The sequence below is a fragment of the Lutra lutra genome, chromosome 7, assembly GCF_902655055.1.
Source record: "Lutra lutra chromosome 7, mLutLut1.2, whole genome shotgun sequence".
Lineage (NCBI taxonomy): Eukaryota > Metazoa > Chordata > Mammalia > Carnivora > Mustelidae > Lutra > Lutra lutra.
In genome coordinates this window covers 144,567,174-144,711,352 of record NC_062284.1, presented here as the reverse complement: position 1 = coordinate 144,711,352, position 144,179 = coordinate 144,567,174, and the positions used below count along the sequence as shown (strand labels likewise).

The following is a 144,179-nucleotide window of genomic DNA, read 5'->3' as shown; positions in this document are numbered from 1 at the left end:
AGCTGGGGACACAAGGTGGATTTCTGCGGCAGGAGGACCGTCTGCAGGAAATGTCACAGAATCTCCTCCAGGTCTCGCAGGGACATGTGACAGCCGCAGTCCTGGCCATGCAACAGGGAGGGGATGTTTCTAGACTGAGAGAGGCTGGGACATGGTGTTTACAGCAGCTTTGGAGCCGAAGGCACTAAAAATAGCTGGGGCCTTGCCTCCTGTACCCCCTCCGCCTTGCCACCCGGCAGGTGGTGGGACAGGAATAGGCAGCCAGACCCCAGCCTGCAGGCATGGGGAGCCTCGACCCCGCTGGGGGATGAGCCAGGCTGTGGGACCCTGGATCCTTGGGCTGAGCTGCAGGGGAATGAGGACAGGTCGGATCCGACCACCCTGGGGGACCCCTGCCCTGCTCGGGGCTGGGAAGCAGGCCCAGGACGATGAAGAGACAGGCCCCACCATTTTGAGGGCCAACCACAGTCCCTGAAGCCCGAAAGCAGTACCCTGGACTTGAGAGCCAGAGCAGGGGCTCCTGGGCTGCACATCAGCTCTGTAACCCTGTTAACTCTCGGGGTACATCCTCCTCGCCTGCACTCCAGGCACTGTGAGTCTGACCTCCCAGGGTGACAGGCCTGGGGGCCCCCAGAGCATGGACAGCTGGGACCGGCGCCCAGCTTGGGGTCAACAGAGGACCCATACGTGGTGGTCGATATTTCCAGAAGATCGGAGGCGGAGGATGTGAGCTGCACCGCACGAAGGGGTGAGTCTGGGCATACGCATTTCAGTCCGGAGGCCCAGAGGGAACAGATATCAGGGCCCTGCTCCCAGCCCCCCAGCAGGCCGAGGGCCCCTGCACAGCTGAGAATAGGCTGCTGCTCGATGGCTTTTCGGTCCAAACCTTCTGGGAAGTGCCGTGCTTTGCAGGCTGAAAAGGTTCAGTCACCAAAATACGGCTGCCAGGGCGCCAGAAGTCTGGGTGGAGGGCCGAGCCACGCTCTTTGCCATCGACCTCATGTTTTCAAAATATCCCACCTCGTGACTGTCCCCAGCGTGGCCTGAAGGCCACGGGGGTTTAGTGCTGGGCTTCCGTTGTCATTTAAGTGCCGGCAGCCGGTCCAGGGGGCAGAGCACCGTGGCCACCGGCACCCAGGGATCAGGCACAGGGGGGCCTGAACCGGAGTCGCACGCAGCCCCAAAGGTGCAGACTTGGAGGCAGGAGAGCCCCCCGGAGACCTGAGAGGAGGACTTGCAAGGCTCACTTGGGGTTTGGAGAGAGTGACCACAGCCCAGCTCCATCCTCGAGACCGCCTTCCTCCTCCAGGGCAGAGCCCCGGTGCACGTCACATACACCAAGCCCAGCGGAGGAGTAGCTCCCCGCACCGCACCCGCAAAGCTGCCTGTGGTGGGAGCACGGCCCCTGCATTCCCTCTGCTCCAGGGCCTGGCTGGACAGGAGACCCGGGTGTGTGGGGGTGGAGAGCCAGCACCTGCCTGCCCACAGTCTCAGGTGGGCTGATGGGGGGCAGGGCTGGGCCCCCGAGACCGGGGGCCCCGCAGCCCCACCGGCCTCTCTCCGCCCAGGCCGGGCAGTGTGGGCCAAGCCAGCAGCCCTTCCCCAGCTCGCCTGCCCTGCCACGGAGCAGACCCCGGGGAAGCACGTGTCTTTGTTGCCATCATAGTGTCTGTTTGGAGCAGAGGGCTACAAAACAGGCAGGCAACCCTTCTGTTCGGGGACCCCAGGCTCCGGATCACTGTTACCGTCCCACGATCGCTCCTTGCACAGTGCACACGAAGCCCAAACGGGCCGTGGCTGGTTGCAGCCGAGAGCCTAACCCTGCAGGGGTCTGGCCAGCCTCATGGGACCCTGCTCTCTCCCTCTCTCCCTCCCCAGAGTTGGCCCTGGGCTGTCCCAGTGGCCCAAGGACACAGGTAGGAAGGTATGGACAGGCCCTGGGCGGCCTCCAGGGTTTCTGCCCCCTCAGAATGTTCTGAGGAGCCACGCACAGCCCCTCTCCAGCTTCAGGACATCCTCCCTCCATAGGGGTGGGGGCGTCTCATGCCCACTGGCTCCCCGAGTTCACCTGCTTCCCAGATGTCTGGGAGGGAGGTGAGCCTCTGAAGTGGTCCCCTGTGTCCCGCCCCCCGCTTCCACAGAAGCCTCACCTGGGGGACCCGGAGCCCACGCGTGAGTCATTCTCCGCACGCCCAGGACGCAGACTGCGAATGCAGACAGAAGGACTCCGGGGGCATGCAGAGCAGTGATCACTGGAAGGGGGACCCCAGAGCACGGGGTTGGGGGGCAGCTTGAGTCTCACCAGTGGGGCTTTTCCTCAGCGTCCGGGGACTGTCACCCCCAGCTGATGTTCCCTGGGAGTGGACTGAAGACCAGGACTGGGATGTGCCTCTGGGCTTCTCCTGGATAAAGCTGGAGGGCTCGGGGATCCCCCAAACTCTATCCCAAACCTGTCAGGAAGTCCTGGGAACAGTAATGACCCGAAGTCACTGGGCTTCCCTTGCCACACCCCCACATGCACACAGGCCCTTGATAACCCCACAAGTTGCTTCCAGTAGTTCTTGGAGCCCAGGTCTCCTTGGGCTCACCCTCCCCCCCGCCAGGCGGCTCCCGAGGGGCCCGTGTTACCTGTGTGCCCTCCACTTCCCCTAGGAGCCCCCCAAAAGACAGCTCGAAGAATGGGGTGGGGATGGGCATCTCGTGCTACAAACTGCAGGATTCCTGTGTGGGTCACTGTCGCCTAAGCACCAGGGCGGGGATCTTCCAGATCCCCAGATCCCCAGATCCCAGCCCAGCAGCAGCTTCCCCGACCTGGACGTGGGCGTGTGAGGCGAAGGCCAGCAGCACCTCATCCTGCCAACCTTGCATCCCGGCTGGGCTCTTCCCGTGATGGCTGGAAGGTGGCCCAGGTGCCCCGGCTACTGCCCTTCCTTCCCCCAGAGGCTTCCTCCTCCAACCCTGACCAGCCTCGGAGAGCCAGAAGGGCTCTGCCCCATCCAGGCTGCAGCCCCCCGGCCGGCGGGTTGGGGGCTCCTTCTGACAGTTCCAGAGATGGGCTCAGAGGTCCAGAGATAAGCCCGTCCTGACATGCTCGGTAGCAGGGAGGGAGGCCTCTGGATCACAAGGCTGAAATCTGGCCTGCATCCCTTCCAAGCTGCAGAACTGGGGGTGAGCCCTTAAATTCCCCAAACCCGTCTCATCAGCAAATGGAAAAACAGCCACTGTGGGAGGATGACACTCCATGGGGTGCCTGGTGTGAGGCCCGCGCAGACTCAGGAGGAGAGCTCGGGAACTGGAGCAGGTGAGGGGCAGAGCCAGACGCTGGGCGAGCATGGTGGGGAAGGTTCAGTGTCTGGCCTCCGTGCCAGGGGTGTGTGGCCTGCGGGGTCCTCGTGGAAGTGCTTCGATGTTGCGATCTGGGGGCAGTTCCTGGCAGCAGGGCCTCAGCCTGGTTCCTGTGGCTCCAAAATTCTGCGGGCTTCCCACTCCCCGGGGCCAGAGGCTCACCTTGCTGTCTGATCAGTACTGTGAGAGGTGGAATCCCCAGGCACAGTTTCAGACTTGTCTCCTCCCTTACTGTGTCAGATTTTGCCTCTTGAGTTTTGAGGTTCTGTTATGAGGTACATACCTGTTTACAATTGCTGGGTCTTCCTGCTCTCCTGGCCCTTTCAGCAGTATGAACGCCGCTCTTTGTCTCTAATAATATGTTTCCCCTTAAAGTCAGTGCAGGGAGGGGCTCTGTGGACCCTGGTATTAGTGTAACCCCCACCCTTCCCTAGGCTTACTCTTTGCCGGGGACAGCTTTTTCCAAACTTTTACTTACCACCTACCTGGCCTTCGCATGCAAGGACACAGCTTGGAGGCAGACCTCGCTTTTCGTCCAGTCTGACGACGTTCGCCTTTGCTCCGGGCTGTTTTCCCACCTGCGTGACTTGTGACTGTAGCTCAGTTACCTTTAGAGCTGCCGTTTTGCTCTCTGTCTCCTCTGTTGGAGTCCCTGTTCCTCTTTTCCTGCCTCCTTTGACGTTACTACAGTGTCGTTGAGCGTTTTATAATTTTCCTATTGGATTTCCGGCACTATGTCTTTACATACATTGTGTTTTCAGAGGGGGCTCCAGAGATCCAAATACGCATCTTAACACATGGCCGAATTCGTTCCGGATGACTTCAGCTAAAACAGGGCTAGCAGGACATTCCCCTGTATCTTTGCCTGTAGCACCTCTGTGTTGTAAACACAGCAAATACAGTGTTACTACTTTGGCTTTCAACAATGCCTTGAAAGAAATTTAAAACTATTACTTCTGCTTTAAGCAGTAATGTCTTTTAAAGAGGGTTTTTAAAAGTAGAAGTAGATGCATAGCTCGCCCGTGACATCAGCACGTGGCCTCTCCTCTCCAAATGGGCCCTTCCTTGCCCTGGGCTCTGACCTGGGAGCTGGACCCTGTAGACAGTCCTTCCGCCGCAGAGCAATGCTGGGCTTTGCCAACAGAGGGCACGAGAGGGCTGCTGCAAGGCCTCGGCCAAGCCGCAGCCTCTCTTCTGTTCCCGGGCTTTTTGTCCGCCTGCGGCCAGCAGCTCGCGGGAGGCCCAGCGCTGCTCTCGCCAGTGAGCTTCCTGGCCAACCAGTGGGTCACGTCCTGTGAGCCAGCTTCAGCCAGCTCCTTCTGTCCGGTTTCTGCCGCTGCTGGGGTGCACGTCCCCTGGAGCTCTGAGTCTCAGCCTCGTGGGACGGACGTCCCTCTTCTAGGTTCTTACTCTCCTGAGCACCGGACGGAGCAGCTCCTCCCTGCTTTTGCTATTGCTGTAATCCCTAAAGTTCTCTTTTTTGTCCCTTTGGGGAGTTAACTATCTCTTACCAAATTATAATTCTTTGCTAAAACTTCTCTGTTTGAATTCGAGTGGCTTCTGTCTTCTGGCTGGAACTGGAACCGTCCATCCCGTCTCGTGCCCACAGGTGGCCGCTCCTACCGTCCTCTGTCTTCGAGGCGAGCGCCTTTCACCCTCAACATCTTCCTTCAGCATTTCTTACAGGGAAGACCCGCTTGGAACAAATTCAATTTTTGTTTCTAGAAAATTTCCTTCTTTTGTCTTCCTTTTGAAGGTTTTGCTGGATGTAGCCAGTCTGCCAGTTTCTCACTTTAGCTCTCTGAGTATGATATTCCAGTCTTCTGCTGAGAAATCAGCTGCTGATTACAGAACTGTTCCCTGTCTATATAACCGGTTCTTTTTCTCCAGCGGCTTTCAAGATTGTCTCACTCTTTGGCTTTTAGCTGATGGACTGTGATATTCCAAGGAGTAGATTCCATTGTTCTCATCCACCTTTAGGCTCATGGAGACTCTTGAATCTATAATTTTAATGCTTTCCACAGAATCTGGGGCCGTTTTTCTATTATTTCTTCAAATACGTTCCCTGTCCCTTCTCCATGTCCTCACTTTCTGACTCAGATACATGTTAGCTGCTTCATATTGTCCCACATATATCTGATGATCTGTTCATTTTCTTTCAATCTTTTATTCTCCATTTTTTGGATTGTTTAATTTTTTTCTTTTCTGATTTTAAATATATATATATTTGAGAGAGAGAGAGAGAGCGTACATAAGAGACAGCATGAACAGGGGGTAGAGGGAGAAGCAGGCTCCCGCTGAGCAGGGAACCCGATGCGGGTCTCGATCCCAGGACCCTGGGACCATGACCGGAGCCGAAGGCAGACATTTAACCAACTGAGCCACCCAGGTGCCCTGGATTGTTTAATTTCTATTTGTCTAGAAGTTCACCAATTCTTCTGCCTTTTTTTTTTAATTTTGTGAATTTTATTTTTAAAGATTTTATTTATTTGACAGAAAGAGAGCAAGCGAGCAAGAGCAGGGTGTGAGGAGCAAGCGGAGAGGGAGAACCAGGCTCCCTGCTGAGCGGGGAGTCCAGTGCGGGGCTCGATCCCAGGACCTGGGATCATGACCTGAGCCAAAGGTAGACGCTTAACTGACTGAACCACCCAGGCGCCCTCTTCTGCCATTTCTAATCTGCTAATCAGATCGTTTAAAAAACCCACAAAATTTTCCTTTCAGTTCTCATACTGTACAGCTCTAAAAATTCCACTTTTTTTGTTTTACATATTTTTTTAAGCTTTTATTTATTTGACACAGGGAGAGAGAGCACAAGCAAGGGGAGCTGCAGGGAGAGGGAGACGAAGACTCCCTCTTCGCTGAGCAGGGGGCCTGATGCAGGGCTCGATCCCAGGACCCGGGGATCACGACCTGAGCCGAAGGCAGATGTTTGACTGAGCCCCCAGGCGCCCTTGGAAATTCCATTTTTAATATTTTTTAAAAACTCTTCTGAGTTTCCCTATCTGTTCATTCATTAAAAATCACTCCTAATTATTGATAGATACCTACAATAGATGTTTTGAAATTTTTGTCTGCTAAATCCAACATCTAAGTCCACTTAGGAGTCAATTTCTATCGACTGTGTTTTTCCTGATTGTGAATCATATCTTCCTGATTCTTTGTATGTCTATTAATCTTTGGTTGAAAATTGGACATTTGGGGTCATACATTGTAGTGACTCTGGATTCTGTTATGCTCTTATGATGATCATGTTGTCATTGTTACTGCTTAAGAGGGCGGGTAATATGCCTATGTCCCTATACAAGCAGCCAATAGCTTTGCTCATTCTCTTCGGCTTCTAGCTCCAGGTTTGTTACCCTGCTCCCTGGGGTAAGTCCCCTGTGCCTGTACAGTCCGGCAGTCAGTCAAGGATCTCAGTATAGTGTGTACCTAGAAGCTCGTTATCCCGGTGGCTCCCTTGTTTCTGAGGATCCCTTCCTATATTCACAGCTTCTCCGCCAGCACCAGGTTATGTCCACTGGTCCCTCAAGGCAGTAAAGCTTCAGCTTTCTACCTGCCCCCCCCGCACCCGCAGTGATACTTATTTGGGGAATGCAGGCAGTTCAAAAGCAGTAAACTTACGGATCTCAGCTAGCTGCCTTTCTAGATCCCTCTCCGTTCTGCTAGTCACCCTGGTGTCTGCAGCATGTGCACAGACTCGTGGTCTGCCAGGGAGGTGAGCGCAATTTATACTCAGATTTGGGGGATCATCCTCTCTGTGGTTCTCACATCCAGAGGTCCCCTCACGGTCTTCTTCCAGCTCTAATCTCTGTTCTCAGTTTCTTCAAGGTGAAAGGGTTGTGGTGGCCCCTGCTCTTCTCCTCCACTCTGGCAATGGGCATGAGGCAGCGTTCTCAGGGAAAGAGAAACATAAACTCTTAATTCCTACCCCACTGGGTAGCAGGTTTTTAGGAAGAATACTCCACTAGTTTCTCTCTGCTTCTAGGTGTTTGCAGAGCCTTTAAATAGTTGGAATGTGTTTGTTTTTATTTTATTTTTTTCCTAAAAAGTTTTTATTTATTGGGTGCTTGGGCAGCTCAGTTGGTTAAGCGTCTGCCTTCGGCTCAGGTCATGATCTCACGGTCCTGGGATGGAGTCTGGCATCGGGCTCCCTGCTCAGTGGGGAGTCTGCTTTTCCCTCTGCCTCTTCCCCTCCCCCTACTCATGCTCTCTTGAATAAATAAAAAAACTTCAAATCTTTATTTATTTATTTGAGAGCGAGAGATCACAAGCAGGGGAGAGGGGTAGAGGGAGAAGCAGCTACAGCTCTCCCGAGAGTCCTGGGTGAAGGAAGAGAATAAACAGGATGACTTTCCTCGCCTCTCAGCTGGACTTCCTGGAGGGCAGGAACACCTGTCCCAGGTGCAGGTTGCACAGTTGTGAGTGCTGAGAAGCCCCTCCTCTGTGTTGGGCTTCAGCAGCTACAGGATAGCCCCCCGGGCTGGAGAGAAGGTACAGAGTGTAGGTGTGGTGCAAAGCACCATGGGAGTGTGTCCTCAAGCAGAAGCATAGGAACAGGACAAGGCAATGCAAGGCTGCAAGGACCAGAGAGCAGGACGAGTGGGTGGACCTGGGTGGGGGGGTGTGAGTCTCATGTGGGTGGAGAATGGGGGGATGTTAGCCAAAGTCTACAAACTTACAGTTAGAAGGTTAACATGTTCTGGAATCTAACGTACAACATGGCGACTATGTCACCCTTACTATGTTGCACACTTGAAACCAGGACACAGAGATCCTATCCATTCCAGCGCATAGCATCTTGGTTAGTACTGAAATCTTAATAATACTAACCCTTCCAATCCATGAACATGGGATGTTCCATTTATCTGTCTTCTTTAACTTCTTGCAGTAATTTTTGTTGTTTTTAGTGTACAAGTCTATTTATTCCCTCCTTGGTTAATTTTTTTCCTAAGTATTTTACTCTTTTTTTTTTTTAAAGATTTTGCTTATTTATTTGACAGAGAGAAATCACAAGTAGGCAGGAGGCAGGCAGAGAGAGGGGAAAGCAGGGTCCCCGCTGAGCAGAAAGCCCGATGTGGGGGCTCGATCCCCGGACCCTGGGATCATGACCTGAGCTGAGAGCAGAGGCTTTAACCCACTGAGCCACCCAGGCGCCCCTGTAAATTGTTTTCTTAATTTCCTTTTCAGATTGTTTGTTGTTTGTGTAGGAAGTGCAACTGATTTTTGTGTGTTGACTTTGTTTCCTGCTACTTTGCAGACTTATCTGTTCTAAGTTTCTTTGTGGACTCTTTAGGACTTTCCACATATAAGATCGTATAATATCATCCGCGACCAAAGATGATTTTACTTCTTTTCGAATTTGGAAAAGGAAATTTCCTTTTCTCGCCTAAATTGCTCTGGCTAGGACGTCCAGTACTGTGTTGAAGAGCAGTGGTGAAAGCTTGCATCCTTACCTTCTCCCTGATCTTATAGAAAGGCTTTCAGTCTGCCGTTAGTGAGCGTGTCGCTGTGGGATTTGCATGTATGGCTTCCATAATGTTGATTCAGATTCCTTCTATGCCTAGTTTGTTGAGTGTTTTTTGTCATGGAAAGATGTTGAATTTTGTCAGATGGTTTCTCTGCGTTAATTAAGATGATCATGTGTTTTTGTTCTTTCATTCTTTTTTTAGATGGGGGAGGGGCACAGGGAGAGGGGGAGAGAGAATCTTAAGCAAGTTCCATACCCAGTGTGGAGCCTGATGTGGGGCTTGATCTCACAACCATGAGATCATGATCTGAGCTGAAATCAAAAGTCAGATGTGAGGGTGCCTGGGTGGCTCAGTCAGTTAAGCATCTGCCTTTGGCTCCAGTCATGATTCCAGGGTCCTGGGATTGAGCCCCACATTGGGCTTCCTGCTTAGCAGGGAGCTTGCTTCTCCCTCTCTCTGCTGCTCCCCCTACTTGTGCTCTCTTGTTCTCTCTCTCAAATAAATAAAATCTTAAAAAAATAAAAAGAGTCAGATGCTTAACTGACTGAGACATCCAGGACCCCATCCACTCCAACATCTTCTTCTGTCATGTTTCTTCTTCTTCTTTTTTTTTTTTTTTTTTAAGTAGGATCCATGCACAGTGTGGAGCCCAGTGCAGGGCTTGATCTAACAACCCTAAGATCTAGAGTCAGATGGTCAACCAACTGAGCCAACCAGGTGTTCCTTTCTTTCATTCTGTTAATGTGATGAATTACAGTGACCGATTTTCATATGTTGAACCATCCTTACATTCCAGGAATAAATCCCACTTGGTCATGGTTTAGGATCCTTTTAATATGCTGTTGAATTCAGTTTGCTGATCTTTTGTTGAGGATTTTTGCATCAATGTTTATAAAATATATTGCTCAGTTGGTATCTTTTCTTGTAGTATCTTTCTCTAGCTTTGGTATCAGGGTAATGCTGGTCCCATAAAAGGAGATAGTGTTCTCTCAATTTTTTTGGAACAGTTTGAGAAGTATTGGTGGCAGGTCTTTAAATGTTTGGTAGAAGTTGCTAGTGAAGCCATTAGAGCCAAGGCTTTTTCTTTGTGGGGACATTTTTCTTTTTACTGATTTAATTTCCTTACTTTTTATAGCTCTATTCAGATTTTCTATTTCTTCATTATTTAGTGTTGGCAGGTTTTGTGTTGATAAGAATTTTTCCATTTTATTTAGGTTATCCAATTCATTGGGATACAGCTGTTTATACTACTCTCTTATAATCCTTTTTTTTTTTTTTAAGATTTTATTTATTTGACAGAGAGAGACACAGTGAGAGAGGGAACACAAGCAGGGGGAGTGGGAGAGGGAAAAGCAGGCTTCCCACCGAGTAGGGAGCTCAATGAGGGGCTCGATCCCAGGACCCTGGGATCATGACCCAAGTCGAAGGCAGTCGCTTAACCAACTGAACCACCCAGGAGCCCCTCTTATAATCGTTTTTTATTTCTGAAGAATCAGTAGTAATGCCCATACTTTCATTTCTGATTTTAGGAAGTTGAAGTTTTTTTTCTTAGTCCAGCTAAAGGTTTGTCAATTTTGTTGAACTTTTCAAAGAACCAAGTCTGGGGTTCATTGATTTTCTCACTGGTTTTCTTTTTTTTTAAATTTGATTTACCTCTGCTCTATTATTTCCTTCCTTCTGCTGGCTTTGAGTTTCTCTTTCTAGTTTCTCAAGTTGTAAAGTTAGCTTGTTGATTTGAGATCTTTGGTTTTGTCTGTTTGAAATCTGCATGTTTTTTTTTTTTTTTTTTTTTTTTAAGTAAGCATTTATAGTTAAAAACTTTCTCCTTAGTACAGCTTTCACTGCGTCCCATAGTTTTGGTATGTTATGTTTTCATTTTCATCTATTTCTGAGTATGTTCTAATTTCCCTTGTGATTTCTTCTTTGATCATTGATTATTTAAAAGTGGGCTGTTTACAAACTATGGAAAGAACCTACATGTCCATCAACAGATGAATGGATAAAGAAGACGTGGTGTATATATATATACAATGGAATACTACACAGCTATCAAAAACCTCCCAAATCCTGCCATTTGCTATGATGTGGATGGAACTAGAGAGTATTATGCTAAGTGAAATAAGTCAATCAGAGAAAGACAATTATCATAGGATATCTGATATGAGGAATTTGAGAGGCGGGGCGGGGGTGTTTGGGGGGCAGGGAGGGAAAAAATGAAACAAGATGTGACCAGGGAGGGAGATAAACCATAAGAGACTTTTAATCTCAGAAAACAAACTGAGGATTGCTGGGGGGTGGGGGGGGAGGGATAGGGTGGCTGGGTGATGGGAGAGTGGGGAGGGTATGTGCTATGGTGAGTGCTGTGAATTGTGTGAGACTGATGATTCACAGACCTGTACCCCTGAAGCAAATAATATATGTTAATATAAATAAATAAAATAAAATAAAAATAAAAGTGGGCTGTTTAGTTGTGCCTGCTGGGTCAGTTGATGGAGTGTTTGACTCTTGATCTTGGGGTTGTGAATCTGCACCCTGCATTGGTTGTAGAGATTACTTAAAAATAAGATCTTTAACAAAATTTTTTTAAAGTGTATTTTTTCTGAGTATAGCCACTCTGCTCTGTTTCGGTTACTATTTGTATGGGCTAACCTTTTTTATCCCTTCACTTTCAACCTGTTTGTGTCTTTGGATCTCAGCTGAGTCTCTTATAGACAGCATTTAGTGCATCTTTTTATAAAAATCCATTCTGCCACGGGCACGTGTGTAGCTCAGCTGGTTAAGTGTCTGACTCTTGGTTTCCCCTTAGGTCATGATCTCATTGATGGTGGGATCGAACCCCAAGTGGGGCTCTGTGCTCAGCAGGGAGTCGGCTTGAAGATTGTCTCCCTCTGTCCCAGCATGCACAAGTAGGCAGGCTCACACACTCTCTCTCTCTCAAAATAAATCAATCTTAAAAAAAAGAAATAAAATCTATCCTGCCAATCTCTGCCTTTTGACTGGAGAGTTTAATCCATTTCCATTTAAATACTGCTAAGGAAGGACTTATTTCTGTCATCTTGCTAATTTTTTTTTCTCTATTTCTTACAGGTTTTTGTCCTTCATTTCCTGTTTTACTGTCTTCTTTTGCATTTACTTGATTTTTTTTGTGGTGGAATATATTCCCCTCTCATTTCTTAATATATATTCTGTCACTTTTTTTCTTTGTAGCTACCATGAGGATTGTATTTAACATCCCGAGATTATAAAACCCTAATTTGAATTTATACCTGTAAGGGCCTGGTTGGCCAGAGGGAGCCATTTTGTTGCAGTAAACTTAGATTGACCCCGCCCCTCCCAGAGGAACTTACTTGCAAAGCCTAGATACAAGGGCGGGTCAGGCCAGGTGAAGACATCCAATCAGTGGGGCGCGCATATATCTACTAGGGTAAATTGAAACTCAATTGAGGGCACCTGGGTGGCTCAGTGGGTTAAGCCGCTGCCTTCGGCTCAGGTCATGATCTCAGGGTCCTGGGATCGAGTCCCGCATCGGGCTCTCTGCTCGGCAGGGAGCCTGCTTCCCTCCCTCTCTCTCTGCCTGCCTCTCTACTTGTGATCTCTCTCTGTCGAATAAATAAAATCTTTAAAAAAAAAAAAAAGAAAGAAACTCAATTGACCACCCCTGTGTTACCTAGCAGTTTTTTCTGTGTGTGGCAGACTTAGCATGACTGTGCAGTGTTCTCTGTGTATTGCAATCTCATTGGCCACCTGTGTATAGCCCGGCTAAACTACCTCTATAAAAGTTAGTCCGTGAGGGGCGCCTGGGTGGCTCAGTGGGTTAAGCCACTGTCTTCCGCTCAGGTCATGATCTCGGGGTCCTGGGATCGAGTCCCGCATCGGGCTCTCTGCTCAGCAGGAAGCCTGCTTCCCTCTCTCTCTCTCTCTGCCTGCCTCTCCGTCTACTTGTGATCTCTCTCTGTCAAATAAATAAAATCTTTAAAAAAAAAAAAAAAAGTTAGTCTGTGAGGCTGGGAGGGGTCGCCTCTTTGCAAGAGACACCCCTGACTGGTCAGTATGATTCTCGATGCTTGGCGTGAAATAAAGCTTTGCTTGACCTTCGCTTTATATCAGTCTCGCTCCTTTGATTACAGACCCTAACAATACCAACTTAGCTTCAGTAACATACAGGAACTTTGCTCCTTTACAGCTGTCCCTACCCCTTCAGTTCTCAGTGTCGTATTTACAATTTTATGTGTGTCCAACAGCTTAAGCTAGTAACTGTTTTTTGTTTAATGCATTTGTGTTCTAAATTATTTAGAAAAAACTGAAGTTATAATGTGACACTTCAATAATACTAGCTTTTTAAAATTTTTTTTTTTTAAAGATCTTATTCATTTATTTGACAGAGAGAGATCACAAGCAGGCAGAGAGGCAGGCAGAGAGACAGGAGGAAGCAGGCTCCCCGCCGAGCAGAGAGCCCGACGCGGGACTCGATCCCAGGACTCCGAGATCACGACCCGAGCCGAAGGCAGCGGCCCAACCCACTGAGCCACCCAGGCGCCCCACAATAATACTAGCTTTTAATTTTTTTTTTAAGATTTTGTTTATTTATTTGACAGAGATCACAAGTAGGCAGAGAGGCTGGCAGAGAGGGGAGGAAGCAGACTCCCCGCGGAGCAGAGAGCCCGATGCGGGGCTCGATCCCAGGACCCTGGGATCATGACCTGAGCTGAAGGCAGAGGCTTAACCCACTGAGCCACCCAGGCGCCCCAGCTTTTAATTTGTTAAAAGCTAGTTCTTAAAGTCACGCGGAGAACAGAAAGTGGCGTCACAAACCGTCATTACAACAGTGGCTTTATAACTGCCCGTGTACTTACCTTTACCGAGGTCGTAAGTTCTTCCTAGAGCCTCCACTTACCGTCCAGTGTCCCTCCGTTCAGACCTGCAGGGGTCCCTTGAGGATTTCTTGCAGGGAAGGTCTAGTGGTGACAGACTCTCTCAGCTTCCGGTTATATGGTCTTAATTTCTCCCTCACTTTTGAAGGACAGTTTTGCTAGATGTAGGATGCTTTTAGCCATTTGATGTATTGGCCCCGTGCCCGCTGGCCTCAGTGTTTGTGAGGAGAAACTCGTGATCCCACAGAGGGCCCCTCCTATGTGGTGACTGGCTTATCTCTTGTTGCTTTCAAGACTCTCTCTGGATTTGGCTTTGGACAGTTTGGTTGTAATGTGTCTCCGTGGGAGTCTGAGTTCATCCTACGTGGGGTTCGTTGGCCTCCTGGGTGTTTATATTTGCATCTCGTAAAACCTGGGAGGTCTCTGGCTGTTATTTCCTCAAATAATCTCTCACTGCCCTCTTCCTCCTGAGACTCCCACAGTCCGAACAGGAGTTTATCCGGTGGTCCCTTAGGTTCTGTTCACTTTTCATCCATCTTTATTCTCTCTGACCTCAGACTGGACCATTTCAATGATCTGATCTTTATAAATTGCTGGTTCTTCTGCCTGTTTAATCTGCTGTCAAACCCCTCCAGTAAAACACTCATTTCCAGTGCTGCACTTTCAGCTTCGGAATAATTTTGATTTCCCTGTAAGTTTTTTTTATCTCTGGATTGTGATTCCGTTTTATGAATACACTGTTCTCTTCACTTTCCCCCGCATGCTCCTTTAGCTCCCTGGGCATCTTTAAGAAAACTGTTTTAAACTCGGTCTCACCAGTCTGCTGTCCGTTCCTCCTCAGGGGCGGTTTCTGTCGGCTCATGCTCTGTATGGATCACTTCTTTGTGGGCCTTGTGTTTCGGCCGTTGCTGAAAAGCGGACAGCTGCATCTAGTGACGTGCTCACGCTGGTGATGACCGCCTCGCCTTCCGCAACCTCCGCCACTGCTGTCGTTCTGTTACTGTGGGAGGCTACCCCATGCCGGGGATGGGGCCGGGGCACAACCTTCAGGCTTCCTTGCAGGTTTCCTGAGCCTGCATCTTTCCCTGGGCAGGTGCAGTGACTTTCTAATCTCCTCCGTAGATGCAGTTGGTTTTGAACGTCGTAGTCTTCAGTGTCTGAATCCCAGAGGGGAAAGAGAGGAAAACGCGGGTGAAGGGTGAGTAAAAAAGGCGTTGGCCCCGTGAGTCCCCCGGAGGTTGCTTCTATGAGGGCCAGGGGCCCGCAGCAATAAGGCCCTCCGGCCCCTGCGTCTGCGCCTCTGCGGCCAGAACACAGATCGGGATACGTGGAGGACAGACAGGATTCCTGCTCCCACGGGCGGCTCCAGGAACGGGCACGTGGCTGCCTGCCACGGGGCTGGGTATCTGCTAAACTGCCAGGAGCCGGGACCGATGGACCGCGTCGTCATTTACTGTCCAAGACCTGCCCGGGAAGCCGCGAGGCTTCAGCAGGCTCCAGTTTTCCAGAATAACGACGTTGGGCAGTTTCTGCTGGTACAACGGCTATCTAGGTAGAGACGCAGATCCCTGCTGTTTCTACTCTGCCGCCGTCTCCGAGTCCTCTCTGAGGACTGCTGTGGGTGTTGGTAGGTTCCGGCTTAGCCTGATCTGGTACCGGGTTCTCTGGCAATCTGTCTACTTCAGCAGCCACTGACGCTCTGGGCCTACTGCGATTTCACAGCCGGCCGCCGACTGTCGCTCTCCTGTCCTGCTGCACGTATTAGCCGGAATTCTGTAAGGAACGTTTGCTCCTGGTGATTGCAGCGTCCTGAAAAGTTTGGATAGGAAAGTTGAATACATGTGAAATCCTCGGGGGTCCAGGCATGACCACTGGGTGTCGTGTCATCGTCATGAACGTTTGGATTCTCCCGTTGGCTGCGTTTCCATCAGTCATTACGCTTTTGTCGGCAAACTGGTCTGTGGCAGGCCAGTGGGAGGCCTGTTTTATGGCGGCTTCCCTGTTCTCTAGACACAACCCATTGTTTTCCGGGTGCTTCTTTGGGGCGCGACACAAGACCCCCAGGCTCTCCTGTGCGCTTCCTGCCGTGCCCGAAGCCAGCCGCATCTCCAAAGCTCCCTGGTTCCTTTTACTGGGAAATGGCATTCAGAGCCCACGAGCCAGGCTTGGAGGCGGGGACGGAAGGAGGGGCGGCTCCACGTCCTAGCCCAGGTCCGGCTGCACCGGCCGGGGACCTGCCCGCCTCTGCCTTCGTGCCTCACGTCCGGCGCTGCCTTCCTAGAGCTCAGAGCCTTGGACCCATTGAGCAGCTACCTCTGTGACGTACCAAACCCCGGCCAGTGGGTAGCTTATGCTCCTGGCGGGATGGGCTCTGTCTCCTGAAGTCAAACCAAAGCTGCTGACAAGGCCTTCCCAGATGCCCCACAGGGAAGGAGGCTCTGGGCAGAGATGGGATGAGACCAGTGGTGACCCTCTAGCCAACCAATCTACTCGCAGGAAGCCTGCGGTTATCTTGGTTATGTCACTGTTCCCACCTCCTGGTCTCGCCGACAGTATGTGCTTCTTGAGGACACAGACCTCACCTGTCTTGCTCAGTTGCTCTCCGAGGGCCGCCCAGCGGGGAAGTAACTACTTGCTGACAACCAAATGAACCCAAGGCGCTGTTTCCTTCTACCATGATCCCCAGCAACTGAACGACTCCCCCAGCCCCATGCGGCAGAGCAGGGCCTGGGCCTCAGGCTCTAGGCTGGCTGTGTCGAAGGCCCAGCTCCACTCCCCATCTTGCTGCTGGGTCCGAGGGTGCCTCAAGGCTGTGTAGAGCATGTGCTGACCTTGGCACTTCGCTTGAACAGGGCTGTACGGACTTCAGTCCTACTGGCCACTCCCAGAAAGACTGAGACTCCCCAGCCTCATTCCGTCCTGCAATCCAAGCCAGGTTCGCAGGGGAAATATCTGCCATTGAGTTGGGGTGGGAGCGGGGTGGCCACCTCCCCGCCAGGTCACCCAAAGAAAGAGGAAATGCGCCCCTCTTCCCAGGGGGGAGGAGAGTATGGAAGGACGAAAGCTTGCCTAAGGTCTCAGTGATCTCGGGGACAGGATCCAAGCCCCCAGTTTCTAGCCAGGCACGATTTGGCTTCAAAGCTGGAAGAGGCTCCAGGCAAACACAGGCTAGAACAGGAAGGCAAGGAGGATGGGGTAGAAGGAACGAGGGCAGAGGGCAGTACGGAAAGCATTTCAATCCTGAATCTCCTTCAAGAAGAAGGCGATCAGCCAGCAGGACCCACTTACCAGCCTGGAAGGCTACTGAGCGCAGCCACCAAGAAAGCCGCCTCCACAGGACATGCGCTCCCGCCCGCGCCGGGGCCTGGCTCCAGGGTCTCGGAGGAACAGCACCGAGGGGCCGCCACACCTCCCGACAACGGAGTGTCCCTCTGAGGCAGGACCCAGCAGCCTGCGGCTTCCTCCCGGAAGGGACCTGTGACCCTGCCTCTCAGAGCTGGGCATCTGAGCCGCACCCCAGGCCCCAAAAGCCTGGCCCCGTTCTGCAGCCTGAGCCTTCTGGACAGCCCTGGCCCCACCCGCACCCCCAGCTCGGGAGCGGCTCAGGAGTGGCTGCTGCTGGCCACAAGCCACTCCCAAATCAGTGGCCTGCTGTCCTGGGGAACACGGTCTGTGCCTGCTGTCCTGGGGGACAGAAGTTGGATGGGTTTCATCTGGAGAGTTCCTCTCCTGGCCTTGGCTCACTCATGGGGTCCCCTGGCGACTCCCCCAGGGTTCCAGGCCTCATTCCCGGGTCCACCGGGCCACCTGCCTCCACATGGTTGTCCTGTGATTGTCCCAAAGTTCCTCACAGGGTGGCAGAGCTATCAGCAGCTAGAGGAGGCCATCCCTACCGCTCCTGGCGCGCTTGCTAAGGGTCCACTGGAGAAGGTGAGGCGCAGAGAGAGGTGAGGTCCGGGGTGAGGCTGAGTGACCTCACGAGGCATGGACACTCCGAGGATGTCGCTCTGGCACGGCTCCCTAAGCAGGCGTCATCGGGGCCACACCTTGGCCGAAATGTGCACTGGCTCTGCTGGGGAGTCCATCCGGTGGTAGGCTGGGCACCCACTCGGGCCCGGGCTCAGTACCCCAGGGCTGTAGGCCAGCACGGATGACTGAAGGCACTGGGGGCAGCATTTCGGCAAGGGCCTGGACGAGAACAGGGTGGCAGGGTGGCAGCGAGTCCTCTTGTTCCACCCAGGGCTACAGGAGGAGGGCTGGATGCCAGGTTGTCAGCGTGGACACCATGCACGTCTGGGGACAGGTGCTGTGGCCCCAAGCGGGGCAGAGGAGCCGGTCCTTATGGTGCTGGCTGTCCTCTGCAGGAAGTGCCCGCAGCTAGGGCTCAGTGGGAAAGGACATTCCAGCAGTGGGGCTTGGGCCTGTAATCCAGGACCAACTTGGGGGCAGCAGGGAGGCTCAGGATGGCCTGGCTAAGGCTGTAGCCAAGCGAAGAGGCTGCCCCCAGACCCCTCTGCCCCAGCTCAGCCCATTCAGCAGCAGCCACGGCAGCAGGGACCCGTGAAGAGCTCGGTCTCGAGGGCCACCCACCACCTACTAGCTGAGTGACCGGAAGAAGTCACTTCACCCCTCTGGCCTCAGTCCCCTTCTCGCCAGAGTGGGGGCCCACCTGTGGGACAGCAGTTAGCCCACATCCCAGGACAGGCCAGCTGGGGACGGTCAGTCGAAGTTGGCTGTCTGGAATGGCAGGCGGGGCACTGGTGGCTCGTGTCACTAGCATGGGACGTGCTCACTGCACGAACGGCGTGTGTGGTAGTCACCACTGCACCCGCAGACGCATGGTCAGGGTACGCCACTTAAGCCACGTGGTCACCATGGGCCTGGGGAAGGACTGGCAGCAGGAATCTGTGGACAGAAGTGAGTTCTGGGTGCCGCCACTGGGCCCAAGCAGCCCCGACCTTGCCCCGCACCACAGGAACGGCCGCGGCCAAACCACTAAGACAGGGCTTGACAGAATCAGAGGACGAGCCGTGGACCTGGTGTCTCTTCCACCAAGCAACCGGGAGAGACGGAAGTGTTTCTGCACACGACCTTGGCTCCCCTCGCCACCCTTTAAAGGGTGTCCCCGGCTTCACAGGTGAGGCCCCAGCCTGCGGAGCTGAGGGAGTGACTAACATTGTGACAGATGCCACCACAGAGCGAGGATGGGAGCCAGGATGTTGGAGTCTAAACAGAGATACCCTGGCCTGACTCTGCCATTTTGGGGTTGTCCAAGGGTTGGGCAAGGCATTCTTGTCAGACTCAGTCTCTCCTTCCATAAAACGGGGATGACAGTCTCTACCTGAGGCTGTTAGGAGCATTAAATCAAATAAAGCATATTTTGTCCTTGGGTGGCAAGGCCATCTTCAATAAATAAAGCAATTATTACTAAAACCCACAAATAATTCGCTACACACAATTATCCACTATATAAGACTTAATTGTTGCCACATTTATCTTCAATCGATTAAGCACTGGGAGCCACCACACACCAGTAACTCGTTCCTGGGCCTTCCCCACAGGAGAATGAGCAGACCCCCTCAGCGAAGCGTCTCCTGGGGCCCAAAGTGAGCGAGACGTCAGGGGACACCAGCGCCTGCCCAGACCTGGGGCCGGGATCTCAGACCACCCTGTGCCCTGAAGAGGTCAGCAAACACCTCAGCCCATGCGCTTGGGTACCAGCCGCGGGAAGGACACGAGGGCGACAGAAGTCTCTGGAAGACAGGCGGTCTGGGTCAGGTGCAAGTACCACCAGGTCTCTGGACCCGAAGTTCCAGTCCTCGCTATCTATCCTACAGCGACGCTGGCGAGTGGGCGAAATCCCACCAGTCCCTCCCCGAGAGCACTCTGCCCAGCACAAAGCAAGCTAACCGGAGGACCGGAACCAGACGGTCACGGAGCCAGCAGGGCCCAGAGGAACAGGACACTTATGTGTCCAAAGAGGAAGACGCTGGTATGTCAGGTGAACACAGGTGTGCACGCAGCAGCACGCAGCGGCTGTTCCTCACACAGAAGACGGTTCTTTGCCCGCATGCTCGGGGGCTGCGCTGAGAACGGGCACCCGTGGCTGCGTGTGGACAGACCGGGCAGTCAGACGGGTGGAGGGCGGGGACCACGTTCCTCTCCAGGATTTCCATAGCCCCTGGGTCGCTTACCTGCTTCAAAGGATAAGCAACATTTAAGCCATTTCTTTATAGTCTGGGAAAGAGGTACGTGCGGACAGGTGGATGTGGTGGGGGCAGGGCCGGGCAGCACGGTTGGCACCGCCGAGACAGCACAGAACGTCCCCGAGGCAGGAAGGTCACATTGCCCACGGACGCAGGGCTGGATTTCTCTAGAAGACAGACAAACAGTTCTAAGCAGGAAAGAGCCCTGACGAGGGCTGGGGGAAGAGGGGCGAGGAGCAGGCAAGAGAAGGGAGAAGGAGGGTCGGGACGAGACAAGTGGCCCAGGAAGGGCTGGAGCTGTCGCTGGCAGTAGGAATGGGGCGGGGGAGCTGCAAGGGGGACTCAGAGGTAGATGACAGACACACAGCCGTGCATACACCAAGAACTTACAAGGAGAAGCAGGGGAAACAGGTCTGGACGGGTCGCTCCAAGGGACGGACGGATGGACCCAGGAGCAGAGCTTGGCGCCAGTGCGCTCAGGCCCCCAGGGGAATAAGGGGAGGCTGTGCAGGGGGCGCAGTCCAGGGGAGAGCTGGGAGGGGGGAGGCCAGCGGTGGCCCCGGGGCCGCATACCTGGGAGGCTGCGTGGTGGACAGGTCCCCTCAGGGTCACCCAGCTGCCACAGGGAGCAAGCGTGCTCCCAACTGCCGAGAGGGAAGGAGACTGCGGTGCTTGGGCTGCACAGGATGCCGAGGCCCCTGTGGGCAGCGGGCTGGCCTCTAGGACAGGCACGGGTGGAGCCGGGATCCCAGGCCGGGTGCTGCCGCGCCCGCTCCCGAAATACAGGCTGCCAAGTGCTCTCGAGGCCTCTCCCTTCTACAGAAGCGATCCAGCCCGGGACACATCTGTGGGCAGAGAGAGACTTGCCGCCTCCCAGTGGCCTTGGCCCTGAGCGCGCCAGAGAGCAGCGCCTGTCATGAGGGCTCTATTCTGAATGGGAGCCCAGGGAATGAGGAGTGACAGGGACTGTTTCCAGGCAGTCACCTCCGTGGCCCTCAGGGGTTGCCCCCTGGCACCCCAACTTCCTCCTGCTCTCTGGCCCAGCCCCCACCGCCTCCCACTCAGGACAGCGGGCAGCGGCACCTGCGGCAGCGCCGGCAGAGACCGGGGGCAATGGGGCCCGAGAGATGAGCGGGGCCTGGGCTCCCTCAAGCACCCTTGATGTCAGGACCCATGACAGGTCTCCCTGCTGCCTGAGGTCCCACCCAGGGGTGGCAGTCCAGGCCTCTGGAAGCCACCTCCCCCTCAGCACTGCCCTAACTCCCTCCACTTCCTCCCCTTAGTGCTGGTCACCCTTCTAAGGCAATGGCGGCCAAGCCCAAGCAGGCCGTTTGGCTCCCATCCTGGCAGACCGTCCAGCACAGCTGACAGTGGGCCACCTCCTTTCCTCAACCTCGACCCTCCTCTCCTCTCCCCCTGCGCCTGCACTCTCCCTCAGTTTCCCGTCTTTCACCTCCTGGCGGGACAGCGCAGGGCGCTTTCAGTACCACAAGGCACCTCCACAAGTCACACGTGACAGCCTGAGCCTCTGTCCGTCCCTCCTGGGTGCTGCCCCAGGTGTCACCCGGGAAGACCCTCTGGCGGCACCCGGTGTCCTCTCCTGTGATGCTGACAGTGTGGTGACTGGGCAAGGAACTCTCAGAGGTGTCCTGCGAACCCCGTTCTACCTTCTGCCAAGTCACACACACAGAGGGGCCCTGTCTGCGGACCGTCAATGCTGCCCAAAGCGGCGCTGGGTGTGAGGTCAGGTTCTTCCGGAGGCCCCTAGCCAGACCCCACTCGGGCCACAAGAGGAGACGGCAGAGGCGGCCGCGGCTGCTGCAGCGCTCTTCGTACCACTCCGCGGTGCTGAGGGCAGAGCCGCATCCACGCTTGGCAGACCAGGGGTGACGAGGCGGTGGTCGGCCTCTTCACTGCCACAGTCCAGGGCCGTGCAGAGGCCAGCGTCCAGGTGGCAAGCCTGGTCACGCTGAAAAGAGAAAAACTACTAACAGGGAACGAAACGTCCTCTCAGTGAGCCTGGACATGGAAGCCCTCAACGCTGCCAACCGCTATGATCCGCGTCTCGACCTGGTCCCAACCATAAGATCATCGTACATTAAAATTTTTTAAAAAATGCAGTTCAAGGAGCGCCACAGGCTAAACACAGAAGGCATCCGTAGCTGCTTCCAAGGGTATAATTCCGGGGGTGTCTCCACACTGAAACCGCAATGCCCATCGCAAAACCCCACCATGCACTGGCACGGGCCGCTGCTCTGATGCAAAGGGGAGGGCAGAAAACAGTTCTGTCTCATATTTTATTACATCAATGGCTTGAAAACTTTTTATTTAACTTCAGCAAGTATTAGAAATAGAAAAATGAATTCTGAAGAATTTCACAAATAAATTTTTCAATCTCCACTAACAAATGTTATCATTCAATGGCTAAGCAATTATAATGCTATGAACATTCACCACGAGTGTGCTGATATAGAAAACAGGCAGAAAGAGACATTAAAATAGTACTTACAACAGCATTATTACAACATATTTTCTTTAAAATTCCAACGTGGATTTTATCACTTCAAAAGATATACAGCATTTCCATTATATTTGCAAACTTAACCTTATACATCTTTTAAAATCTTGAAAAATTTTTAAGCAATCTAAAAAGCACTTAGCAAAGTTGATAGGTCTACGTAATGGAATACTATCCACTCCAGTATAAATTTTAGTTTTCGGAGAAGGTGACTGTAAACACTCATTATCACACGACATGCATAGACTCTACTGACCTTCCGTCTTCTGAATTGTAACATTGCTGCAATTGTGCTTCTGGGTAAGGAGGGAAAGCTGCAAGGGCCTGGGGAGGGGCGGGGAGAGGACTGGTTTGTGAGCATTGCACAAGATCACTAAGTTCAGATTAGCGAACTACCTGGAGTCAACGTGAAGCCAAGTTTCACTTGATACTGAAAGCTTGGATCCTGGGTCACTGGGCTTAGACACAGGCCGGACGAGAGAGGAAACGAGGCTCTCGTTTGAGCTGGCTCCGTCTTTCCTTTGCTCCGTTAAGCAGGGATCCAGTTAGTGTAATGCACTGTTTGGCTTATTTTTGGTATGCAGTTATACCAATAGTACATCTGATATTCAGAAAAACAAAAATAGGGCATAGCTGAAATTTAAAGTGACAATGAGCACACTTAGAGTGGTGTGTGGTATCTGCGGGAACTTTTACACACAGAAAACAACTGCTTAATTAGTCCACCACCGTAAGCTTGGAAAACTCTACAATTTTCTCATTTTCATTTTTTGATTAGAGAGGTTGGTGGCCATCAAAGGGTCTTTATAGGTTGAAACGATCAAAAACCACTCTGAGGAACTGGTGTCCTGGTGGGCACGAACACACCAAGAGCACGCAGCAGGTGTGTTACACTAACCGCGGGTGCCTGCGGACAGTGGCGCCGGACTGTGCGCCCCGGCAAGATCCGCACAACTGAGGCACGGCCACCCCGGTTAAAAGAGCCATGTTACAGGATCGATCGCTGTTTCAGACCAGTCAACACAATATTCAAGTAACAAGGTGTTTAAATGGATAAGTGAAAACAATTTTTACCTAACACTTTACACACCTACATAAAATTAAATAAAAAAAACTTTTAATGCATATGCAATACAATTTATATCTTTTAGGATTTCTAAACTAAAAATTAAACTATCATTTGCTTCAATGGTACTATATTTTGCACAATAACTTATACTTAGGAGAAATTTTCCACAAAAATATATATATAATTATGACATTCACATTGATCAATTTTTAAGAAGACAAAGCTTAAGTGAACATTGCATCCGAAGCAGTTGTCACTGTGGACCCTTCCACATCCAAACACGACCTGCTGATGCACCGAAATCTTGATATGTTAAGAAAGGGGCTTCACATAAATAAGATCCATCACTCGGCTTTTCAAGCGAAGTGACTTCTTGCATTTACAACATCGTTGCAAAGACAGCGTAATGGAACAGTTTAAAACACAGTGCTACGTTATGCTTGAAACTACAAGGAAGGAGTCAGGCAAAGAGAACCATCTCTCTTCCTTCTGGCAAACGGCAACAGCAACGGCCGCTTCCTGTGGACAGAAAGCCAGAACCGGCGCTGGGGGCGGCCAAGCGCACTGGCACGGGGACTCCTGGGCGCCGCGCTAGCCCGTGAGCGGGTGGTGCGGGAGGCGGTGCTGGCGCGCTGCCCCCCCCACTCCCTAAGAACATGGGCCTTTCACGCATTGCCAGAAGGAAACTAGCCCAGGCACGCGGAGAGAACAGATTTACCGGCAGAACGAGACCCACAGCAGCAAACTACCTGCTGCTTCCGTAAAGAGGAAGGAGGCCTTGAGAAGAAGCGAAGAGAACCTACAGCCTCCTTCTTGCCTAGTGTCCCCTTTAAGCAATGTGCAAACCTTGTGCTACCTCCTCTCCATGGCTCACCTGCCCTTTTCCAATGACGCAGCAGGCTTAGGGTACGAGCCCAGACAAACCCTACCGCACAACTAGTGTTATGATGCTCCCCCGTCCAGGTGGGGGCAGCGAGCTGTGGCCGCCCTCTGCCTCTTCGGATGCTGTTCTTCACACGCTCCTACCTGACCCACAAACACCCCGTGAGGGCACAAGATGACGAAAGTCGGGAAAGTCCCATCTTACTCCCCTTGTGAATGACCTTTCTCCAGATATCTAAAAACAGACAATTCCAAACAGTCTAGGTTTCTAGCTGACCCTCTTCCTAAAGAGACAAGCAGCGGACTTTAAAAAAAAGGGGGAGGGGGAGCAAGGTGCTTGGGAGTCAAAACACATCAAATTTTAATTGCATATTTTAAATTCTTAAGAATTCTGTTTGTGCCTTAAAGCATCTGCATTTTTTTTTCTTTTTGGTATTGAAAGCAGGAAAAATATTTAAATGATGCAAAACAACAGCAACAAAAACTCCTTCAACATATTTAGTGCAGGCTGGACTGACCGTGGGCGGGACACAGGTTACATGAGAACGCGGTCTGACAGTCTATCCCTCAGCCCCACAGTGGGTCCACAGTCTGGTACGAGAATAAGTGATTCTGGAAATCTCAAAACATTTATTAGAAACATTTACTTGTTCCCAGTCCAACCAAAAGGCATTACAGACCACTTTGTACATTGTTTCTTTTCGTCTTGGTCTTACTAGAGCCAATAAACTGGTCACTTCTCTGTCCTGTACTGTCATATTCAAAGAGAAAGGACGGTGTTTTTATCATCACATCGGTATATGAAGGACAAAGAAAGCTCTATGGATGATGTGTAGAAGGCCAGGCGTACCAACAGAGCGGGCAACAAACAATGTGTAGCTTTTCTAAAACCCTCCCCAGCCATTCTAGTACCCTTTAGTGAGCTAACCTGACATTTAAAATCTGCACTGTCAGAATGTGCAGCAATTTCTCCCCTGTCTCCTAATCTCGGTGATGTTATCTTTGGCAAGCAATAAACTTTAAAGAAGAAATAAGACACTAAAACAGAAAAAGGGTTGATAACATGGTTGCCAAAAGGAGAAGGCACCAATTCCAATGCACAAGCACCAGGTACAGTGGTGTGGACCGCAGCTCTTGGAGCTGGATGGTGGGGTGGGGGGACCCGGAAAAGACAGGGTGGCTCCCGTCCTGCGATCACAATGCGGAAAGCTGAAGGCAGAAAGTGTTGAGGTCCACGTTCCCTTTAAGCTAGTGTCCGAGGACAGTTGCTGTGAATGAGCTTTTCTATCACTTAGGAAGGGAGAAGGGTGAGATTCAAGCCAGCTAAATTTACAAACCATAATTACACCCAACGTCTGGGGGAAAGGTGAGCTGTCTGAGGATGTTTGGCACAACGGAGGTTATAACGCAGTCTGCCAGTATACTGTGATTTCCAAAGAAGCATGATATCACTTAGGTGGTTGCCTCAGAAAACAGGAGAAACTTTCTAAAAGGCCAACAGGGTCACAGTCACTCTGAAAATTACATTATGCACAAAGGAGAAGTGGCAGGCCATGCAGGAACAGAGTCGTGCCTTCCAAGTCGACTACCTGTTTGACGCTGCTGCTGATTGGGCAGAGCTGCCATCGGTGGGGCTCAGGAGCTTCGCCTGGGGAGGGGTCCCCAGAGGAGGCGTGCAGGCCACAAGACTCCCCAGCACTTAGGCAGAGTGTGGGAGATGCAAGGGGCTCTCCGGGAAGTGGCGCCAACAGGGAGGAGCGAGCACAGGATTAAGGCAGATGGAGCACAGGACTGAAGTGTACGCCTTTTTTGGTAATAGCTGCTTGTCCACAGAGATGTGATGCCGATGGCTAGGTGATGTCTTGGAATACCTGATATCCTGGGTAGCGCAGTCGTCCATACCAAGTGCTCAAAGCTACCAGAGTTTCTCATGAAGCAGATGCGTATCTGACGTCAAGAACAGAAGCAGCCTGAGGAGAGAAGGGGGAGAAAAAAGAATCAAAGAGCAGGTCCACACCACGAACCGCTACCTCCGGCGTGGTGAGCCAGGACGAGAGGCTGAGGGCCGCCCGCCTACCCCGCACACACGTGTGTCCCAAAGGGCAGGGCCTGGGCATGGCAGGCAGGGTACGAGGGCGGCCTGCACGGCCAGATATCTCAGGCTCCAATCCTGGCTCTGCCACTTTCTAGATGTGGATCCTTGGACGAGTTATTTCTTTCCCAATTTCTGTTGCTTCATCTGCCGAACAGACACGATCCTGACGTCTACTTCACAGGATCAGATAAAGTCGCTGGAGAGGGCACGTCAGCACCGCGCACGGCCATGGCAGCTCTCGGGTGTGTCAGCACTGGCTGGAGGGAGGCCTAACCCACTCAGCCAACAGCCCTGGCCTGTGCTGGGACATGCGGGCACACACGAGAGCTAAGATCACAGGATCTTCTTGAAAAGGCTCAAAAGCATTTCTTTTCTTTACTTTTTTTTTTTTTTTTTTGAGATTTTATTTATTTATTTGACAGAGAGAGATCACAAGTAGGCAGAGAGGCAGGCAGAGAGAGAGGGAAGGGGGAAGCAGGCTCCCCACTGAGCAGAGAGCCCAATTCGGGGCTCGAACCCAGGACCCTGAGATCATGACCTGAGCCGAAGGCAGAGGCTTTAACCCACTGAGCCACCCAGGCGCCCCTCAAAAGCATTTCTTAACTAAAACGGACTCCCAGACCCAAACCAGAAGGTTGTAAGTCGTCTTCGTGCTCATTGCTACCCTCATGATGTCTCTCTTATTCCTAGAGAAACCACTGGGCTATGAACCCCGAATCTGAAAATAGCATTTTCTTCGGGCAACATCACAATTTATGAGAACAGCTGTTACAACAGCAGATTTCTCCTCACGAGGAACATACTCACGTCATTCTGCAACCTGAAGGGAGACTAGCTCCAAGCCAGTCCTGCCCAGCATCCCCATCACCCACTCTGGCCACATCACACACCCTGCTCTGTACTGTGTCTCTGTCCACTTCAGAGAATTCTAAACCTCAAAAGCTCAGAACCCAGAGGCTGCCTTCCCTTCTCAGCCCTGAGGGAAAAAAAAGCCTACAGCTAACAGGCCATTATGTTACTGGAACTTCTGGCAATTCTGATGTCCTCCTCCCTGTCTGTGCTACATTTAACACACAAAATCTGAGGGCAGAAGGAGCGGGCAGGACAGCAGCAGACCTCTTAGTTGCTAGATTGCACAGGCTACACAAGAATGAGCAATTACAGGGGCACCCAGTTCTGGGCACTGACTAGACAGACCATTAACCAGCATTCTAATGAGTTCCCTCAGGCCCCTCATGGACACAGAGAAGTAGCTGGTCCTTACAGACGGATTTCCTTTTGCAAACTGCCATACGAAGAAGAGAAAGGCAGGGTGGTCAAGCGGGAAGGCTGATACAACAAGGAGCACAAGAAGAAAGGGACTGTAGCACCTGGCTGGCTCGGTGGGTTAAGCATCTGCCTTTGGCTCAGGTCATGATCGTGGGGTCCTGGGATCCAGTCCCGCACTGGGCTCCTTGCTCAGCGGGGAGTCCACTCCCTCTCCCACTGTGATCACTCTTGCTCTCGCTCTCTCTCAAATAAATGTTTTTTAGAAAGGAAGGGAGGGAGGGAGGGAGGGACCAAATAAAAGGAAACGATGTGTGTGACGGTGGGGATTTAAATGACTGAAGAGGTGAAGATGTTTATAGATAACATGAAGATCATACGTAAAGGAGAAGTGCTGGTTTTGAAGAGAAGGTTGGGCAAACCGATACATGGAAAATCAACCACTAGAGAGAAATGAAGACATGCTGCTTGGTGGGAAATGTGGTCACGGGTGATCCAACACTCCCAGAGTCTGGGAAGAGAATTATGCGGGTATTTTGATGTGCAATCAACATGGTGAGTGGACTATGAAGAATGGCCCTTCTGGACCACAAAGAAAGAAATGTTAACTGTCAGTGAGTGAACCAGGCTTAAGCAAAGGGAGGAAAGTATATGGGAAAGAACTCACATCCCATCCCATTGGTGACAGCCCTTGGTCCCAAATTCACAACCACATTTTCTAGGCTAACGCTGCCAACACCCACTCTGATTAAATTTTAAGAAGGAAGAGAGCCAAAGCTTCCTATTATTTCCTCTTCCTGGGACTAAAGCTGAAAAACACATTCTCGCAAATTCTAATGTTCCTTCCCTGGTAATTCTCATCTTTCAATGCTTCTTGAGTCCAGGATGTGAGGAAGTTAATTTGCTGCTAAAGTGGCAACTAGCACTGGGACAATAATTACTGCTAAAAGCTGCAAACCCCTTCTCCCTGCTCACATGCTGCTCCCTCCCAGGGTCTCAGGCTGAGCCATGCATGTGCATGGTTTGGGGGAACACTCACACTGTTATCAACAATAATTCTGTACACTTACTACAAAGGTTTTCTGGTAGAAAGCTTTAAAGAGTCTAACAGAGTGGGGATGTTTTGATGCCCTTTTGACAGACCTACAGACAGAATGTGCCTGTGGCCATTTGCGTCGGTGCAGAGGCACGGGGAGCGCCATCTACGGCGTGTTGGGTGGGGGTGTCCCTGGTGAGGCACTCTGTGTGCTCAGGTCAGGGTGGAGGGGACTCTGCTGCTTTATAACCAGGCTCTTAGAGCAAAGGGGGAGCACAGGCAATACAGACTATATCATTTCAAATAATTCCTGCATGGTCTGAGAGAGGCTTTGATGAGAAAGTGACTTTTCCTGTAAAGCTCAATTCACCCTTAATCCAGGTCAGTGAACAAACTCAAGTGTCAAGTGGCTGGAAGCGAACTCTCCTCTCTGCCCAGCCCCACTTTGCTCCTCTGGGGGAGTGGGGGTAAAGATATGTAGCAGGGCTCGCCAGATAAGCTGGAGAAATGACCAGCACCCGCTTCCCAGGAAGCGGGGTGACAGCAGATGGGGCTGCACAGCCTCAGTAATCCGGCGGCCCAAGCTGGGCGGAGTCGGCGGATGACATCAGTGCAGCTATCCAGGAAGACTGCCAGAATGTCAGCCACCAGCCCGGAAGGGCCAGCCAACCACACAACCTGGAATTGTCCCCATCAGCATTAAACCCACTGGACCCAAACATCCAACAAAGGCTGGATGGTCTGGGACAACGGACAGACCTCGGAGCTCCTGGCTGGCTAGCTGGGCCGAGTCACGGGCCGTGCCGAGTCACCAGCAAGTTCATTAACCTCCCACTGGGGGACAACCCATTTCACAGGACTGAGTTTGACTAACACTTCTCAAGGCACTTCCAATTTACTGCTTTATGGCTGAGTTCTTACGCCATCTAAGAGAAGTCGGTAATGTGGAATGTTCTGTGGCTGGAGGAACCAGGAAGGAACGAAGAATTTGTACAGGAATTAAAATATGAATAATATACCTAGTGACCCAAAACTGACTGGTGCCAACTACTATGGCATTTATAGGTAAAAGTCAAGTCACTGACAGAGCTGAGAGCTAAAAATATTTCCAGAGCTGAGAAAGGCCATCAAAAAAGAAACCGCATCTCCAGCATGAAGCTGGCAGCGATCCTACTGTTTCAGATTTACCTCGTCTTCCTCTTCAGGCATCTTGATAGAATTATCCGGGGACTTGATAGGTTTCTGGCTACTGGGCCCGTTGGTCTCTTCTTTACCATGCTCTGCCTCCCATTCTTGTAAAACTTCATCTATGTTGAAGCGGCGTCGATAATTTACAAAAAAGTTTTTCACTTGTACCACTGATTTGTTCCCAATCACATCTGAGATTGCCTGAAAATCCCGGCCGTACTTCCTGATGGCTAAGGATGTAAGAGAGCATTGCTTTTCAATACAGGGGAAAAACAACTGAAAAACCCACACAACGGAGACTTGCCCCTTCCTTTATCTAGATAAGAAAACACAGGGGGCTTCTAATAGTAGACACTATCTTTTTAAATTATTATTAACATTTAGTGTATTATTTGCCCCAGGGGTACAGGTCTGTGAATCATTAGTCCTACACATTTCACAGTGCTCACCATAGCACATACCCTCCCCAGTGTCCATCACCCCGCCGCCCCTCCCACCCCTTCCTCCCCAGCAACCCTCAGTTTGTTTCCCGAGATTAAGAGTCTCTTATGGTTTGTCTCCCTCGAGATCCCATCGGCAGGCACTATCTTAATGCATTACACCGGTGAGGAAAAAGCAGCGATGTAGATCCATTTCGTAGCTGACTGATCCAAGAAGTCCAGCAGGACCCTGTCATCCAGAAATCTGCACTTTCTATCACCTCTCCCAAGATACCTGAAGTCAGCCAGCCCCCGTCCTGTGGCTATGGGCACTTTGCATTCTTCTTTTCAGGCTCCCCAGGACAAGAACACCTCCAACGGTAGAATTCTGACAATCTGCTGCTTTGGGGTTTTGTACTTTCTGACCATTCAGAACCCAACATGCTACTCCACAAGTGGTGGGATGGGAGTGGGGTGAGGAATGACTTTTCTTAAAGACGGCCACAGCCCCAAGCCCACAAGAAGGACTCCCCCTACCTTGTACCGCGAGGAGCTGCTCTTCTGTGGTCCACCGAGCATTGCACTTCTGCACGGCCTGCACGTTCAAAGGAGTCATGTGAGCAAAATGCATTTATAGGTGCGTCCATCCTTACGAGAACTAATCAATCTTATTTTTTCTCCTATGAGAATTTCAACATCAACTAAGTTCTCAAAATTGTGTCTATACCTTTCTATGGAAGGCATACTGGAGATGTATTACATAGGCGTTCAATTCTTAAGCCCAGAAAACTTGGTTACGAATTCTATGAGGGCGTCAACAGAACCCTACCTCTGGAAGCCGATACGGTTCTATTCCACCGTCAAGTTTTTCTTTGAGAGCGCTGTTTGTCTGTTTAATATTCTGAATCTAAGAGAAAGAAGAAAATATTTTAATTTTAAAAATGAAAAACTTTTATCAAGATATGAAATGAAAACGGAACTAAAAAAAAGTAAAAGAAAAAAAAACAAGAGTAAAGAAGTACTTAATCTGTATGGTAGCCAAGGGTCCCTAGAGTACCCCTTCAGAGCATCTAACTAGATGCTTTGACTTGCTCAGAGCAGCAGACAAGGGACAAGAAGGAGGGCATGGCGGTGAAAGGGCTCCTGCGTGCACAGTGCTGACCCATCATTTCCTAACAGTTCATCCCCTGAGTAGCGTTTCTGGAGTCTGACACAAAAGACAGGCAATGCCTGGGCTTCCTGCCACACAGAATTGAGCTCAAGTAGCGGAGCCCGCAGAGTCAAGCCCAAAGAGAAGAGCAGGACTGAAAGGGCAGCCTCGCAGAGCCCCGAGCACTGTCTGTCCAGGCACCACACAAGGCAAAAGCCCACGCTGTAGCCTTCTTTAATGAGAAGAAAAAAGAAAGCAATCTGTCAGTTTCCCACAAGCAAACAGCAGTCCTCACTTTCTCACAAACTATCTTTTCCACATTATTGTCTGGATGCGATGCACCTAATCTTTCATAGCCCCTACCTCATCAAAGGAAAGACACAAACAACACCAACCACGGAATCAACCCATAGCGCCTCCTGACTTCCGCATGGACTCCTGAATGAGCAGGGTCCTGGGAATGGGCCCTTCCTGCTCAGCCCTACATGCAGAGGCATTTCTGGGCCGAGCACCAGGAGGACTCTGACCCTAGAGTTTTTCCTTTCTGAATAACCCAGTGGCAAAAAAAAAGAAGCAAGCAAGGAGAAAAACAAATTCATTTTCCCAAATAAAACCTCAAAGACACTCAAGAGCAGAGGGTATCCTCGAAAGCAGAAACCTTATTAAGACAAAGAAAAGCAGGACTTTGAGAGGTAGTGCAGAGGATGGGAGTCTAGAGGAGATGGTGGTGAAGGACATGGTCTCAGGGACACTTTAATAATTCTCTCCTCTACATAGCTTTTTATACTTAGACGAAAATTTCATTTTCAAGTACTTATGCTTTACAGAATTCTAGTTTAGCACTTCCTTTTCTATATTTTACTTCTTCTAAAAGGTTTAAAAGGGAGTAGAGATATACAGGGGGCCAGTGACCCAGTAAGTAAGATCAGCGCTGTCAGGGACCAGAAAGTGAGCCTGTCTGCCACTCGCAAGGGCCTCCAAGCCTAACAGAAACAGCCCACGCCAAACCTTTTTGTATTAATGTCAAATCAGAACATAGAAACAACTGAAAAGGCAAATATAGGAAATATAAACACTAAAACCAAAACTGAGGACCCTGATTACTGAAATTTGCTTTAGTTCACTTTTAAAAAGGTCCAAGTCAAATAAAATAAACTAGTACCAGAAACTGATCCCCAGCAGGCTGCTGGGGCAGTGACACCGAGCTCTCAGGGCAGCATCAGCTCACAGAGAGCTCTCTGATGCAGCATTATTCTGCCGTGGCGGCTACTTGACACGGGAGCCACCAGCCACAGGAGCCTCCAGCCCCATGCCACCACTAAGCACCTGAAATGTAGCTTATGCAACTAACGAATCGAATTTTTCATGTCTTCTGCTTTAATCCAAACCTGAATTTAAATGACCACGTGTGTCTACTGGCTACCTGCTCAGACAGCAGGATCTTGGACTCCGGGTCAGAGCTCTCAGGCACCAACCAGCCAAAAAATGTTACAAGACATTCAAGATTATGTTCACTGGACTCTCCTTGGGCTAAACGCTAGACCTAGAAACCTGTGACAGGGAATTAGTGAACTTTCAAAAGTCAGCAATCTAGAATACTCCATGCCACCGAGCAGTCCGGTTAAATACATTCTTCTATTCGCTCCGGCTTGTTGTTCACATACGTATGAACCTTGGGATATACTGCGTTGTGATTAAGTAACATACCTTTCCTAAGGAGACCAACCTATTTACCACTGCATTTTCTCTTCAAAATCAATAAAGCAGCACAGAGATTACGTAAGTGACTACATGGCAACACATCCACAAATTCTGAACTAAAAGTTAGCTCTAAATTCTCATTAACCTTCATCTCTCTTCCTAATGTGTTTTCCTTGTTATAAACACTCAGGGTTTACCACCAGAGTAAGAACAGGGTTTAGCGGCCGACGTCATAGCAACAGGAAAGAACATGAGAGCGGTCACAAGCTGCATGACAAATGGGACAGGAAAGTCCGCAGCATTTAAAGAAAAGACAAAAAAGCAGTGGACTTGGCCTGGCGTCTCACTAGACCTCCCTGCTAAACGCGACTGGTCTACTTTATTGTGTCACTGCCTCACTCTCCACTCAGGAAGACCTAAGGTGGCAGGCACCGGCCGCTGGCTCATCTAGCACACGCGTGTTTCCCAGCCCCCTTCTCACAGGCATCTTCCGCAGAGGCTGGTGGTCTTCCCCGGAGCTAGGAGGAGCCGTTCTGCAAAGCTCTGGCATGCAGAAAGGACAGGAGCTCCTGGGAAGGTAAAAGCTCTTCCTGCTCAAAGGACAGCCGGGTTGGCTCCGCCTCCGGCCCCTCCTCTCTGCCTGAACGCAGATGTGGGGCCTGCGAAATGGCTTCTGGAGCTCCCGTGTGACAGGACAGCAGGGCGAGAAGCCAGGACACTGAGAGCGGCAGAGGAGAAAATGTGGAAGAATCTGGGTCCTCAACACCACCAGTAAACAGGCAGGCTATGCCAGGAACCACCAGTGCTTGGACTTTTTGCTATTTGATAAACATAAATTGTGAACTGTTTGAGCTGCTGTTGGTTAGTTTTTCTGCTACGTCCACACGAGCCCTTCCCTGATGCCCACCACCCATGGAGGCATCCAGAGAACGTCCAGTGTGGGCCGGCCGCCCCTGCGGGTGAGCACGCGCGTCTGGCAACAGCCCCGACAGGCTGTGGGGGCTGGACAAGCTGTCTCCTCTCCGCACACGTGACCCCCTCTATTCCGAGTGAACCCGAAGCAGCTTCCTTCACTCAAAAACTCCCGCTCCTGACCCTGGCCATGAACCGACGGCCGTTACAGCTGACTGCAGTGTCAGTCGCGCCTCCATGGAAGAGGGGGTCTCATTTTCCTTCCTCCGTGTACGGCCGCCGAACGGCATTAGGGACGCACTTGGCAGAGGGGAGACGAGCCCCCGTGCAGAGGAAGATGAAAATGCATGTGGGAGCTCACAGCCCCGTCAGAGAGCTCTTCCACAGCCGACAGAGCTTAAAACGCTCTCTCCTGCAGCAGCCCTCAGATAGCCTGGAAGATCAGGCAGGAAGGATTAATCTCCTCATTTGAAAAGAGGCCCAGAAAGATTAAGTGATTCTCCTAAGATTAGGGTGCAGCTGTGCCAGCAGCCACGGCTGGAAGCCAATCCTCTGACTGCACAGGGAACACTGGGTCCTGCTCTGTGCTGCCATCAGACACAAGATGACAGACCCGGCCCACAGACCCCTCCTCGCACCTGTGACATGATGGCGGGCTTCCTATTTAACCTTCCACGAACTATCAAGATCAACGAGTCAAAAGCAGCAAAAAATACAAGTAAACCATCAGTCCACCACAATTTCAGAGAGAAGGATGGGGGAGGGGCAGAACACTAGTGAAAGGACATTAGGCTACTCAGTTCAATCTGCAGTTTAAACGTACCATGTAAAAATCAGATTCAAATGATGAGCCATTCCTCATATGAGACACAAGTAATTACGAAAGGATTAATCTTAAAAACAGTATCCTTTACAGGAGTATCATAATGCACCAAACGTCTAGGGTAACTCTGACAAAGCCCTGGACACAGAAACGGCCCAACACCGAGAACTTCCAGATCTGCGCTGTTGGGGGCAGGTTATGTTTGTGAGTCCGGACTAGTTCTCCAGATTAATGCTAAGTCTCTATTTTGATCTATACCTTCGATACAATCCCAATAAAAATTCTAGAAGAATTGTTCTTCTGGAAACTGAGAAGGTGAGTCTAAATTTTTTTTAAATTTATTTTTATTTGTGAGAGAGAGAGAGAGAGCACAGGCAGACAGAGTCGCAGGCAGAGGCAGAGAGAGAAGAAGGCTCCCCGCTGAGCATGGAGCCTGATGTGGGACTCGATCCCGGGACACCGGGATCATGACCTGAGCTGAAGGCAGCCGCTTAACCAACTGAGCCACCCAGGCGTCCCGTGAATCTAAATTTTATATGGAAACACAAAGGGCCAGGATAGACGATCTTGGAGAACTTACGATCTAGACCCGATGCTCGGCTTTGTAAGGGAGGTATAATTAAGGCAGGACAGGATCGGTGAAGAACAGACACACAGACCAGAGTTAGTAACAGAAAACCCTAAAGCAGATCATGCATATATGGACACGGGATCTAAAACGAAGGTCCTCATGCACTGAGGTAAGAAAAGGATAGCCTTCAATCAACAGTACTGTTACCTCACGTATGTCAGCCCTACATGTAACAGCTCACACAGAAAAGTATTTCCGGACAGACTAAAGACCACAATGTGAAGGGCAGAACAACACTCTGAAGACAGCATGGGAGAGTATCTTGATAACCTTAGGAAAGATTCTGAACAAAACGTAAGAGCACTAACCATAAAAGGTAAGAATGAGAAACTGGACTACATTAAAATTAAAAATTTCATCAAAAGATAAACCATTAAGAGAGTGAAAAGGCAAGCAAGCTTCAGAATGGGAAGGAGGAAGTAATTCTGCCCCCACACCTGGGGCCGGGGGAGAGGGGTAATTAGGCAAGGCCTAAGGACATTCCTGTTGGCACAACTGATGGGGGCAAGGTGCTACTGGCATCTAGTGGGCAAAGGCCAGAGATGCTGCTGAACATCCTACAAGGCACAGGACAGCTCCTCAGGACAAGTTATTATCCAGCCCCAAATGTCAATAGGGCTGCATTTAGTAAGCCCTAGTGTAGTGGAAGCAAACTCACATACATTGACATGAGCACCTTGGAAAACTGGGATTGTTTTTAAAAATGCTGGACAGGGGCCAACTCTTGGTTTCAGCTCAGGTCATGATCTCAGAGTGGTAAGATCGAGCCCTGTGTCAGGCTCTGCGCTGGGAGCCTGCTTGAGATTCTCTTTCCCGCTCCCTCTGCACAACCCTCTGCCCTCGAAAGAAGGGAAGGGGAGAGGAGGAGACGGGAGGGGAGGGGAAAATGAAATAAAATAAAATGTTGGTCATATTCATACTCTATAACTCAGCAATTCTACTTAGGTATGTATCCAACAAAGATGCATACAAAACACACCAAGAGTCATATAAAACCACATCAGTACAATCTGTTAATGGCCTAAAGTATCGGCCAGTAGTACAAAGGGTAAGTCACGGGGTATTTACACAGTAATGAGAGAGATCGTCTACGGCTCTAGGCCACCTGGATGGACCTCACGTGCTGAATAAACACAGGAAATGAAAGAAACCACATCATATGATTTTGCTTATATAAAATCCAAAAATGGATAAAGATAATGTGTGGTTTAAAAAGTCCGACCAGTAGTCAGCTACTGAAAGAAAGCAGGTAACAAGTGAGGGGCATTAGTGAGGCGCTGGAGGACACGCCGAGTCCCCGCAGGGCAGGGATTACAGGGGAAAGGAACGGGGCTCGGGAGGCAGTGCTCTTCTCTCGATCAAGAGGGTGGCTGGGCTCACACTGTGAAAATCTCACACATATACACACACACATATAAAAATCTTCAATTTCAAAGTTAATTTAAGAAACATCAACGGATCAGTACCTAAGATCTTCTGTCCAATTCCTTAGAAACAAAAATGCCCTTTAGAGACCTGTGAAGAGCACAGCTACGTGCGTGAAACACACAAAGGCCTCTGGAGCACCGTTAGCCCTTGTGCCCAGCACCAGACCCGCGGTACCTGCCGCTTGATTGAGACCAACTCCATGTCTAGCTGCCTGAGCACCGTGGTGGCGGCCGTGGCGTTGGCAGAAACAGCCTCCACGTCTTCTTGAGACAGAAACATTCCTTTGGGAGGTTTCCTTTTTGCTCTATTTTTAGCTTGTGTACTATGTTTCTCTTTCTTGATCTGAGGAACTGCCTCCGTAGGGGGCACCTGCATATACATAGATTTGATAAATGAGACTCTGAAACATTAAAATGCCAAAGGAACAATAATAAGCATATTTTCTTAACATGGCTCTAAACAATTGGAGACAAATGTCATGCCATAGCCCAAGTACCATCTAGAAACCCCAACAGGCAGTTAACAGAAACACTGGCTAACACATCAAGCAGAAGCCCCTGCCTCCTGTACACACAACCTTCTGTCACTCTACGCCTCCAGCAATAAGCATGCTCAGTTCCCTGTAGTAATACAGGAAGAGAACAGATCTGCATTCTCATCTGTGTGCTCTGTATATATGAAGGGGAAGCTATTTTATCCTAACAGTTCTTAGCAAAAGAGATGGATTTGGGAACACAGAAAGAAAAGAGAAAAAAAGATTTAGCACATATATAAAAACCCGTTTAAATTCTTTAAATCTATATAGAAGTTTATTAAAATATAAATTTCTATACAAAACTATATGACTTTTTTTTATGTACCTTTTTTTGGATGACACTTAACTTTCAGGGCAACTGTGTAATTTGCCTCAAAAATATATGCTGTCATTTCACAATGCACAACTGCTGCTAATTTTTTTTAAGTGCTTTCTCTAAAACTGAAACCTTTGGAAATGAAATGTAATAAAACCTTGGCAAGAAAAGGATACTGCCTTCCTGATAACAATTTTAAGAAGAAATTTCTGTAATTGTTCATAATTTTATCTTATTAGCATATTAACATTTGTTGGTGAAGCTGAGAATACACAAGGTTTTTTGCTTCATATTTGAAACACTGAGATAAGCAGACTCTGTAAATTATGATGGTGCCAATGAGGTCTTGAACAAATGGTCATAAGCAACTACATAAAAACATTAATAGGCAATAACGCATGTCTGTAACAGCTATGCTGTTCAATAAAGATCACCGATGGACCATGTACCTGTTTTAACAACATTTTAGTGCACACAGAATCTAAGAAATAAGTCATTTTCTCTTTTAATCAGAAATTGTGCTATATAAATAAGAATTACAGAAATTAATGTAAAATCAAGACCTTCCTCTTTCATTTAAAAATGTCCCATTGAAGAGCCTAATACAGAACAGTGCATCAAAACAAAGCTTCCTAAAAATTGCAGGTACAATCTGACTTCCTGAACAATCTAATTTAGCCAACTGTTAAAATGGTCTTATTGTTTGGGTATTCATACAAATCCCTGGCTTGAGTACTGTCCATAAAGAATTAACCCATTTTCAGTTTGGCAGTATGTAGCAGCACACCAAAAGAAGCCTTAAAAATGTAACTAGAAGACACCAACCCAACAATTCAACTTCCAGAAATTTGTTCCAACGGAAAAAAAATCAGTGTACTAATATTTAATCATGAGATCACTTCAGCATTGTTTATAATAGCAAAAAGCAGGAGGGCTGATTAAAACCCTTAAGACTACTTGGCTGAGGGGCGCCTGGGTGGCTCAGTGGGTTAAAGCTTCTGCCTTTGGCTCGGGTCATGATCCCAGGGTCCTGGGATCGAGCCTCACATCGGGCTCTCTGCTCGGTAGCAAGCCTGCTTCCCTTCCTCTCTCTCTGCCTGCCTCTCTGCCTACTTGTGATCTCTGTCTGTCAAATAAATAATAAATTAAAAAAATCTTTAAAAAAAAAAAAAGACTACTTGGCTGAATTACGTGTGTATGATAAACTAGCAAACAACTACGTATACAAATATATTTGATACAAAAACATGTTCAAGAAAGTGTAAACGTAGAAGGTTATTAAAAATTATGTATTAAGATCCCATTTTATGTTTTATAAAAAGTGAGTACAGATTCAGAATTATAGAAGTAGACATATTCAGTTCACAGGAAGTCATCTGGAAGAAGACACCCAGATGTAACGGTGGTCAAGGGTGATAATCATTAAGGGTGTGAATCATCTTCATTTTCCCTTTTCTGTTTAGCTGGATCTCCTCCTTTGCTTAGGGAAAGCACGTTATTACTGGTGTGATTTTTAATTTCAGGTATGTCCAGACCCTTTTCTTTTTCCTAGTATAGACTAAAACAGCTGTTCTCACACTGCAGAATCTTCTGACAGAGAAGTCTATGAGGTTTTACTGAAACTATAGATTTCAGAACACTTGTATGAATATATGAAAGTTACATCGCACACTGAGATGCAACACTCCAGCCTGAACCAAAGGGCTGATGGGCACCAATGGACAATGAGGCCCTTTCCTCCAGGGACTGTATCAAGAGCCCACCAGGGGCCTGCCACAGATAATGCTGTGTTGTTCGGGGTTCCCGATCTGTGCAAGGAGCCTTGGGTTTGACGGAGGGCCCCCAGGCATCCCACATACGCTTTAGTCAACTGTTATGAATGGGCAAAATAACCTTAGACCACAACACATTTCGAAAGGTTACCAAGGTCATCTAGATACTCCATCGTTCTCAGTGGACAGTTTATAATAAAGAAATGTTATGTTATGGGGCGCCTGGGTGGCTCAGTGGATTAAGCCGCTGCCTTCGGCTCAGGTCATGATCTCAGGGTCCTGGGATCGAGTCCCGCATCGGGCTCTCTGCTCAGCAGGGTGCCTGCTTCCCTCTCTCTCTCTCTGCCTGCCTCTCTGTCTACTTGTGATCTCTCTCTGTCAAATAAATAAATAAAATCTTAAAAAAAAAATGTTATGTTATAAATATACAAAACAAGAGTCATTTACAATTGTAGGAATTCATGGGTATCTTGAATCCTTTGACACAACGATTTTAAGATGTGAAAGATTAAAAATTCACCATGTGTGAGGCTCACCACCAACATCACCACTGCTGGTTCTGAGTAACAAGCAAACGTGCACCAAGTCCCCGCTAGCCCCCCGCTGTCCTCCCCAGAACCACAGTGCAGGCCCCTGGGGCTAGCCGTCAATGAGGAAGGAGGCCCCAAGGGTGGAGAGGAGGAACCAAGCCCTCACCAGCTCCTCACCAATACCACCCCACCGCTGCTGACGGAGGGAAGAAGGCAGTGCGGACAGGTGCCCAGTGGGGGCAAAATCCTTACTCGATAATGCTCTCACTTCCTTTAGGATTTCCTTTTTATTCCTGTTTCTTGGCAAACAAAACAAAATTCTAAGGTGTATAAAGCAAAGTTAATATTGTTTAAAAAGTCTTATCATGATGCCTTGTACATAGCATTTAATATATTAAATAGGTTAAGAGGAATGTTTTACTTATGGAATGAGTAATAAAATTTATTTGCCTAAACAATACTAAGGAAAAAAAATACCTCCTTTTTGCTTTCCTTGTTTTGATCAATCTCAATGTCAATCGGGTTATTTCCATTTGTTTCTTCCAGTTCATCCTCACTGGAAGACAAGAACAAGTTACTGAAAGATTATTTGGTACTAATTCTATTTAATATACAAATATAAGCAATAAGTTGATTTAATGACAGATTTAATATAAAATTAGTATGTTTTCAGACTGCTAAGATTAAAAAAATTTTTTTTTGATTCAAATAAAATAATATCCAACTTCATAATTCCCTTGGTCTACATGATTTAAAAAAAAAACTATTAAAATGGGTCTCTAACTTCCGAATCAGGTCTAGAACACTGTTGCTTTACATTTGCAAAATGCTTCTTCTCAACTCTCCACTGAAAATGTCAAATTTGAGACGTTTATGTAATTGCCACATAATTAGCTTGTGGAGGGCTAGGACATGATCATGAGCCGTAAATGGGGGATTACTCAAGAATTGAGTCCTGCTGCACTGGGAACAAACTCCCCGACAAGTAAAACTGCATTTCAAGTCCCAGGAGTAGACAGATGCTCATAACTCAACACAGTGTGAGGGTGGGAGAGGCTTCTTGGTGGCCTGCAGAGGTTGGTACTTCAGATTAGGTTAATTTAAAAAAGAACATTCATTTTGACACAGTACTTCAAATGCTCTTCTTTATAGCCTTCCATGTATTAATTTTTTAAAAGACCTCTGTAGTAGTTAGGACCTTTGTTTTAAAAAAATAAGAAAATAAGGCTGACACGAGTCAAGTAGCTGGCCTCAGTTTGCCCACAGTTTCGACCAGCTCAGCAGTAATGGCAGCCAAACAGGCAGCTGTTCCAATGTCAATGTCCCCACTGTCCCAAGAATCCATCCTGGGTGGCTCTGCTACCCTTCTCTCCACCCACCCTGCCTGAGGAGAGAGTGTCAAAGAAGAAGAGCCGGGGGCTGAGGAAAATTCTTTCCCAGACCCTGCCATTACTGCCAACAGTTTCTCTGGTGCCACCGCCACGTGGCGTGCCCTTGTTGGTCTGCGTCCTCACAGCAGGTGGGAGCACAGCCGGTCTCCCTACCCTTGGTGCTGATGACCAGGGAAGGGAGTACGCAGGTGTCAGCCGATGCTCTTACCATGTCACACAAGGACAACAAATCCCACTTACTTTTTATTTTAATTTCAGCTGATTTCAGCTGAGCATACCTATCTGTAGTAAGAGATTCAATTTATAAAAAGTAAATGAGACCAAACATATAATGGATATAAAAACGTTTAATCAAAAGTTATTGGACCACTAAAAACAAATCCAGTAGTGTTTGCCGCTTCTGATTACCAAGAGCAATGATCCAAAAACAGGCAAACTAGTGTATAAGCGGCAGACGGATCAAGGTCAACAATGTCACAGGCTCTTGAAGCCAGACATGAGAGCTTTGCAGATGTTCCCACCACTGCCCCCATTTTAAAGCTGAGCTCATGGATCCGAATTCTCCAAAAGTCAAACTTCTAATTTGTTCCCACATGTTATTCTATTTAAAATCATAAAACACTCTCCTGCAATGGAGCCATGGAGATCATACAGTCTCGCTTCCTTCACTTTATTTGTACGATGAGTTTTTAAAAATAACATTACAGAAAATGTGGAAGACATAATTTTTAAAAGCCACTTACAGTCCCACTGACCTAACACAAAAACCAGTATGTGTATGTGCTGCCTTCTGGACTTGAAGCTTCTTCATCTTAGGGTCGAGGAAGTGATGACTGGGGAAGGCCCGAGTGGGGCAGCGTGGCCCAGGAGCACACATGCAGAGAGCCTGCGGGGTTCACACTCGGGACCTGCCCCGTGTGTGAGCACAGGGCCATTCCCACTACTCTGTGCCACTCAGAAGTCCGCACAAGTGTTGAGTAAGATGTAGCATGCTCACTAAGCTATCCTTAAAACCAGATCCTTATTAAGGGGAAATCATGAAATCTCTCTCTCTCTGCCCCATACACAAAACAGGTGGTGAAAAAGGGACGGAGGAGATCTACTCTACACAGTCACCTCCTAACACTCAGACATTAAAGCACGTCACACAAATCCTGCATATAAGACAGGAAATTCAACCTAGGACATAATGGATTCCTTCTCATTAAAAGGAGACACCTTCAGGGGCAGGAAAGACTATATGGGCAAGTTTGCTCTTTCAGAATAGAAGCTTACTGAACGCAGAAAGAGAGCAGTAAGGAAAAAACACCTGCAGAAAAGAACATATGTTAACACAGCTCCTGAGCATCAGAGCAAGAGTATCTGTGTACATGTGCCTCTAGCAGGAAGGCCCTGGGGGAACCCACCACTGGACCTTTCCTTTGTGTGTCTACCAGCTCTTAGAAATTCTACTGACCCAAGAGATCCCCACGTGGGGAGACATCACCTCCGGACAGGCACTGACCTCTCTTCCCGCTCCCTCTTCTGTTTCCGAGCGTGGCGGTCCATCACACTGGTTTTAGTCCTCGTCTTCTTCCAAGAGTAGTAAAACTTCACCAGACTTGCTATAGATTTATCAGGAAGCTAAACATAAAAACTGAGTTGGTTTGGATTTAGAGCTAATCTTCCCAAATCAAGTGTGCTTATTAGGTACAGTTAATAAGGGTTGCCTCACATACCCAGAAATGTACTGTCAGGGCCCTTTTCTCTGAGAAGGAGATTCAAACAGAACTCCTATCAATATATTCCAAACTACTGGGGCGCCTGGGTGGATCAGCCGTTAAGTGTCTGCCTTTGGCTCAGGTCATGATCCCAGGGTCCTGGGATCAAGTCCTACATCGGGCTCCCTGCTCGGTGGGAAGCCTGATTCTCCCTCTCCCACTCCCCCTGCTTGTGTTCCCTCTCTCACTGTGTCTCCTTGTCAAATAAATAAATAAAATCTTAAAAAAAAAAAAAATTCCAAACTACTGCAGTGTGACTGGAAGTGACACTCAGCCCAGGAAAAAGATTGCTAGAGCAGTCTGAGATGAATCCAAATGTTTACCTAAAGTTTCTAGCCTAACACTCGGATTATTTTTTTAAAAAATTCATTTTAGCACTCATGTAACTACAAGTAAGCTTTCCTGGTAGGACTCCACCAAATGGCCTTCTACAATAGAAGAGATAAGCAAGGGGCACCTGGGTGGCTCAGTGGTTTAAAGCCTCTGCCTTCGGCTCAGGTCATGATCCCGGGGTCCTGGGATCGAGCCCCACATCCGGCTCTCTGCTAGGCAGGGAGCCTGCTTCCCTTCCTCTCTCTCTGTCTCCCTCTCTGCCTACTTGTGATCTCTCTCTCTCTGTCAAATAAATAAATAAAATCTTAAAAAAAAAAAAAAAAAAAAAAAAAGAAGAGATAAGCAAACCTTCCCCAGGCTGATAGGGTTCCATGATGCTCCCCCTCATGAAACAACCATCAAAGACGCTTTCTATCGGACTCATCTGGGGAGTCCCAACAAGAGAGACAGGGATGGGGGGTGGCAGAGGCCTTCTGTTACAGCTGCTATCAAGCTGGGAAGTGCTAGAAAACGCTTCGCTCTTATAATGTAAAGCCTCTTATCCACCCCACAGCAAGTACGAACGATCTGAAGAGTTTTATTAAAAATGAGAACATTCATGCTTGTGGACGCTATCTCTTCCCTTCAGATACGCTGCAGTGAAGAGAGGCTGAGGAGAAGAGAAAATACAGTGCTCTCATTTACTTACCATTTGTTGGATTCTATGAAAAGTTTTTCCGTGAAAACTAAAGGCTTGTTCAAACAAGACTTTATCTTCCACAGTCCATTCATCTGGGAAGGGGGTAAAGTTGGGCAAATCAGCCAATGACTTTTCAATATTATGCTTATGCCAAAAGAGCATCCCAAGAGCCTAGAAAAACAGTATCAGTGAAATTTTAGACCAAAGACAGGAGTGAAACACTAAAATGGAAATGAGATTAGCAGAAGAAGAGTCTATGCTGCTGGGCAACCAGGCAGTACCGCGAGGTGACTGACGGCGACCCACGCCTCCTGCGGGCGGACTCCTGCGAGACACGTTCCACCGTGCTCACTTCTCAGATTGGAATACGGTGACCCTGAGAAATTATGTCCTCGCAAACGGGCTGGTGTGGGAGGTGACTACGGCAGTGTGGCTCCAGAATCTGTACCCTTAAGAGGCCTCCACAGACAACAGGGCAAAGTAACTTCTAAAAGCACTTAACTGGGGGTGCCTGGGCTGGTTAAGCTGACTCTTGGGTTGGGCTCAGGTTGCCATCTCAAGGCCATGAAATCAAGCTCCCTGTCGGGCTCTGTGCTCAGCATGGAGTCTGCTTAATAGTCTCTCTCCCTCTGCAGCCCCCCACCCCGCTCTCTCTCTAAAACAAATAAATCTTCTAAAAAAGTTTTTGAAATGTAATCATTCTTTATTCTTTTGCCGAAAAAACTCAAAAATAGTTTTGGGTTGTTGTTTTTTTTTTGTTTGGTTTTGCTAGCTCAGAAGGGAGAAAATATTCAAATGGGTGAGGGACAAATTGGAAATAAGAGAGACAATTCAGCAACTTTTTCCTGAGAAAACTTCCTGTAACTCCAAAGTGAGAATTAAAATTTTGAAGACCAGAATCCTTAAAATTCATACAAGTGTGTATTTAGCAATCACCAATTTTATTTTTAAGATTTTATTTTTAAGTAATCTCTACACCCAATGTGGGGGGTCAAACTCACAACCCTGAGATTGAGAGTCCCAGGCCCTTTCGACTGGGCCACCCAGATGCCCCAATCGCCCAGTAATTTATACACTTTCTAAATAGAATTTAAAATTGGTGATGTTCAGGGTGCCTGGCTGGCTCAGTTAGTGGAGCATGCAACTCTTGATCTAGGGGGTTGTGAGTTTGAGTCCCCCACTGGGTATAGAGATTACATAAAAATAAAATACTAAAAAAAAAAAGAAAAAAAATGGTGATCTTCTGAGCAACTTCGTGAAGTTCATGAGTAGGGTGTGGAAAAAGAGAAAGCATACATCTTTTGCTTTGAAAGCTTCTGGAACTATCTCATTGTAATTGGCTTTTCCAACAAATTCTACCAGGGTAGAACAATTAAAAGTAAGGCCAGGGCTAAAAGAAAGAGTCTGATTTTTTCTTTTTTAAGATTTTATTTATTTGACAGAGAGAGAGAGAGAGAGAGAGAGAGAGAGACAGCAAGAGAGGGAACACAAGCAGGAGGAGTGGGAGAGGGAGAAGCAGACTCCCCACTGAGCAGGGAGCCTGATGTGGGGCTGCATCCCAGGACCCGGGAATCATGACCTGAACTGAAGACAGACGCTTAACGACTGAGCCACCCAGGCATCCCAAAAAAGTCCAATTCTATCTAAAGTAACTTGGTGATATCCCTCAGTCATGAGGATAAATGCTAGTAATGTACAGGCTGTAATACCTAGATCAATGCCAAAGTGCTAACCTAACTTAATATACTTATTTTTAAAACAATAATTAGAAATAAGACTGAAGATTATCATCACACTTCTGGAGCAAAATTAATTTCATATATTTCTCATTAATAGGTTCCAATCATTTTAAGAAAACCTTAGTCAAATTTTACAACCTGAAGGTGATTCAAAACAATTAATATGAAAACACTGTGGGTCTGAATGTGACGGGGTCAGGGAAAACCCTCACACAAACACGCGAATGGCGAACAAGGGAAGCATTATGCTAAGCATCTGACACCTTGGAGCGAGCCTGGAGCTACAGGCGCCACAAACACTACAGACCTGCAGGAACACACGGACGCTTTTCCAATCAAAGCGTCCTCTAGTGCTCATCACCAGCAGGAAGAGGGGACTGGAACCTCAATTTGCCAGTGACCACCAAAAATTCGCGCCGCTACTCAACACACAGAACACAAACAATTTAACAGGTTAGCTAGAAACCGCCCCCCTTTAAAAAAAAACAACCCATCTTGAACAACAGAAGAAAACCGCGTCATTACCTGTTCCATGTTGTACCCATGTTTCTCTTTAGCGATGGCAATGTATTCATCTACTGAAAAACAAGACAAGAGACCAGTAAACCAACGGAGGGGCACGAAACGACAGTCCAGAAGCACCGGAGCCGGATGGATGTTTCAGGCCTGCCGTGCACAGCAATAAAAAGGAAGAACAGACAGTAACAGAACAGAACCATACGGGATCCCATTATGGATCTTACATATATAAATCCCACAGAGGAATGACTCAAAATACACTTAAGGATTAACAGGACTTGGCTCTGGATGAGAAGACTGTGATTCTTTTTTTTAAAAAAACTTGGTTCTACATAAATTTCCTATGATAAAAGTTATTTTGATACTTCGAAAGATAATTAAAAGAAATAAAAACAAGTATTAAAATTGGGGGTTTGTTTTTAGTCTTAGCCAAAGCTAAAAAACAAGTCACTTATCTTTATATAAAAAAATCTTAAAGATGAATTCCATGAACCAGTGCCTGGTATTTGCTTTCAAACTCCACTGCAGGGTGACCAGGGCCAACTTTCAAGCACTAAGGGAGCACCAAGGAAGACGGACTTAATGTCCTGGAGAAGTCAGCACCCCTCAAAGTTATTTCCTCTCCACGTTTCCTAATCTTTCTTCCAGGAACGAAGAGACTACTAATCAATACCAACACTTCATTATATTCCTACATAACTTTTTATTTTGATAAATTACAAAAATAACACAGGCTCCAAAAGCAAACAAAACAAAAAAGCCCACCAAAAACAACAAAACCCAAAAAACCCGAAGAGCACAGAACTGTCTGAAACAGAGAACTGCATTTCCCACTGGCCTGTCCTCACTCTCCAGGTGCTATGACCAAATTCAAGACGTGACAACAGGCTCGCCGAGGTTCAGTCACCTGCTGCCCTTACACAGGCAACTGACAGAAGCGGCCCCATCGAAGCTCCTCAGGCTGTGTCCTTGATGTTCAAGTCACCACGAGCATCTCACCTGACTGGGGCACAGCTGACAACCAATTTAGGAAGAAATCAATTTTGAAAAGAATTCAGGGGTCCCTGGGTGGCTCAGTGGGTTAAGTCTCTGCCTTCAGCTCAGGTCATGATCTCGGGGTTCTGGGATGGAGCCCCACATCGGGCTCTCTGCTCAGCAGGGAGCCTGCTTCCCCCTCTCTCTCTGCCTGCCTCTCTGCCTACTTGTGATCTCTCTTTCTCTGTCAAATAAATAAATAAAATCTTTAAAAAAAAAATCACATTGAAAACCAAAGCATTCTTTGGATGCTACTGTATTTTCATCTCCTTTGCTTTCTAACAAAGATTAGCTGGTGGCAGGAACAGTAAAACGGACTAAACAGTGGATTCCCAGTGCTGCAGCTAAGTTTGGACAGAACATTTTCCATGTTGTAAATAGCAAGGCATTCTTACTCATAACCTTTACAAATCACACCTCTTTTTTAGATTTTTTTGGAGACTAGCCTGACGAATCAAATCTAAAGCAAAGGAAGAAAGAATTCCATCAGAAGTCACTTGGTATCTCCACCCCAGTAAGTTCATACATGGTAAGGCCTGTAACTTGCCAAAGAATTACCATCTGACACCCTCCGGCAAAAATACAATTTTTCATTCTTTTACCAACCCCAATGTCAAACAGAGATTAAACAATTTGCTAAATGAATGCGGTGGATGCTGTGGTGTGTACAGTGTCACAAAGAAGAAAGGCTCATTGCTAGCAAGGTAGAAGGCAGCACAGCGCAGGTATGTGGTCACGGAAGATGGAGGTCCAACCCTGGCTCCGTCTCTACACAAAATGGGTTCATAGGCAGTGGTGCTTCACGTAGAGAAAACACTACAGTTTGGACTGTGTTACCTTTAGCAACTTTCCTGTCCTTCCCCGGAAGGACTCTCCCCAGTAAGGCTTCGTCCTCACCTAACTGCAATCTACAGCACAGGGAGAAGGCCTCCCGCGATGCTTTCGACTGGAGCGGATTCAGAAACGGAGCCATGTGCGCGCACAAAGGATGCTGCTCACAGCGCGCTCTTGGACCGCCTCCCTACTGCGTGCAGATGGTCCTCGGCTCTCGCTCCCTCTCACAATCAGAGGGACAAAGCTGCCCACCAGTTTCTAGACCCCTGCCTTCCCTACCACCCCCCGCCCCTCCTCCACAGAGCACATGCCAGTAGCTGCCAGCAGGGCATGAGGAAAACCGAACGTCTGCATTTTCAAAACCTCCCACATGCCTTCCTTAAGCAAAAATAAGCTTTCAACCTAAGACAATAAAATCCACTCCCACGTGCCTTCATAAAAACAAAGGATGACCAGCTACTTCAGGCAGATGAAAGATGAAACAGGAAGGGAAGCCAGAGAAATACAAGCTGCTTGAGACCAACTGCTCTAGAACAAAGAACACAGGGTTCCTTGGGGAGTTTCCCAGAACGTTCTCATCTCTGACAGCAGGGATCTTGGTTTCCTCTCTAAGAAATTAAAGGTTAACCAGAGTCCGTCCCAGTTCGGGGGTGAGGAGTCGCCGCAGGCCGAGTCACTACGTAAGCTACCATTAGGACAATGCACAAAGTCCACATGGCTTAAGGAAATGCCAGGACATTTCCACGGGCCCAGTCATTTATATCCACCAGCCTTTCCCAACTTGGGCACAGGGGACAGAACCAGGCAGTCAGTGGGTGCAGGAAGCAGCTGAGCTGACATTCTCATCTGTTAGTCAGAAGCAGAAAGACCGGTCACTAAGTATAGTCTCCTTTAAAAACAAGTCTGGGGCACGTGGGTGGCCAGGCAGTTAAGTATCCAACTCTTGATTTCAGCTCAGGTCATGATCTTAGGGTCCTGAGACCGAGCCCTGCATGGGGCTCGGTGCTCAGCAGGGAGTCTGCTTAAGATTCTGTCTTAGGGCAGCCCACCCAGGGCACCTGGGTGGCTCAGTCAGATAAGTGGCTGCCTTAAGCTCAGGTCATTGTCCCAGATCCTGGGATGGAGTTCCGAGTCGGGCTCCCTGCTCCTTGGGGAGCCTGCTTCTCCCCCTCCCACTGCCTGCTGCTCTGTCTACTTATGCTCTCTACCTGTCAAATAAATAAAGTCTTTACTTATTTTTTATTTTTTAAAAAGATTTTATTTCTTTATTTGACAGAGAAAGAGCACTAGCAGGGGGAGCAGGAGAGGGAGAAAGAGGATCCCTACTGAGCAGGGAACTGGATGTGGAGCTTGATCCCAGGACACTGGGATCATGACCTGAGCCACCAAAGGCAGACACTTAAGGACAGAGCCACCAAGGCACCCCTAAAGAAAATCTTAAAAAAAAAAAAAAAAAAAGAAAAAGATTCTGTCTTTCCCTCTCCCTCACCCCTTCACCCATCACATGCTTTTTAATATGAATAAAATCTTTTTTCAAAAAATTGTAAAAATTCCATCATTATCTAATGCAATTATTTTTCAAAACTTGAATGTCCTATGGAAACAACCAAGGAGAACTATCTGATCTTAAATTATGATGGATAAAGTTACGGATCACTCCAATTCTTATGAAGTACACAGACTGTACAAACCACTGGCTTTTTTGGCAAGAACTTAGCGTTACGGAAAGCACAAGTAAATGAGTTATGTTTCGGGTAACAGCACTTAAAAAGGTAGAATGTGCAGGAGATTCATCAAGGAAATTTACAAAATTTCTTAAAAAAAAAAAAAGAAAATTTACAAAATTCCTAAAGCCTAGACATTTATGGAACTACCCTTACCAGGTACAGAACACTCTACTAATAGCAGGCCAAAATACAGGCCAAAACACACAAGTAACAGAGAACAGAAATACATAAAATAATACATAATATGACAGTACAGCATGGGAATCCAAAATAACCAGTAAATAATGACGGTAATGATGTTAAATCAAGATAAGCTTCCTGAAGATTCAACAGCTATATTGACTGAGTAATAACAATAGCTAATATTTGAGAATTTATTATGTGCCAGCCACCATTCCTAGCTCTTTGCAAAGATTATCTTTTTAATCCTCTCCAATAATTCTATTATCACTCCCATTCATAAACGAACTGAGGCCCAGAGAAGATATGTAGCCGAGTGACACAGCCGGTAAACAGCAGCAACAGGGCTTACAGACGCGCAGAGTAGCTCACCCCAGGACTGTGATATTAAACCGCTGTCTGCTATCCTAACTCTTGAGCAAAGGACACACAGAGGGAGAAGGGCTCAGATAAGAACCGTCCGCACAGCACAGAGAACTAAGCAAGGAAGGCAGGCCAACATCGTCTATGTCGCTTGAATAAAGAAAATAAAACTGGGGTTGATGAAGGAAGTGATGGAAACCAAGGGTAACAGGTGAATGGATGCCTTGCCATAAGCATCATTTGCTTCTATATTCTTGTTTCCATCCGATGGACTAAATGTCCTAAGTATCACTAGTCAGAGTCTCAAACTCAACTGCAAAAAAGGGAAAAATGCAGCTGAAAGTTGCCACGGTAACCTGAGTTCACCCACTCCTCCCTCCTCTAGACACTGCAGGGACTCAGGACACCTTGTGATCTTGCATATTCTATTCAGAGCAAGAGGCTGACACCATAAGGTAGGTTGAGGACAAAGCTATAACCTCAATACAGTTAAAAAAAAAAAAAAATTAACACTTGCAGCAGCATTAGTAATACAAAGGAAACGTGGTACCAATTTCTCTCTCATAACTCAAACTGAGCATACCAAAATTTTCTTCAGGAATTTGATAAATATCGTGGCATCTTCTTTTATTATTAAAATAAGAAACGAGTTATCACTGTAACTCACTGAGAATGGAATTGAGCTTAAATCATTTAAGTAAAGCAATTCTGCCACCTGGTGGGCACAGATATTACTACAGGTGACATTTCAATGATCCCTCTGAGCATCTTGGGGGTTGTGGGGGCATAAGAAACAAGATAAGCCACAGAGACTCTGCGAGAATACAATATAATGAACCAGTCCATTCTAGTCAGTAATAAAATGCACTTTATGAAAATCCTATGTCTTAATATAGTTTTGTTAAAATCCCACTTTACAGAAAAAGCGCCCTGGGCACTCCAATAAATACTACAAAATCCAACCGAGTCTCATAGACAATCTGATCACGTGGAAATAAGAATCAGGAACACCTTCCCATGCCACATGTACTTAAATTCAGCTTCTGGCATCCATTCCCACCTAATCTGCACTTTTGTATTCCCCCTCCTTCCAGTATCCACTGGTATGACTCTAAGTTCTAGCCCTAACTCCCCGTGCTTCCTTTCCTCATCAGCAGAAGACTGAACTGACTATTATGATCTTAAAAGTGGTTCCAGGGCTAACATTTCATGAGTAACTAAAAAACTTGGTAGGGCTCAGGTGGTTGAGGGTCCAGCTCTTGATCTGGGTTCAGGTCAAGATCTCAGGATCATGAGATTGAGACTTCCATCAGGCTCCACACTCAGCAGAGAATCTGCTAGAGATTCTCCCTACCCCTCTTCTCCTCCTCTTACCCCCACCACATATATGCATGTGCGTGCACTAATAAATCTATCTCAAAAAAATTTTCAGGGTGCCTGGGTGGCATTAAGCATCGGTCTTCAGCTCAGGTCATGATCCCAGAATCCTGGGATGCAGCCCCACATAGGGCTCCCTGCTCTGTGGGGAGCCTGCTTCTCCTTCTCCTCCACTCATGCTCTCTGTTGCTATCTCCGTCTCTCTCAAATAAATAAAATCTTAAAAAAAAAAAAAAATCTCCCTCCCCACACCCGTCCCCCGACTCAGGTGCGTGCTCTCTCTAAAATGGATAAACAATCCACCTTCACTCCAGTTCTCATATGCCTGTGAGCCACTCAGAAAGGCGCAGGTAGGATATCCCGTATTTTACAAACTGATCATCACTAGAATGACATTTAGTTGTAATTAAAACCACCTTTCTCTTAAAAATGAGCAAAGCCTATGGCAAAGAACAGATGAACATAGTGACACACTATCCCCTTGCATCTCTCACAGAGAGTCAACCTACCTGACAACTACGTCCCTGAGCAGGCAACTGTGTCCTCAAAATAATTTCATTTGCTCTCACGCGTGTTTTCCGTTTACAGCACGAGCTGAAGGAAACACACTCCAAATAGGTCTGTATCTCCCTGAACGGAAGGCAACACCCCTGACATAGACCCTAGCAGGCAGCAGTGGAAAGAGCCCTGCGTCCTTGGCTTCTATCAGGAACTTGGGAGCTAAACCCATTTCCTCACCTATTTGGCAAGAATGAGGTCAGATATCCTGCTCAAATTCTTTACACAAAGTAATAAAACGGTCAAGATATACAAATGTTAAGTCTTACTAAAATGAGTTCCTCCATAAACGTGTGAGACTCAATTAGAGATGGGATGGGGTGCACTTCCCAACCACAGAATTAGTTTATCCAGAGAAACCCAGCCCTGGAATCCCAGGAGGGCTGTGCCCCAGTCCAGAAGTTCCCAATCCTAAGCGGGGAAAACCAGCTGGTGAACTTCTTTGAAATCCTGTCTCTTGGGCGCCACCCTCTTTTGTCTACACCCACGCGTGTACACGCATGTAAGTTTACGTGTGTCTATGTGCAGAGATGTGTGTGTACAGTTACCATCACACAGGATGGGCACAGAGAAAAGCACACACGTAAAGGCCCGGTCTGGTGATTTTTCAGAAAATGAACACACCTAGATCAAGGAAAAGATCTGACTACACTCAAGACGTTTTGGTTTACTTTCAATGCCCACAGGTGATTCTGAGAATCATGAATTAGAGCATAATATTAATGTGTAAATAACATGAGTTTGATAACATTCCCCATTTCAATGTGATAAAAAGCACCTCAACAAGCACAAATTTTTTAAGTTTAGTATGATAAGATTAGACACTATGAGGACCACAGAAAAAAATGTGCCTTTTATGTTACTACTATATAAAAGGAGGTTTGTGAATTTTAATCATGCAAAAAAATTTCCTTTCAGTGACTGCACAGAAGTGCTCTTTTAAATTACGGACTTCAGGGGCACCTGGGTGGCTCAGTCGGTTAAGTGTCTGACTTCAGCTTGGGTCATGATCTCGGGGTCCTGGGATCCAGACCAGCATTAGGCTCCAACTCCGCAGGGAGTCTGCTTGTTCCTCTCCCTCTGCCCCGCCCCCGTTCTTGCTCTCTCTCAAATAAATAAAATCTTTAAGTATAAGTAATTAAATAAATCACCGACTTCAAGCTCCCATCCTGCAGAGGAGGAGGTGGTCAGAAGGAGTTACAAGGCTACGAGTCCTAGCGACTCCTCACAGACTGGTCTACAAACCTTGAAGTATAGGGACATTTGTCTCTTAACCCTGCCTCTGCCACCCTATACAGACAATGGTTCTTCCCTTAGTACAACCCATCATGTGCAAGGATGCGGGGGATCCCTAAGTGAGACTACAACAGCCAAGGGAAGCACAAAGGGAGGCTGGGTTTTAGCAAGGGCACAGGAACACAAGGCTCTGCCCACAGGAGACTTGATACAAGGTCACTTCCCCTCTGTGGGGCCTGCTTCCTGGAGCTCTGAAAATGGAAGGTCAATTGCACAGTGGCATTGTGAGAATGGGGGAGAGATACAATGACACGCCTGTTGGGAGGGGGCAGGTTTTCCCACTCTAAGTCCTACCCACTTTCAATGCTTAAATCTTGTGGGGATGAGGGTGGGGGTATCTTCATCCAGTAAAGAAACCCAACCTTTTGAAGCAAGTGGCAGAAAGGTGACATTTTATAATTACTATACTTTATATTTGACCATTCTCCACTGATTCCACAAATCTTTGAGGCCCACTGTGTGCCCAGTGCTGCTTATACAGCCATGATTAAAACAGCCCACCCGGGACGCCTGGGTTGCTCAGTTGGTTAAGCCGCTGCCTTCGGCTCAGGTCATGATACCAGCGTGCTGGGATCGAGTCCCACATCAGGCTCCTTGTTCTGTGGGGAGCCTGCTTCTCCCTCTGCCTCTGCCTGCCACTCTGTCTGCCTGTGCTCGCTCGCTCTCTCTCTCTCTCTCTCTCTGACAAATAAATAAATAAATAAATAAATAATCTTAAAAACAAACAAACAAACAAAACAAAACAAAACAAAAAAAAACAGCCCGCCTTGGGCGCCTGGGTGGCTCAGTTGGTTAAGCAACCACCTTTGGCTCAGGTCATGATCCTGGGGTCCTGGGTTCGACTCCCACATTGGGCTGTATGGAGAGGCTGCTGCTGCTTCTCCCTCTCCCTCTGTCTGCCATTCCCGCTTTCACAGAATTCCGTCTGGCTGGAGAGAAATAATTACACAAATAATTAACTCCAGTTGTCGTAAGTGTCACAAAAGAAGAACTATGAATGTACTTAGCTGGGAAACCTGATCTGCAGAATCAAGGGAGGCACTCTTTTCTACTGGAAAAGGAGATTATAAATTCCTGCTTACTCATTTGTTATTTTTAGTAGGGAAAAACTGGAAAAAAAAAAGGAAAAAAATATTCAAGAATGCGGACATGGTTAAATAAATTAAACTATATGATGCGATATTCAGGGATCAAAACTCAGTTTAATGTTTAATAATAGGAAAATTAAAGTTGAAAAACTTATTTACAGTATGACCCATTCGTGCTTAAATTCAGAGTCCACAGAAGCGTACAGAAAGACGTGAAAGCAAAACTTCAATAGTGGCTATATCCATGTGATGAGGTGAGGGGGTTTTAGGCTATTTTTAATAATATAAACAAGCTTGTATGTATATATGTAATTTCTTTCCTGAACTATTTGAGACTATCATAATTATGCCTTGTACTCTGAAATACTCAGCATGTTTCTAAGAGTAGGTATGTTCTCTTACATAACCACAGAACAGTAAATTCAACATTTAAGCAATAATCTGGGTCTGTATTCCAATCTGACCAGTAGACCCCAAAGTAGAGCACATTGTGCTCAAAAATTTGAAAGTAAATACCAGTTATTTCATCCCTACATATATATAACCAATACACATATTTTTAAAAATGTGGACCAAAAAAGTGGACATATATTTTTTAATAGAACCACAATAGCATTATCACACCTAACAAAAATAGCAAAATTCCTTGATATGAGAAACAGTGTTACAGTCACTGGACTATCTAAAATGTGTGAGTGCAACAACAGCAATTACTGGCAAGGGCACGGAGCACATGAATCTCGCATTTTACTGGTAGCAGCATGAACCAGTCTGACCACTTTGGAAAATAATTTGGCATTGATCTCTCATAGCTGAATATCTACATTCCAGATGGCTATCAAGAACCAAGTCACAGGAAGTTCCCAGTAGTAACAGTTATAGAAATAAAAAACTGGAAGCAAAACAGAAAGGATAAATAAATTATAAAATAAGATGATGAGATTCTTTAAGTATAAAAGGATGAGGATCAGACACACTGGCATGATGACAGGGGAAGGTAACCCTTGAGTTTTAGTGGAGGCTTCGAACACAGACTGTAAATCCAGCTCTGCCTTTTCTAGTAAGATCTGAACATTGACCCAACTCTCAAACACTTACGAATAAAAATGATAAAAATAATTTTTACACACTAAAAACAAAACAAACAAAAAAAAACACCCCACAGACTTTTTTTTTAAAGATTTTATTTATTTATTTGAGGAAGGCGGGGGCAGCAGAGGGAGAGGGTGAAGCAGGCTCCCTGGCTCAGCAAGGAGCCCAATGCGGGACTCGATCCCAGGACCCTGGGATCATGACCCAAGCCGAAGGCAGATGCTCAACTGACTGAGCCACCCAGGTGCCCTAAGAAACATCACTTCAGTCACAAGTATCAAGGTCTCTGAAAGCCACTTATTTATAAAAAGCTGAAAATCGGGGCGCCTGGGTGGCTCAGTGGGTTAAAGCCTCTGCCTTTGGCTCAGGTCATGATCCCAGGGTCCTGGGATAGAGCCCTGCATCGGGCTCTCTGCTCAGCAGGGAGCCTGCTTCCCCCTCCCTCTCTCTCTGCCTGCCTCTCTGCCTACTTGTGATCTGTCAAATAAATAAATAAAATCTTAAAAAAAAAAAAAAAGCTGAAAATCAAGGCGAGCATTAGCTTATCCTATCCTTACCTCTGCACACATTGCAGTCAAAGAACTAACAGATTAAGAATTTTAAGTCCACTTCTCCCTCCTGTCAATGACCAGGGCAGGTTCCCATCAGACTGTACAGTACACTCAGACAGGGACTTGTCAGACTCTCTGTTCTTATATTCCCCCAGTGCCTGGCATATACGTATCACTCATATATTTGTGGAGTAAATGGTCATCAGGCGAGTGGCAAAAAAGAAAATGCTGGAGGATTCCAGATGACCCAACATGCAGAACAAAGAGCTGAAAGCCTGTATTTGCGAATCTCCACACAGAGACTGTCCACAGCCCCATCACCTTCTCATTCACTGGACAAGTATTTATTGTATCACCACGTGCTCAGAGGACTGACAAGAGCGGAGCAAACATACCACGTTTCCCACCAGTTTTTAGTAGTGGGACACGAGTAAAAAATACTACGTCAGGTGACGACAGAGGGAATGAAGGCGATGAAGCAGAGTAGGGCAGCCATGTAATCTCTGTTTCATGGCGTCTGACCACAGCGAGTGGTCAAGGAAAGGCACACTCTCGCTGACGCATAACCAACGACCGGGAGGAAGTGCGGGAGCCATGCAGACGTCTGGGAGAAGAGCACTCCCGACAAGGGGACAGAAACGCTCCAGGGAAGATGTTGTGCACGGATTCAGAAGGACCGAAGTGGGGTCAGACTATGTAGGGCCTTATGGGCAACTGTCGGGTCTTCTGATTTTTATACTGAACCGGAAAGGCACTGGAATGTTTGAGAGATTCTTGACATGTACTATGCATTTATATGAATGTTAAAAAATTCACTACATCATCTATGAAACTTCTGCACACAATGTAATTTTGAAAATGTGTTCTGAAGTCAAACATCCGGACATAGAAACATTTGTGTATGTTGTAGGTCTAAGAAGAATCTCCTTCCAAGAAAGCTACAACTTGTTTTAAAATCTCTAATTTGAGTTTGCCTTTTGAAACCTCTTTCAATTCTACATGTCTAACATATTGTATGTATGTTAAATTTTTTATAATTAGCTTAAAAAAAATCACCCAGCTTGACGGTCTGTGCCATGGCTAATGACTTCCCTCCATGTCCATTTTTTTTTTTTTAAAGATTTTATTTATTTATTTGAGAGAGAGACAGTGAGAGAGAGAGCACGAGCAAGGAGAAGGTCAGAGAGAGAAGCAGACTCCCGCGGAGCCGGGAGCCCGATGCGAGACTCGATCCCGGGACTCCAAGATCATGACCCGAGCCGAAGGCAGTCGTCCAACCAACTGAGCCACCCAGGCGTCCCCCATGTCCATTTTAACACTGAGATGCATGCTCACCACTGTACCAGTTTCTCGTTTTTATATAATGAAAATAAGATGCAATCAAACACTTAAATAACTGCAGAAGTACTGATTATATGTAACTTATAACGTACATGATGCATAAATGAGCAGGACCATCTGTTTCACTGATTCCCCAACAGCCGGAGCCCCCCTGCGAATGTCTTCACCCAAGGGCAGTGCAGCGGAGTCTAGGAAACCGGCTTCTTCGGGAAGCGACCCACGGTGGACACAGCTGCTCCGATTCACCTCTTACGGGCGAGTCCAACAACAAAGTCATCCTCGGATCATCCCCCTTCTGAACCTAGCCTCTCTCCTGAAACTGCCTTCTTAGAGCTCTGTCAGGCCACGGTCTTCTATTACATTTGACCGCACTTGCTTTGGTAAACTTTTTTTTTTCATTAAAGCAATAAAGTGAACCAGACTGGGAATAAGATCTGGCCTAACTGTATACATTTCAAAGAAGACAAGACTATCCAGTAAAAAACACCTTCAGAGATTTTTTGCTACTAACGTGTCCACTTTGTTCTGCTAAACGTTCCGCTGCTTCTCTACAGTCTGGGCCTTGGGTAGGTGTGCGTGTAAGGCAGGGTCACAAGGCGAATGGAGAGAGTTCCACGTACTGCACTCAAAGCAGCAGGAGCCCCTCAGAGAGAAGGCTGTCCTGAAGCCCCTGGGTTAGGACAAGCAAGGTAGGCATCTAGGGTGTAGACCAAGTGAGATGAGGAGGGAGTCCCCAAGGAAGGGCAGCCTGAAATGGGGTGGGGTGGGTGCTGACAGGTGGGAGGAGAGGGGGCACCCATGCCCATCCCAGCGGGGACCAGGGAAATGATGGTGTATCACAGATGCCTTGCAGGTATCGATAAAGATGTACGCGAGGACTGGTGGAGTAGTGCAGGTACACACAGACAGGACAGTATCCTGCTTATTTAAAGGCCTGTTAGGGGAGGGAGTGGAGGGATGGGGTAACCGGGTGACGGACATTAAGGAGGGCACATGAAGCGATGAGCACTGAGTATTACGGAAGACTGATGAATCCCTGACCTCCACCTCTGAAACCAGTCATACATTATATGTTAACTGACTGAATTTAAATAAGAATGAATTTTAAAAAGCAACAATGAAAATGTGGTAGAAAATAAAGTTGGAACCAAGAACTTGTTTATCACGGGTGGGTTTTAATAACCACCAAATAATAGATGCTACTACTTTTTGACCTGGAAAAGAAAGTAGAACTATTAAAATAACAATAAGGGTCTGTTAAAGGCCACCCGTCACCCACCCAACCCCACAGTCCTCTGAGCAAGTTCAAACGCCCCTGGCGCCGCCAGTCCAATCAGACCTCCCCTGCGCAGCAGCGGCCTGGTGAGGGCCTCAGCTCTCTCAGCTGGATCAACACTGACTTGCCGCCTCTAGCCCTGGCTCTTCACTAAACCACAAGGCCATCAAGAGTTTCACTGCTTCTCACCTCCCCCAGGACAACCTGTGTCATAGCCAGGCAGGTCTCCAAAACAAAGCACTGCATCTTGTCCCCACATCCTCAGGCCTGCCTGGACGCAAATGCGTCTTTCCCCAGGCTGCAGTGCCGCGTGCACCTTGTCCCACCAGCGACTCTCACACCCCTCCCCATTCTCCCCTGCAGTCAGTTGGCTCCAGTGCTCCCCTTGTTTCTGCCCAGGAAAACGGAGCGCCTTCTGCCAGGTCCCCCCGGGGGGCATCCGAGCACTAACAGTACACAGGAGATGCCTGATGCTATAATTACAACTCAACTGTCCTCATCTCCAATTAGTGAACATTTTTCAGTTTCTCTCACCATCTGCCCAACCTCCAGATTCTACCACTTTTCAACCTTTACTCACTCCTTTGTCCCCTAAATCTCAAGCCATTGTTTCATCAAGTAATCTTCCAGAATTATTTAATATAAACTATTTAATCACATTGTTCTCATCTATGCTACTTGAAATTATTTACATTTCTTCCACATGAAAGGTGTCTTTATAAGGCACATTTCCAGGCATACCCCAAAGACTGGATCCCTCACCGCAGTTTTACTTAGACACAGCCCAAAGCAATTCATGTAACATCACTAATGCTTTAAGAATGTAATTATAGTTTATTAAATGAAGCAGCACATGAAGGCAGATGTGTGTAATAAATGCCATCTGGAGAGCAGAGGTTTAGCCCAAACTTGGCTACTAATTAGCTGTGGGATCTTAAGCATTTGATTTAACTTCTCTAGACCTCAACTTTTGGCATCCAAAAAAGAACTGGACTAAAGGAAATACATATAATTACTTGTTTATATGTTCCTTTTTCCTTCTTTCTGCATTAGAGTATAAGCTTCCTAAACCCCCTACTCCTACTACAGTACCAAGCACACAAAGCTGCTCAATTCAGTATGACCCCAATCGAGATACTTTTGGAAAGAATGTGAAACTATGAGTCTAAATCTCACCTAAAAAATAAATTCATGAGCCAGAAATACCAAAAAGAATAAAAATGGTACAAATCAGGAAACAAATCAATGAAACAAAATCAAGAGTCCAGATATAGACCAAAGTAGACATACAAGTTTAATATAAGTGAAGGGGGAAAGAATTAAATAGGTCCAGATTAGGACAGCATAATGAGAAGGGAGAAGGAGGGGAGGGCAGAAGACACGTAGGTATCTATGTCTGAAACGTGGGAGGGGGAGGGGCTTTTTCGGTATGACGGTATACTACAAGCCACAAATAAGGTTAATAAATTTAAGTACATATAATTCTAAAACACAAATTAAAAAATAAGGTAAGATTTAACTGCTATTTAGAGAAGAATTAAAAGGTCAAAATATGAAGACACTCAATCCTCAGTAATAAGCAATGAAATCCTCTTCTATCCATTCAGCAAAGTTTAAGAAACAATTAATATTCCCATACAGTGAGACACCACCTCATACCCATAAAGATAGATGCTATTAAAAAACAAACAAACAAACAAAGAAACAGAAAATCACAGTTCTGACGAGTTTGTGGAGATACTAGAGCCCGTGCACTGTTGGTAGGAGTGGAAAACGATAACAGCCTCTGCGGAAAATAGAATGGTGGTGTCCCCCAAAAATTAAAAAAAAAAAAAAAAATTATCAAATCCAGCAATTCCACTTCTGAGTATATACCAAAAGAAACGGAAGCAGGTCCCCAAAGAGGCCTTTGCACACCGTAGTCACAGCAGCAGCATTCCTGGGAACCAGAACACAGAAACAACCCAGGTGCCCATCAACAGATAATGGAGACAAAGGCGGTCTATCCACTAGTGCAGTGGAATATCGTTCAGTCATAAAAATGAAGGAAACTGACACAGGCTACAATGGGGATGAAACGTGAGGACACTATGCCGAGTAAAATAAGCCAGTCACCAAAACAGTATACTTCCACTTATATGAAATACCCCGAGTGGTCAAATTCAGTGAGTCAGAAAGTAGAACGGTGGTTGCCACATGCTGGGGGGAAGGGAAAATGCAGACTTGGGTTCTTTAGTGAGTACGCAGTTCCAGTTTTTCAGATGAAAGGAGTTCTAGAGGGAAGCCTGGGTGACTCGGTTAAGAGTCTGCCCTTGGCTCAAGTCACAATCCCGGGGTCCTGGGATCAAGTCCTGCATCAGGCTCCCTGCTCAGCACATGCTTCTCCCTCTGCCTGCTGCTCTCCCTGTTTGTGCACTCACTCCCCGCCCACTCTGATAAATAAATAAATAAAATATTTGGGGGGGAAAAAGCTCTAGGGGTTGGGTGCCCAACAATATGAATGTACTTAATACCATTACACATTTAAAAATGGTTAAGATCGAAATATAAATCAACATATTTCATTTGCTGTTATAATTTCACAATAAAATTTACTTGGAATGAAAGAAATGGTTAATATGGTAAATTTTACACTGTATTTTACCATAATTAAAAATAATTTTTAAAAAAGTTTTAAGAAAAAAAAATATACCCAATAATGGGGACATTCTGGAAAAGCAGCACACTCCTTTAATGCTTCAGATGACACATGGAAAATATTTATAAATGTAAAATGTACACACCATTGGACCCAGCAACCCCATTTCAATGATGTTCACAGCAGCACTGTTTACACATGCTTAACTATGAAACACTCATATTATATGACCATTAAAAAAAAGTAAGTGTAGGGGCACCCGGGTGGCTCAGGGGGTTAAGCCTCTGCCTTTGTCTCAGGTCATGATCTCAGGGTCCTGGGATCGCGCCCTGCATTGGGCTCTCTGCTCAGCAGGGAGCCTGCTTCTCCCTCTCTCTCTGTCTGCTTCTCTGCCTACTTGTGCTCTCTCTCTGTCAAATAAATAAATAAAATCTTTAAAAAAAAAAAGTGTATAGGGACTAACAGACGCCCAGAATATTAACATAACACTGATTAACTTGACAGATGTAGAGTATTTTTTTTTAAGATTTTATTTATTTGACAGGCAGAGAGGCAGGCAGAGAGAGAGGAGGAAGCAGGCTCCTTGCCGAGCAGAGAGCCCGATGTGGGGCTCGATCCCAGGACCTGGAGATCATGACCCAAGCCGAAGGTAGTGGCTTAACCCACTAAGCCACCCAGGCGCCCCAGATGTAGAGTATTTTTAAGTTGTGCGCATGTTTTTTTTTTTATTTAAAATAAAATAAAATATATACTTATTTAGAGTGGCCAAAATCCAAAATACTGATAACACTAAGTACTTACAGGACCCAGAGCAACAGGAACTCTCATTCATTGCTGGCAGGAATGTAAAATGGCACAGACACTTCAGAAGACAGTCTTGGTCTCTCTCAAATATAAAAATAAAATTTAAAAAGGGGTGCAGGAACCTGGTTGGCTCAGTCAGTTGAGCATCTGCCTTCACCTCTGTCTTGATCCCAGGGCCCCTCTCCCTCTGCCCCTCCCCAATGCTTGTTCTCTCTCTCTCTCAAATCAAATCAAATCAAATCAGACAGTCTTGCAATTTCTTACAAAATTAAAATGTATTCTTAACAGATAATCCAGCAATCCTGCTCCCTGGTATTTACCCCAAAGAGCTGAAAACTTATGTCCAAACTAAAACCGGCATATACACGTCTATAGCAGCAATAAATTATATTACATTCATAACTGCCAACACTTGGAAGCTACCAGATGCGCTTCAGTAGGTGAACGGGTGAACACACTGTGGTCCATCCAGATAATGGAATGCTGTTGAGCACCAAAGAGAAAATGAGCCATCAGGACATGGAGGAAGCTCAAATGTACATTATTATTAAGTCAAAAGAGCCAACCTGAAAAGGCTACATACTACTTCATTCCAGGTGAATGTCAGTTCTGGAAAAGATAAAACTATGGAGGCAGTAAAACGATCAGTAGTTGCCAAGAGTTACAGGGCTGGGAGGGATGCACAGGCAGACCACAGAGAACTTCTAGGGCAGGAAAACTATGCAGTACGAAATTACAATAGTGAATACATGTCCTTATACATCTGTCAAAACCTCCAGAATGCACAACACAAGAACGAATCTTAATGTAACCTAGGACACTTGGGTAACAATGATGCATCAGTGTAGGCTCACGGATAACAAGCTGACCCTTCTGGTAGGAGAGGTCCACAGTGGGGGGGGGGGGGGGGGGGGGGGGGTGTGCACGTGTGGGGCAAAGTATATGGGGAATCTCTGTACTTTCTACTCAATTTGGCTGTGAACCTAAAACTACTCTAGAAATTAAATCTATTCTTAAAAAAGAAAAAAGAAGAAATAATGTATTTGCCCCTTGACCTAGGAACTCTATTTCTACAGATTTATCATCCCTACGGCTTTTTAGTTTAAAAACCAAGAAACAGGGACGCCTGGGTGGCTCAGTTGGTTAAGCAGCTGCCTTCGGCTCAGGTCATGATCCTAGCGTCCTGGGATCGAGTCCCACATCGGGCTCCTTGCTCATCAGGGAGCCTGCTTCTCCCTCTGCCTCTGCCTGCCATTCTGTCTGCCTGTGCTCGCTCTCTCTCCCTCTCTCTCTCTCTCTCTGACAAATAAATAAATAAATAAATAAATAAAATAAAAAAAAATAAAAACCAAGAAACAGACTCTTAACTATAGAGAACTAACGATTACCAGAGTGGGGGTGGGGGGGAGCACGATGCAAGAAATAGGTGATGGACACCTTGGGACAATGAGCACCAGGTGATTAAAATAAAAACTTAAAACAATTAAGTAAGTCTAAACAAGAAAGAAGAACTGAAAGACTTCAAATATCCAGTTACAGAATGAATAAGTAATGGGAATAAAAGGCACAGCCTAAGGAATACAGCCGGTGGTACTAGAACAGTGTTTTACGGTGACAGATAAGAGCCACACTTCTGCGAGCACAACGTAATGTACACAGACTTCTTGAATCACTACATTGTACATCTGGAAGTAACATAACATTGTGTGTCAACTATACTTCAATTTTGTAAAAATGATTAAATTATGGGACACCCATTACTTGTTATTTAAAAACTAGGTAACTGTAAATGTACTGAGGCAGAACAGAGTCCCAGATAGATTGTTAAGAACAAACTGCTGAAAAGCTCATACTTTGTGATTAAAAAATTTATATATTAATATGTATAAAAATATTGGGGAGGGCACCTGGGTGACTCAGTCGATTGACCGTCTGCCTTTGGCTCAGGTCATGATTAGGGTCCTGGGATGGAGTGTGGCCCCCCCATCACATCAGGGTCCCTGCTCAGTGGAGAGTCTGCTTCTCCCTCTCCCTCTGCCCCTTACCTCAACTCAAGTTCTTTCTTTCTCTACTCCATTCTCAAATAAATAAATAAATAAATGATCTTAAAAAAAAAAAAAAAGTACATATATTATACACAGTGACTATGAGGATGATAATTGTCTACATTATATATTCTGTGTTGTATGAAATTTCTACAACAGCATTCATTTTAATAACCACAAAATAATTTTGCAAACTTACAGTTTAACACTAAGAGGCACAGCTCTAAAACAGCTACTTGAGAAGAAAGAAACCAACGCAAGAAAAACCAGAGATCGACAGGTCTCTTAACATGAGGCATATCTGCCAGCAATCTAAACATGTTTCAAATCTCCTATTCCTACGCAGAGTGAGAACCAATGCTGGACAACCAAGATTTACACATTCTTTGAAAATGAAGAACGTCAAAAAGAAAAGCCTTCTTTTTTGCCCATATATGGTAGGGCAGGGAGCTGAGGGGAAATAATAGGTGTGCAAATGGAAAAAATTATACCCTGCCCACATTCATACTACAATCACACTGTAAGGCCTAACTGGGATTAGACTACTAGACAAGGACTGGAGGGTCCCCAAAGCTCCACAAACAGGAGCCTACTAAGTGGAACCTAAGTCACGTCAGGATACCACATCGTGTTTACATCCTCACCCCTAAGCGGCTGGGCAAGTTCCTGATAACCCCACACCCCATTCCTAGAGCGCATCCTAAGAAAAGACTAAAAACACAACAGAAACAAAAAATGAAAGAGGAAAAGCTCTAGGAGTCAGTTTTTCACTATAGCTTTCTTTTTAAAATTTTTTTGTTGTTATTGTTAAGATATAATGTATTATTTACCCCAGGGGTACAGGTCTGTGAATCATCAGTCTTAACACAATTCACAGTACTCACCATAGCACATAACCCTCCCCAGTGTCCATCCCCCAGCTACCCTATCCTTCCCACCCCGTCTCCACCTCCAGCAACCCTCAGTTTGTTTCCTGAGATTAAGAGTCACTTATGGCTTGTCTCTCTCTGGTTTCATCTTGTTTCATTTCACTACAGCTTTCTTTTATAACAGCCAACAACTCAGAAACAATGTTAATTTTCAAGAGAAGGAGATTAATAAATACATCCATCTACCCATATGATGGACATGGTAATTTAACAACCAATGTGGGAAATGCTTAGGTCAGTATCAGGAAAACAATACACAGACATATACACACCCACATCATCTCAATTATATAAATATGCACACAAGAAAGAGGACTGGGAAAAATCCCAAAACGTTTACAACAGTTATCTCTGGGTAATGGAATAATGTGTGAGCTGATCCTTCTTTATTATTTCCTGTATCTTCTAAACTCTCAACAATATAGAAATGTTACTTGCATATTGGCTTTAAAAGTTTCAAGTTTTAAAGGCTTACATTAAAACTGCGAATTTATTTTAGGCAATACCATTGCTTAAAAATCAACTAACTTTTCACATTCTGCTCTTTTCTTCCAGGTCTAGGAAAAATAAGAGAATATCAAAATGACATTCCGACTCCACAGATGTCAACAGGTAACACAACCACAAAGGGCACGATCGACTGTGAACTGTAGGAACAGAAGGAGCGCGGCAGAAGCACAGAACACTGCGAGTTAACGAGTTCTCCCAGAGAGAGGCACTCAGCATGAACCAGGGTGAAATCAGCACACCTGGATACTGCTACTGGCTTCACCACTTACTATCTGTGTCAGTCTCATAAACCTCTTTGACTGTGGAATGCCATCTGCAAAATGGGGACAGAAATTTCCTCTTGGGTTGCTGTGAAGAGTGAATGCATTTTAGTGCAGTGCCTGCCACAAAGCTTAGTTGAATGCTCATGGTTCTGGATAGTTGGTTCTGGGCACCATCATTTCATATGGGGACTATGACCAACTGGAACATACCAGGAGTGCAAAAGAGAGACCTGAAAACCAAACCATCTGAAAAACATCTGAAACAACCATGCTGGTTTAGCCTGGACTGCGATGGTAAAGGGCGTGGGATGACGGAACATCTCAAAGACTCATCAGAAAGCAGACCTATTTAGCAGAGTTCAGAAAAGTAAAGGTTTAAAAATTACAGGGAGGCAGATTTTCAGCTTTCTGTCAAAGAGAATATGTTCAAAAAAGGAATAGATTGCTTTTACAAGTCAATGCAAGTACTCAAAGGGGAAATAAACACACAGGAAGTACTTAAAAGGTCTTTCCCAGCACAGTAAAGACATCAGAAATGCCAATACACTTCCTTTTGCTATTTTGTTCTTCATTATAAACTCATTAAGCAGCAGCCTGATAGAGGCAAAATTAAGATACTCTTAAAATCAGATTAGAATGAGATTATTTTATTACTGCTAAATTCAGCATTATTAAGAGTAGATGAACTTCTTGTATTCCATGGAGGGGACTGTACAAAAAAGAATCGTTTCTGGTCAAAATTAAACCTGTTTCTTTACCATATGAGCTCTTTGCACCTTAAATGTGCTAACACGGATACTGAATATACAAGAGGAGAATATTTAATACATATCCTCTCTCATACTTATTTGACAGTGGAAACTGGCCAACATCTATTTTAATACTAGAAAACACACTTTGGGAAATCCTGATCAAAGCCTAAAAATCTGAGCCTTTACTCACAATTGAACAGTTTCCTGATAACATTTACCGCTGGCGGCTTCCCAAGCCTGACCCTTATTTTAGAGCACTGATTCTTAACCTATTTTTGTCAAAGACCCCTTTGAAAATCCAGAAAAACAAACATACACCCAAAAAACCTTGCATGAGATTTCTAAGTTCACAAATCCCCATAAATTCCATCCATGAACCTCCACTGAAAAATTTTCCGAAAGGGAATTTAGTTTTTCTTCTCTAAGTTACAAAGCAAATTAAAACTTTGAAAATTCCAAAGACTTATGGTAATATATCTGATACAAAATTTTGCTGATATCATTTGAACAGAGGGGAGAGAAAAGGTGAAAAATTAAACTCTGAATATACAATTAATATTACTAATAGCTATAGGACCCTTATTCCCCCAAAATAATATTCAAAGTAGCTCAGGGCATTCATCCTAATATATTTTTAAACTGATAAAACAGAATCAGTTCAATAGTTCTCCTTCTAGCTAGGCTGAAGACTTACAGTATAAATAAAGCCTGTTTCCAATAATATGCATTTTGCCCTTTGTAACCCTTCAATTAGAAATTTATAAATCTGTAAATTCCCAACTGAGGGAGCTTTACACTGCATTTTAATTTTCTTTCCACTCTAAGCTTTTCCTCCTAGTTACTCCAGGATTAGCCTATACAGCATTTTGAAAAAAAAAAAAAAAAAAAAAAAAAAAAAGAATATTATGAAACCACTGGTTAAGAATCTTTAAGTCCTTATGACAAGCCACAGTAAATAAAGAAATGCACACTTTCAAACTTAAATGTAAGAAAACTATAATGTGTATAGGGACTTTTAGCTATAAAACTGACTTTAAAACATTGCATTAAATAAGAAGAAAGAGGGAAAATAAAAGTCCTTTAAAACTTACATTTTGCTTCTGATAGATTCTGATTAGGTGACCAGACCAGCATGCCAAGATTGTCTCGTTCTTGACTGCGTCTTGCTAGTTTGGCTTGGGAGAAATTTAAAAAAAAAAAAAAAAAAAATTCTTATTATAATTTAACAGACATAATAAGCAATGATTAACAGCACCATTCTGGTCTTTTAATCCTTGGAACATGGTGACACCACCCACCTTTTACTGAAATCTGCCCCAATGGAACCTGCACTTATCATCACGGGGTGAGCATGGCCCTCAAGTCTGCCAACGTGTATTTACTTCTAAGCCCTCTACTATTAACAAACAGGTTTATTATTCTCATTTGCGAGGTGAAGAAATGAAACAGGTCATTTAGTAGAAGGTGGTAGTCAGGACTGAACTCAGGCACAACAGCTACACTGGCCAGGGGTTTAAGGCACTGTATACAAAGACACTCTGCTTGCAGACATGGGACATCCAAAAGGGAAGCCTCAAAGATTCTTTGAAAATATGTACACTTTGGGGCGCCTGGGTGGCTCAGTGGGTTAAGCCTCTGCCTTTGGCTCAGGACTCCTCACTGGCAGAGAGCCCAACATGAGGCTCGATCCCAGGACTCTGGGATCATGACTTGAAACAAAACCAAGAGTTAGAAGCTCAACAAACTGAGCCACCCAGGTGCCCCTGAAAGCAAACTTCTTAAATATACTCAAATTCTTGAAAATCTATGATACAAAATAGCAGACCAAAGGTTTAAAAGTGGCAGGTGTTGAGCTCACATGTATAACTGGATTAACCACAAGCAACAGTCATATACTACAACAGAGACATTTAAATGTTATCTTCAAAAGGCACAGAGGAGTGGAGACATTCAGAGGCTCACTAACAAGCCTTTTACACAGATTAGGCCCAAACTCATTCATTCCAAAAGTACTCTTACCTTTGTTTTTTCTTTTTCCTTTTTTTAAGATTTTATTTGAAAGAAAGAGAAAGAGAGAGTAGAAAGGGCACGCCCACTAAAGGCTCACAAAGCCTGGTGTAAGAATTCCTGTTTTCTATGAAACTGCCAGATCTCTAACCTTTAATTTTATCTATTAGTGTGTTCTAGGTTTTATAAAGAAAGAGATTTTTGGCAAAATCTAGGGGCAGTTACATTAAGGAAAAACAATGGGATGGTGGAAGGGAAAGACCCGAAGTGTGGACACTATGAATCAGGCAAGGTGGGAACAGGGAATCTACATTGAAAAGGCAGAATTAAAAATGTCTTATTCACAGACAACATGATCATCTGTGTAGAGAATCTACAAATAGTTACTAGAACAAATGAGTTTAGCAACGCTGCAGGAAACAAGATCAATAATTTTTTATTAAAAGTAAAAATCAAAATAGTTAATAAAAATCAAAATTGAAGAATACCTCTTTCAGGAGTTAATAAAGTTAATAAAAGTTAATAAAAATCAAAACTGAAGAATATCCCTTTCATCCCTACTCCCCCTTAGGGATCTGATACAACATATACACTAAAAGCTATAAAACATTTCTGAGAGAAACTAAAAAAGATCTAAGCAAATGGGAAGACATACCATGTAAATGGATCAAAAGACACAATATTAACATTCTCTCCAAATTGCTCTACAGATTTACTGCAATCCCAGTCAAACATCCCAGCACATGTTTATGTAGGAACTGAAAAACATCCTAAAAGTCATACAGGAGCACAAGGTACCTAAAGAGCCAGAGCAGCTTTGAGCGGAGCCAGCTGGAAGGCCCACTGGATCAAAGCTAGTTAAGATTCAGTAATGCGGACAGTGCTGCCGCCGCGCACAGGGAAGTGAACTAGTGTAACGGAGTCCGGAAACAGAACCACACATACAAGGTCAACGATTATCCACAGAGGCACAAAGGCAAAATCCAATGGAGAAAAATAATCTTTTTAACAAATGATGCTAGAACACAATGGATACTCATATTTCAAAAAATGAACATGGGTCCATACTTTACATATACAAATATACAAAAATTAACTCAAAACTGATGATACAACTAAATGTAAACCAGAAGTTATAAAACTGCTAGAGGAAAACATGAAAAAAACCTTTTAGGGGTGTGTGGGTAGCTCAGTTGGTTAAGCGTCCAATTCTCGATTTCTATTCAGGTCACAATCTCAGGGTTGTGAAATCAAGCCCTGTGTGGGGCTCAGGACTCAGGTGAGAATCTCATCTGCTTAAGATTCTCTCTCCTCTGCCCCTCCCCTTGCTCCCACCCATGTGCTCTCTAATATAAATAAATAAATCTTAAAAAACAAAAAAACAAAACAACCTTCTGAACTTAGGTTAGAAAAGATCTTAGATAAAACACCAAAAGCAGGGGCGCCTGGGTGGCTCAGTGGGTTAAAGCCTCTGCCTTCAGCTCAGCTCAGGTCATGATCTCAGGGTCCTGGGATCGAGCCCCGCATCGGGCTCTCTGCTCAGCGGGGAGCCTGTTTCCCTCTCTCTCTCTCTCTCTCTCTCTACCTGCTTCTCTGCCTGCTTGTGATCTCTGTCAAATAAATAAATAAAATCTTAAAAAAAAAACAAAACACCAAGAGCACAATCCATAAAAGAAAAAAAAAAAATCCATAAATTTGGGCTTCATCCAAAGTAAGAACTTCTGCTCCTCAAGTGACCCTTTTAAGGAAACGAAAAGTCAAGCCAAAGACTAAGAAATTACAAATCATGTATCTGATAAAGCCTTGTATCCAGAATCTGCAAAGAGCCCTCAAAATTCAACATTAAGAAATGATATTGTTAAATAACAAAAATGGGCAAAAAAATTTGAATAAACCTCCAATATGCCTCCAAAGAAGGCATAAGGATAGCAAATAAGCACATGGAATAGAAAGATATGCAAATTAGTCACTAGAGAAAGGCAAATTAAAACCATTCACGATTTCAAAACAAACTTATTAAGAGTATAAAACTAAGAAGACAGACAATATCAAGGTTTGGCAATAATGTGGAGGAACTAGAACATCTAATGGGGGGAAAGTGTGGCAATTTCCTAAAATTGTCACATACCACTCAATGGAATAATTTTTCTTGGCAACTTCTCTTAAAAAAAAAAAAAAAAGGAACTACTTAAACATACAAATGAATCTCAAAGTAATTATGCTGAGTGAAAGAGTTACAAATAAAGGTGGAGGGGGTTAGAAAGTATTCTGTAGTGCTGGACAGGACTTGATGGTTAACAGTATGAATTCCTCGTTTTCGATGTCCACTGAGAGGGCCTTGCTGCAATCCAGCAATAATGAGCACATCTAGCTCCCATATCTCGATTCTAAATACCATTCACTTATAAAAGAAACCAGGTCTCCTTGGAGAAATGGGTGATTCCACGACTAGGACAGGAAATGGATAAGATGACCCTAGAATATCCTGTTATGCCAAAAGGTAAGAAAATGTTCAAAGAATGATGGGCTCAGTCTCCCCCAGGCCAAATCTAGAACTTAAGCAAAAACTTAAATGACAGCAATAAAATAACAATCTGTGAGTCCATATTGATAGAAAACAAAAGGACAGACAGGTTGAGCAAAAGGGGAGGCCAGAACAGTGAGGTCAAGGTTGGAAGCTGCACACCGCTGTCTTACTGTAGAAAGGAACAGTGTGGTATTGGCAAAAAAACAGATACACAGATCAGTGGCACAGGAGGCAGTTCAGAAACAGACTCATAAATAAATCCGATCAAACACTTTGTGACGGAGATGCAAAAGCAATTCAACGCAGAGAGCATTCAGTTCAACACCCGTTCAACAAAGGGGATTTTCACAACTCGATCTCCGTATGCAAAAAAAGAAGAAAAAAGGAAAAGAAAAGTGAACGCTAGACCTATACCTCACACCTTATAAAATTTTTATTCAAAATGGGCATTCCATACACTGGAATACTACAGAGCAATAAAAACAAACACACTACTGATACACGGCCGGATCTCCCACACAGCACACCCAGTGAAAGCAGCAAGTCGCCGAAGGTTACATATTCTACGATTCCATTTATATGACGTTCTGAGAAAGGTGAAACTATAATGATAGGAAAAAGATCAATGTTCCAAGGGTCAGAAGTAGGAGGAAGGCTAAGAACTGTACAAGATAATGTTTTGAAGAGATTAAACTGTTCTGTATCCCAACTGTGATGGTGGTTGCATGAACTATGCTTATTTCAACATTCACAAATAAGTACACCAATTTACACTGTGTGTGAACTGAAGAATACAAATATGATGAAAACAAAACAGTGTAGGGCGCCTGGGGTGTGGCTCAGTGGGTTAAGCCTCTGACTTCGGTTCAGGTCATGATCTCAGGGTCCTGGGATTGAGCCCCCCATCAGGCTCTCTGCTCCGCGGGGAGCGTGTCTCCCCCTCTCTCTCTGCCTGCCTCTCTGCCTACTTGTGGTCTCTGTCAGATGACTAAATAAAATCTTAAAAAAAAAAAAAAAGCAAAAAAAAAAACAAAGCAGTGTCATTAATTTCTGGATTGGTACTCATGCCTTCTGAAGGTGCTAACTGTGAAGCTGCTCTCTTTGTTTTAAGGTCAACTGCCAAGTTTTAAAAACCTTAAAAAATAACCCAGACCTGAAGTAGAACGATTACAAGGAAACTAAAATTACCAGCTTCCATGACTGGGGAGAAGAAAGAGAACGCACTAGTGAGAATGTACCTTCAGCACAACTACTTTAGAAAGTTGGCGTCGTATGATGAAATATGGATACCCAGCAAACCAGCAATCCATCTCTAGATATAAAATACATACAATAGCAATGTTTGTCAAATTACAGGTCAGACCTATGAAGTTAATTCACTGGTCCCTAATCAACATTTTTTTTAAATTAAGAATACAAAGCATCAGCACATTGCTTAAGTATGTATATAAGCTATTAGTTAAGATTTCTTACACACACACACACACACACACACACACACACACACACTCTCTCACTACTAGTTTGGTTCTCTGGAGAACTCTGACTGACATGATTGTTACCGGAGGCTTGTTTATGGTTCTCAAATACAGGAAAAATTTAAAAGTCTTATCAATGGGAATTGGCTAAACCATAGCATATGCAGTCAAAGGAATTAAATACAGAATATAAAATTCATCAGATGTGCAGATATCAACAATTTTGATTCCAAAAAGTCACAGGAAATATATAATATTATGATGTAAATATTAAAAATATAGGGCGCCTGGGTGGCTCAGTGGGTTAGGCCTCTGCCTTCGGCTCGGGTCGTGAACCCCGGGGTCCTGGGATAGAGTCCCGTATCAGGCTCTATGCTCAGCAGGGAGCCTTCTTCCCCCTCCCCCTTTGCCTGCCTCTTTGCCTACGTGCGATCTCTCTCTCTCTGTCAAAATAAATAGAGTCTTAAAAAAAAAAAAATATATATATATATATATATTAAAAAATATATAAAACTGATGCTACATGTTATTAGGGCTACATACATTTATTTTTTTAAAAGATTTTATTTTGGGGCACCTGGGTGGCTCAGTGGGTTAAAGCCTCTGCCTTCAACTCAGGTCATGATCTCAGAGTCGTGGGATCGAGCCCCGTGTCGGGCTCCCTGCTCAGCAGGGAGCCTGCTTCCCCCTCTCTCTCTGCCTGCCCCTCTGCCTACTCGTGATCTGTCAAATAAATAAATAAAATATTAAAAAATAAAAGATTTTTTTCCTCCTCAGAGCAGGGAACCCAATGCAGAACTTGATCCCAGGACCCTGGGATCATTCCATGAGCTGAAGGCAGTCGATTAACAAACTGAGCCACCCAGGCACCCCAATGGTACACACATTTAAAGTATAAAATGTGCATGATAAAAACATTAAAAACTCCAGAAACGGCCACTCGAAGAGCGGATGATCTTGCTTGGCCTGTTACCTGTAATGCTTCATTGCTTTCTGCAAATCTGAGTGGTAGATAGGTAAATATTTTCTGGTGGATTCTATGTTATAAAATTTTGAAACATTTTTCAGAAGGGTTTTTTATTTTTGTTTTTTTTTAAGATTCTTATTTATTTATTTGACAGAGATCACAAGTAGGCAGAGCAGCAGGAGGGGGTGGGGTGGGGTGGGGGGGAGGCAGGCTCCCTGCTGAGCAGAGAGCCCAATGCAGGGCTTGATCATGACCTGAGCCCAAGGCTAAGGCTTAACCCTCTGAGCCACCCACGTGCCCCTGGAAGGGTTTTTTTTTTTGTCTATTTGGAAGGGTTTTTTTTTTTTTTTTAAGCCTTCACTGTGTGATCTGATGTTACCTAACATCGCTCCTATGTGCCAGCGGAGAATCATCTTGTTCCACGTTAAGCGAAATACTCAGCATATTTTCTGTTCTGCCCGGAAACCCTGAATTAGTTCTCATTCTCCAAGGCTTACTGTATTTGTTACCTGGAACCGGAGTGTCAGCTTACAATTACACTTTACATTCCACCAGCAGTATACTAGGGTTTCAATTTCTCCACATCTTCTCCAATACTTGTTTTTATCGTACTTTCTGGTTCTATCCATGAGTATGAAACAGTGTGTCACTGTAGTTTTGATCTCCATTTCTCTGATGACTAGTGATACTGAGCATTTTTAACATGCTTACTCATCATTTGTGTGTATTTCTTGGAGGAATGTTCACCCAGACCCTTTGCCCATTTGTTAACGGGATTATTTGTCTAGAATAATGTGAATGTAAAACAGTACAGCCACTTTGAGAAACAGACTAGCAGTTCTTCAAAAGGTTAAATACAGTTACCATGAAATCTGGCCATTCCATACCTAGAGATACAGTCCAGAGAAATGAAAACATATATCCACATGAGAACTTGCATACAAATGTTCGCAGAACCACTGTTTGTAACGGCCAAAACGTGGTAATCATGCCCATCAACCAGGGAATGAGTACACAGCTGACCCCTGAGAAATGCTGAGGCTGGAGATGCCAATCTCCTGCACAGTCAAAAATTCGCCTATAGGGGCACCTGGGTGGTTCAGAGGGTTGGGCCTCTGCCTTGGGCTCAGGTCATGATCTCAGGGTCCTGGGATCGAGCCCCACATCGGGCTCTCTGCTCAGCGGGGAGCCTGCTCCCCCCCCCCCCCCGCCTACTTGTGATCTGTCAAATAAATAAATAAAATCTTCAAAAAAAAAAAGCTGTTATAAAAAGCAAGTGAGAATACTTGTTTTAATTGCTTTTAGCATATGTATTTCTTTGTGAATAAATGAACTAAAAAGCAGGGAACCTAGGTGGCTCAGTCAGTTAAGGATCCAACTCTTGGTTTCAGCTCAGGTCATGACCTCAGGGTCCTGGGACTAAGTCATTCATCAGGCCCTGTGCTAAGCTCAGGGTCTGCTTGGGATTCTCTCTCCCTCTTCCCCAACCCTCCTCCTATTTGCATACTCTCTCCCCACCTCAAATAAATAAATAAATCTTAAAAAAAATAATTAAAAAGCAAAAATATGAACTGTAGATAGGACAAACCACCTTATAAACTTAAATAGTGGATAATCTAGGAAAGAAGTAGGCACTAGACTGGGAGGAAAAATGGAATTTGTGTTTTGCTATACCATATAGTTCCTTTTTGTTTGGATTTTTTATTATAAAAATGCATTCCAATAGTATGTCTGCAATTACATTTTCTTTTAAAGAAAAGCATTAAGGAAATTCATCTAAAATCTGTGAACAATCATTTCATAATAATTTTAATTCTTATGTTCCTCTTTTCCTAAAAATGAGAAAAACTGTACAGATTACTTACAAAAGTAAACTAAATACACCTTCAGAATTAAAGAACTCTAAACTCTAAAAGCGACATCCACTATAATGGAAATAAAGTAAAAGAAAGCATTACCACACTCAGTTTTAGTTAAAAAAAAAATTTAGTTGTTTTGGGGTTTTTTGCTTTTTTCTTTGTTGCTTGTTTTTTTAGTTTCAGTGAATTTGATCTTGCTTTTACTATTTTACAGTGTATAGCGAGACATATTATTACCGCAGACCTAGAGCCTGAAAACAGGTGGGCAGCAATGAACTTTAAAAACCTGTAATTATAAACCAAGACTATCCCCTTTTTCCTCTACTTGGCCTAGCAAAAGGAGTGGCAGGGGAGAACTTTCCTGGTGGATTAAGCACTCAGATCGCCATGACAGGATCAACGAAGATGATCTCAAATTCAAAGATGACAAATATGAGGGGAAAAAATACTATTAGTGTAAGAGTTTGCAGATATTATAATTAATAAATACAGAATTATAAATACATACAAAATGCTTAAAGAAAGAGAAGTTGGAATGAATAAGCAACAAAACATTACCAAAAATTACCAGGAAGATTTGAAAAAGAACCAGCTAGTACTTAAAAAAATAAAAAAAGAAAAATCATCCAAAGAAAATCTCAATAAATAAAGTATAGCAGGGTAGATGCAGCTGAAAAGCGACAAAATCTAAAATATTATTCATACAAAATAGAGAGAAGACGATAAATATGAAAGACAGGTTAAGAGTAGTGGAGGATAGAAAAAGATTAACCTATATATAATCAAGGTCCTAGAAAAAAGAATACAGATTTGAGGAGGCAGTATTTGAGGCAATAAACTTGATAATTTTACAGACTATTATGATGAAAGACATGAATCCAGGATGTCCACTGAGCAGGATGAATTAAAAAGAAAATCATACCGAGGCCCCATTATGGTGAAACTGAGATATTCCACAGACAAAGGAGAAATCTTACAAACTGTCTGGGACGACTCCTTATAAAGTTGGGCTTAAAACCACTTTATTAGCTAGCAATTCAATTCCTAGACGTATGCTCCAGAGAAATACTCATCCACAAAAAGAGTAAGAGCAGCCTTATTCATAACAGCCTAAAACTAGAAACAATCCGAGCATCCATCAACAGACTGAGAGCAGAACAGCAGGGCCATCGCGCAGAGCAACGCCACAGACACAAAGGAACGAACCAGGGCTGCAGGCGACCACGTGGATCAGCCTCAGAAACAAAAGAACATGAAGAGCAAAAAGCCCCCGATCATGAAGAATATAAGCCGCAGAACGTACTAACATGAAATCCACGCACAGTAAGACCCGCTACGTGATGGCGGAAATGAGAGTGCATGGTAGAGGAGGGGTGGTACCCGGAAGGGGGTAGGAGGGAGCTATGTGGGGTGCTGGGGATGTTCGAGGTGTCAGACCCTGTAGTACATACGATTGTTCAATCTCGCTAACACTAAAGAGCCATGCACTGTGCTGTGTGTCAGTTATACCTTAAACCAAAAAGGACTTGCATAAAGGTTGGGAGAAATTTCAAAATCCTGAGAGAATAAGATCACCTACAAATACAACGACGGACAGTGATTTCCCAAAAGCACCAGCAGCCAGATATAGAAAAATATCCTGAAAGTGCTCAGGGGAAATACTAAGAATGTATCCTGCAAAATTCTCAGAAAATGGGCAAATTACAAGAATAGCTTTGGGAGATTTTTACCTAAAGAATTTGCACAGGAAAAAAAAAATCTTGAAAGACTGATATTCAAAAAAGAAATGGGAAGTAAATAAGATTTTGTAAATACTGCCTATAAAAAATAAAAACCATGTCCAATTTAAGGAGTTTTGAAAAAGACCAGAACTAAAATTCTGGAGATTCACAACATTTAACTCAGGGGTAGTGAATCATAGCTGACCCATTCTAAAGATCAAAGATTAACTTTACAGGTTGTGGGGGTGAGGGGCGGCTCAGTCCGTTGGGCATCCAAAGCTTGATTCTACCTCAGGTCACCAACTCAGGGTCATGTGATCAGGTCCCACATCAGACTCTACGCTCAGCAGGGAGTCTGCCTGAGATTCTGAACCTCCCTCCCTCTCTCTTTTCCCCTCCCCCTGCTCACATGCTCTCTCTCAAATAAATAAAATCTTTGTTTAAAAAAAAGGGGGGGGGGGCACCTGGGTGGCTCAGTGGGTTAAGCCGCTGCCTTCGGCTCAGGTCATGATCTCAGGGTCCTGGGATCCAGCCCCGCATCGGGCTCTCTGCTCAGCAGGGAGCCTGCTTCCCTCTCTCTCTGCCTGCCTCTCTGCCTGCTTGTGATCTCTCTCTGTCAAATAAATAAATAAAATCTTAAAAAAAAAAAAGATTTTATTTATTTGGCAGAGAGAGACACAGCAAGAGAGGGAACACAAGCCGGGGGAGAGGCAGAGGGGGAAGCAGGCTCCCCACTGAGCAGGGAGCCCAACGTGGGGCTCGATCCCAAGACCCTGGGATCATGACCCGAGCCGAAGTCAGACATTTAACTGACTGAGACACCCAGGCGTCCCTCAAATAAATAAATCTTTAAAGAAAAAGAAAGAAAGAGGGGCACCTGGGTGGCTCAGTGGGTTAAAGCCTCTGCTTTCGGCTCGGGTCATGATCCCAGGGTCCTGGGATCGAGCCCCACATTGGGCTCTCTGCTCAGCAGGGAGCCTGTTTCCTCCTCTCTCTGCCTGCCTCTACCTACTTGTGGTCTCTGTCTATCAAATAAATAAATAAAATCTTAAAAAAAAAAACAAACATTGTTTTTAAAAAAAAAAAGAAAAGAAAAAGAAAGATTAACTCTACATGTTAAATTAAGTCTGCACAGTAAAACTTCAAGAAGAGTTATTAAAAGTTAGTATATATAAACTTCTAAACCAGCAGAAGGCAGAAAAATGGAAGACTCCTTAACAAAATAAAACTTAAGAGTGGGACAAAATAAAATGACATGAAAATTGCAAGTTTATATGCCCCTAATAAAGCAGCATCAAAATAAACACGGCAAAAGCTGATGGAAAAACAGAAAGTTGACAAATACATCACCAGACTGAGAGATTATTTGTTGACAGTCCAAACAAAAATTAAAAGATACATAAGACCTAAACACACTGAACAATTTTCATTTACTGGACATACTTTGAAGTTGCATCTAACAATTAAAGTATAAACATTCTTCTCAAGCAAATTAACAAAATATTTACAAAAATGACCATCTACAAGACCAAAAAGCATCTCTAAACACATTTCAAAGAACAGGTTGCATAGACATTATACTGTGTAGAAACCACAATACAATTAAAAGCCACTAATTACAAGATAATCCAAAAATCTTCATATATTCAGAAATGACAAAATACTCTTACACAATCCCGGATCAAAGAAATCTTGACCAAAAAAATTAAAATCACTTAAAACTGAACAACAGAACACTACAACTTAGGAGAACCAATGGAAGAGGTGACTTACCAAAAAATTTAATCAAAAAAGTGGATATATATATCCAAATACAAAAGAAATTAAGGAAAAAAATTACAAACAACACTGCCCAAACTTGCGAATTAAGGCAAAAGGACTGTTTTTGTGTGATGTTACATACGCATGATCCTCTTTTCTCTGGTAGTGGCTGTAGGACTAGGAGAAACTGTTAAAAAGGTGCACGTTAGGGGTGCCCCTCTCCCTTTGCCTGCTGGAGGCTCCCCCTGCTTGTGTTCGCTTGCACTCTCTCTCTCTCTCTCTGACAGATAGGAAGGAAGGAAGGGAAGAAGGGAGGGAGGGAGGGAAGGAGGGAGGGAATTCTTGGGGCGCCTGTGGCACAGCTGGTTAAGAATTGACTCTTAATCTCTGCTCAGGTCATGATCTCAGGGTCGTGAAACTGAGCCTTGCGCTGAGGGTCTGCATTCAGTGGAGTCTCCTTGTCCCTCTCCCTCTGCTCCCCACCCCAACCCCACTCACGGGCTCTGACTCGATCTCCTAAAATAAATAAAATCTTCTTTTAAAAAATTAGTAGCTCCAGGAGGACCTGCGTGGCTCAGCTGGTTAAACATCTCCCTTCAGCCCAGGTCATGATCACAAAGTCCTGGGATCAAGCTCCATGTCAGGCTCCCTGCTCAGTGGGTCATCTGCTTCCCTCTCCCTTTGCTGCTCGCCCTGCTTGTGCTTTCTCTCTCCCCCTCTCTCTCAAATAAAATCTTTTTGATAAATTAATAAAATTGGTAGATTATTCTTTTTTAAGACTTTATTTATTTATTTATTTGAGAGAGAGAGAGCAGGTTCCCCACTGAGCAGGGAGCCCAATGTGATGCTTGATGCCAGGACCCTGGGATCATGAACTGAGCCGAAGGCAGATGCTTAACCGAGTGGCCAAGGTGCCCCCGTAAATTCTTATTCTTAAATGTACCAACTGGCCATCCATACTTTCACTATATCCTGCGAAGCTATGTATCCATAAATTTAACCTTTGTGTTAAATTTAGGTTACAAATCAAAAATCATTTTGTAACTCCAAATTTTTGGCTTCTTATTTTGGGCATTCAGAAGGAAATGTAAATCAATCTAAACAGCATTATTAGTACAATATTATTACTACTGTTATAATTAACATATGTATTTACTATGTAGCAGGTGCTACGCACTTTCACCCGTTAGCTCATTTAATCTTCCTAACAACCCTCTGAAGCAGGTATTATCACTATCGCCATTCTACAGATTGAAAAATTGAGGGACAGAGAGAATGGAGTAACATGTCCAAGATCTCACCCATGTGCAGCAGATTCCAGAACCTATTATGTTAACTGTTATATACAAGGCCCACATTTTAGAGACACAGTAAGTTATGAGAAGTATAAAGAGATCAAAAGCTAGAATATAAAGTACACTTTTCTGCCTCATAGTATTATTCCATTAATTATCTTAACATTTAAGAATTCCCAAATGACAACAGTTTGTCCTCTATAAATCAAAGAAGTTAGAAACAATTTGTTATCTAAATACTCTATCTTCCTACAATCAAATTATACATGTCTGGGACGCCTGGGTGGCTCAGATGGTTAAGCATCTGCCTTTGGCTCAGGTCAGGATCCCAGAGTCCTGGGATCTAGTTCCACATCAGGCTCCTTGCTCGGTTAGGAGCCTGTTTCTCTTTGCCTGCACTCCCCCTGCTTGTGCTCGCTCTCTCTCTGACCAATAAATAAAGGAAATCTTAAAAAAAATTATACATGTCTTTGTCTGGTTCTCTTCCAAGCTCTTCTTTTTTAAATACTAAAAGTTTGAATTGGATTAAAAAAAATTTTTTTTATCATGAGCTCTCTGGAATTAAAGTCTACAGTAAACACAGAAATATTATAAAGCTCTTAAAAACTCAAACTCGGGGTGCCCAGGTGGCTCAGTTGGTTAAGCAGGTTAAGCATCTGCTTTTGGCTCCGGTCATGATCCTAGGGTCCCGGCATGGAGCCCAGCTTCGAGTCCCGCACAGGGCTCCCCTGCTTGGCAGGGAGCCTACTTCTCCCTCTCCAGAACCCCCTTCTTGTGAGTGTGAGCGCTCTCCCTGCCTCTGCCAAATAAATACATAAAATCTTTAAAAAAAACAAAAAACAAACAAAAGAAAACAAAAAATACCTCAAACTTCATCCAAATTTGATGAGAACCCTGACAAACCCCATTTCTGCCAGGTGATGAAAGTCAGCATCAACAGCTGGTAAGTCAGGCTGAGAGCATGCACCTGCACGTCATCTTGAACCCCTCCTCCTCCACTTCCTGCCAGGTCCCTAACCCCAACCCACTGAACCCCTCAATCATACTTCTCAACTCTTTTTAAATCCCTCTCTCTTTCCAACCCCACTGCCACTGTCTTAAGTTGCGGTCTTCATCTTTTTTCACCTTGTCTGGAACTCTCCAGGCTAACCAAGACCACAAACATGTACCTATCCTCAAAGTCAGAGTCTCTCCACTCCAGCTAGAGCAATCTTTCTGAATCACAATTCTGATCAAATCACTTCTGATGTTTAAAATCCTTCCACAGAGATCCTAACGCTCCTCTCCGTAAGTGTAGACTGCACATAGTATCTTCTTCAAAAGAATGTTATGGAAGGGAGGGTGGGGAGGAGGAAGGGAATGATTAACCTCACGGTGGAGATACCTGACAAATAACGACCTCAGCCAGGCGACGAAAGCCAACATCGACAGAGACTAAGTCATGTTATACTAGGATGTGATAAGAATGGCACGTTACCTCTTCCTCCCAATACCTTTAGACGGTAACCATTAGAAGACCCATCAGACAAATCCCAACCGAAGAACATTTTTTAAAGATTCCTGACTAGTAGTATTCCTCAAAACTGCCAGTCATCAAACACAAGGAGTCCTTCAGACACTGTCACAGCCAAGACAGCCAAAGGAACCATGACAACTAAATAGAATGTCGTGTCCTGGATGGGATCCTGGACCAGGAAAAGGGCATTAGGTAAAAACTAAGGCAATGTTAATAACTTATAATTTTGGATAATAATAATGAATCGATATTGGTTCATTAATTATAACAAACATACTAATGTAAGATATTAATATTAACAACAGGGGAAACAGAGTGGGATATACTGGAATTCTCTTCTGTAAATCTGAAACTATTCTAAAATAAGTTTACTTTGAAAACAAGTCCTCCCACGGCTTCCCCATTGTCTTTAGGATAAAACCGTAACATTCTAAGGCCCTACACAATCTGGCCAGCCTTTCTAACCTATGTCCCGTTCTCACAACTCATCTATCCACACATGGTAATTCTATTGCTGTGCCTTTTTAGTTCCCCACATCTTTCCTCTTAAATTTCCTTCTCACTGCAATATCCCTCACTATCTTTTCCCACCAGATGACGCTCATTAATCTTTCAAGATAGCCCAAGGATTAGCATCTTTGGAAAGTCTGCTCTAACTCTCCAAGCCAGGTGAGCAGTCTCCCCGATCCTGAAGACTCCCATGGCAGTCTCATAGCTCAGAGTCTGATCATTCATGGTCTGCGTACTGCAGGTGCCTAACGGCTCAATCAGTGGAGCATATGAATCTTGATGGTGGGGCTATAAGTCTGAACCGCATGCTGGGTACAGAGATTTCTTAAAAGTTAAAAAAAAAATCTTCAAAGAAAAAAAAAGAAGAAAAACAAAGACACACTGCTGCTGGGCAAAGAAAAGGGTCTCTGTAAGTTAAGACAATTATTATTGGTAGTGATTATTATGAGTGAACTTTGGGATAATTAAGATCCCATTAACTCTTACTATGTGCCAGTAACTGAGCTAAAGCACTATACATATCTGCATCATAAAGTGTTCAAAACAACATTTTGAGATAAGAACTGTTTTCCTTGGGGCACGGGCACCTGGGTAGCTCAGTCACTTGTAAGCGTCTGCCTTCAGCGCAGTTCATAATCCCAGGGTCCTGGGATAGAGCCCTACATCAGGCTCCCTGCTCAGGGGGAAGCCTGCTTCTCCCTCTCCTACTCGCCCTACCTGAGTTCCCTTTCTCACTGCCTCTCTGTCAAACAAACAAAAATCTTGAAGAGAGAAAGAGAGAGAGAGCTGTTCTACTCTATGTTTGAAAAGTGGGGTTAAGGGACACATTCGAGCACAACACTGGCCCAGATCTGAGCTCACCATCTGAACCTAAATCCCATGCTGGGTCTGAATCTCATCTTAGCCACCTTGTCCCTGAGTGGTAAGGAACAGGGTTAGTGGACCCCTGCTGAAAAAATGAAGAATAATGCCTTCCCTGTGTCCAGGTTTCTATGAGCATTAAAAGGGGCACATATTAGTAAGTACCTGGTACCTACCATTGTCCTCTTCCGTCTCCCTTATTAGACTGAGGTCCTCGAGACCTCTGTTCTCTTCACTGTCTGACACATTCAAGGCGCTTCACAAAAGCCGAGCAAGTTAAAATGCATGAAGTCACAAGTTAGGTGGCCAACTCATGGAAAGCTTCAGAAAGGGAGCAGCACATGCCTAACCCCATCACCACAGCAGTCCAGACTGACGAGGGTGGGAGCCCAGAGGCTGAGCAGCGGGCTCCTGCAGCGGACCTCTAGAGTGCAACCCTCACACTCCCTTCCTGCTCCTCTCCGTGCAATAGTGCTCTACCTTCTAAGGGCATAACTCTATCCCCACAGACAGCTATTCCAAATACACCACAATTCATAATACTCCAAGATGAACTCATCAGACCTAGTTGTATCAGCGTCCAGTAACCGGAGTCCAGCCAACGCCTCATCCATGTCCCTTTCCTGATTCCCAAGAAGGAAGCTGGATTTTAAACAAATGCCATAAACTCTGTCTACACTAGCAACTGGATTTCTGGACTCAGTTTATTTTTTTCTCATTACCCTGACCTACAGGTGCCTTGGACTCAGACTCAGTCTTCTCTAGAGAAAATACAAATATGGTTTCTTCAATGCTATCATTTTAACTGCCTCAACGTTTAACACCAATGTTACACCACCACATTTAAACCATAAACCAAAACAAAAACAGACAAAATACTTCAGAGACACTACTGGTGGCATGCTGTTGTTAATTTCATGTGCTTTCTCCCAGTGCTTTTAACACTATGCCACCAATAGTGTCACAAAAACACACTAATCAGAATAGGCTCCAGGAGGGGAAAAACCCTCGAGGCACAGTCTGATTTATGGTGATATACCCTCATCTTAAGAAATACAGGGGCTTGGGAGGTTCACCCCATAACACAACATTCCCAATATCCTCACTACTTCCCCCAGAGTCCAGCAAAAATGTCAACTACTTGAACTGCCAGCTGAGGACATATCTTTTGAATTATACACAAGTTCTAAGAGCTTCCTTATGAAGAGCTGAGTTAGGAAAAAGAAAACACAGAATTCTTTCCCAAAGTTTGGCAGAGCAGGATGTTAGAAACTGGTACAGAAAAAGTAGCCACCCAAAATGTTGCCAGATGCATGCTGTCAATTAGTTTAGGCTCTCTGAAGGGCAGTGTGTCAATGTTTACCAAAGGCTCTAGTAATTTATCCTAAAACCAAAAGATCCATCTTACAACGTTATTCATCAAGCACTGCGAAAAATGGCAATAAATTGGCAACGGCTCAGGACACCTGGCTGGCTCAGTCGGTTAAGCGTCTGTCTTCAGCTCATGATCCCAGTGTCCCGGGATCCAGCCCCACATCAGACTCCTTACCCAGCAGGGAGCCTGCTTCTCCCTCTCCCTCTGCCACGCCCCCTGCTTGTGTTCTCTCTCTTCCCTCTGACAAATAAATAAAATCTTAAAAAAAAATAAATTGGCAATAGCTCAAATGTCCAACAACAGAGACTTACAGTTTGGTGGGGCTATGTAAGGTCACAGAAGCACACCCGAGTGACAGTGAAAAGAGCGGACGAGGAAGAACAGTTTGGTGGGGCTATGTAAGGTCACAGAAGCACACCCGAGTGACAGTGAAAAGAGCGGACGAGGAAGAACCACCTCACAGAATCATCTGATACAACTGACATCCGATTGAAATCATGTTTCCATAAACAGAACTATATCCCTTAGAGGGGCCTCCCAGGGCTCCAGCAACCCCCTGTGCTCACCCCTCACTAGAGCAGCTACTGCCCATGGAGCTGCTCTCTGCCAGTGCCTGTCCCAAAGCTTAACACTCAACAGATACAAATTATATGAGGACTAAATTTTTAAGAACTGTTTTCTTCCCTCTTTAGTCTTATGAGGTTAGGAGATACTGAGAGTAGAAAGTCACTGATATAGTTTAATGAAAGAAGGAATGAATATCCAATCTTTTGGTGCAATAAAAAATAGCACTATGGGTCAGGGTTTTTTTTAACTTACATAATTATTACTGACTTTTCTACAATTAATCCAGATTTGTGAGGATTTTATTAGATTCCAGCTTCTGCAGTCTCTCCTTACAGTGCTTTATTCCTCTAGAAAAACTGTTGAGCATTTCCGGTCCCACAGTCTAAAATGTCCTGTTAGAAGCATGACAAGTGTAAAGTAGGCATAATTTCTGAATAGAATGACATCAACCCAATCAGACCCAAGAGCAGTGTTCAAACAAGCTGGGCTCCAGAAAGCACAGAACCAAATTAAAAATAACACTTTTCGTTGTGTTTTTTTTTTTTTTAAGATTTTATTTATTTGCCAGAGATCACAAGTAGGTAGAGCAGCAGGCAGAGAGAGAGGAGGAAGCAGGCTCCCCGTTAAGCAGAGAGCCCAATGCGGGGCTCCATCCCAGCACCCCAAGACCATGACCTGAGCCAAAGGCAAAGGCTTTAACCCACTGAGCCACCCAGGTGCCCCTTCGTTTTGTTTTTAAATAGGAAGTAGGGAATTCCTCCCTTTTGACATACACAATTTCATAATGGACTTTTTTGGGGGGATACCATTTCCCTATTATAAGCAATGCTTTTATGTTGTATATGTAGTGTGAAGGTACAACTATTACTATTCTAATTTAAACAGTAACACCTATACAAAAATAAACATTATACCCCAGAACTCAGCAGTATCACAATATACAATTTTACTGGTTGTTCTCTTTTAAAAACAAATCTGAGCCAGCTTATAAAACTGCAATTTATGCAAGTCAAACCATATTAAGGAAACTCCTATCTTTTTTTTTTTTTTTTTAAGATTTTACTTATTTGACAGAGAGAGAGTGTGTGTGCACGCATGGGCACACAGGCAGGTAGAGACGGAGAGGGAGAAGCAGGCTCCCCGCTAAGCAGGGCTTGGGTGTGGGGCTCGATCCCAGGACCCTGGGATCATGACCTGAGTCAAAGGCAGACACTTAACCAACTAAACCACCCAGGCACCCTGAAACTTCTATCCTTCACATTATACCTGAAGATGAAAACTGCCATACAATTTCTTCATTAGCATACTAATCTGGTAATAACACACTTTAACAATAGCAAAAACCCAGATGCCCTCAATTTCTTACTACTAGTCACAGAAAAGGTACATCTCTTTTCCTCTTAATTTAGAACAGGTTGAAAAGTTAATTTTATTACACAAGATATGAAAGAAACTGACTTTATGCCCAAAAAGTAACCTATGCAAAAGTTCTGTTCAAATTTCCATATTTAACAAAAATCACAAATCACAACAAATATCACTTACCTTGTACATCAAATTTTTAAAGCTATTTTATTAAAAAGCAGCAAAATGTTCATATTCAGCAGACCATACAAACCGTACTAACTTTGGCTCACATCTACAGAGAACCTACTAAGAGGAACTGTTTAAACAGAAGAGCTCAGAGCTCAAACCACCATGGGTTAGAAAACAATCACAGGTTAGAGTTCCAGCTGCACTTACAAAGTTTAAGACATGGGCAGTTTCTTAGAATGAGGCCTTTACCTTCTTATCTGGAAAAGGCAGTTAAAAAACAATCTCTACTTCACAGCCCAAGATTTAAATGAAACAATACATGTTAAGGTACTTGACTAAATGCCCTGGCTCACCTTGAATACTCTACTTACCAAATAATTGATTATTCTTATTATTAAAGTGTTGGAAGTTAAGACAAGCAAGAATAAAACAACAAACATAAAAATAACTGAACATAATAACCTCCCTCCCACATCTTGGTTGTGGCTATCTTCTCCTACATCTCCAAAGCTGGTCTAGGCCCTGCGAGCCGTGTTCGGGTGCAGTAACATCCTTACCAAACTTTCGGCTTCTCCTTGCTTCCAAATCCAAATCTATTCCATAAACAGGAACACAAAGTATCTCCCTTGTACTTTCCATATGACACCTCACATTACCTTGCAAGAATGTCTCCAAAATTCAGGCAGTCTCAGAAACTGACTCAGAATACTAAAGCTAGAAAGAATATCAGAGACAGAGTCTGCTTAATTTGTGAGGAAACCACACTCTGGAAGTGATATGGCATCAAAGTTGTTTTCAATGCAGGTTCCCATCCCGATTCTAGTCTGGGGTTCTCTCAGCCACACTTGATTAACAGTCAAGAGAATTCAAGAATTACTCTACTTCTTATTTAAGAAATAAGCATAATTCCTTGTCCTGTACTCTGTGGCACTTCACAGGAATTTCTGGTAAAACAAGGTGAGTTTCTCTGTTATTGATAATATTATGGTATCTGGCACCAGAAGAGCCAATATAAAAACGGAAGATTTATGGGCCCTAATGACTCTGGTACTCAGTTATTTATAAATGCTGATGAGATGAAGAGACATCTGTTTGACAGTACAGATCTCATAACTTACCTACCTACTCAAAAGCAAGTAATTTATCCAAATATTTATGGAGATCCTAAGCAAGACGCTTTTTAAAACCAAATAAAAAACCCAATAAGCCAACAGAAAAATGGGCAAAGAAGATATTTCCTAGAAAAAGCAGCCTCTCTGAAGAATTTCAAATAATCTACATAAATACTCCCTTCCTACAGGAGGTGGAGATTAATTCCCTCATGTGTGGTCTGTACTCAGTAACTTGATTTCAAAGAACAGAATGTGAAAGGGGGTTAGGATAAATTTAAAGCAGAGAAACCTAGTAAACATTACCTGGCCCAGGTAATCGAAGTTAACACAGCCAGTAAGAAGTCATGATTACGGCACATACACTGCCCTCCAACTCCAATTCGATGAACTGTGAAGGGCACTTGACCTCTGCAGGTTCTTCCCCAAACCCATGTCTAATCCCAAGAAAAAGGTCAGATAAACTGAGGGATATTCTACACAATACCTAAACCTGACTAGAACTCCTCAAGAATCTCAAAAGACCATGAATAACAAGTAAAGACTGAGAAACTGTCACAGACCAGAGGAGACTGGGAAGGCAGAACAATTAACTCGTGGTACCCTGGACTGAAGGATTCCAGAGCAGAAAACATACATTAAGGGTAAAACTTGGAAAATATGAATAAAGTCTGGAGCTTGGTTAGTAATAGTAATATACCAATGCTGGCTTCTTAGTTTTCATAATGCAGTGTAACAGTGACGTAAGATGTTAACATTTGGAGACACTGGGTGAAGGTCTGATAATCAACCATATTCAGGAAATGTGGGAGGACTGGTAGCTACTTCCTTGCTGACAAAGTAACACTCCCAAAACTCTCAGAATTAGACCCATAAACATATGAAAAACATCAAAACACTACAGTTTGAGGGGCACCTGGGTGGCTCAGTGGGTTAAGCCTCTGCCTTCGGCTCAGGTCATGATCCCAAGGGTCCTGGGATGGAGCCCAGGGAACCTGCTCCACCACCACCACCACCCCGGCCTCTTTGCCTACTTGCGATTTCCTGTCTATCAAATAAATAAATAAAATCTTTAAAAACACACACACACACACACTATAGTTTGTAGCTAATTTTTTAAGATTTTATTTATTTATCTTGAGAGAGAAACAGCACAGTTGGGGGGGGCGGTCCAGAAGGAGAGGGACAGGGACAAACAGACAAGCAAACTCCCTGCTGAGTGCAGTGCCAGACACAGGGCTCCATCCCCTGGGATGATCTGAGCTCATGACCTGAGCCGAAGTCAGATCTTAACCCACTGAGCCACCCAAGTGCCTGTAGCTCATTTTTTAAACAAAAGATCATTCAGGGGTGCCTGGGTGGCTCAGTGGGTTAAGCAACCAAGTCTTGATTTTGGCTCAGGTTATGATCTCAGGGCCATGAGATCAAGTCCCACATGGGGCTCCTCGATCAACCGGGAGTCTGATTGAGGATCTTCTCGCTGCCCTCCCACCCTGCAACCCAATCACTCATGTGTCCTCTCTCTCTCAAATAAATAAATCTTAAAAAAAAAATAGAAAAATAAAATAGCATTAGCTAAATAAAATTTCCAATGCCAGAAATAATGTATCGATAAGACTGAAAGTTATGTTTTATACTCCAGGTAGTTTTCCAGGGTGATGACATTCTAATTACACACTAATTAAGAAGTTCTCTTTAACTTCAAAAGCCATTAACTAATTAATCCTCAGAACATCTCTGTGCTATATCTATCTTCCTTGGGACTGAAGACAGCTTCACTAGAAAGGTTAATATAAATTAGCTCTACGTGGAAAGACTCAGTCTAGGATTAGGATGAAAATACTTGGGTGGGCAGGTGGGTTGGTAGGTTGGTTTTGTGTGTGTGTGTGTGATCTCTACCCCCAGCATAGGGCTTGAACTCACAATCCCAAGATCAAGAGCTGCACGCTCCTCTGACTGAGCCAGCCACGCACCCCAAAATACTTGTAGGTTTTTTTTAAAAGATTTATTTATTTTAGAGAGAGAGTGAGAGCAAGAGAGAGAATGCACACGCATGTGCAAGGTGGGGGGAGAAGGAGAGAAAGAATCCCAAGCAGACTCCCTACTGAGATCATGACCTGAGCCGAAATCAAGAATCAGACACTCAACTGACTGAGCCACCCAGGCGCCCTGAAAATAGTTCGGTTTTAACGCACCTACCAATAAGCCGGTATGGCTACATGTTTTAAACCTGAAGGGACCGGGCACCTGGGTGGCTCAGTTGGTTAAGCGTCTGCCTTCAGCTCAAGTCATGACCCCAGGGTCCTGGAACTGAGTCCCAGTCAGGCTCCCTGCTCATCAGGGAGTCTGCTTCTCCCTTCCTCGCCCCCACCCGTGCTGGCTCGTGCACACTCTCACCCTCTCTCTCAAAAATGAAATAAAATAAAATCTTTTTTAAAAAAATAAATAAACCTGAGGACATGAAGTCACCTTAAGAGGACCCGCTGTAAGAACAATACCAGTGGGAAACTAAATCCACACACTTGGCACACATCAGCATTCATCACTGTGATGAGGAACACTGTGCAAAGGTAACTTCAAAAATCTTGTTCACGGGTCTCTATCCCATATGTGTTTGGGTTACAGTCAATGTAAAGAAATTACATAAGGGGGGCACCTGGGTGGCTCAGTGGGTTAAGCCGCTGCCTTCGGCTCAGGTCATGATCTCAGGGTCCTGGGATCGAGTCCCGCATCGGGCTCTCTGCTCGGCCAGGAGCCTCCTTCCCTCTCTCTCTGTCTCTGCCTGCCTCTCCATCTACTTGTGATTCCTCTCTGTCAAATAAATAAATAAAATCTATAAAAAAAAAAAAAGAAAGAAAGAAAGAAATTACATAAGGGAAGAACTAGAACTACAAATTTTTTTTTTAAAATAATCTGAGCAAAGTGAATTCAAAAAATGAAAATAACTTGTTTCCACTCAAATGAGTTCAAGGAACAATTCACACGAGCTTAACCTTAATTTTGGAATCTACCGCATTGTCTGGTTCACAAATATTTTTTCATCTTTTTTTTTTTTTAAGATTTTTAATTCCTTATTTTTCCTTATTTGAAAGAGTGAGCAAGAGAGAGAGAGAGAAAGAGAACATGAGCAGGAAACGAACAGAGGGAGTGGGAGAAGCAGACTTCCTGCTGAGCGGGAAGCCTGATGCGGGGCTCTAACCCGACACTCTGGGATCACCACCTGAGACAAAGGCAGACAATTAACCAATTGAGCCACCCAGGCGCCCCTCATCTTGCTTTTTCTCTTATACATACCACCAGTGGGAGGGAAAAACGGAAAAAAACAAAATACCTATCAATCAACTATTAAGTGCCAGGAACTTTCACAAACCTTAGCTTATAATCATCGCAATTTTCTGAAAGAGATACCAAAGCCAGTTCTTAAAAAGCGGAATATCATAAAAACACAGGAAAATGTCATGATAAAATTTGCCACAGGAAAGGTACTGAGAAGAAGGAATACCAATGAGTTTCACAAAAGGAAAAAAATGTCTGAATGTGAGTCATTCAGCTTCCTGCCATTCTAAAGCGCAACAGCTAAGACACTCCTTTGGAAGCCAGTGTCAACTCATACAGAAGAAACTAGCAAAAATGGCTGTCTCCAGCGAAGGGAAAATGGAAGGCTAAGAATGCAGAAACCTCCTTTTTATTGTACATACCCTTTTGCATCTTTTAATTCTGTACTACATGCCTGTATTACCTATTCAAATATTCAATAAAAAAAATTTTTTTTAAGTCAACCACAGGCAAAGAGGTGTGACGAAGACCAACAATTATAAATCACACAGATCAGTCTTGATTGCCTCCCTCTGCCAGGGAACACTGGTTCCAAAACACCCTTCTCTCTAGGCTTCCCAAATCACAGAAGGAGGTGTGCTGTCAGCACCCCAGAGCCATCCTAAGGCATTACTCAAAGACTAAATGACTAGCTCAAATGAGAACTAAATCTCGTGTTTACTCACTCTTTACCCAAGTGCCCAACTCAAAATGGAATCCATATTGTACATGATGGTTATAAACATGTAAAATGAGTCTTCTGAGAATTACTAAGGAATAACACTATAAAATTCAAGTTATTTTCTAAGAGCTTTTTCCCATGTTTCCATGAAATCGTGCAGACACACATCCCTCCCATTTTATGTGCACAGTTATACATTCTAAGTACATTATTTATCAATAATAATATTTTTGTCCAGAGCGCCTGGGTGGCACAATTGGTTAAGCATGAGATTCCTGGTTTCAGCTCAGGTCATGATCTCACGGTCATGAGGTAGAGCCCTGCATCTGGCTCCATGTTCAGTGGGGAGTCTGCCTGAGATTCTCCCTCTTCTCTACTCCTTCCACTTGTGCCTGCAGGCACACTCTCTCTCAAATAAATAAATCCTTAATAATATATTTTTGCCAACTGGAAGACAGAAGATGTTAAAAGTAGGTGGTTGCTACAGATCTATGAACAAAGTCTCGACTGGGAAGCTGGTTCCAGGTAATACAAACAGAATACACCAGCAGTTTGGAGAATTTTCACCCAAATTAGGGTCTCAAAGAAAGGACACAACATACTTAAACACAAAATATTTAAATACAGACGTGGAGGAATGGTACAACACTTGAAGGAACTGTTCAGAGGAACATACAGATAGGCACACTTAACATGTAAGAGAAACAGACATAATGCAATCACATAAAACACTCGGGCAAAGGTCTGAGAAATGTGGACACTGCTGAAGAAGGCAGAAGAGGGGAGAGGGAGCCTGTAACTCACTTCTCCGCACTCCTTCCTCATCCAGGTAAACGGACACTGGAGGTTCAAGGTATTCGCGTTGGCCATTCTTTAATGCAGCCAGCATTTATCAGGATCAGTTTATCAGTCTAGTGTCACTGAATGCGGTCCCAGCTCTGCCTAGATCAAAGGAGAGTTATCGCTCTCTCTCCACCTCTCAGTATTCTCTTCCATAAAGATGGAGGACAGAATTCTTTCCCCAGAGAGATGAAATAAAATAGCATTTTAAAACAAGTAGCAAAGATTCTGCTACATATTGGGAGCTTAAAATAATCGATCCAGACATGAAAATAGATTCAATCACAAGGATGTTTTTAAGAGACCCGGTTACAATGCTCTCATCTAAAGCAGATCTAGCAATTCCTACTTATCCCAGCCAACTCAGCATAAAGCTCTCCAGTGTAAGTTTCCTTTTATTTAAAAGGTCTACTCAGTCAACACTCAGCCACAAGAAATCAGATATGTGCAGCTATCTAAATAATTAGGGAACCCATTTATTTCACAAGTACACTCACTCTTATCAACCACTTCTACTCCAGTCTCCCCTCGTTAATGTCAATATTCAAAATTTACTGTCAAATTATTCTAGCCAACTGCAGTCAGCAATTCACTGTGCAACAATGACAGCTCCATCGGCTGCTAGTAAGTTACGAGTTCACTTTAAAAATCAGAACACTGGGGCGCCTGGGTGGCTCAGTGGGTTAAGCCGCTGCCTTCGGCTCAGGTCATGATCCCAGGTCCTGGGTTCGAGCCCCACATCGGGCTTTCTGCTCAGCAGGGAGCCTGCTTCCTCCTCTCTCTCTGCCTGCCTCTCTGCCTACTTGTGATTTCTCTCTGTCAAATAAATAAATAAAATCTTTAAAAAATAAATAAATAAATAAATAAATAAATAAAAATCAGAACATTCTCATTAAAATATCTGGATTCCAGTATGAGTCCGAGTCTCAATGTCTAATCCAGCAACTGCTACTGAGAAAACTAAACTATTCAGTACAAGGGCAAACCACCCAACATCTGATGACTAGGACTGACAATTCTGAAATGAGTCCTATACTGTTTAAACATCTCAGGAAACCCATCGCTCACTTGGCTGTAAGGAACCCACAAGGTCAATGAGAACAAATGGAGCCCAGTCACCCCAGGATTATTCCTTCCAACGTAACAGCTACAGAAGAATCAATCACTTGCAGAAATATAGAAATTTTTAAAAAGTACCCAGGACTCAGTTTCCCCATAAGTAAAATTAGAGAACTGGACTTGACCCCTGGAGTCCATTTGATAAACAAATGAAAAGACATAATCCTGTCCACCATGTTTTGAGGTCTGATCCATTTCCCACTATCCAAGGAAATCCTCTTTTGTTTTGTGTTATGAGTGGGTTGTAAAACTTTTGGGGTATTTTTTTCATTCACTATCCCCTGAAACTTAATACAATGACCAAAAAATAGACTAATCTTAGTCATTAAACACTGCTGATTACTAAAATTCTTCAAGCTTTCTCTCCTTTCTCTTTTCACTGCCCTCATACACAACCAGGCTAGACAAACCAATCTATTTCCACAGAGATCACTACTCTTAGTGCCAATTTCTTCATCAATCTGATTCTTTACTATAAACGGAACCCATTCTGCTACTAGGTGGCTAAATTCTGCTACTAAGCTACTAAGTGGCTCCCAAAATGTCTAGGAAGATAGGAGAATCAGGCTTAGCAGCCACACTGTCAGGACAACAGCAGAATGATCCCCCAGTACTGCTCGAGCTGCTTGCTGCTCACAAGGGCACTGGCCAGTGGGCACTACCACTAGGACCTGCTGCCCCTGGAATCAGGATGCCCTCGGCCTACTGATGCTGGGCCTACTTTACATCACTTGCTTCCCACCCTCGTCTTGCCCTGGGGTCCACGGGACAAAAGTTACATGTCTGTCAGTAACTACGAAGAAGGGTGGGAAGGAGAGCATATTAATAGCTCCCACTTTAGGATTAATCAAGTGGGAAACACCCCACCAAAGATTAGAGTGTTCAAAAGGTACTAGCGCCCAAACTGCGCAGTACCCACGAGTGACGCCAGACCACACGCTCCCTCCTAAGGCCCATGCCTAGTTTTCTCTCCGTGTATTCCCTGAAGCTCCGTGTTAGGGCTCTCTCTCTCCCTGCTCTACAGAGTGGAATAATTTTCGCCTCTATTAGCCATTTCTAAACAACATGCTTATACTGCTATTGATTTCTTCCCCAGGTTCAACATCATCTACTCACTACCTTATAAAGAACAGGATCTGGCTTTCTTATTCAAACCAAACTCTCCCCTTCTCCAGTCATCCCACGATATGCTTAACATGTTTTGATTAAATTAATATTTTACTTGATTGTGACTATGTAAATGCTATCCACAGCTGAATCACCTTGCATATTATTATTATAGGTCCAATTTTTACACACTATGTCTAATCTGGAATTAATAATTGTGTTTTTTTGCCTGCCTGGTTTTCTGTGTACTCAACACTAATTCACCCCCTGCAAACTTCCACTAGAAGTGCAGATCCAGCTGTTTATTTCCTGAAAATACCCCTTTAGAGCCCTGTCTTCACTTGCCAGTCTGGATGGTTGGTTAATGCCTATAGAGCTGTCATCCCAAGATTTCTCATTACCATCACCCTAAGAATTTCCTTCACCTTACCCCTTTGTTGAGTTCCCCATTTCCTGGATCCCATGTCTGAGCCAAGCTTTCAGCAAGAAAAGGCAAATGGTTAAATAAACTGATGATAATGAAGAGCAAGACACTCGGTGTCAAAGAAGGGAGTAAAGAAAGAGGAAGGCCAGAATGAACTCTGTGGTGCCACATCAAAAATGGTGGCATTGGTATGAATCCAGGCATCTAACACATACAAATGGGTAGGCACAGAAATAGGTAATAGAGGAATATATGTACATACATAAATGTCTTTCCTAGCTCTGCCCACTGAGAGGCTTAGAAGCCACAATACTCTGGCAGCAATGAGCACGTTTAATGCCCCCATCTTGGTTTCTATAGTACTGCTCCCTCCACTAAAAGCAATCAGTCCTCTTTAAAAAAACAGCTGACTACAGCATGAGGCAGGAAAAATACAAGATGAACTTGGAATATTTTGATACATCAGCAAGCAAAGAAGTATTCAAAGAATGGTCGAAATCTGTCAAGAGGACAAAGAAGCCAGCTTAAAGGGGCTTTCACTAGACAAAGCTGGAATAATTTGAGGATCAAATAAATAATAGTTATGAATTGTAATCCTCTGAGTAAAATGGAAAATCATGAGTCTACACAGATATAAAGGAAGAAATATGTAGCAGAGAATTAGAAGCTACATACTATTTCCTCACAAAATGCTTACTACAAATGAATTAGTATTAAAATTTTTTTTTAATTTTTAAAGATTTTATTTATTTATTTGACAGAGAGAGAGATTACAAGTAGGCAGAGAGAGACAGGCAGAGAGAGGGGTGAAGCAGGCTCCCCGTGATGCGGGGCTCGACCTCAGGACCTTGAGATCATGACCTGAGCTGAAGGCAGAGGCTTTACCCACTGAGCCACCCAGGTGCCCCTAAAAATATTTCTTAAATAATTCTACAGTGAAGAATTCGGGAAGACACCAATTAAAAATCAAGAAATAAGCTTAGTATAGCCAATAACAGGCCAAACCTATATCATGTTATCTCCTGCTATGATGTACTAAGAAGAGCATAGTATCTCTTCAGCACTATCCCTGCCTCAAAACACAAAACTTGAATGTAATCATGAGAAAACATCAGATGAACTCAATTCTCTGTACATTCTATAAAGTAACTAGTTGTATTCTTCAAAAATATCAAGGTCGTAAGAGACAAGGAAAGGTAAAGGAACAATTGTAGATGGAAGGAAACAAAAACAGACATGACAACTACATACCACACATAATCCAGGATTGGATTTGGGGTCTTGAAAGGACATTACTGGGACAAATGATGGAATTTAAATGGGTTTGTGTATTAGCAGTATCGCTGTATCAATATTCCAATTTCTTCATTTTGACAGCTACGCTGTGGTTATAAAGGTGAATACCCTTATTAATAAGAAATGCACAGGGGTGCCTGGGTGGCTCACTGGGTTAAAGCCTCTGCCTTCGGCTCAGGTCACAATCCCAGAGTCCTGGGATCGAGCCCCGAGTCAGGCTCTCTTCTCAGCAGGGAGCCTGCTTCCTCCTCTCTCTGCCTGCCTCTCTGCCTACTTGTGATCTCTTTCTGTCAAATAAATAAATAAAATCTTTAAAAAAAAAATAAATACACAGTGAGGGACACCTGGGTGGCTCAATGGTTTAAGCCTCAGGGTCCTGGGATCGAGTCCCACATCTGGCCCCTTGCTCAGCAGGGAGCCTGCTTCTCCCTCTCCCTTTGCTGCTCCCCCTGCTTGTGTGCTCATGCTCTGTCTCTGTGTCAAATAAATAAATAAAATCTTAAAAAAAAAAAATGTGGAGAAACTGGAGTCCTCCCCCTACACTGCTTGTGGAAAGGAAAAATGGTGCAGGCACTTTGGAGAACAGTTTGGCAGTTCCTCAAAGGTTAAATACAGAGTTAACATATGACGCAGCAATTCTACTCCTGGGTATTTCCAAGAGTAATGAACACTATTTCTGCACAAAAATTTGTACGCAAATGTTCACAGCAGCCTTATTCATAAGAATTAAAGAGCAGAAACAACAGGGGTGCCTGGTTGGCTCAGTCAGTAGAGCATGAGACGTCTGATCTTGGGGTAATGAGTTCAACTACTACGTTGGAGATCGAGTTTGCTTAAAAAATAAATTAAAAAAAAATTTTTAAGTAGAAACAACACAAATGCCCATCAATGGAGGAGTGGATAAACATGGTATATCCATATAATAGAGTATTATTCACCAATAAAGAGGAGCGAAGGACTGATAGATGCAATAACATGGATGAACCTGAAAAGTACCGTGCCAAGTGAAAGCAGCCGGTGGCAAAGGATCACGTATGATATGATCCTCTTATATGTAATGTCCAGAACAGGCAAATCCAGAGACAGGAAGCGGACTGGTGGTTGCCTAGGGCTGGGTGTTGGGGGAAATGGGTAGTGACAGCTAGTGGGTATGGGGTTTCTTTAAGGATGATGAAAATGTTCTAAAACAGCTATAGTGATGGATGTACAACTCTGGAAATAGGCTAAAATCACTTCAAATGGGTAAATTATATCTCAATGAAGCTGTTACTTTAAAAAAAAAAAAAAATCCCTCTGGGGCACCTGGCTGGCTCAGTAACCATGCGACTCCTGATCTCAGGATCATGAGTTCAAGCCCCACATTGGGCAGGGGGCCTACTTTAAAACAAAACAAAACAAACCTCAGAGAACAAAAATTAAGTATCACATCTGCACCTTAAACTCAGAGTCCCAAAAAGGCAGCACATATAGTGATGGGGAGGGTAAACCCCCACCCTTAAGGGGGGGGGGGAGACTTGTCTAAAAAATGTCTTTGTTTCTACACTTGACATACACAGTTTGACACAAACTCCTACACTGGAAGAAACACAGCTAGCATCTGAAGGCACTATTTCACTGTTGCCCACATTCCAGTGTCATGCAGACCCTCAGGCCACTGTTATAACTTGATTTGTGGCCTTTGGAAGATTTTGGGGATCCTCCCTTCTCACTGTTCTGAAATCTCACTAGGATATACTAGGATATATGTTCTCTTTTTCACTGTGCTGGGCACTCAGTAGGTCTGTTCAATGTGGAGAAATGACCCTTAGTCCTAGAAAATGTTTAAGTGTTAATTTAATCACTGTTCCCTCTTAATCCCCCCACTAGTAATTTGGAAGTTGGATCTCCCAAACTGATCCATTAACTCTGATACACTCTCTTCTGTTTTGTACTCATCATTAATTATTAACAGTATGCCATAATAGCTTTAATTATCTCTCTTGCCCCTGCCCTCTCTCCCCGCACGCATACACACATACACATAACCATCTGAAGAAGGCAGGCACCATAGCACTCAGCTCCTTCAGTATGTATCTTCTAGGAATAAGGACATTCCGCTACATAAGCACAGTGCCATTATGATACTTTGGCAAAATTAACATTAATTCATTATCACTTAATACGCAGTCCATATTCACATTTCCACACTTCCTCCTCCCACCTTAAATGGTATTTGTCAATCAAGGACCCAATCAAGGCCCAGGTGTTATCCAGTCTCTTTTTCATTGGTCTTTGCCTAGTACTTTCTGGACGATTTCCTCCATTTCCTATTGAAAATTTTCTCTGCTGTTCTATTTTCCAAGCGTTTCTTCTTATTTTCTGGATGGCTGCCTATTTTACCCCAACCTATTTTTGTGTCATGAATGTAACGCCTTCCTTTTAGTTCTTTAAGCGTCTTGTTTTTGAAGTTTGAACTTTCCTTCTGCAACTTGCATTTCCTCTTTCTTCACTGTCTTTTATCTGTTTTTGTTAGACTGTTAGAAGCTTTCTTCATGTGTATGATGATCTTTGCTCAGTCATAGTTAAGAAGGAAGTACTAGCTAAAAAGCAGGCTTGAGGGGCACCTGGATGGCTCAGTGGATTAAGCCTCTACCTTTGGCTCAGGTCATGATCTCAGGGTCCTGGGATTGAGCCCCTCATCAGGCTCTCTGCTCAGCGGGAAGTCTGCTTCCCTCTCTCTGCCTGCCTCTCTGCCTACTTGTGATCTCTCTCTCTCTGTCAAATACATAAATAAAAATCTTTAAAAAATATATTTAAAAAGCAGGCTTGACGTTCATACACACAGATGGAGCTTAGTAAGTAGCAAGGCTTGTCAGCAGGGTGATCAAACCAGGATGTGTTTCTCTAAGAGCCATGGTAGACTGTTTTCTAAGGCTGTTAACATTTACATCTGGGCCACTTTTCTCCCAAAGAAGAATCTTCTATCTGCTGCTTAAAGGGCATAAGTCAGGCTGCAAGAATTTGGGGCATGTTCTGGGGTCCTCACCATTCAACATGCAAGCTTTCACCAAATCTCTACACTTCCCATACTCCCATGTCCAGCCCCATCCATCCTGCCCTCTTCAAATCTGGTATCCCTCTGGTTACAACTCGACCAAGAGTTGATCTGTCCCGCTGCTGGGACAGGAAACGGGCGGTTGCCAGGCTGCAGGAGAGAAGCCTGAATCTAGGGACTTCACTTTCCACAGAGGCTGCGTCAGGCCTGCTGTGTCCCTCGTCCACAGTACAGGAGGCCTTGGGAAGCACCTGGCACTTCCACTTCCCAGGCCTTTCTGAGGTTCTGCAGCAGCGATCTGCTTCTTACCCGTGTGGCTACCTCTCCTTCTGGTTTCAGCTTTCTCAGTTCTGCCAAAGTAATTACATTTACCTGGTTTTTTGTTGTTGTTGTTTTCCAGTTTCCAAAACATGAGTGACATCTCCAGACTGCTCCACTGTTTGGAGAATTCCCTTACTCAAAGCACCAAAACTCGCGTTTTTTACCTCCCTTCCCGCCAGCCCAGTGTGGTTTGTTCACATCCTCTCAACTCTGTTCCGTTTCTAATGGTCTGAGCCTTCACCCTCTAGTTCAGGATACTATAACAAGTTTAAAATGGCATTCCTGACTCCATTCTCCCTACTCCAATCCCACCTAGTATGTCTCAGAATACTTTTCTCCCCATAGTATGCTAGCACATACTTAATGCCCAGCAAGTTTAACCATTAGTATCACTATTAAATCATCAGCCCATCCTTGCTCAGCAGGCAACCTGCTTCTCCCCACTTGCCTGCTGAGCCCCCTGTTTGTGGCGCACTTGCAAGCATCCTCTCCCTCTCTCTCTCTCTGGCAAATAAATAAAATATATTTTAAAAAATCATCAGCCCAACAGGTTTTGTTTATTTTTTTTTTAATTTTATTTATCTATCTATTTATTTATTTATTTATTTAAAGATTTTATTCATTTATTTGACAGAGAGAGACACAGCGAGAGAGGGAACAGAAGCAGGGGAAGCGGGAGAGGAAGAAGCAGGCTTCCTGCTCAGCAGGGAGCCTGACGTGGGGCTGGATCCCAGGACCCTGGAATCATGATCTGGCCAAAAGCAGACACTTAATGACTGAGCCACCCAGGTGCCCCACCCCAAGAGTTCTATAAAGATGATCTCTTAATCCTCTAGATCAACCCTGTGAGATAAATATTAAGCCCACTTAACAAATGAAGAAAATAATTTACAATTATCTATGGAATTGAACTGTCCCTCATTTTCCTCTTGCCAAATAATCTCCATAATCCTATCAAGCTGTAAATTTTTATTTTCTATTATTTAGAAGTAAGAAATTGGAGGCACTACACGCAACTAATACTAAACACAGATTTCCAAGACCACAGACACTGGTTAATATTGACATTTAACACTGGAATTTGTTTCTTTTATTTGATCTCTTCAATCCCTACTTAACTCCCTCACTTGGATCAAGAGCCTGCAGAAGACATGGGGCCAATCTAGATACAGCTGGGGCGGAGCGAGGGAAAGGGAGAAAAACTAAACACACCCAAAAGGACTGAAGTCACAATTATCTCAAACCCTACGTTAACCACCCTCATCTCCAAACACTCAACTTTCTCAAATGATGAAAGATTTCTCTCCAATGTTCCCAACACGAAATCCAAAAATGGAAGGTTCCCTTGATAAATATGCAGATTCAATGCTACTCCAAACTGAATATGATTTCTCTACGAAGAGGAATCGGAGTCACCGCTATACCAGTACAAAGCTAATTAATGACAATAAAAGCATCTTTGTAAAAAACCAGCCTTCATACTATACTTGACACACTATGCAAGCCCCATAGGAACTGTGCTATATACAGGGAATAAAGCAGAAATAAAGTACGGACCCTCCTTTCTTGGAGAATACAATCTAGTGAGCAAGAAATATTAAATCTTGTGCAAATGACTTAACTTCTCTAAGCTTTGGTTTCCTTATCAGGGAAATTGAGTTAACTGATGAGTTTAAATGAGTTAAAATTGACTACTTCCTAAAATTGTCCTGTATCACAGTGGCTGGCACATAGAAATGCATATCACAGTGTCCAGCTATCACAGTGGCTGGCACATAGAAATGCATAAATATTACCCATTATTATTAAGTAACTATTCAAATAATTCTTTAAGTTATAATCAGGTAAGGAGGTAATAAGCATGATAGCCTCTGGGGAACTGGTAACACAGGAAGAGACCAATTGTGTTACCGGTATCTTTTTGAAATTTGTTTTATGCAAATGACACATACCTATTAATTTCTTTTTTAGATTTTATTTATTTATTTGACAAACAGATATCACAAGTGGGCAGAGAGGCGGGCAGAGAGAAAGGAGGAAGCAGGCTCCCCGTGGAGCAGAGAGAGATGCGGGGCTCGATCCCAGAACCCCAAGATCATGACCTGAGCAGAAGGCAGAGGCTTTAACCGACTGAGCCACCCAGGCGCTCCTCTAATTTTTTTTTTTTAATTAAAAAAATTTAAATGTCAACCAAAATAAGAGTCCAGTATCTCAATCTCCAGATGGCTTCCATGGTTAGACTCCCAAGTCTTTTGGAGTCAGAAGGACTACCTAAAATATCTGTCCTTACTCTGGAATGTTACATACCCTCTAGGGCCGACCAGCTGTTCACATGGAGTTCATGCACATCTGAACACTAACCTTTTAAGCTTAAGAGGCCAACTTTACAGAACACAATGAGTTATTTCAACTAACTCTCTTCCCTTTCAAACATTAAATTAATTAAAAACAGAACGAGTCCTTTCTACTAAAAGGGTTCACACAATTTCACAGTTGTAATTCCAAACTACCCTGTTTGGTTACCTTCCCCCACAGAAGGTAAAACATCCAAACACCTTTTAATGAGAAAATTTTAATACGTTCCAAGCTAGATCTGCTTAGCAACAAGTTATAAACTCATGTCATCCTACTTGTGTTCCCATGGATACAGTCATGAACAGTACAGTGGCAGCTGTACAAATCAAGAAAAGAATCCCAAGAGAATTGTATTTAAAACATGGACAGAAAACAACACTATGAAGACAGGAATAACATCTAGCACCCTTCCCATTCAAATCCACCTCTCCAGGGGTACCTCGCATGCAATTCTTGATCCTGAGGTCAGGAGTTCGAGCACCACACTGGGTGGAGACAGTACTTTAAAAAAACAAAAACCCCCATCTCTCCTTTCCCTACAAGTCCCAAACAGCCTTCCACTTAGAAATTCCCTCCTTAAACCTGCTCCCACCCAGGATTCCCGAACACAACTGTCAATAGGCTTTAGCAACCACCTCTGCACCAGCTCATAGCTACTCTGGGCTATTTGTTTGTGTGCTCCTCCCAGGACTGTACATAGCTCTTTCTGATGTAGCAAATTCATCACATTCGCCTGAACACAAGGTAGGAACCCATTCTACATTTTAAACCCGAAATCTGGGGAAAGTTAAACGTTTTTATTGGTTTTCTAAAACATTTTTTAAGTACTGACATTTGAACTAAAAGAAATACACGATCCAAATTGTCAAGAAGACAATTACTTTATATTCTAACTAATATTTTATTATTTCGTAAGACAACTTGGATGGATATTTATTTCCAGGGTTTAAACACTGTAAGAACCATAAAAAACTAAATTTAGACACACTGCAACTAGAGAAAATAAAGGAATGCTCCCACAGTGCAATTTAAAGACACTCTTCCTTTGTTCAAATACTTTTTCCTAAATTATAAAACTTCTAACAGCACAAAAAAAGACATATATGTTTTTAAACTATCTTTCTCCTAGCAGTCTGTCAAAAATGAGATTAACAATCACAGAATTCATAAATGAAATGATAAATCTGACTACATAAAATTTAAAACTATCCTATAAATTATCCATACATCCCAGAAATAAAACATTTACAAAACTTCTATCAAAGAACTAATCCCTTTGTCCTGGGATCGAGCCCCCCATGGGGCTCTCTGCTCAGCAGGGAGCCTGCTTCTTCCCTCTCTCTGCCTGCTTCTCTGCCTACTCATGATCTCTCTACCAAATAAATAAATAAACTATTAAAAAAAAAAGAACTAATCCCTTTAATATACAAAGAGTTTCCATAAATCAGTAAAAACATGAAATGGGCAAAGGTCACAGATAAGCAGTACACAGTAAGAAAAAAAAAAAAACGGTCCACAAATATATGAACAGATAGATGCTTAAGTTCACTAGTTAAAAGCACTGACAACTACTCTGAGTAAGGACACTTTTAAAATCTGCACTGAATGAAAAGCAGCCCCTGTGGAAGGCAATTTGGTAGTTATCTAAATTTTGATCCAACCATTCCATTTCTAGGAATCTACTCCACAGAAATGTTAATCCCAGTGAGCAGAGATTACACTAGAAAGACAATCATGCAGAATTAGTTATAATAGAAAATATAAGAAACAACAAAGTGTCCACCATTTGGGTTAAATTATGATTAAATCCATACAAACACTCTACATACTTATTATGAAGAAATATAGCTGTCTTTAGCTCATTCCAGTATATGTATATATACATTTTTTTTTCTTTTAAGATTTCATTTATTTATTTGACAGAGACAGAGAGATCACAAGGAGTCAGAGAGGCAGGCAGAGAGAGAGGAGGAAGCAGGCTTCCCGCTGAGCAGAGACCCTGATGCGGGGCTCGATCCCAGGACCCTGAAATCATGACCTGAGCCGAAGGCAGAGGCTTATTAACCCACTGAGCCACCCAGGTGCCCCTGTATATATACATTTTAATAAACATAAATTATTTCCATTATTTTTTGTATTAGGAGATTTTAGAAACATGCATAAAAAAAATCTACAACCCACATGAGAAAATCTAAGAGAAATGGACAAGGATGGAAGACTTAGAAGCACATGCAAAATAAACCACAGATTTGACTTTAAAAACCTGAAAGTATTTAAAAGACAAGCACTGGCATACCTGGCTTATTCAGTTGGCAGAACATGCAACTCTTAGATCTTGGGGTCCTGAGTTTGAGCCCCATGTTGGACTTAGACATTACTTTTTAAGACAGGCAAGCAGTAGGGTGCCTGGGTGGCTCAGTAGGTTGTCTCTGCCTTCAGCTCAGGTCATGATCTCAGGGTCCTGGGATCGAGCCCCGCATCAGGCTCTCTGCTCAGCAGGGAGCCTGCTTCCCCATCTCTCTCTGCCTGCCTCTCTGCCTACTTGTGATCTCTGTCAAATAAATAAAGAAGAGTCTTCACCAAAAAAAGAAAAGAAAGAAAAAAAGAAAGGCAAGCAGGGGCACCAGGGTGGCTCAGTCAAACATCTGGCTTCAGTACAGGTCATGATCCCAGGGTCCTGGTATTGAGCCCTGCCTCCCTGCTCAGCAGGAAGTCTGCTTCTCCCTCTCCCTCTGCCTCTGCCTGCTGCTCCCTTGCTTGTGTTCTTACACTCTGTCAAATAAATAAACAAACAAACAAACAAAAAACAAGCATTCTCAGAATAACATAGTTGTAGCCAGTGACTAGTATCTCAAACTAATAAAACCATTAAAACCCTGTTTAATGGGAAAAAGACATAAGGACAATTCACAAAAGAACATAGGAAATGTTCCACCTGTCTGGAAACTGGAGAATACTTATTAAACATGGCAATCTTCTGCTTGTTAAACTATCTATCTGTTTACTGCAAGCTAGACTACAGAGCGACACAGACTGCAGTGTACCACTGGCATACATCAGGGTACACCTTCTGGAAAGCAATCTGGCAAGGTCTAAAATCTTCAAAATGTTCAGACACTTTGACCTGGTAAATTCACTTCGGGGAATATACAGAAATAATCCAAAATATAGGGAACTGTTATAACTACATGAAGATTCATCTCAAGTTGCTTATAAAGTGGAAAACAGAACAAAACAAACTAACACTTTTTGAGCAACCCTCTACAGTCCCCTCCCTCCTCAAAAGCTTTGTACTATCACTTTGCTGTTGCTCAAGAAACCTTGCTTTGCTGCCCGTCCCCCCAAAAAAACTTTTGAAAATGATCCAGTAAAGAGGAAGGGTTTTTTTGATCGAAGCACCACTGACACAACTACGTCAGTTTCAGGAGGACAACAACTATGCGCTGTACAGAACTGCTGTGCCCGCAAGTGGAGCATCCACCTGTCACCACACCACACTTACAGCACTGCTGACTGTGCTCCCTACGCTGTACCTTTCATTCCCCATTCCATACTCATTCCATAGCTGGAAGCCTATACCACCCACTCCCCTTCCTCCATTTTGACCAACCCCCTAAGAAAAATAAATTTTGAACCCAAACACTGACAACAATAAGGAGCTGGTATGCCTGGTAATATTCTACTCCATGGACTACTATCCAATTATTAAAATGTTCTGAAGAACATGCACATAGGAAACTATAATGTTAATAACAATACTACTGGTGAACTAAGTCATGTCAGACCCTATTCTAAGCCCTTTAGTATATTAATCCACTTAATAATAGTGTTGGAAAATACTAATGGCATAAAGCAGAGGCTTCTAAGGCTGGGTTGATTTTTTTGTTTTTGGTTGTTGGTTTTTTTTTTTTTTTTTTGAGTCAGAAACCATTGAGAATTTTATGAAAGCTATGGATCTCGACGTTTTCCCAAAAAAATGCACATATAACAGTTTGCAAACAACTTCCAAGGGTTCATAGGTCCCAGGGTAAAAAACCCAGTATTCTGAATGTTTATAACAATGTAAGAAATAGGATATGAAAAATATGAAGGCAATACAGCCAGCTGTAATAGTTTTTCCAGAGAGGCTGGATCTGTGTATCTGGTGGAAGATAAAGTAAAGACACAGTAGTTGGGAACTATCAAAATGGGGGGAACGGAAGGAGGGGACAGACCACAAGCATTTTTTTTTTTTTAAAGATTTTATTTATTTATTCGACAGAGAGAGACACAGGGAGAGAGGGAACACACCAGGGGGAGTGGGTGAGGGAGAAGCAGGCTTCCCGTGGAGCAGAGAGCCTGATGCAGGGCTCAATCCCAGAACCCTGGGATCATGACCTGAGCCAAAGGCAGACACTTAACCAGTGAGCGACCCAGGTGCCCTGACCACAAGCATTTTAAAGGCAAACAAATCTGAGATCAAATCCAAGGTCTGACAATTACTAGCTATATCACATACAACCCTGGGTAAGTCAATCTTCATTCCCTCATGTATAAAACGGCATGTTCTTCTTCACAAGACAGCTGAAAATGAGTATACGTAAAAGATACTCTATAAATGGTAATCCTTTCCCTATTTAATAGTTCTTAAATAAGCCTTACCTGTGCCAAAGTCATCTTAAAAGTAAATTTTTCCCATACATTATATGTTAAAAAAAAACAATTAAATAAACAAGTAAATGTTTTCCCCGAATCTTAGTATAAATGCCCTTAAGTATAAAGAAAAGTTTACTTGTCATCCTGATTTCCAACCCACCTTCCTCCCCTACCCTAGAAGTAGACCAAAAGCAATATATGAGGTTAGGCTTCCTTACTGCAAACGTCACCAGTTTTAGAGCTGTTGTGTCATTAAAAGATGTACTATAAAACATGCAGTGGGATAAAAACATCATAAATATATATTTATTTGATATATATTACATAAAATCAATGGGAACTGAGTGCTCCAAGATGGCAGAAAGTCACGTGGCTATAAGTATACTTAGTGATTTGTTCAGCCAAAAAGATGTCACAACTATTCAAACCCACAGAACCTGGTTTGGAGAGGTGTTTTGTTTCTTCTACTGGAGTCGGGATTAATGAGGAGACTATTATACTGTATTCAAGTAAGAATTTTCACCGACCCTTTCCCAACCAGGGAAAGACACAGAACCGCATCAGATAAGCACTCCATAGGAATGACACCATCTCCCCCAATGAACAACGTCAGGAAAGACAATGCACTACCATCCTGAAGCGCAGTCATGTGTGGGTGCACAAGCATGAGACCTTCTGGAAGCACCTCACTTCAAAATGGGATCTTAAAGGGCGGCCTCGGAAATCTAGCATCTATTGTATAGAAAAGTGCAATTTTTAATTTTAGAATTATCCTTTACAGCCGATCTTTAAGACTCAACTGGATTGCAAACTAACTTTTCTTCACAGTGTAGAGTAAAGCAACTTTACCACATACAGTTTTCTGGATTCCCACCTGGCTCCAGATCACATCCAAAGTATGAAAGCCTTGATCACTGCTCTCCAATTGTCGTTTGGGTACTTGTACCAACTTTCTACCCGACAGAACAGAATTTTAGATCTGGAAAGAGACCTCTGAGATCTGAAAACTGATTAACTGCAGAATGCAGCTAGATCTTCGGAGAGGATTCCAAGTTCTATAAGGTGAAAATGGCACGTGGTCAAAATTAGTTTTGAAAAATACCTCAGGAAAGCCATCCGCTGGAAAGCAACAAAATCATCTCAGTAAGTTCAAAGTCAGTTTCCCCCTCCACTATTAGAGGAAGTGATTCCTTCTATAGTCATTGAGCACCTTACCAAAGTTGCTGGGTTGTGTTTAGAAGTCATGTTCAATTTAAAACATGAGCAGACTGGGATGTCTGCGTGGCTCAGTCAGTTAAGTGTCTGCCCTCAGCTCAGGTCATGATCCCAGCTGGGGTCCTGGGATTGAGCTGCTCAGCGGGGAGTCTGCTTCTCCCTCTCCCTGCAGCTCCCACTGCTTATGCTCTCGCACGCACTCTCTGACAAATAAATAAATAAAATCTTAAAAAACAAAAAAACCCATGAGCAGCATACTGAACATGGTCCTATTTTCACACTAGGAAGATCATATGGAAAGATTCAGGGTAATAGCTATCTCTCACTTCCTCCAGGGCACGAGTGTGACTATGATGACCATGAGTCCCTAAGTTCTGGCAGGCTCCAGATTACACCTGTCAACTGGGCATAATTAATAATAGGCCCTTGTGCACCCTCAAAAGTAGTCTGGGCTAGGGGCGCCTGGGAGGCTCAGTAGGTTAAGTGTCTGCCTTCGGCTTGGGTCATGATCCCAGGGTCCTGAGATCCTTCCCCTGCTCAGCAGGGAGTCTGCTTCTTCCTCTCACTCTGCTCCCACTGCTTGTGCTCTCTCTGTCAAATAAATTTTTAAAAAAATCTTTAAAAAAAAAAAAAAAGTAGTTTGGGCTAGTCTACTCCCAGTAAACCTACTCCCACACCCTGTATAGTCAACTCTCACAATGAATGCAAGCTGGGCCATGACTCATGTTAACCAAGGAAGTGTGGCAGAAGTGATAATGTGCCAGTTCTGGGCCTAACACTTCCAAAGGACTAGCAACTTCTGCCTCCTCCTCCTTGAAATGCTTGCTTTGGGGAGCCCTGAGTCACTAGGTAAGAAATCTGACTACCCCACTAGAGACCTCTCCCACTGGAAGAAGGATAAGCCCTGAGACGACAGAGACACAAAAACAGGTCCAGCTGTCCCAACATCTCAACGAAGCCACCCAATGACACCAATCCCACAAAGCAACCGGAGGAGACACTCCAAGCAAACCCAGCAAAACAACTGTCCAACTAAGCAAGAATCATAAAATAATAGTTATTTCAAACAATGAAATGTGAGTGGTTTATTACCCCTTCCTGAGCGGGAAAAGGGGACTCCTGTAATTCCTCAAGGACTACCTCAGAGGTGGACAGGGCTGACGAATAACTTAGGCCAGGAAGGGCAAGACCCTTCACAATGGCAGTCACCACTGCCCTTCTAATCTTCTAGACCAGGTATGTGCCTCCGATCCAGAAACCTAACAGGAAGACTGAGCCTAGGAAGATGTGGGAAGGCTAAAGTGAGAAAGGCTGCAAGTTGAGTTATTTTTGAACTGTTCTGAGAGAGAATTCTCAACTTTGAATGGTTCTTTGTGCCAACTATACATGGAGCAGACACTTTGGATATTTAGCACTATTATGGCTATAAGGGGTTAAATAGCATGCCCTACATTCCTAAGTTCCCGCAGGACACAAAACATCTACGTCGGAAGTGGCATCTCGTCTAAGAACAGTCAAGAATATAGATCTAGATCAAGTTGGATTCTCCCACTTACCAGTGGAGACCCCAGGCAAGTTGTTGAAGCTTTCTAAATCTGTTTCAATGTCTGCACAATGGGGATGCTACACTTGTACGGTAGGGCTGTTCCAAGAATTAAATAAGATCTTATTTGTAAAGCTCTCCAGCACAGTGCTGGTTCTTACACAGCTAGAAGGAAAGGAGTTGAAAAGGATGGCAAGGTGCCTTCAGAATTATATCAACTCATCCAGTTAGGCTATAAAAGGCATATCTATAAAAGACATATGAAAAAAGCATCTATGAGCCAATAAAGGTGCTCACTGCTGGGAACTCAGGCTAAAAACCTCTGTTTTGTAAACTTACTGGAAAGAGTTGCTGTCCATGTTTTTAAACAAACAGAAAGTTGTTACTCGGAGACACTTGCAGCAGCCGCTATTCTAGAAGCCGGGCCCTTACCTCACAGAGCTTACCTTCTGGTTGGAGGAGTCAGGCAAGAAATGAGATAAATAAGGAAGTATGTGGATAATAATAAGACTGAACGAGAAAAAATAAAGCAAGTAAGGAGAACAGGAAACACCAGGGACCCAGCTGAAATTTTTAGAGGGATTGACCAGGAAAAGCCTCGGTGAGAGTGTGACATTTCAAAGCAGGAGGAAAGAAATAAGACCATGAGCTATCCGGATTAGGCTAAGGGGAGAGGTAGAGAGGCAAGGAAAAAGCACTGGAGGCAGAAGAAAAATGAGTGCAGAGACCCTAAGATAGGAACACATCTAGCAACGGTCAAAAAGAGCAGGTAGGCACCTGTGACTAGAGCAGAGAAAGAAAGGAGTGCCAGTAGCTGAGGTCTGGGGTGACAGGGGACTAGATCTCCCACAGAATAAACTGACATCTTGTTCTAGATGTCTTGGGGGAGAAAGGGTTTTGTGATGGTTAATTTAACCTGACCAGGCTATAGGGTGCCCAGATACTGGTCAAACATTATTCTGGTGCATCTATGAGAGTATCTTTGGACGAGATTAACATTTGAACTGGTAAAGTGAGTGAAGCAGACTGAAGCCTCCGTAATGTGGGTGGCTGTCATCCAATCAGGTAAAGACCTGAATTTAAACAAAAAGGCGGAGTAAGAGGGCCCCTCTGCAGCCTCACGGCTTGAGATGGGACACACGTTCTCTCTCAAGCATTTAGACTCAGACCACACCTACCATGAGAACCTCTCCTGTGCCTCTAGCTTGCTGACTGGCAGATCTTGGAACTTCTCAGCCTCCGCAGTCATATGAGCCAACTCCTTGTAACAAATCTCTTTAACATATACATCCTATTGGTTCTGTTTCTCTGGAGAACCCTAACAATCAGGTTTCAAAGAGGAGTGATCTACTTGGGTCCTGGGGTAAGTAAGGTGAGGACTGCAAGCTGACATTGGATTTTGCAACACAGAGGTCACTTGTGACATCATGAGAAATTCTGGAGAAGCAGTGGGGGGGAAGAGTCTGAAAAAAAAAAAGTGTTTAAGAGGAGAATATGAGAAAAGAATGGAAAACAGAATACAGACAGTTATCAAGAAAAACATGCTTAAACAAGGAAGCCACAACAGCCGTACTATATATACAACAGAGAGGACAGTTTATGATGCAAATAAAAGGTAAATCACTACGTGGTATCGAAGGTGACGGGGTCTAGCGCACATGCAGAGGTGGTCCTGGCTGGGAACAGAGACAAGCGGAGGATTAGGCACAGATGTGGGAAGGTGGCACACAGAGCAATGGGAACTTGTGGAAGTTCTCTTCCAACTGCTTCCATTTTTGCTCCCAGTTAAATAAAGGAAAAAAGAGGAAAGAAAAATTGAAGATTTAAAGTGAGATATTAAAATACTATCTAGAAGAGTAACTAGAGTAGGAAAACAGAACAGAACCTATAATGGGCCTAAGCGATTGTGGTGCTCCCGATGTTAAGTGAGATTAGGGAGCATGGTTTCTTCAGTCACATTCACCTGTCTGAATACAAGCAAAAAAAAAAAAAAAAAAAAAAAAAAAAAAGCAAAAGGCTGGATTAAACAAGCATGAACAGATGCATTCCTGCACCCTCCCCCAAATCCACTCTGCCTTCCTGCTGCTCTACCTCCCAGGTGCAGCAGCCCCACCAGGCCTGGCAAAACCTGCAAGCTTCAGGCAACCATAAAGCCCAGCCCACTGCCCACAGTCTTCTCTCCTAACACCACCAGCTGTCTCTAACTCCCCTGGGGTAAAGTGAACACTACAGCCTTCACCATGTGCACGGAGACCCAAGCCCCAGCAGCTCTAATACCCAAATTCAGCTGCTTCTCCAGGAGTTCCCTGGAGAGGCCTAGTTACAAGCCTGAAAGCAGAGAATAGTTAAGACCCCATGGGGCAACTCCGACCATTAAGAGACAGGAAATGGGAAAGGGCCAACAAATTTCTCAGCTGTCCTCTCCACACACCTGCCTGCCTCCCATCCCCTGGGAGTGCTCTGAGAGGTGCCATGACTCACTCTCTAAAGATTCCCAGCATAGCCCAGCAGTCAGCCACTAAGGTTCTCGTGAAGCTGTGATGGCTTGGTAACATACCACTTTGTATTTGTTCTCTCTCCTCTGCCTCACCGTTTTCCCCTCCTCATTCTAACTATAAATAAAGCATCAGCACATACGCTCATGCCCTCTCTTCTAGGGAATTCAGGCTAAGACACATACTGTGTCTTAGCCAACATTACAGATGAGATGAGAGGAAAAACAAGAGAATATGAGTGGAGGAGATATTGTAATGACTATGGAATTTAAGGTCAACAAAGACATGAGAGTGACAGGAAAGGTGACAGGAATGACGAACTGAAATTTACAATGCGTTGAAGACTGCAGGAAATGTGACAGTAGAAGGCATGAGCTATAAGGTCTGGAAGAGGTAGTCAGAGTGCTAAGTTTGCAAACGAGGTGGCAGAGTTTTTTCACATATCAGTAATTCAAGGGACTGGGCAGCCAAGGTAGGGCAGAGAACACAATAGCTGGAGAGAGGTCAAAGAACTAAGAAGCTAAAGTATTTGAAGATCAGGGTCACAGCTGTTCAATAGTTTTCCAGCCATTCACAGCTGCTCTGGGATGAATTATTTCCGGGGATACTGAAATCATAAAAGACTAAAGACACTGTACTGTAGCCAAGTGAGAAAAGTAGAAGCTACTTCTATTCTAGTAATAAACTAAGTAACTTAGACCCCTCCCACTGAGGACAATCTGAACAAAATATTAACAAAATCTGCTTGAAGGAACCAGAGAACTAACAAGAACAGGCAGAGACTGAGACTTTGGAAGGGAAGTATAGCTCTTGGGGTCACTTTTCCTCCAGAGGTCATTGGCCAATTCCAGAGGTAAGCACTAAGAGGCTGAGAAACTGAGTAATGCATCTGAGAGGCTCACGGTTTTGGGTAATAAGCTCTAACTTCAAGTACTGCCAATGGGGAGAGGGAGAGACAGTAGCAGCCAGTAAATGACCATTTCTTTCGAGTTGGGACTCCAAAAGGCCATACCCTAGAAGTTAAGAATAAAACTGAAGTTGGGGGGGCAGCACCTGGGTGGCTCAGTCAGTTAAGGGTCTGCCTTTGGCTTGAGATGAGTCATGACTGGGCTCCCTGCTCAAAGGAAAATCTGCTTCTCCCTCTGCTCCTCCCTCATCTGTGCTCAAGCTCGAGCACTCTCTCTCTCTCTCTCTCTCAAATAAATAACATCTTTAAAAAAAAAACAAAAAAAACTGAAGTTGGGGCAGCTGGGTGGCTCAGCTGGTTAAGGTCTACCTTCTGCTCAGGCGATGATCCAGGGTCTTGGAATCAAGGCCCATGCTGGGCTCCTTGCTCAGTGTGGAGCCTGCTTCTCCCTCTCCCTCTCCCTCTGCCCCACGCCCCCCATGTTCTCGCTCACTCTGCACACACGTGCTCTCTCAAATGAATAAATAATCTTTTTAATTAAATAAATACATATTTTAAAGTAAGTACAAGATACAACAATTTGGGAAACACAGACTAAATGCTAAGAGACAGAGACACAGAACATACATGAAAAGTGAAATTCCAGAAAGAAAGGAGAGAGAGATCGGAACAGACGCAGTAACTAAAGAGTGACTGAGAACTGTCAAAATTAACAAAATACAGCAAGCCACAGCTTCAAGAACCCATATATGCACCCCATATATGTATATAACTTTTATATATATAAAGGTTTTATTCCTCCACTTGTCACAGGGAGAGAGAGCACTGGGCATGGATTCTACTAAAATAAATAAATAAAGATTAAAAAATTGTAAAAGCGGGGTGCCTGGGTGGCTCAGTGGGTTAAAGCCTCCGCCTTCGGTTCAGGTCATAATCCCAGAGTCCTGGGATCGAGCCCCGCATCGGGCTCTCTGCTCAGCAGGGAGCCTGCTTCCTCCTCTCTCTCTACCTGCTTCTCTGCTTACTTGTGATCTTTGTCAATAAAATCTTTTTTAAAAAAATTGTAAAAGTGCCCAGTTTACATTAGATTGATAAATCAAGGATATAAACTGTAATCTCTAGGGTAAGGGATTCTGGGAAAATGGCAGAGTAGGAAGCACCACAAATCTGTCTTTCCACCTAGACAACTACAGTGGCAGAATCTGTCTGATGTAACTCTTTTGGAACTCTGGAGCCCGCTGAAGGCTTTCAACTTCCAGAGAAAGGCTCGCATGGTACACTGCAGTGGGCTGTGGTCAGTCTCCGCTCTGAGCACAGCCGCAGCCACTCATCCCTGCCCCCTGTCATGAGAAGGGCAACCTTTCACGTATTCCTGAAGCAGCCTGTATATAGCATGGGGGGGCCACCAGGTGCAAAAAGGAGTCTGTCTTCCAAATAATGGAAATTTGTGCTCTGATCACCAAATGCTGCTTCTGGAAACAGAGGTACAGACAAGAGGCAGGAAGTCACTGTTGCTGCGCCTGCCCTCACTACAGCAAGCTCCTCATCCTCTAGCTGAAGTCACCATCGGGGGATTTAACAGGCTTGCACCCTCATATGCGCTCATTCGTGCGAGCGCTCAAACACACACACCCTTCATTTTTCTCATTTTCCCCTTCTGGGACTCAGACACTGATGATTAGCCCGTACAAAAGCAAATGCAGAGAGGGGCACCAAGCTGGCTCAGTCACTAGAGCACTGCAACTCTTCATCTCAGGGTTGTGAATTCAAGCCACATGTTGGGTATAGAGATTACGTTTTTTGTTGTTGTTAAAAATTTTATTTATTTATTTATATGAGAGAGTGAGTGAGTGAGAGAGAGAGAGAGCACGCTCGCACATGCATGCACGAGCAGGAGGAAGGGCAGAGAGAGAGGGAAAAGAAGACTCCCCGCTGAGCAAGGAGCCTAACCCGGAGCTCAATTCTAGGACCCCAGGATCATGACCTGAGGTCCAGGCAGATGCTTTGCCACCTGAGCCACACAGGCGTCCCTAGACATTAGTTTAAAAAAAAAAAATTTTTTTTAAATCAAATGCATGTATTATACAAAAAAAATTAAAAAGTGACCACCCATGCACAGAGAAAGGCAAAGTCTCTGAAAAGATCTGAGAAAGGCCTTAAATTTACACCTCAGGATGATCCTTGGCACAGAAACAGTCTACCATAAGAGAGAAGGAAGGGAGGGAAAGAGGGTAGATGAATCAATTGAATAAATAACAAAAACAGCAAACCTGGGGGAGAGGGAGAATCTGATTCCCAGAGCTCACCAACCACATTATCAGCTTCACGTGTTCATTTTTCAACAACAAAAAAATCACAAGGCGCACAAAGAAACAGGAAAGTATGTTCATTCAGAGGGAAAAGATTTCAACAGAAACCATCCCTTTAAAAGACCCGATGGCAGGGGCGCCTGGGTGGCTCAGTGGGTTAAAGCCTCTGCCTTTGGCTCAGGTCATGGTCTCAAGCCCTACATCGGGCTCTCTGCTCAGCGGGGAGCCTGCTTCCTCCTCTCTCTCTGCCTGCCTCTCTGCCTACTTGAGGTCTCTGTCAAAAAAAAAGACCTGATGGCAGACCAACTAGACAAAGACTTTAAAACACTGGTATTAAAGATACTCAAAGAACTAAAGGAAGATGTAGGGAAAGTAAAGAAAACAATGTATAAATAAAATGGAAAAAACAATTAAGAGATAGAAAACCTGTGGTGCCTGGGTGGCTCAGTTGGTTAACCATCTGCCTTTGGCTAGGGTCGTGATCTCAGGGTCCTGGGACTGAACCCTGTGTCAGGCTCCCTGCTCGGCAAGGAGTCTGCTTCTCCCTTTCCCTCTGCCCCTCCCCACTGCTTATGCATTCTCTCTCTCTCTCTCTCAAATAAATAAATAAAATATTTAACAACAACAAAAAAAGGTTGCGGATGCCTCAGTGGCTCAGTTAGTTAAACATCTGCCTTCAGGTCAGGTCATGATCCCAGAGTTTGGGATCAAGCCCCTTGTTGGGCTCCCTCTGGCAGGGAGTCTACTTTTCTCTCACTCCCTCTGCCCCACCTCTCACTCCTGCGTACGCACACGCTCTCTCTCCTTCTGTCAAACAAATAAATCTTTTAAAAAAAAAGAGAGAGAGAGAGAGAAAACCTGAAAAGAAATCCAAAAAATTCTGGAGTTGAAAAGTACAGTAACTGAAATGAATAACTTACTCTAGATACTCAAGGGGAAATATGAGCAAGCAAAAGAATTAACCAGTGAACTTGAAGACAGGAAATGGAAATTGTCACATCTGAGGAACAGAAAGAAAAGATTGAAGAAAAGCAAACAGAGAGCATAAGGGACCTAAGGAATACCATCAAACAGACCGACAAATGGATCACGGGCATCCCAGAAAAAAGAGAGGGGCAGAGAGAATATCTGAAGAAATAATGGCTAAAAGCCTCTCAAATTTGATGAAAGACATGAATGTAAACATCTAAGAAACTCAACAAACCCCAAGTAAAATCAGAGAACTACACCAAAGCACCTTATAATCAAACTTTCCAAAGTCAAGGACAAAGACAGAATCCTGAAAGCAGCAAGAGAGATGACTCAACACATACAAAGGCTTCCCAGGAAGTTAGCCGGCAGACTTCTGAGGCCAGAAGACGAGGGACCAACACATTCAAAGTACCAAAAGAAAAAACTGTCAATCAAGAAACCTATATCCTGCAAAACTGTCCTTCAAACAATCTTGAAAAGGAAGGAAATTCTGACACAGGCTACGACATGGATGAATCTGGAGGACACTATGCCAAGTGACATAAACCAGTCACCAAAAACAAATTCTGTGTGACTCCACTTATAAAAGATATTTAGAGTAGTCAAAGAGACAGAAAGTCAAATGGTGGTTGACAGGGGCTGGGAGGAGGGGTGCATGGAGAGTTACTCTTCAATAGGAACAGAGTTTCAGTTTTGTAAGATGAAGACATCTGAAGAGGAAAGATAAGGATGACTGTATAGCCCATTACGAACATATTTAATACCTCCAAACTGTACACTTAAAATGGTTAAATATGACAAATTTTATATTGTTTATTTTATCACAATCTTTTTAAAAACTGGAAAACAAAACTAAAAATACCTATAACACCTAGAATAACATTAGGAGAACAGTATTTTTAAAAAGAGCTTGTAACTACCAATCTAAGGAGAGAGGATAGAATAATAATAATAAACATTAAAATAAAGCAAAAGAAGGTCAAAGGAACAAAACAGAAACACAGAACAAGTGGGTCAAATAAACAGAAAGCTCTGAGTCAGTAGATCTAAATACAAATGCATCAGTAAATGCTTAAGTGACCTGCAAATGGAACTAAATGCCGTAGGTAGATGCAAAGATTTGCTTTTAAGATTTGGATAAAAACCTGTTTAGACATATCTATATCATCAGAATAAAGGAAGGATGGAAGCAAAAGATGAAGAGAGTATGCCAACACTAACGAAAGGGACGGCACAGCTGTGCTGGTTTTACACAAAGCAGGCATTAAGGAGCTCTTGCTAGAGATAAAAAGGACCCCCCCATACGACAAAGGTTCACTCCTCCGGCAGGCTGTGGAAAGGCAGATGACAGCAAAAAGCAGTAGTAAATGGTGTACTCTGATGACATCATATCCACAGCGGGGTGTTTTCAGGAAAAGAATGGAATGGAACCAGCAATAAAGAACGAGGAGGACATCCCACTTCCAGGCCAGTGACACAAGAAATGTAGGGGAAGCAAGTACTACTTGAGAGTGCCACAGGGAAGACAATCAATTTTCCGTCAGGACAAGAATGTGAGGAGAATTCACCAAACTGAGGACTGGGGATTCCGCGGATGCACTCAGTTTCCGAAGGCTCAGTGTAAAGACTTCAAGAGAAGGTCAGAGGTAGGAGACGGAATCAGAAAAAAATAATGTAGCTAAAATCTTGGAGATTAGAGTCTACGTAATGGGAGGATGACCCAATAATTCCGGCCCGCTGGGTGAAATCAGTTTAAAAAAAAAAAAAAAAAAAGCACGTCATGAGATTAACACTGCTGTTCCCAAGGCAAGAAAGTGACGGAGAAGTCAGGTTTGTTGAGGGAAGGGAAGGGGTGCGTGAGGATTTTGCCAGGAATAGCCAAGCTCCTGGGCTTCCTCCTGACGTCTGGTGAAGACGTGTTGCTGGCACAAGGCGGTCTCCCTCGAAGCACTGCTCTTCGGCGGCTAGGTCTGGCCTAGGATCGTACAGAGCCAGTCAGTCTCTCGTGGCTACCAAAAAGAGGCTTGTTCTCAGAGGAAGAAGCAGAGCTGGTGACACAGCCCTCCTCCAAAATCCATCTCAGGAGTTTCTAACTGCCCCAATTCCTGAGGATTTTATATGACTTTCAATAATGTTGCTAAGCACAATTAATCTAACAAAAGAAAACGTTACTTTTCTGTGGATAGTAGAGAAGGCTAGGCAGTTTATTTGGTTCACTTACTCAACAGATTTTATTTTGTACTAACTATGTGCTAAACAATGTTCCAAACTCTGAAGACACAGGAATCTAGATACAAAACATGGGTATTATAAAACAAAGACCCATGCCTTTATGGAGTTTATATATTTTTAGAGATTTTATTCATTTATTTGAGAGAGAGAAAGCACAAGATAGGGGAGTGTCAGAGGGAGAAGCAGACTCCCGATTGAGCAGGGAGCCTGATGCAGGACTCGATCCTAAGGCTCCAGGATCATGACCTGAGCTGAAGCAGACACTTAACCGACTGAGCCACCCAGGTGCCCTGTAGAGTTTATATTTTAGAATGGACATTAAACAAGTAAGTACATTTATGGCATGTTAGAACAAACTATGAAAATTAGAAATAGTAGGGCAAGATGAGGTGGCGTGGAGTACAGCAGAAGTACTCCACTGTTCCAACGGGAACAGTGGAAGTTCCCGTTTTAAATAGGATGATCAAAATAGCTCCTGTGAATTATTCCTGACAAAAATAAATTTTAATCAAAAATCAATCAACCTTCTAAATCTAACAACAAGTTTACAGAAGATACAGAGGACAAAGAACATGATAAAAACAGCTAGGGGATGCAATCAGCAGATCCGGCACGAGGGAAACTCAGCCAGCCAATCTAGCGGTTTTCCACCACTAACTTACAAAGAAAAACAAAAGAAGGAGAAAATCTATATATTAAAATTCAGTGTGTATACGTTTTGACCAAGATGGAGTAACAGAGACCAGACTAACCCACTCCCTTGAAACATCCTAAAGAACAAACAAAATGTATGAAACAACGGTCTTCCACACAACACACACAAGTGACAAAGGACAGTGAACCCTGAAAATGGGAAACAAGATAAGCCTTCCAACTGTCCCAACTAACTGCTTTAAGAGAATTTCCAGGCCATGGAGCTAAGAAAGGGAAGTGAAGTTATTTCACCAAAGAAGATATGGGGATGGCAAATAAGCATATAAAAAAAAAAAACTCAGTATCATTTGTCACTAGAAAAATAGAAGTAAAGCCAGATACCACTACACACATGTCAGAATGTCTAAAATTAAAAAGACTGACCACGTCAAGTGTCAGCAAGATTGCAGAACAACTATAATTTTTTTTTTTTTAATTTGACAGAGAGATCACAAGCAGGCAGAGAGGCAGGCAGAGAGCGAGGAGGAAGCAGGCTCCCCAAGAGAGCAGAGAGCCCGATGCCGGGCTCGATCCCAGGACTCCGAGATCATGACCTGAGCCGAAGGCAGCGGCTTAACCCACTGAGCCACCCAGGCGCCCCAAAACAACTATAATTCTTATACACTGTTGGTGGGATATAAAATTGTAAAACCACTTGGAAAAATTTTGCAGTTTCTTAAAAAACTAATAAACATACAACTACTATATGATTCCGTTCCTGAGTACACTACCCAGGAGAAAAGGGAATATATACTTACACAAGACTTTTACACAAATATTCATAGCAGTTTTATCATAGCCAAACAATGGAAATGACCCAGATGTTCATCAAAGGTGAATGGATTAAATATTTATACAGTGTAATATCAGACAAACTAGTGCATAATATAAGATTGCATTTCTGTAAAACTCTAGAAAACCCAAACTGATCAATAATGACAGAAAGAGGATCAATGGTTGCTTGAAAGAGTGGCAGGTTAAGAGGATTACAAAGTGGCATTTTGGAAATGACAGACATAATCAGTATGTTTTGTGGTGATAACTTTACAGGCGTACATATATGTCAAAACTAATCAAACTATATACTTTAAACATGAGTTTATTGAATGTCAATTATACAAAGCCTTTTTTAAAACATGCAACATGTGGGGCGCCTGGGTGGCTCAGTGGGTTAAGCCGCTGCCTTCGGCTCAGGTCATGATCCCAGGTCCTGGGTTCGAGCCCTGCATCGGGCTTTCTGCTCAGCGGGGAGCCTGCTTCCTCCTCTCTCTCTGCCTGCCTCTCTGCCTACTTGTGATTTCTCTCTGTCAAATAAATAAATAAAATCTTTAAAAAAAAAAAAAAAAACATGCAACATGTGGCTCATGCCTGAATCCTGATTCAAAAAAACCAACTGTTTAAAAAGCAGTTTACTGGAGGGGCACCTGGGTGACTCAGCTGGTTAAGAATCTGACTCTTGGTGTCAGCTCACGTCATGATCTTGTCATGATCTCATGGGTCATGGGATCAAGCTCCATATTGGGCTCCACGCTCAGCAGGGAGTCTGCTTGAGATTCTCTCCTTCTGTCCCTTTCCCCACTTGCATGTGTGTGTTCTCTCGCAAATAAATGAATAGATCTTTTAAAAAAATAAAATAAATAAAAATTTAAAAATTAAAATAGTTTACTGGAGGTTTAACTCTAAAGAATAAATATTAATTTTATTTAATGCTGGTATTCGCAGTTAGATTTTATGTTGTTGCTGTTTTTATATTTAAAGACTATTTTTTTATAGAGGAGTTTTAGGTTTACAACCAGAATTGAGGACCAAGTACAGAGACTTCCCACATATGCCTGCTCCCACACATGCAGAGCTGCCCCCATTATCAACATCCCCCTCACACACCAAGTGGGACACTGACAGATGACCCTACACTGACATATCATAATCAAACCAACTTCATAGGGTACCTTAGGGTTCACTTTTGGTGTGCATTCTGTGGGTTTAGATATATAATGATATGTGCCCATCATTACTGTATCATACAGAGTGGTTTCACTGCCCTAAAATCTTCTGTGCTCTGCTTAATCTTCCCTGTTCCTACTCTAACCCCTTAGAAACCACTGATCTTTTTACAAAATATACCAGAGATTCTGCCTTTTCCAGAACTGTCTTATAGGTGGAATCATACAATAGGTAGCTAAACGGTCTGAAAGCCGTATTTTAGAGATAAGGTGCTTCTAGATGGATTGCTAGGTAGGTCAAGATGGCGTCACCGGGACTGCAACATCTGAGGGAAGGAGGTAAAGTCAGAGCAGCAGTGCAAGACCAGACTAAGTAGGTCTTCTAAGGCCACTGTCAAATGTGGGCCACTGCGAGGTTTTAAATGGCAGAGAAACATACTGACTTACATTTTAATACATAGAAGCAGGAGGCTTACCAAAGGCTACTGCAGAGATTGGAGTTTCAGATGATGATGGCTTACAAGAGGACAGTAGCAGTGGAGGCAATGAGGATTACATACAGCATGCTAGTATAAATGTTCTGCAGGAGGGATCCCAAAATGATATGGACAGTTCCCACCTTCAACAAGCAGCAGAAAAGACGTAAAAGCTAGCAACTAAGGATGGAGAAGTGCCATAATAAAGGTAAATAACAAGGTGTACACACAGAAGACACACAAGGTAGACCTAACTTAGAGGAGACAGGAGAAGAGCCCATGACAGTCCAATAGATAATGCCTGAATTATTATGTGCAGGCATCTCAATCTCAAAACTCTTACAGCTCCGATTTCAGTGAACAGCATCAACAGTTATCCAGTCACCTAAGCCAGAAATCCAGAAGTCACCGTGGCCCCCCTGCACCCCACATCTAACCTACCATCAAAGTCTATTCTAATAGCCTAAGAGCTTCAAATCCATTCTCATTTATTTCCCATCACTAAAACTTAATTCCATGAGGGCTGAGAATATCTAGTTTGTTCACAGAGCCTAGAACAGTGTCTGGAAAAAACAGCAGATGCTCACTTAAAAGTTTCTGAATGAATGACTAGCGTTCTCCACCTTCAGTGAATCCATTCTTATACAAGCTCTCTTCAGCACAACAACCAATGACCTTTCCAAACTGCATTCACATTCACACCACCCTCTGGCTTAAAATTCTCCAGTGGTACTCACTGAAGAACAATGATTCTCCAAAATGTAGTAGTGTGATTTTAAAATGCATGGTCAGGGTGCCTGGGTGGCTCAGTCAGTTAAGAGTCAGACGCTTGACTTCGGCTCAGGTCACGATCTCATAGTGGTGGGATGAAGACCCAAACCAGGCTCTGTGCTGAGCTCAGAGTCTGCTTAAGATTCTTTCCCCCTCGCTTTGCCCCTCCCCACCTCCTGCTCTAAAAATAAATAAAATAAAAAATAAAACACATGGTCAATACAATATGCATTATTTCACAAAAATATTACATCACTGCTTCCATAATATAAACATGAAGGAAAGTGTATTATTTTTATGCATATCAAAGAGACTTACTCTTTAATGACTGTTGAAAACCATTTAAGCAACACTTAAATTCCAAATAGGGAATGACTGCTATTAAGCACAGGGTTTCTTTTGGGGTAATGAAAATGAAATTAAGATAGTGGTAATGGTTGCACAACTCTATGAAAACCCACCAAATTGCACAGTTTAAAAGTTATGTGAATTACATCTTAATAAAGCTATTATTTAAAAATGAAATAAATTCCTCAGCTTGGCACAAAGGCCCTTGTGATTAGTATGTACCTACCTCTCCTGTCTCACCTTCCAACACTGATTACCTTCCTGAGTTTTAATTATATCAAACTACTCATGATTCTTTGAAAGTGTCAAGCCCTGGGGCACCTGGGTGGCTCAGTCATCAAGTGTCTGCCTTCAGCTCAGGTCATGATCCCAGAGTCCTGGGATCAAGTCCCGCATCCGGCTTCCTGCTCTGCGGGAAGCCTGCTTCTCCCTCTTCCACTCCCCCAGCCTGTGATCCCTCTCTTGCTGTGTCTTTCTCTGTCAAATAAATAAATAAAATCTTAGAGAAAAAAAAAAAAGAAGAAGAAGAAGAAGAAAAAAGAAAGAGTCAAGCCCCCCCTACCCATCGGACTCTACGTAAATACATGGCTCCCTCAGCCTGGCGCATCATTTCTTCATCTGCCCTTCCAGACCTACCTTAAGGGTCACTGCAGGAAAGCCTCCCCTTCCACACCCCATTTCAACCAGGTCACCTTGTCGCACTGACCCACAGGCTCTCAGAGCACAGGTATGCCCCTATAACACGGCATTTATCATACCAGACTAGACATTTTTTTTTTAAAGATTTTATTTATTTGACAGACAGAAATCACAAGCAGGCAGAGGCAGGCAGAGAGAGGAGGAAGCAGGCTCCCTGCCCAGCAGAGAGCCGATTGCGGGGCTCTGCGGGGCTCGATCCCAGGACCCTGCGGGGCTCGATCCCAGGATCATGACCTGAGCCGAAGGCAGAGGCTTTAACCCACTGAGCCACCCAGGTGCCCCCAGACTAGACATTTTATGACCATGGAAAATAGTAGACATTCAATAAATAAATAGGTCTAATATAAAACTTTATATTCTATAATGTGCAAATACAACTTAAAAGCAAATTTACTAAACTTAAGCCATAAAAACTCTCTTTAATTAACAAAATATGACAAAATCACTTATTAAATGGTTGCTAAACATACAGGGTTCATTAATATTCTATTTTTCTCCATGTTCAAATTTTCATCGGCCAAAAGAAAAAGCAAAGTTACTAATATTTAGGGAAACTCTACATACAATATCCTCTCACAGAAAAAATTTAGTGTTCTTAGGTCGGCAAAAGTATAAGGAGTCCGTCACATTCTCACATGATGAATTCCTAAAAACTTGTACAAAAGTGGAATGTCTGAAAGCAAGGCAACAGACATGTCCAAAGGGTCGCAGCCATGTTCCTAAAAAGATAAAAACTAAAAAAAAAAAAAAAAAAAAAAAAAAAACCACCACCTGAACACATCTCATCTTACTTTCCCACAGTGTAATTCCAATTTTGTACATGTTCTTGGTTTTTTCCCTTCACAATTAAACACAGCCAACCAATGAATACATCTGAGGTAAAAGCTGAATGCTTTTAGAATGCCTAATGATTATTAGCTTTGTCTCAACTACATGAGTTTGTAGAACCTACCCTTCAAATCACTGGTATCAACACTTTCACTTTGCTATTGCTACTTGTTCTTAATAAGGCAGGAAGTGTGATTTTAAAAGATTTTATAGCAATAAAACTCTTTAAACTTACTTAGAAACTTAATATGCAAAGCTAAATAAAAGTTCAGCTATCCCAGTTTATAAGCTACTTCAGCAGAGTAAAGGGCCTGCATCCCTGCCCCCCAGCTTCTTGGCGCCATTAACGATGCTGTACAAAAATGGCAACGCCATGGCGACTGACCCACCGCCAAGCAGGCAGAACACCAAGTGGCTACTCAAGATGACAGTTCATGAGCTGATCCATAAAACTCTAATTTAGTTTAGTATCAATATATGGCATCTGAAGGCGCCAGATGTTCAAAAACCTCGAAGAGACCTAGCTGAAAATGACTAGAAAACAATAACAATTCTGTGTTTCAAAAGGAATACACATAAATACTCATTTTACTACATTCCAGCAAGAGGGAGGTCCAAGACAGTCTAAGAATGAGATATTTCCTAAATCAAACTTTTCTTAAAAATACATTAGAAGTTGGGGCGCCTGGGTGGCTCAGTGGGTTAAAGCCTCTGCCTTCGGCTCAGGTCATGATTCCAGGGTCCTGGGATCGAGCCCCGTATCGGGCTCTCTGCTCAGTGGGGAACCTGCTTCCTCCTCTCTCTCTCTCTCTCTCTCTCTGCTTCTCTGCCTACTTGTGATCTCTATCTGTGAAAATAAATAAATAAAATCTTAAAAAAAAAAAAAAACATTAGAAGTATTAAGTTTTAAATAATTTACTTCCTAAAGAATGGTGAATTTTAAAAAACTATCTTCCTTTGGAAAATTGTGGGCTAGAATCATCAAGTTTCAGTGAGCAGGTAGATCAGAAGAAGCACTTTATTACAAATACTGAAACGAAGAGGGGCCATATAAAAACACAAAATTTGGCATTATGGTTTCTAAAAGCATCATTATGCTATTTACAGAATGTTTTCATGAACATAAAATCCGTATATGAAAGTTTAAAAGCCATAACAACTTTAAGAAGAAACCATAGGTTAGGGGCAGAAGACAATATATAAAACAAGTATTAATGTTTTCCAACAAAAAGGAAATGTAACAGGGTGCCCACCTGGCTCTGAGTCATAAGTTTGAGCCCCACACTGGGTATAGAGATTAAATAAATAAAACTTTTTTAAAGGGGGGGGGGTATAATTCCCCTGCTTACCTTTTGAGTTTATTTACTTAATTCCTCTGCTTACCTTTTTTGAGTTTATTTACTTAAGCAATCTCTACACCCAAAGTGGGGTTTGAACTCACAAGCTGGAGACCAGGAGTTGTATGCTCCTTGGACTGGGCCAGCCAGGTGCCCCTCTGCCTAGCTTTAAGAAAATAAGTAAATAAATCTAAAAAAAATAAGTAAAATTTTTAAAAATCTAGCCTTTTGCTTTCAGCCAAGATGGAGCGGCATATACCAGATTCACTGTTATATGAAGTAAAACCAGGACGACTGCATGAAGCGACCAAGACACTGGGCGCCAGCAACAAATAAAGTGAGTCCTGAGAGTCCTGAGAGATGAGAAACGAAGTAGATCCTACAACTGCCCCAGTTTGTTGCCTGAAGAGAGTTTCCGACTGACAGCATGGGGATGGGGACTCAGGGAAACAATCTTTCTGGGTTGAAGGAACAAGGCAGTCTGTAGGGAAGAGTATCAGAAGAGAGAGATGGCTGCACAGAGCTGGGATGCCAGAGATCTGCAAAGTGTCCCCTCAAATATTCAGAAGGGTACTGGGGAGCACATCAGCACATCCTTATAAGGAAAACACTTAAGGTTTCTGAATGGAGAACCCCCCAAAACAATAAAAAGGAACAATCCATGAAGCTCACACAGGGCCAAGAAGACTTCTTGTTCCCAACAGCCAAAGTAGAAAACCTCAGAATTCATGGACTACTGGGTACTCAGAAGAGTTTTGACTCAGTAGTGGGAAATAATCAGCCCTAGATGAAATGCTGCTCTGATGTTGCCTACCAAAGCTTAAAATTTAAATGATCTGAAATGAACAGGCTATTTCTAAGGAACTTAACCGTGTCCCAGAAAAAAGCTCAAGAATATTTATAGGAATACAAAAATATCCAGCATCCATCAAAGTAAAATTCATAATGTCTGGCATCCAAACAAAAACTACCAGACAAGCAAAGAAGCAGGAAAAGGCAACCCATAATGAGGAGAAAAATCAATCAAACCCAACCCAGAAATGACGCAGAAGATAGAATTAGTAGACAAAAGCATTAAAACAATTATAACTGTATTTCAATGTGTCTAAGGTATTAAAGGAAAGACTATGCTAAGCAGAAACCAAAAAAAAGTACACACACACACACGGGAATTTTGGCTCAGGTCATGATCTCAAGATTCTGAGATCAAGCCCCACATCAGCCCCACAATCAGTGCAGAGTCTGCTTGAGATTCTCTCTCTCCTCCTTCCTCTGCCCCTCCCCCCAGCTCTCCCTCTCTCAGAATCTTTAAAAAAAAGAAATACATAATTTTATACACTTTTTAAGATTTTACTTATTTACTTATTTTTTTTATTTTTTTTAAAGATTTTTATTTATTTAGTTGAGAGACAGAGATCACAAGTAGGCAGAGAGGCAGGCAGAGAGAGAGGAAGGGAAGCAGGCTCCCCGCTGAGCAGAGAGCCCGATGTGGGGCTCGATCCCAGGACCCTGGGATCATGACCTGCACCAAAGGCAGAGGCTTTAACCCACTGAGCCACCCAGGCACCCTTACTCATTGTTTTAAAAAGATTTTATTTATCTGACAGAGAGAGAGAGATCACAAGTACGCAGAGAAGCAGGCTGGGGTGGGGGCAGAGGCAGGCTCCCTGCTGAGCAGAGAGCCCGATGCGGGGCTCAATCCCAGGACCCTGAGATCATGACCTAAGCCAAAGGCAGAGGCCCAACCCACTGAGGCACCCAGGCTCCCCAGAGAGTGCAAGCAGGGGGAGGAGCAGAGAAAAGGGACAAGCAGACTCCATGCCGCATAAGGAGCCTGACGCAGGGCTCAATCCCACAACCCTGAGACAATGTCCGACCTGAGCCAAAATCAAGTGTAGGACACTCAACCAACAGAGCCACCCAGGCGCCCCAATGAAATGTATACTTTTTTAAAAAGATCCAAATCAAAAGTCTAGGTATGAAACCCATATTGTCTGAGATGAAAAATGGGATTGAGGGCAGATTATACATTGCAAATAAATAATAAACTTAAAGATATAGCAATAGAAAATATTCAAAATGAAAACAAAAAAAAGACTGACCATAGCATCAGTAAGCAGTGGGACTTCAATCAGCCTATCATATGTCTAACTGTACATTTTAAATATGTACAGTTTGTCAATGATACCTCAATAAGGCTGTTTTTTAGAAACCTAATCTTTGAAGACAGGCTGAGACTTCATACTGCCGATTTTTTAAGTCCTACATTATCTTCAACATAGCCATACATCTTAATCACCATTCTGGTTTAATTAGGTACTAAATAACCACCTTGGAAAACAAAGCTCACCTAAGCTTTCCGTTTTTACTTGCTTTCAAGAAACCTCATTACGAATTCCTTAATAACACTGTTTAAACAAATACCCCACTATAAGACTTCAGTACACAACCATCATAATATTAAACAGTTGCACCAAAATCCCATTTCACCACGTACTTTCATTAAAGAGGCAAAACTTCTGAACTAATTGTAAAAATTGAAAACAAGAACACTTTCAAGTCACCAGAATCTCTAACACTGCTATCTCAGAACTTTCTGGGACAACAGAAACATTCTATTCTGCACTGTTCAATATGGTAACCAGTAACTACATAGGGCTATAGAGCACTTGAAATGTGGCTAGCATGACAGAACTGAATGTTTTGTTTAGTTTTGTTTTGTTTTAAATAAGCTATATGCCCAATGTAGGGTTGGAACTCATAACCCCGAGATCAAGAATCACATTTCGGGGCGCCTGGGTGGCTCAGTGGGTTAAGCCGCTGCCTTCGGCTCAGGTCATGATCTCAGGGTCCTGGGATCGAGCCCCGCATCGGGCTCTCTGCTTGGCAGGGAGCCTGCTTCCTCCTCTCTCTCTGCCTGCCTCTCTGCCTGCTTGTGATCTCTGTCTGTCAAATAAATAAATAAATAAAATCTTTAAAAAAAAAAAAAAAAGAATCACATTTCTTACTGACTGAACTGGCCAGTATGCAACTTTAATAATTTAATTTTATTTAAATTTATTTGATTTTATTATTTAATTTTAAATTAATTTTAATTAAGTTTTCATTTCAATAAATTTAATTTAAAATTATTTAATTTCAATAAATTTAAATTTAAATATTTTTGCAGAGTAGTGATTATATTATATAGTGGCTGTATTAATTTATAGAGTAGTGGACAACACAGCTCAAGATAAAAAGAAAATATGGATTGAAAATTTTAAGATTAGAACTTTCCAAATAACTTTTAATATTTATAGCTTATAAATAATATTAACTTTAAAATTAATAAGCACCATAAACCATAAACACTGAAAAGCTATTTTTTTAAGCCCCATGCCCAATGTGGGGCTCAAACTCACAACCCCAAGATCCAGAGTCACATGCTCCACTGACTAAGCCTGTCAGGAGCCCCTGAAAAACTATTTTTTAAAGATTGGCTCAAAGAATCATATCACCTAAAACTTCCTGGTTCCTTCAATTCCTCTGCCCTCCACTACAGGAGGGATTAGGTACCCCACTGTACCATGTCTCACAATACTCTCCATATACTATCAGCAGTGTATTGGGGACTGCGGAATGAGAAGTAACCACCTAGTGGGGATGATATCTACTTTTAGGGAGATAAAAATGTTTTGGAACTAGACAGGGTGGTGGTTGCACAATGTATTAATGAATGTACGAAATGCCAATAAATTGTTCCCTTTAAAATGGCTAATTTTAGTCACATGAATCTCACCTTGAGAAAAAAAATTTAATGTATCTAAGCAAGATGTGCACCTCTAATTTATACAGATTCACTGTAAGAAAAGCACAGAAAATGAGGGAAGTCAGCTTTTACCATCAATTTAAAAGTTCATTTTTCCTTGGGTTTTCACTTCTTCAGTAACTGAACTTGATGCTTAGTTATTAAATGTCCATTACAAAATGCCTATTCAAGGAAAGTCAGCCAAACCAAGCACACGGCTCAGAACCACATTCAGCCGTGACAAGTTAGCAAATGAGCCTTAAAACATTTAAACCTGAACTGGTGATTCTAAAAACTATCCTACTGCACTCTAGAAAAGCAGAAGTACATGGAACGACTAGCTCCCAGAAAATTCGGACAGTATTAAGACCACACTAATTCCTTATTCTACTCTCTACTATCCTGGTCTCCCTACGTCCATGCTAAATTTGAAAGCAGAACAAGCCCCAAGTCCAAAAGCTTCCATGCCGCTAGAGGTAAAGAAGGAACGTAACCTTAAGTGAGAGAGTGCACGTGTGTGTATAAAACAACAGAGAAATGCCCTACGTTCAGGTAAATATTAATGTTTAGCTAACCTCGAAATTTTAATTAACCTTTTCAGACACAGGCCATCAGGTAGTGTTTCCTGGCCAATAGATGAAACTGGAAAAGAAGATTTCACAGCCAAACTTTAGGAGCAAGACTACTTAAACAGCTTCACTTTAATACAAAGGAATCCTTGAGGTTCTCGGCAGACAACAGTTAGTCCTTAGGCAATTTGGTCCTTAGTTAAATTACACTATGATAAAATCAAACATGACACAGCTCACATTTGAGTCGATCAGAAAAAGGCTTGCAATTTCCTTTATACTCTGGTCTCTGAACAATAAAACCAAATTAACTAATAACACCAAGAAATATATACTTTGGAATGAGAGGCAGGGATAGTTTGGTTGGGGGGGGCTGGGGGGAGGGGAGGGAGGATGGGAATAATATGCAAGAAAGAGAAATTAGTTGCTGAACAATACTAACCAGATAGCTGGTACAGGTAAAATCAAAGGTTTTTAAAAATACTCTCTCAAAAATTAATTAATTAATTAAAATAAATTATTCTCTCAGATATTTTAATTTATCATTTCACATACTATCCAAGACATGGTTCTTAAATTCACTCCACAGCTCAAGTTCAATGTGAACCTGTGGAAAAATGGACAGGAGGATGGGATAAGCAATATTTAAATACTATATATTTTTTAAAAGATTTTATTTATTTGACAGAGATCACAAGTAGGCAGAAAGGCAGACAGAGAGAGAGGGGGAAGTAGGCTCCCTGCCAAGCAGAGAGCCCGATACAGGGCTCGATGCAGGGCTCGATCCCAGGACCTGGGTATCATGACCTGAGCCGAAGGCAGAGGCTTTAACCCACTGAGCCACCCAGGCGCCCGTAAATATTATATTCTTATCTGTTAAACTAAGGGGTAGCCAACATAACACTACCCATTATAACCTTAAATCATACAATCATAAGAAACCACTCCCCTCAAAAAAACCCTACAATTGTATTTTAAGCTCCAAAGACAACTATATTTCAATACATGCAGGAGTAAAGCAACTCACTCCAGTTTGTGCCAATCGACCAAACCAATCTGTGTCTTCACTGCCAGACCAAAGAGCAATGTAACTGGACATGAAACGGATTCTGGCAATCCTAAACCTAAAACTCCAGAACACCTGGATCACATGGAAGCAACTAATCAACAGACCCAACACAGCACTACTACCTAAGTGTCTGTCTTAAAGAGGATTTCTGGCTGACTCTCCCCGAAGTATATTAAGCTGAAATCTAACTGCAACTTTTCCCTTTCTTGGTGATATATAAAATAATGGCACATCTTACAACTAATGGCACCTTCGAATGCGCTACCTTAGGCAAGTTATTAGGTTAAGACAGAACAATAAGCCTTTGTTTCCTCATCTAGAAAATGGAGAGAACAACTTTATATGATTGTTATGACTGTGTGTTAAATTATTTAACAAAGTGTTCAAACCAGACTGGACCATAGTAAGCACACCTTGACCTGGCACTGAAAGAGCAACCCTTTGAAGGTTTTCTGTTAATGACGACAAGTTTTACCTCCCCATCAACACACTCACCCATTCCCTCATTAAGTAGTGGCAAATCCATCAGACAGATGAATTTTAGCACCTTAACCATTTGTAAGAAACTAACCAACCATTACAGGAACTAAAGTCATTAACTTTAACCTCTAACATGCTGCAGCTTTAACTACATGCTGGACAGAAATTAAATCAGAGCTTTCCAAGTCATCTGGCACTGTAATGTGGGCTAATAGTTCAGTATACCAAAATGACAATGAAACAAAACAAAGATGTCAGTTCTCAGTAACATTCATCTCACAAATCAAGAATCCTAGTGATGAATACTACAGGGCCTACACTCCAAGGCCAGGCTTTAAGCAGAAATATGTCCCATCAGGGATATTATTTTTATTCCTTCCTAATCAAAAAACTCAATTAATACCCCCACATGCTAAAGAGAAAACAAAAACTCTATATATGCGGACGCCTGAGTGGCTCAGTGGGTTGAGCCGCTGCCTTCGGCTCAGGTCATGATCTCAGGGCCCTGGGATCGAGTCCCGCATCGGGCTCTCTGCTCAGCAGGGAGCCTGCTTCCCTCTCTCTCTCTGCCTGCTTCTCTGTCTACTTGTGATCTCTCTCTGTCAAATAAATAAATAAAATCTTTAAAAAAAAAAAACCCTCTATATATGCAAGCTTAACAAAGGATTTAGTATCCAAATAAATAAAGAACTCATACAAATCAGTAAGACCAACACCCTACAGAAAAACAGCAAAAGGCATATTCACAGGAGGAATCCAGGCAGTCAAAAAACATATAAAAAGACATTAATCTCACCAGTAATTAGAAAAATGACAAAGGGGTGCCTGGGTGGCTCAGTTGATTAACTGTCTGCCTCAGACTCAGGTCATGATCTAAGGGTCCTGGGATCAAGCCCCACATGGGGGCTCCCTGCTCAGCGGGCAGTCTGCTTCTCCCTCTCCCTCTGCCCCACACCCCCCACTTGTATGCTCACATGCTCTCTCTCTAATAAATAAAATCTTAAAAAAAAAAATGAAATGAAAATGCCAACATAAACCACAAAAGGACAGCACTGCAAAACAGTCAGTCAATCTAACAGTCTAGTGCTAGTTGGGTGAAAACGGAACTCCTGTGCCTCATTAGTGGACATGGACTTGTTTGGGAAGCATCAAAGCAAACGAATATAGAAAATAATTTCATTTACAAAAAGACTCTCACATAACAAAACATATTGTTAGTCATACATAAGTATGTATTAAAATACAAAAACATACATGGGAATTCTGAAGGCCTTGAGCATGGCACTCAGATTTCTCTTCAAGGGAGAGTGCTGGGAGATGTTTAATTAGCTGGCAGTCCCATCTGCCTGGCACCTTTGGGATCCACTGCAGCATTCACACCAGCGCCAAGCCAATAACTGAACACAGCAAGCATCCTTGAGCGGGGCCTCTCCTGCCCTACGGAGTCCTCTCACCAACAATCTTCTCTGGCTGAGACTTTCTCCAAGCTTCACTCCAACCTTAGGATCCAACCACAAATCATCCTGCCTTCTGTTTTCCTTCAAGGGTGTCACACCAATACCCATTTGAAGGCTTTTGCCACCTAACCTTCCCCTCCTCTTTATCCTTCACAGGCATTTACCACTATGAATCTCTTGCACATCTAATCCCGTCTTGGCATCTGCTTCTCAGAGGATGCAAATGAACTCACAGGAAAAATACAGATCAACTTCAGATTATGGAGGAAGTGAAAGAATTAGCCTTCAGCTGCGCCTGACACAAATATAGCCTAATAGTAAGTATTAATCACAGTGTTGGGTACAAACATTACTTTTTAAGTAACTATCATTACAATTCTATCCTATCCAATGGTAATACTCAAAGATATTCAAATTATGCATAATAACTATCCAGCTACTTCAATTTTAAACTTTTAAAACTCTTATGTCTTACGTCTCATTCTAAAATTCTAAAATTCTGAACTCATATTATTGTTCCCAATTACTGTACCCAGTAACAAAACTCTACAACATCTAAAATAACCCAAGTTTGAAGTTTGGCCTCATATGGCCTCAAGTCAACCTTGTGACACTTTCAATGATTAGATATTGAAAGAGAGACAAACATAAGGCATTTTATCTCTCTAGCTCTTACCTTCCTCATCTAGGACAGAGGAAGGTTGGATTACATGGGCATTACAATTTTCACTCTTGTTCCACTGATGGAGAAAAAAATCTAGAAACTTCAAAAATGATGTCTAGTGTTCAATTTTCATTAAGATCCACATCTTTAAAGAATGTAACTAATTTGAAAAATAAGAGTTTTAGGGTTTATTGTTAACATCTTGTTAACACCTCATTTACTTTATTTTTATTTACTTTTTTAACCATTTGTCAGAGAGAGAGAGACAAAGAGCACAAGCAGGGGGAGCGGCAGGCAGAGGGAGAGGGAGAAGGGACAAGGAGCCCTAGTTTTCACCCAACTAGCCCTATGCTGGACTTGATCCCAGGACCCCAGGATCATGACCTGAGCTGAAGCAGACGCTTTACCAACTGAACCACTCAGGCATCCCTCATTTTTTTTTTTTATAAGATTTTATTGATTTGAGAGAGAGTGTGCACAAGCAGGGGGGAGGGGCCACCCAGGCATTCCATTAAAATGTCATTTAAATGAGATGTTAAGGGGCCCCTGGGTGGCTCAGTGGGTTGAGGCCTCTGCCTTCGGCTCGGGTCATGATCTCAGAGTCCTGGGATCGAGCCCTGCATCGGGCTCTCTGCTTAAGCAGGGAGCCTGCTTCCTCCTCTCTCTCTCTCCCTCTCTGCCTGCCTCTCTGCCTACTTGTGATCTCTGTCAAACAAATAAATAAAAATCTTTAAAAAAAAAAAAAAATGAGATGTTAAGGGGTGCCTGGGTGGCTCAGTGGGTTAAAGCCTCTGCCTTCAGTTCAGGTCGTGATCCCAGGGTCCTGGGATCGAGCCCCGCACTGGGCTCTCTGCTCAGCAGGGAGCCTGCTTCTTCCTCTCTCTCTGCCAGCTTCTCTGTGATCTCCATCTGTCAAATAAATAAGTAAAATCTTTAAAATAATAATAATAATAAAGTTAAGGACTCATTTTAAAAAATAAAAAATAAAAAAGATAAATGAGATGTTAAGGGGAGCCTGGGGGGCATCTGGGTGGCTCAGTCAGTTAAGCGTCTGTTTTTGGCTCAGATCATGATTTCGGGGTCCCGGGATCGAGCTTCACATTGGGTTCTCTGCTCAGCGGGGAGTCTGCTTCTCCCTCTGCCACACGCCCCAGCCAGTGGGCGCTCTCTTTCTCTCTCAAATAAAATCTTAAAAATAAATGACATTTTAATGTTATTCTAAAATATTTCTCTCAAACATTTTAGAAGAACACTTTCTGCCACCTTTAACCAACTTTAAAATACTCCGTTCAAAAAAAAATCATCAAGGCGGGGGGTCTGGATAGCTCAACTGTGGGGCACATGACTCTTGATCTCTGTGTTGTAAACTCGAGCCCTACGTCAGATATAGAGATTACTTAAAAATAAAATCTTTTTTAAAATGCATAATAAATATCAACAAAGAAACCATAAAACTCAAATAGACATTAGATAAGATGTATTAATAAAACATTCAAAACACAAAAACAGAAGAAACTGTTATATTACAACTATAACCCTATCATTTCTAGGGTCACAAACACTTTCCACAATTGCTATTTAAAGCTGTGGGAGGAATTAATTCTGTCCAAATCACTGAATCAGCATTCAATCCCCAATCTACCTTATTCAGACTTCTAGTACATTACTACAGAGATTTCCTCCCCCAGAAAGTGATTTCAAGTTCTGTTTTTAATATAAATACAAACTTACATACACCTTAGCAAAGATCACTGTTTTCCATTAGAGTAGGGGACATATAGAAGCCTATTTTTTTGTTTTTTTTCAAAGATTTTATTTATTTATTTGACAGAGAGAGATCCCAAGAAGGCAGAGAGGCAGGCATAGAGAGAGGAGGAAGCAGGCTCCCCGCTGAGCAGAGAGCCCAATGCAGGGCTCGATCCCAGGACCCTAAGACCATGACCTGAGCCAAAGGCAGAGGCTTAACCCACTGAGCCACCCAGGCGCCCCAAGGCCTATTTCTTTTTACATTATGCAGGGAAACTCTGAGGAAAGACTCAGAAGAAAAGTGAGAGCTAAACCATAAACTGATTACAAAAATCTATGCAGCAAAAAAGAAAATATAAAAAGACAACCTGGGAAAATACAGTAACTTGGATAGAACCTTAATGTTTCATCTCCAAAGACTTAAGATTTTTTCAATTAAACTGCCCCACAGAAACTTATAATGACAAGGAAAATCACTTTCTAAAAGTAAGCCTAAACTTCTTCAGTACAAGTTAACATTGGTTTTTTTTTTTGTTTTGTTTTGTTTTTAAGATTTTCTTTATTTACTTGAGAGAGAGAGGAAGAGCACAAGTAGGGAGACCGTTGTGGGGACTTGATCCCAGGACCCTGAGATATGACTCAAGCCAAAGTCAGATACTTAACCAATGAGCCACCCAGGCACCCCTTAACACTGATTTTAGAACAACTATGTTCTGGTCGGTCTCAACCAGCTAACCTTTGAATCACAGTCACCATCTGTGGAAGGGAGTACTGTGGTAGAATTCCACCTTGAAAGCATTAACTCAAAGATAAGAACCTCAAAGTTTAGAGCAGAAACTCCCTGACTCAAAACCTAGTTAATGTGTACTTCCCCTGGCCCAGGGAGGGATTCAAGCTGTCTACTACGATCTAGAAGCTTGATCTGAAGATATTTACCTATGTTCCCTAGTCCTCAGTATTCTTTTCTGGTATATAAATGTTTTGGACTCCTCCGTCTTCCAGGAAAGGGTATATAACTAAGCTGTATCAAGTACATGTGACTTAAGAGCAATCATCTTCAAATATCTCAATGCATGACTTATGTTCAAATTAATGGCTTCATTATAACCCAGGCTTCCCTATCAGTAACGCAGGTGATGCAAGGGCCACTACTTGGCAATTTAAGTTACATGAATGATAATTAGAATAAGGATAGCAGAAAATGTTTACTTAGCACTCTGTGTGCCAGGCACTGTGCTAGGCATTTTACATGTATAAGTTAAGAAGTTTTATTACCTGCTTTACAGATGAAGACAAAAGTGAAGTAACTTGCCCGGGTCAACACACACAGCTGGCAAGAGGCACTACCAGGACCCGAACCCAAGTCTGAGGATTCTCACAGCACAGGCTCTCTCAATCTATTCTACTCTGCTTCTGAAAGAAACATGAAATTACAAAGAAGGCTATGCCTGGGTGGCACAGTCAGTCAAGGCTCTGACTCTTGGTTCTGGCTCAGGTAGTGAGCTCAGGGTCTTTGGGCTCCACGCTCACCCAGCAGTATGCTTCTATCCCTCTCCTTCTGCCCCTCCCCCCACTCTCACACTCATGTTCTCCCTCAAATAAATAAATCTCCAAAAAAAAAAAAAAAAAAATTACAGAGAGGACTGTAACTGACATAATCACGGACTATCTGTGATGCAAACAACCCCTGATTTATGACTGAGGAAACAGGTTCCTGGGGATAACGTGACCAGCTCTACCTTCAGCACCTGCTTGGGCACAGACCTAGGGCATTCCATCTCCACACAACCAGTTCTAGGTGTGTCCTTACCACACGACTTGACAAAGCTGATCTCACAGGACTTATCTTTACGCTAACCTCTCAGGGTTGGGTGAACACTGCCTCAAAGTATGTTTAAATCACAAAACATTCACCCTAACTTGTGAATTTTAGAATACTTATAAAACTGATTTTTACGGGGTGCCTGGGTGGCTCAGCAGGTTAAAGCCTCTGCCTTCGGCTCAGGTCATGATCTCAGGGTTCTGGGAAGGAGCCCCACATCAGGCTCTCTGCTCAGCAGGGAGCCTGCTTGCTTCTCTCTCTCTGCCTGCCTCTCTGCCTACTTGTGATCTCTGTCTGTCAAATAAATAAAATCTTAAAAAAAAAAAAAAAAAAACAAAACAAAACTGATTTTTACAATGAAACTGAAGTATAGAAAATAATGTGTTCTAAGAGGAACACAGAACCACCAGTAAAAAGAAATGAAAAGCAGGTCAAGACCCTCTGGTCAGTAAAATTATTCCTCATCAAAGCAGAACACATTTTACTAGTAGAAATCAATTCTGAAGTGACAGTTAAGCCAATGACAACCCAAATTTTCAAATCCTATTTAACTGGATTCAATGTTCCAAACACAGGTTGCTTTTTTAAAGGACCATTATCTCAAAAGTATTTACCATTAACAATTTCCTCTTCTATAAGTCTCAGTTTTAATATCAGTAAACTGTGATACTGAAAACTAACTCAGGATAAAAGTTGATATAGTAACCCATGCTCCAGGAAACAAAGAACTTGAGTCAACCTTAACATCCTGTCACTGTGTTTCTCCAGCTAGAAGACAACAAAGAGGAAAAGCACCAAACAATGACAGAAATACATAGGCTATAAAAATACATACATAGAGAGGTACGTAGCTATGTAGGCATATATATATATGGGCTATAGATTCCTTCTTTGGATGCTTACTGGTAAGATTATGGAAACAGTCACATCTTTAACAGAAAAACACTACTCATTTCAAATTAATTTATGCTTTGCAAGTGCGGGAAATAACAAACCAGAAGTAAGACAATAAACATTCCTCCCTCTTACTCTAATATATGATTACTAAATTCTAAAAGAAACCAATGACAACTCAGCATACGCTACAGCATGGGGTATGGAAAGATGGTCTGGATGTCATACATGGAAACAAAGCCTAAGTTTAAGATGTAGAACTACATGCTGATCTTTGTTTTTAAAACTAATTGATAAAACTTCTTCTATCATTTTAATTGCCAAGTTACACCACAGTCCACAAATCTAGTCTGGATCCTTATCTGATGCAAAGAACTGAATCAGCATTTTAGGACTACAGTGCTCCGTGCATTTGTGCATTTCAGTTACTATCCGTAAGAAATGACAGAAGGGCTGGGATGCCTGGGTGGCTCAGTGGGTTAAGCCACTGCCTTCGGCTCAGGTCATGATCCTGGGGTCCTGGGATCGAGTCCCGCATCGGGCTCCTTGCTCGGCAGGGAGCCTGCTTCCTCCTCTCTCTCTGCCTGCCTCTCTGCCTGCTTGTGTGTACTCTCTCTCTCTCTGACAAATAAGTAAAATCTTTAAAAAAAAAAAAAAAAAAAGAAATCACAGAAGGGGATCTTCCTTGGACTATACAGAGAATGTCAGGTGTTCCTAGTTTCAACCACTTGCTTTTAAACCTAAATAGGGTCTAGTTGGGATACCACAGATAAATAAAATCTGACTTTAAAAAAAAAAAATAAAATCAACTTCTTCCACTCACACATCTTTACCAGAGATGGTTTAAAAAAAGAAAAAAGAAAGAAAGAACAAAAGGCTTCCTGAGGAGTTTCACACTCACTTCTTCAAATTCTGGTTAAAAAAAAAAAATGCATTTAAAACTCAGGCAAGGAGAAACAACAAGCACTAACGATCACAATCTCAATTCCGCATTATTCCTAGCTTGTACTCACAGAAAGAACCTTTCAGCCTAAAGACCTAAAAAAAATTTTTTTGCCATGAAACAAACATGGTGTACCATTTCTAATCTGAAATGGAAGTCTCGCCTTTCTTAGATATTAAGTTCTATATAAGAACATACCTTAAAAAACAAAACAAAACAAAACAAAAAAAAAACTAGGAAACAATAAGGTCACACAATTTCCAACCATAACTATAAATATTCCCAATGCTCAGACTGGCAAAACAGGGCTTAAAATTATTTATCAGTTAAATTCCTTTCCAGAGTAAAACAACACACAATAGGAAATTTATAAATATTGATACCAAACCCCAATCAACTGGCAGTAAGACTATGCAGAACATTTACAATGTTTTACTTTTCATAATGGCAGGTCTCTAGCATTTTTTTTTTTTAAAGATTTTATTTATTTATTTGACAGAGAGAGAGATCACAAGTAGGCAGAGAGGCAGACAGAGAGAGAGGGGGAAGCAGGCTCCCCGCTGAGCAGAGAACCTAATGCGGGGCTTGATCCCAGGACACTGAGACCACGACCTGAGCCGAAGGCAGTGGTTTAATCCACTGAGCCACCCAGGCGCCCCAGGTCTCTAGCATTTTTATGGTTGTACCTATTCCATCAAAAATACAAGGGCAGCTCAAAATATGATCCTACTACATCTGCTATTTCAAAGAGAACAAACCCAAAGAAGTCAGGGTCAGTACTAACAATTCAAAAGTAGACATCCATATTTAGAAGATCGTCAGAAGGGCACCCGGGTGGCTCAGTGGATTAAAGCCTCTGCCTTCGGCTCAGGTCATGATCCCAGGGTCCTAGGATCAGGCCCTGAGCCCCACATAGGGCTCTCTGGTCAGTGAGGATCCTGCTTCCTCCTCTCCCCCTCTCTCTGCCTACCTGTGATCTCTGTCAAATAAATAAAAAAATCTTAAACAAACAAAAAAAAAAAATAGAAGAATGTCAGAAAACCAATTCCTGTTGCTGCCATCAGATATGCCCTCTTCCTTAGTCACATCCAAAGTATTTAAGTAAAGCTTTCAAAACTAATGTAACTGACACATACTAAAAATCGACCAACTTACTAAAAGATCTATGCCAGTTGATTTTTTTAAATATGTGTGGGAAACTTAGTGACAACCTTTGCTTTATGTCCTGTATATTAAAACGTAGATGGACTTGACCTACAAAATGAAGATAGGGTCAACAGTAACCAAAAAACAGTATGCTTCCCCTGGTGGCGGACCAAGGAAAGGAGAAGGCATGCCTACAAGAGAAAAAAGCCTGGTCTCCCAAGTCCTATCCTGTCACTCTCGTAAATGAGAAGTCACTACCAAAAAAGGAAGATGTGGGGGAAGGGGAAACTATCAAAAAGACTAACACGAATTTAAAGAGAATACAAACCTGGGTGTTAGACTAAATAAATTTAAGAGGTTTAAATCAACAGACTAAAATTTAGAAGGCAGATATGGGCAAGGTCATTTATTTCCAGAGTGCCCAACAGCTCACTCAGGGCTGCCTGTGTGTTTTCACTTCAAAGAACACCCAGAGTTTAGTACCTTAATAACAGCTTAAGAGCAACCTCCTTTTTCAAGGACTGGATCCTTACAATTCTCTGCAGTCCTGTTTCCAAGGAAAAGCGTGTGTGCATTTATTTTCTCAAAAAGAAACTAGTGGCAGACCCCGCACAGATACCCTCCGGCTCTCAAGCCCTCCAGCCAGAGAGCTGCCAACTCCAGTTCTGCAGGATTCTCTTCGAATTTTATTTCTGAAATAAAACCCACGTCCTTCCAAACGTCTTCTGCGCCAACAATTTCTAAGAACAGTCTCGCACGGAGACCGGCTAGAACCTCACGCATTAAAATCTGACGAATTCCTTTGTCTGATTAGATTTTTTTTCTGGTGCCACTTTAAATTTGCTTCCACGCAGAAGGGCGGCGAGGAAAGTAAAGGCTCCCCTCTAGGATGGAGGGTTTCTCGGAGGCGGCGTCGGTCCTCTGGCCGCCGGCCCTGAGGGCTGTGTTCTCTCAAACCCCCTCCCTCAAGGAAAACAAAACAGAAAAGGCAACACGGACATTTACAAACAGGTCCCAAAAGCAGACAGCCGCGAGCGAGCCGCAGTTCCCAGGCAGGCGCCCTCGGGGAAGCACGCTTCCTAACTGGCGTGGGGGGTCGCTTTTCCAGTCCCCCGCGGGCCGGGCGGGGAGTCCGGGCGGCAGGAGCGCGGGGGGCCGGAGGGGCCGCGAAAGGCCGGTGCGGCGACGTCCGGCGGGACGGGGACGGCGGCGAGGGCGTCCCAGGTCCGCGGCACGCGCAGTATGCTAACTCTCCGGCGCCGCCACCCCGACCCCCGCCCCGGGACCCCCGGCCGGCCGGAGCCCCCAGACCAGGGGCGGCCGCGCCGACGCCGCCCGCGGTCCCCCCGGGGCGCAGTGGGCCCGCGGCGGCGACCCGGCCGGGGGCGGCTCGGGCCTCCCTCCCCGGCGCGCCGGCGGACCGCGCTCGGCGTGCTTCCCTCGCGGCGCTCGCCCCGCCGGTCTCCCCGCCGACCGCAGGGCCGACACACACACAAAAAGAAAAGTTGCCCGACGGCCCCCGCCCCCTCGGGTCGCGGGGCCCCGAACGCTACTCACCGGGGTCGAAGTCGGGCACCACCGCCTGGTACTGGGGTCCGACCCGCATGCCGCCGCCACCTGCGGGGAAGCAGAGCAGGGCGGTCAGCGCGGGCGGGCGGCGCGGGGGCGACGCGGGGCGGCTGCCACCTACCGTGCTCCTCGTCGCTGGACGAGCCCGAGCTGCCTTCCTCCCAGGAGTTGCTGCTGCTGTTGCCATTGGGCGCCGCCGCCGCCAAACTTTTATTCTGCCCATTACTGGGGGCGGCGGCGGCCGAGGCGGCGGCCGAGGCGGAGGCGGCGGCGGCGGCGGCGGCGGTCGAGGCGGAGGCGGCGGTCGAGGCGGCGGAGGCGGCCGAGGCTGAGGAGGCTGAGGCGGCGGCGGCCGAGGCGGCCGCGCTGGCCGCGTTGTTCCTCCCTCTCCGCTTCCCTGAGACCTCGGGGCCCTTCTCCACCATGGCCGGCATCGGCGGGGGCCGGGGCCGGGCGAGAGCGGCGGGGCCCCGCGGCTCCTGAGGAGGGGGCGCCGGGCCGGGGGGGGGGGGAGGTGGCGGGGGGAGAGAGCGAGGGCGGGCGCGGGGCTGGGCGGGCGCGCTGGAAGCCCGAGGGCGCGAGTCGGGGCCGGGGGTGGCCTGGCGGGCGGAGCGCGGTGCCGCTTCAGACCCCGAGCGCCGAGCCGAGCGCAACTTTCGCTCTCATCGCCGCCCGCACTTCACTGGCACTAACTACTCCGGGAGCCGCGAGCGGGCGGGGGGGGCGGGGCCTGGGGCGAGCCGAGGGGGAAAGCCGCGCGCAGCCCAACCCGAAGCAGGCTGGCTCCGCCCCCCGCGGGCTTCCATTGGCTTCTGCGGGATTCGGAGGGCGAGCGGCAGCGCGGTTGGCTCGGATCTCCTGTCTGTCCCAGGGACGGGGGCGGGAGAGCGGGGAGGGGGAGGCTCCGGGCTTCCGTTGGTCAGGTTCGGTTGACGCGTATCGCCCGCTGTACGTGGTTTGAGGTTTGCAATCTCTCTACGCCCCATGATCCATCTCTCTAGGCAATAGCGAGGAGTTAGCTGCCCTCCCCCCCGCTCCCTCGCCGCGGCCCCCACCCCCCTCACCTGCGCTCGCCCCCCGCAGCCTCTGCCCCTGCATTCCGCGAAAGGCCCCACTGAGAGTCCCGCTGGATTCAGAAAGTAAAATATCCGCGACGCGAGAAGAGAAATGGAATGCGAGGACGGGACTACTTTCCCCCTCGCGCGGAGGATTACAGCCACAGTTTGAATGGGTTCGATACAAAGAGGGGAAACTAATTGCAAGAAACTAATTGCGCCCCCACCTTTCCCAAGGGGGTGGGGGGTGCCTCTGTGCCGGGGGTTCCCAGTGCAGAGGACAGGGTTCCCAGGTGACCGGCTCCCCTGGAGGGAAAGGAAGCAGTGTCCGGGCTCGGAGGATCTGTGGAGGCTTCTGCTAATTGGGTGGGGGGCAGCTGGAAGTGGCCGCAATTGCCCGAGTTGCGGGCGCGCCGGGTCCGCGGGGGCCGGAGGGAGGGTCCCGAGCGGCCCCTGCCCAGCGCGGAGTCCGGGCGCCGGGGTCCCCTGCCATCCCTGATGGCTGTTTAGGAGCCAGTGAGGGGGCCGAATTGTCCCTGCGGGAGGGGACACTTGCAGAAATGGGAGGAGGACTTAGAGAAATGGGCTGGGGCCAGGAAGGGTAAAGAGGAAGAAGCTATTTTCATCCCAAGCCCTTGGTAGGGGAGGAGGGTCAACTTCCTCCCAGGCAAGAGCCACTTTTCCGGATCTGCTGCCTGCCCTGCCTCCCCCAGCCCCCACCGGGCACCCTGCGAGGGAGAGCACGACCCAGC

At 44.3% G+C, this 144,179-nt stretch overlaps 1 protein-coding gene across 1 annotated transcript; it reads right to left on the bottom strand.

The window, feature by feature from the left end:
* Window positions 1-22,715: 22,715 nt before the first annotated feature.
* RCOR1 (REST corepressor 1) lies at window positions 22,716-143,081 on the bottom strand. The gene is made up of 12 exons (XM_047735775.1): window positions 142,494-143,081; window positions 142,361-142,420; window positions 68,333-68,416; window positions 46,589-46,641; window positions 44,334-44,495; window positions 43,057-43,175; window positions 40,639-40,717; window positions 37,183-37,377; window positions 31,193-31,270; window positions 30,901-30,958; window positions 29,945-30,174; window positions 22,716-26,329 (listed from the first exon to the last, which is right to left on the bottom strand). The coding sequence occupies exons 1-12, from the start codon at window positions 142,804-142,806 to the stop codon at window positions 26,288-26,290; spliced, it is 1,473 nt and encodes a 490-aa protein (XP_047591731.1). The 5' UTR covers window positions 142,807-143,081; the 3' UTR covers window positions 22,716-26,287.
* Between the last annotated feature and the right edge of the window lie 1,098 nt (window positions 143,082-144,179).

What these genes read in the sequence shown, in the direction of transcription:
- RCOR1 (XM_047735775.1), bottom strand. Translation starts at nt 142,806, where the DNA reads ATGCCGGCCATGGTGGAGAAGGGCCCCGAGGTCTCAGGGAAGCGGAGA. An exon ending in TTCATAGAATCCAACAAATG is followed by an intron (nt 43,176 to 44,333) that starts GTAAGTAAATGA and finishes TTTTATGTTTAG; the next exon opens with CTTCCTGATAAATCTATAGC. An exon ending in ACAAGGAAAGCAAAAAGGAG is followed by an intron (nt 37,378 to 40,638) that starts GTATTTTTTTTC and finishes ATGTATATGCAG; the next exon opens with GTGCCCCCTACGGAGGCAGT.